Here is a 131,659-nt window from a genome sequence, read left to right as displayed (position 1 = left end):
TTTTAATTCTTGGTCTGGAAGAACAGCTGCAACCAGGAGCTCCAAAATCTCAGTCAACTTGGCATTTTGCTCTTCATCTCTCATTTCCACGTCTGAGAGCCACTGGCCCTCCTGCTCCTTGGGGACTTCTGTGACTGACTCCCTTGGGCTGGGCAGTGGCAGCAAAGTGCAGGGGGGTATCCAGAGGAAGCTGCTGTCTTCACTGGATTTTGTCTGCTTATTCCATTAATGACAGAGAAAGGCATGTTTCACTGATAGATTGCTGCATAGCAAACCACCCCAAAACTTCATGGCTTAAAAAAATTCATCATTCCCCATGAGTCTGTGGGTCCACTGGGTCATTCTGCTTGCTGAGATCTCAGCTGGTGTCATTTAAACAGCTGCAACCACCCAGAAGCTCAGCTACTGCTAGCTTCACTTATGTGTTGGGACCTTGGCTAAGATGCATCAGTTCCAGTCCATGTGGATTCTCTGACTCCACGTGATCTCCCAATTCTCAATAGTCTAGTCCAAGGTATTCTACATGGCAACTGGCTTCCAAAAGAGTGAAAGAGAGTCTTCCAGCCTCTTAAGGGCCAGGCTGGAACCGGCCCAGAATCATTTCTGCTACATTCTGTTAGTCAAAGCAAGTCACAAGGACCATGTTGATTTAAACAGTAGGAAAATACAGCTGGGCGTGGTGGCTCACGCCTGTAATCCCAACACTTTGGGAGGCCAAGAGGAGTGGATCACTTGAGGTCAGGAGTTCGAGACCACCCTGGCCAATGTAGTGAAACCCCGTGTCTACTGAAAATATAGAAATTAGACAAGTGTGGTGGTGCATGCCTGTAGTCCCAGCTACTCAGGAGGCTGAGGCAGGAGAATCACTTGAACCCAGGAGGCAGAGGTTGCAGTGAACCGAGATCACACCACTGCACTCCAGCCTGGGTGACAGAACGAGACTCTGTCTCAAAAAAAATAATAATAAAAATAAATTAAATAAATAAAGAGTAGGAAAATAACTCTTGTTGGGAGGTGTAGTATGTGGTTGGATGATGGTGACATTGTTGGTGGCCATCCTTGGAGACAATGTGACAATGATTACAGATTCATCTATTTCTCCATTTAGTTCTGTCAATTTTTGTTTCATGTATTTTCAAACTGTCATTAGATACAGCCACATTTAGAGTTGTTATCTTCCTGATAAATTGACTCGATTATCATGAAGAACTATGTCTCTTTATCTTTGGTAATGTCTCTTGCCTCAAAGTCTATTGATATTAATATGGTTACGCCAGCTTTCTTGTGATTAGTGTTTGCATGTTTTTCTTAATCCTTTTACTTTTTATCTTTGTAGCTGTATCTTTACATTTAAAATACATCTATTGTAAACAGTATGTAGTTGGGGCTTGTTTTTTATTCAGTTCAACAATGTTTTTTGTTTTTTTTCTCCTCTCGTTCTTGCTGTCATCTTAACAGTTTTTGTCTTTGAAATGGAGTGGTTACCCTGTTTACATTTAATGTAAGTATTGATATAGTTGAGTTTTAAGTCCATCATTTTGCTATTTGTTTTCGATTTATCCTATCTGTTATTTGTTTGTGGCTTCTGTTTTTCTGTCTTGTTGAGGATTAATCAGGTACGTTGTGGTATTTTATCTTATCTCTTCTGTTGGTTTTTCAGATACACATCTTTGTTTCCAGTTATTTGATTTTTTTAAAGTGGTTGCTTCAGGCAGTCAATAAAGCATGTATCCTTAATTTATCACAATGTACACTGAATTAATATTAAACCACTTCTGTATAATACAAGAACATTACATTAGTATAATTATTCCTCGGTTGTCTTTGATCTATCTGTGTCATAGATTTTGCTTCACATTTGTTATGAACTCCATATTTTTTTTTTTTGCCTTTTAAAGAAATGAAGAAAAGAGATAAAAATTGTCTTTTATATTTACCCATAAATTTGTATTTCTGGCTCTCTTTATACTTTCCTGTTTTCATCTGTATCATTTCTCTTCAGCTAATGAGCTCCCTGTAGCATCTCTTGTCTGGTGAGTCTATAGGCTATGAATTCTCTCAGCTGCAATTTCTTCAGAAGTGTCTTTATTTCACCTTCAATTGAAAAATTTTTTTAAACTTTGGTATGATGGAAATTATTCTTTTTTTTTTTTTTTTTTTGCAGCATCTCATTCCCATGGCCCAGGCTAGAGTGCAGTGGTGTGATCATGGCTCACTGCAGCCTCGAGCTCCCAGGCTCAGGTGGTGATTCTACCACCTCAGCCTCCCAAGTAGCTGGGACTATAGACACGCGCCACTATGCCTAGCTAATTTTTTTGTATTTTTAGTGAGATGGGGTTTTGCCATGTTGCCCAGGCTGGTCTCAAACTCCTAGGCTCAAACGATCCACTTGCTTTGGCCTCCCAACATGCTGGGATTACAGGAATGGGCTACTGTGTCCAGCCTGGAAATTATTATTTGTTTCCATATTATAATGATATTTTACCACTACTTTGTGCTAAGAAAAATGTATTAGCAATTATTACTTTATTTATCAATAGATCATACTTATTCAATAAAAAAATACAAACTTTTTTTTTTTTTTTTAACAATAAAGTGTTTCTAAACTTTAAGATAGCTGGGGCCAGGCGTGGTGGCTCATGCCTGTAATCCTAGCACTTTGGGAGGCCGAGGCGGGCGGATCACTTGAGGTCAGGAGTTCGAGACCAGCCTGGCCAACATAAAGTGAAAAAAAACCCTGTCTGTACTAAAAATACAAAAATTAGCCGGGCATGGTGGCACGCACCTGTAGTCCCAGCTACCTGGATGGCTGAGGCAGGAGAATCGCTTGAACCTGGGAGGCGGAGGTTGCAGTGAGCCGAGACGGCACCATTGCACTCCAGCCTGGGCGACAAAGCGAGACTCCGTCTCAAAAAAAAAAAAAAAAAGATAGCTGGATAGAAATAAAACATTGTCAAATATCATTTTTTGGTTAAATGATACTTTTTTCATCATTTTGGTTAACTGCTACTTTTTCATTATTTTGGTTAATTGCTACTTTTTTCAATTCAATTATTTTTAGTAAATTTATGGAATTGAGCAACTATCTTTATAATCCGGTGTTAGAACATTTTAATCACCCCAAAGTGTTCCCTCATGTCCATTTGCAATTAATTTTTGCTCCATCCTCAGCCCTAAACAACCACAGATATGCTTTCTGTTCTCATAAACTTGGGACAGTTCATATAAATGGGATCATATAATAGGAAGTCTTTCGTGCCTAGATTCTTTCAGTTGGCATAACGTTTTTCAGGTTCATCCATGTTGTAGTTGGACCAGTAGTCTCTTCCTTTTAATTGTTGAATAGTATTCCACTGTATGAATCTATCAGACTTTGTTTATACATTCATTAGCTGTTGGACATTGGATGGTTTTAAGGTTATATTTATTATGAATAAATAACACTGCTCTGGACATTCAGGTACTGGCTCTGTGTGGCATAAGTTTTCACTTTTCTTGGGAATATTCCTTAGAATGGAATTGCTAGGTCATACGGTAAGTTTTTTTGGGAGGTTGTTTTGCTTTGTTTTGTTTTTTGAGACAGTCTCACTCTGTCACCAGGCTGGAATGCAGTGGCAAGATCTCGGCTCACTGCAGCCTCCACCTCCCGGGTTCAAGCGATTCTTCTGCCTCAGCCTCACAAGTAGCTGGGACTACAGGTGCACGCCGCCACACCCAGCTGATTTTTTTGTATTTTTAGTAGAGATGGGGTTTCACCATGTTGGCCAAGCTGGTCTCGAACTCTTGACCTGTGATCCACCTGCCTCGGCCTCCCAAAGTGCTGGGATTACAGGCATGAGCCACCGCACCTGGTGCTATTATTATCATAGATAGTAAATCTATATATTATAGACATAACACTACAGCTATATTTGTTGCTTTATACAAACTTACGTCTTTTGGAAGTTAAAAGAAGAAATAAAAGCAAAACATGTTTATCTGTTATATAAATGTATATATGTATGATTTCTGGTACTATTTACTTGGATTTACCCTGTGGATTCAGCTTAAAACATCTGGTGTCCTCTCCTTTCACCCTAAAGGACTTTCTCTAGTATTTCTTTTGAGTCAGACCAGCTAGCAATCAAGTCTCTCAGTCTTCATTTATCTGAAAATACCTTTATTCAGCCTTCATTTTTGAAGTGCAGTTCTGCTGGATATAGAATAGTTGACAGACAGTTTTTTCCTTAGCACTCAGAATATGCCATTCCACTGCCTTCTGGCTTCTACAGTTGCAGATGAGAGAAGCCAGCCAGTAATTGTATTGTTGTTCCCCGATGGATGGGTGTTTTTCTCTTACTGCTTTCAAGATTTCCTCTGTTAAAAGAAAAACTTCGGCCGAATTAAATTGAAAGGAGTTTAATTGAACGATGAATGATTCATGAATTGGGCAGCCCCCAGAATCACAGCAGATTCAGAGAGACTCCAGGAGTGTCTCATGGTCAGAACAAATTTATAGACCAAAAAAAAGTAAAGTGACATACAGAAATCGGAAGTGGGGTACAGAAACAACTGGACTGGTTACAGCTCAGCATTTGCCTTATTTCAACACAGTCTGAACACAGCCGTGTATGAGTGGTTGAAGTAGGGCCACTAGGATTGGCCAAGACTCAGCTATTGTTACAGGTGCATACTCCTAAGTTAGGTTTTCAATCTTGTCTACCTATTAAGTTAGGTTGCAGTTCATCCACAAGGACTCAAACATGGAAGTATGGAGTCCCTCTCAGGCCATAGTTAGTTTGCTTTAAAAATTCTTGGTATGGCCGGGCGCGGTGGCTCACACATGTAATCCCAGCACTTTCGGAGGCCGAGGCAGGTAGATCACGAGGTCAGGAGTTCAAGACCAGCCTGGCCAACATGGTGAAACCCCGTCTCTACTAAAAATACAAGAATTAGCCGGGCATGGTGGCATGTGCCTGTAATCCCAGCTACTTGTGAGGCTGAGGCAGGAGAATCACTTAAACCTGGGAGGCGGAGGTGGCAGTGAGCCAAGATAGTGCCATTGCACTCCAGCCTGGGCAACAAAAGCAAAACTCTGTCTCAAAAAACAGCAACAACAACAGCAACAACTCTTGGTAGGTTCAACATATTTGAGGACTTACCATGTGGATCTCTTTGCATTGATCATACTTGGGGTTCGTTGAGTTTCTTGGATGTGTGGGATGATGTTATTTCACATGCAATCATAGTTGTTGATGGTAAGCCTTTCCCCCATCTGGTGCAGGGATGGATCTTTGAGATTCCTTCTAGAGCAAGATGAGTTTGACTGGGCTGCAGCTTTAATCAGGGGCATTCTCTATGGGGAGCCCAGTCCCTAATCTACTGAGCCACTGCCTTTTGATCTTATAGTCAGGGAGCTGATTGTCTTCAATTTCAGCTATTTTTGGTTCACCTTTGGATTCAACGCTGGCAGAGCCCCAGGATCCACTCACTGCAAGAATGTTACGGATTACACAGTTTCTTTCTTGTTATCATCCTTTGCCCTATTGCTGTTTTCTTAGCAAAACTCAGAGGAGGATATTTCTGGGCCAAGTGATCTGTTCTTGTGTTTGAGGCTTGTCCAGACTCCAGTCTGTTCCACAGCCCTGTTTTCTAAGATCTGACTGATTTCCCCTAAAAGTCTCTCCATCCTCAGCAGAACTGCTCTCACCGAGATGAGGCATCACCTCCCCGTATGGAAGCTGCCTCAGCTTCCCATTCAGCTACAACAGCCTCAGAATGCTCCGGAATTACTTCTTCCAGGTTCCTTGTTGCTACCACTTTTTGCTAGCTTCATAAGAAGCACGTTGTTTCTTATTTTGCTTGTTTTCTTCTTGTTACCACAAGACTGAAGTCTCTTGTGACCTAAATCCTAGCTGGGAGCAGAGGCCAAATCGGGAGTGCTTTCTTGCGTGTCCTGAACTTCAGGGTGACCGTTCTTGAAATCACCATTGCAAAATTATAACTGAGACACTGAAAGAGATCTGACCTGACCAACTCCATCTTGCTTCTAACCTGCAAGCTGTCCTTGTTCATTCCTGGGCGTAGGTGGAACTAACTTTGAGAGGAACTTAGTTTATAGTTTAGAGTTTAAAACCAAGATGATAACAGCCCTTTCCCAACAAACCCCTTTCTTGCCTGGGGACTAGACTGCCTTTGTAGGATTAACAAATTAGCCAAAAGAATAGAAATTATGGTTTAGGCGTTATGCAGCTGGAGGCTACAAGATTCTGACCCTCCCCAAATCGCTCCTGGGGATAACATCACTATTGCAAAACCTAAGATCAGTGCTTGAGATATTTTGCAGACCTTGCACCTGATGGATTAGCTGGCACCACACAGATCGATAAGCTGGCTCATCTGATCATGTGGCCACCACCCAGGAACTGACTCAGGGCAAGAGGACAGCTTCAACTCTCTATGATTTCATCTCAGACCCAACCAATCAGCAATCCTGACTCACTAACTCCCCACCCACCAAATTATCCTTTAAAACTCTGATCCCAGAATGCTCGGGGATACCGATTTGAGTAACAATACAACTCTGGCTTTGTGTGAATTACTCTTTCTCTGTTGCAATTCCCCTATCTTGGTAAATCGGCTCTGTCTAGGCAGTGGACAGGCTGAACCCGTTGGGCTCCTACCCACTGTGCTTCACTGTCCTGGCAGTCCTGACCTCACTGAGTGAGGGTGGAAGGACCGAGACACAGCCACACTCAGCACCACCTGGGCTGGCAGCAGGGTTCAGCATGCACTAGCTGTGACAGTGGCTACAAAGCACAGTGACCCAAGCAGGGAAGGCACCAGGATGTTTCTAGCACAGTAAATGCCAGTGAGTGGCTGTGCTTTCATCCATCAAACAGGGGTGAAGAGTCAAGGCAAGCAGTGTCCTGAAGGTCATGCTACACACGTGACACCCAGTGCTTTTTCCAAGCAAGCATGTGTTAAGCCGGGCACTCTCCGAGGTCCTCACAAACCCTGGCTTATTTAGTGCTCACAGAAGGCCTAAGAGGTAGCTCTTACTCTCTCCGGCCTGCACGGAGCTGAGGAAAGCAGGCTGGGGACGGGGGAAGCACATGTCCTGCCATTGCACTTGGCTTCAATGCCTGCATGAACTTGACATTTCGTCTCTCACATTTTCAAAATGTAGTAATATTTAAACTGACAGGATCTTTCACTGAGACAGTTTTTAACACTTTGTCCTACACAACTGCAGGTCTGGGTCAAAGGCCCACCTCTTACATGAGGAATAAAGGATTTGCTGTCTTCCTGGCCTCAGCGACGTTCCCATGTATGTCCATAGGGACAGCCACTGGCCCAGGCTTCCTCCCTCGCACCTAGCATGGCCAACGGGGGTCTTGGGATCCTTTCCTCAGGAACTGTGGCTGGATGCAGGTGACAGAAGCCATGTGGCAGTGGCATGGGGTTCTCCTGACTTCACAAACACTCCCAAGTGGGGAGTCCACGCCTGGGCCGGGCCGTGTCCAGGTGGGCACCAAGCCTCTAGGATGCTTTCCCTGCTCAGCACCCCCAGGCCCCAGCAGTTGTCCTTCTGGTCCTGTCTCCACCCCTGGCTGGGGGTGGTCTGGGGCGGACTGAGCAGGGCGACACCACGTGTATTGCTTCTTCCCTTGACTCTCTCAGGGGGGCCGGCCCACCAATCCCTGTACTGGTGTCCCTTAGAGTCGCCCAGTGAACTGGAAAGAGTGCGTCCTCGTCACCACCTCCCTGGGCACCGGGCTCAGCCAGCAGCTGCCTCTTGCAGAAGCGCCTCCCATGCTTTCCAGGGCTCAAGGAGGGTCCCCTTCCGCACTGCACCCCAAGCCAGGAAGAGCTGAGTCCTGCACTCAGTGGGGGAGGCAGAGGCTGCTGCCGCCATAGGAGCAGAACAGCTTTCTGGCAGAGGGTCCCCAAACATCACCTGGGGACTCTTGAGTGTCCACTTTCCAGGCCTAGGTCCTGCAGCAGGGACAGGCCCTCGGGGCAGCAAGGACAGGCCCTCTGAGTGGGAGACAGCCTCGAGTCCTGCACAGGCCTTCGACACAGCAGGGACAGGCTCTGGGGCAGCAGGGACAGGCTCTCAGGGCAGGGCTCCAGGGATAGGACCTCGGGGCAGTAGGGACTGGACGTCGGGGCAGCATGGACAGGCTCTCAGGCCGCAGGGACAGGCCCCCTTGCGAAGTCTGAGGAGGGCTAAGCCACGGTCTTGGCTGTGGGCGGGCGCCGGCGCTCAGGACTCCCCAGGGACCCCCTGTTGCTTTCCCAGGTTCCAAGGCCCCAGCCCTGGGGCGCCGCCGCCTGGCTCCCGGAGAGTCTGAGGCTCCGGGCCGCTGGGGGTCTCCCTTGGGTAGGGACAGCCCGGGGCGGTCGCGGGCCGGAAGGAAAGGGCGGCCTCCTCCCCAGTCGCCGGGGCCCTCTGCAGGGACGCGGCCCAGTGAAAGCCGCCGACCTGGGAGTCCAGGCCCGCCGCGGCGCTGGGCTGAGCCCTGGGTGGGGCCGGTTGGGGGGAAAGGCGCGCTACGCCGGCTTCCGACCTGGTCACGCCCTAGCTCCGGGTGCCAGGACGCGTGGACAGGCCGCGGGGACGCAGGCGAAGCCCACAGCCCAGGCTTCACCCGGGTGGCCATCGGCGTGGCCTCCGTGAGCTCCCTGGGACCTGGCATCCCAGCGACGCCGCCATACGCCCCGGCGCGCCCGGGAGACGCCCACCTCGGCCCGGGCACACCTCGGGGCTGTGCGCCCCGTACCTCCAGGAGCGCGCGCCTGGCCCTTCTCCTCCCCGCGGCTGAGGTCGCCCGCCCCCCACGGCGCCTCCCGGTGTGGTCCTCACGGCAGCCTAGTCTGGAGTCTCGGGCCCCACCCTAGACCGCCGGACCCCCGATGGGTGGCGTGGACACTGCAGTTTGAGAAGCCGGCTCCGATCCTGGCCCTGGGCCCAGCAGGGCGGAACGTTCTGGCTCTAACCTGTTAGAGGACGGTGGCAAATCGCCTTTCCTCGTTGGCGGTCCTGTGACTGTTGATCAGAGCAGATGGGATTCCGGAACCCTTGGCACTGCTCCTCAGGCCCCAACAACGTGCTCTGGAGGTCCTGGAGGAAGCCAGGCGTTTGGAAGAGGGCGCAGAGGGCTGGACTAATGAAAAGAAATGTCAGCTGGGCGCGGTTGCTCACGTCTGTAATCCTAGCACTTTGGGAGACCGAGGGGGGCGGATCATCTGAGGTAGGGAGTCGATACCAGCCTGGCCAACGTGGAGAAACCCCATCTCTACTAAAAATACAAAATTAGCCGGGCGTGGTGACGTACGCCTGTAATCCCAGCTACTCGGGAGGCTGAGGCAGGAGTGAACCCAGGAGGCGGATGTTGTGGTGAGCTGAGATCGCGCCATTGCACTCCAGCCTGGGCAACAAGAGCAAAACTCTGTCTCAGAAAAAGAAAAGAAAGAGAGAGAGAGAAAGGAAGAAAAAGAAAAAGAAAAGAGATGTCACAGCCACCTCTCTGCTACCTACTGCTGTTTGGTCTTGGCTTAATCTCTCTGTGCCTCTGTTTCCTCCTTTGCAAAATCAGAATAGAGTAACCTGTGCTTCTGAGTGGCCTGAGGACTGAGTGAATTATCCCTCGCGAAGCCCTTGGTAATCACTCTCCAAGCATTAATGAGGATTGTTGGCTGTTAATGAAGAACTCGAATGAATGGGGAATCTGCTGTCATGGGTGCTTTAGGAAGATGTAGTTGGATTTCTCAGATGAATAAGGACAAGGTTAGCAAAGATTTACCTATCAGTTACTAGAACACTTAAATGAAATCTGTACATATTCTGCATGGCTTCCTCATAAAATTGCATTTCTGTTTCTTAAGAAGGGAAACGAACTTTCTTGTAATTTTAGAAGGCTTGCTCTAATAGTTTCAAGGATGTTTGACTTGCAACCTTGAAACTAAAGCGTTTTAAGGAAGGACATGATTTGCTTTTGATTGGATGGGGGAGGAGGCCAGGCAAGGGTGATTCCCACATTGCTAGCTTAAGAAACCAGGAGGCAGTGGCGCCCTGAGCTTTGGGGTCCTGATGGGTGGGCCTCCATCAAGTTCTGTTTTGGACACAGTGCAGGTGAGATTGTTGTTGACATCTGGGTGCTGCAGCCGCTGGGCAGTTGGTGTATTAGTCTGTTCTCATGCTGCTAATAAAGACATACCTGAGAATGGGTAATTTATAAAGGAAAAGAGATTTAGTGGACTCACAGTCCCACATGGCTGGGGAGGCCTGACAATCATGGCAAAAGGCAAAAGGCACGTCTTACATGGCAGCAGACGAGCGAGAACTTGTGTAGGGGAACTCGCCTTTATAAAACCATCAGATCTCGTGAGAACAGCATGGGAAAAACCCACCCCAATGATTCAATTACCTCCCACAAGGTCCCTTCCACAACACGTGGGAATTATGGAAGCTACAATTCAGGATGAGATTTGGGTAAGGACACAGCCAAACCATGACAGTGGGGAAGTGAATTCCGGAGAAGGTGCTGCGTGTGCTGCTGCATCCCCAGACGCCCCTGAAACCCCCGTGCCCTCGTACTTGGTAGCATGTGCAGGATGTATATCATCGTCCCCACCCCAGCCATTTTTTCCCATCTTTTCATTATGAAATATTTCAAGCATACAGAAAATTGAAAGAATTTTACAGGAAAAAAAACATATAATGGAAAAGAGACAAATCTTCATGCAAAAAAAGGGTAAATAATGTATGTAGATGCTCCATTCTCAGGAAGGTGGAGCATAACTCCCTACTTGGTAGGTGTGGGCTGCACATAATGACTTCCTTCCTTAGAGTACAGAACTGAAAGAGGGAAAATAAAAAGCAATTGTGGAGAAACCCGACAAACACAGCCTCAGCCGGGCGATCAAGGTCAACAGCAACAGGGAGCAGTCATGTCCATAGTGTGTACCCCTGATATGACGTGATGAAAACAGCACTTTAGGCCGGGCGCGGTGGCTCACGCCTGTAATCCCAGCACTTTGGGAAACCGAGGCGGGTGGATCGCTTGAGCTCAGGAGTCTGAGACCAGCCTGGGCAACATGGCGAAACCCTGTCTCTACCAAGAGTACAGATCAGCCTGGCGTGGTGGCACATGTCTGTGGTCCCAGCTACTCGAGAGGCTGAGGTGGGAAGATTGCTTGAGCCTGGGAGGTGGAGGTTGTGGTGAGCTGAGATCGCACCACTGCATTCCAGCCTGGGTGACAGAGTGAGGCCCCATCTCAAAAAAAAAAAAAAAAAAAGAAAGAAAGAAAAAGAAAAAAAAAGCACTCAATCTGTATGGTCTTCCTCCCAAACCCCATAATCTCATCCTAATCATGAGAAAAAAGGCAGACAAATCCCAGTCGAGGGAGATTCCACAAATACCTGATGAGTACTTTTCGAAACTGTCAGCAAAAACCAAAGTCTGAGAAACTCTCAACTAAATAGAACATAGGAACCTGGATGGGATCTGGGAACAGGAAAAAGACATCAGGGAAAACATAAGGAACTCAGAATAAAGTATGGACTTTACCTAATAATAGTGTATCCATATTGGTTCCTTAATTTTAACAAATATAACAGTCACGTGAGATGTTAATAACAGGGAAGATGGGGTGCAGGGTATATGGGATCTCTCTGTGTCATCTTTGCAACGTTTTCTGTAAATCTAGAACTCTTCCAAAAAACAAAGTTTATTAGCAACCAAGACAACCATATACCTACAACCTAAACTCTATCTTTCACATGTTACTCTCACGCATCTGTCCCGCCCTCTGTCACTCTTTTCTTCTTTTCCTTTCTTTCTTTTTTTTTTTTTGAGATGGAGTTTTGCTCTTGTTACCCAGGCTGCAGTGCAATGGCAGGATCTCAGCTCACCACAACCTCCGCATCCCAGGTTCGAGCGTTTCTCCTGCCTCAGCCTCCCGAGTAGCTGGGATTACAGGCTTGCGCCACCATGCCTGGCTAATTTTTTGTATTTTTAGCAGAGACGGGGTTTCTCCATGTTGGTCAGGCTGGTCTTGAACTCCTGACCTCAGGTGATACGCCCACCTCGCCCTCCCAAAGTGCTGGGATTACAGGCTTGAACCACACCGCGCCCGGCCTCTGTCATTCTTTTCTTAACCCCTTTAGACTGTCCCCGCCTTTTTGCTCAAAACGGCGTCCAGGAAGCTCAGGGCAGTTGGGTCCACGACATCCCAGGTTCTCTGCTGTTGCCCAGATTTGCCCTAGGAATGCTCCATTCCCTCCAGCTCAGCGCCTGCTAAAAGCAAAGAGCTCTACTGCCACCCAGTGGACATTTTTAAAAAATGAAAGCAAGTTGACTGCAGAAAAAGCTCACGGGGACCCCGCAAGGCAGAGAGGCCCCTTCAGGCGTCTTTGAGCTGCCTCAGCACCATTGGGTGGGCTCTGCCTCCACACAGACCCTAGCCCTGTCTCCACTGTCCCCATCCAAATTCTTATCTCAGCCTGGACGTTTCCTAAAATTCTGGCTCCAATTCCTAATTGTGCAATCATTTTGTTGGGCTAGACTGTATCTTTCAAGTCTTTTTTTTTTTTTTAAGGGGGCAGAACATGAGGAAATCTGGAGTTTTCCAGTTTTGCTAGCATGTTTGATGACCATGAAGAACTATTTGGGGGCAGATAGTGTGTCCTATCCAGCTGCTTTTGAAAGAATAAGAGTCAGGGGGCACTGGCTGACTGGGGGACAGCAAGCCTGTGTCGGGGGTCTCAGAACAGCTTCTTCAGTAGGAACTGTGGTCAAGAGCGGCTCTGCTGAGCTGGGCTTCTCCTTACCTGGTGTCAGGCTTTGATGCATACTCAGGGGCCAGCTTCTCTTAAATATTGAGGCAAAAGAGACAGGAAGGATGCTTCCAGAAGGGCAGGCAACACTGTTTGCTGTCCCACTGGCCTCCTCTTTCAGGAGAGAGCCCTCTCACCTGGCTGACCAGGGGCATGGCTGAGTTAGAAGAAACAAAATGAGCATGTCTTAGTTTGGGTTACCCCAGAAGCACACCCTCGGATAAAGGTTCCAGTGTTGGTTATTTATTTGGGACTTGATCCCAGGAGATACTACAGAGTGGGATGTGAGCTGGGGATGGAAATAATCTGATAAAAGGTTTCTAGCAAGCTGGTTAATGCAGTGGGCATCAGAGCTCAGCCCTGCTGGGGCTCTGGAAAGCAGGAGTGCAGCTGTCCCAGCTGAGGGCCAAGGACACGGGCAGCTGAGGGCTGCGTCTGGGGACAGTCATTTCTGCATTTGGGGCCAGCGGAGAGTGCCGAGGCAGAGTCACAGGTATTCACAATAAGCAGAAGTGGGTGTCAAGGACAGGGTGGGGTGTGGGGCACTGACAGGGCCTTCTTAGTGTGTTCAGATGACACAGGTTGGCACCCAACCCTACCTCACACCCCGGATCTTCAAAGAAACGAGTTCTCAGAAACCAGGAGGTCCTCAATGGCTTAGGGAGAGCCCAGGACCACACAGAGATTCAGCTAAGCGTGAAAAGGTGCCCCTTGGGTTAGGAGGGGACTTGGTGCAGAGGAACCCTCACCTCCTTTTTCTCCACACAGGTGAGGACTTCGTTAAGATGACGGGATATATGCAAATGTCCCCATGAACGTGTGTGAGCAGTGTTTCTGGGGAGGGGTATTTGCTCCCTGGGATTGGTTTGGGCTAGAGGGGACTTGAGGTCTTCATGCTGCAGTCCATGGGGAAGAAAGAGGGAGCCACCAGGGGTGCAGTCTTGCCTGGAAACTTCCTCTGGGCAGAAGCCTCCCCAGCTGGCCTGCGGCTCTTCCTGCCTTTGCACGCCAGTTGCATCTCAAGGAAACAAGACTCAGCTACCAACACTTAGAGCTAGACCATGCTGTTTCCACGGAACACCAAGATTTAGGTGATAATAAATTATTACCAAGGGAAAGGGGCTCTTATGAGCTAAAGCTCATCTGTAAAACCTGTCAATCTTGTGCAGAATGTTGAAAAAATGTCACTCTTTTCCAGAAATCTCTGGGGTCTGTCTTACTACTGAAGTGCTACCTAGAAAAAATAATAAAAATTTAACAAATTGCAAAGGATGAAGCCTTCTGCATAGAAACGGTGTGGCTGGGGTGGTGGCTCATGCCTGTAATCCCAGCACTTTGGGAGGCCGAGGCGGGCAGATCACGAGGTCAGGAGATCGAGACCAGCCTGGCTAACACGGTGAAACCCTGTCTCTACTAAAAAATACAAAAAATTAGCAGGCGCCTGTAGTCCCAGCTACTCAGGAGGCTGAGGTAGGAGAATGGCGTGAACCAGGAGGCGGAGCTTGCAGTGAGCCGAGATGGCGCCACTGCACTCCAGCCTGGGCGACAGAGCAAGATTCCATCTCAAACAAAAAAGGCCGGGCGCGGTGGCTTAAGCCTGTAATCCCAGCACTTTGGGAGGCCGAGGCGGGGTTTCACCGTCTCTACTAAAAAAAAAAATACAAAAAATTAGCCGGGCGAGGTGGCGGGCGCCTGTAGTCCCAGCTACTCGGGAGGGTGAGGCAGGAGAATGGCGTGAACCCCGGGGGGCGGAGCCTGCAGTGAGCCGAGATCGCGCCACTGCACTCCAGCCTGGGCGACAGCGAGACTCTGTCTCAAAAAACAAACAAACAAACAAACAAAAAAAGAAAACAAAAAAAAAAAAAGAAAAAAAAACCCAGAGAGTCACCGTCCTTGGAGATTTAGCTCCCAGCAGACGTGTCCTCAGGTGGAACCTGCCCCACCTTCCAGCCACAGTGGGGACGGACACTTGGCTGCCAGTTCTCAGACAAGAGCAAGGTTTTAGAGGACACTGTAAGGGCACGCACAGCATTAAGGCCTCATATAGCTGTGCAGTGACACAGCCTTGTGCAACCACCACCATCCTCTTCAGTCAGCGTGAATGCTGGTGGCAGGATTCCTGGAGGTTCGAAAGCCTAAGGTCCTTATTAGGTACTTGTTGGGTCTGAAGTGCTCAGTGGCGGAGGTGTGCTGGTTGACCGCAAGCAGACCACTTTCAGCGGGTGAAAGCGGATGGTATTCGCAGTGAAAAGCTCCAGTGGGTCTTTCTGCAGGACTGAGATTGCTGACTGGGGAGAATCTTACCCTGTACTTAACGTCTTCTGGAAACCAGATGGTCAGTGAGGACACAGCCACGGCCAGGGAGAAGATTCCTGACACATCCGGGAGTACCTGAAGGGCGGTGTGTGCTGGGCTGCCCGCTCTTCCCCTAAAGGACAACTTTGGCACATTGGCAGCTGGGCTTTCTCATGACCGTGAGTGGCTCTAGCCTCCAGCATGAACAAGGTACCGGGCAGACTGCAGCCTCAGAGCACTTCCTGATCAGGACCTTGTTGGAGCCTAACTAGGAAGGCTGGGTGAGAACCGCACTACTCCTGAGCTGCCTGAAGCGCGATGTTCTGGGCTTCTTTGGCAAGGGGAGGAGGGCATTTGATTGGTGATTGTGGTAGGAAGTGGAATTTGAGCTGAAGCGTGAATCCAGTCCTCAGCCTGGCGATCCTTGGAAGTGGCCAAGTCACAAGTTATGACTTAATGCACCCCTGTCACCTTTGGGGAACTACACCACACAAGTAGACTGAACTACTTGACAGGAAAAACGAATAGGACATCGCTATTCGGATGACGTGTTTTTGGCAAGAGCATGTCCCTTGCCTTCACTCCAGAGAATAAGAGTTCATTTACTGACAGGGGTTAAAGTTGAGGGCAGGGTTGTGAACTACGGATTACGAGGCACCCTGGAAGACAGACGAGGGACATTCTTTATGGTGCCAGAGTTCTTGTTCCTGCTTCCACGGTCTCCCCTCGCCTTCATGATCATTTCACGTCAGTAACCTGTGAATCCCCCGGGCCAAGTGCTCTAGTTTAGCCTCGCAGTGTTGGTAACAGCGAGAGGATCTACTCTTCAAACGTTAGGGTCTAAGAAATGGTGCCATTAAAAGGTGTAATTTTACTCAGGAAGGGTAAGGAAAACATGAGCACGGGGGTGGGGGGTGGGGGGAGCGAAGCCCCTGAACAGGGAAAGAGGCAGACAGGAATGGGTATTCACTGTCCCTCTGCTTTCAGTTGGTGACAAAATTGGGGCTTGTGTGTCTCCTGATGAAGCTGTTCACAGTAACACAAATGCAACTGTCTACAATACATCATGAAGACAGATAGTGCTGTTTCTCCAAAATTTTATTGTAATTTAAATTACAGGGCCAGCCAGATATTCTGATAAGAAATTCACTTTTCCTTAGGAGAAAGAAAATGCTTTCATGGCATTGTTAACAAATGTATACATCTCCACTTTTTTAAGGGTTAAAAATCACATTAACTGCCTTATGTAAAATTAAACCTTTATAACACAAAAAGAAACCACTTCCAGTATAATAGTCTTGGTAATATGAATATATTAAACGATCATAACTTCAAATGCAACATTTCAAACTTAAATGTTTTCACATTGTTTTGCTTAAAAACAAAACCCAAGAAGTCTGAACCACCTTCAGATTCCAACGCAAGAGTAACACGTTAATGTCTCTGACACGCTGCACCCCTCACTGTCTTCCACCTAAAAGGCTACAACATCATTGCCAAAGTGGAAGCTGTTCTATACGTGTAAGTTCTAAGAATGAGCTTGGCAAGAAGACATTTCTTCCACTTGGTGTAATCCATGTTTTTACACTAACTCCATACACACAGCACTACACCACAAAGCCAGGACACCACATGACGGCCAAGTCTTCCTTCCTAAACATCCAAGAGATTTCCTTTTCAAGGAGACTAGATTGCCTTATTTCACACAGATTCTGGTAAAGACAGTCTCAGGAAATGCCAATTATGATGTAGACTGCCATTTTAATAAAAATAAAATATATCTATATTTTCTGGAGCTATTTTCCTAACTGGTGTTCTTGAAGGTTTTAAAACCTGCTGAAACAGCAATTGGGAGGCCCATTTTACTGGCCAATATATAATTCCATTAGTAAGAGAGGCTAGCAAAGAAGAATCATATCAATTTCTTAATCAGCTGCAGCCATGCTGAATTTGAACTGGCAAACTGATTTGTAAGTTGTTAGTTGTGATCTTCATATCACTAACATGAACAGATACCATTCTAATAACTTTACACAGATATAGTCTAGAAGACATTGTTCTGCCGTGGTCACAGTAACAAAAAAGTGGTGCAAAATCAGTTACTTTATAAATACTGATAATTTGCAGCATTAAGGAACAGGACATTAAAAAAAATAAATTTCCCCATAGGACACCTATGACTAGGAAGTCATCTTTTCCTAAGAGAAGCCAAAGTTTTAATTATTCAGTTCACAACTATTGTACTGGGTTACTTAGTCTAAGAAAGAAAAGGTGCTCTATAGAGGTTTCCCACACACACAAAGAATCAGCATTAATTTAGCATAATCTCTATCATTCACAGATCTGGCAGATTCATTAACTCATTTTAAATGAATAAGGCCAATAGGATGCAGGAAGGTGTGGCTGACTGAGCTCCAGGGCTGTATCGCAGCTTACTGATGGCACCCCATTAGGTAACTGAATACAAAGGATTGGTTTACTTTTTTTTTCTTTTAATGCTGTGATACTTAAATGTTAAATCAGCATTTTCATGTGATCTGAAGTATTTCAATTACATATGAGCATTCATTGTTTTTTGCAAAAACTCAGTATTAGGTAATAGTTACATACTACTACAATAACATTCCTCTGCTGTACAAATTAAACCATTTAAAAGAAATGAGCATTCTAAGAATTATATACAAAAGAAACCTTTAAGCAGTGTTGAAATGAAATGCAAGGTGTCACTGCTAGCTCTACTGTCTTAAAATATCTTCCAAAAGTAAAATTAACAAATACCCTTCAACATATCCAGGTTTACAAGTCTCAAGAAAATCAAATGTCAAAAAATTCTAGAAAGCTGTGAAAAGCATATATACATTTTCCTTATGATCTTATGAGGCTTCTTTACACTTTTAAGAAGTTGCTAAGTTTCAGTATCAATTTATTCGCATGTCAACTTTATCTGCCCCCAAACTCCCATTTTGGATAGCTCCCCTCTGATTTCAGATAAAGCTCTGCGTCATCTTCCTTCAGCGAAGGTGCGCGATCTGAAGGTGCGCGATCTGACGCAGGGATGCCAGGTGTGCACTTGCCACACTGCACTCAGATCGCCAACAAAGATGGGTGCAAACACATAGGTCTAATCTGATATCAATGCCCTCTTTCCTAAACCACACTCTCATCCATACATTTGCCTTCATGAACCCAGCCATGTTCAGAACTCCCGTAGCACAGAGTCTTTGAATTCTGAAATGACACAAAGATCAAGAGAAAGCCCACATGTGCCCTAGTGTGCAAGCAGCAGCAGCTACGATCTCCAACCTGGACTGAAAAACAAAAGGGTAAAATGAAAAACCGTTCACTTAACAGCAGATTAGCAGTAATGTTCCTCATGAATCAATAAGAGTGCCTGATGCTGAACAGCTAACAGCAAATGCTGAATTTGGATTTAACACAGATGTTTGTTGGAGATTAAGCTTCTTGCTGAGCTGGTCTCTTCAAATCCCTGATCTGTTTAACTAAATAGGTCTTCTCATCGTTAAACTGCTCGTCCTCCGTCCTGTCATTCTGAAACTTGCTGAGGAACTCTATGAGTTTGGTCTGGTTCTTGAGGAGGATGTCTAGGATGGGCTGTGTCTTGTTAGGATTGGCTACAAACACCTGCATGGAGAGAAATGCACATGAGGCACAGAGAAAGAACAAAACGCAGCCACACCTGAGCTGCGGCCACAGCGCAGAAAAGCAGAGCTATGCTCTCCTGGGGTGGCGCTGAAGTCAGGGTCATTAGGTTTTACTTTAGAAGGCCTTATTTTACAATTTGGAAAAAAAATAATAATTACATGTTTTAACACAAATACGACTGATAAACTCATTCTGCCAGCCCTGCAACACAGTGTTTAGTATTAAATACAGACTTTGATTTTAGGATAAAATGGGCAGAAATTATTCCCCAGCACAAGAGGTCAGATTGGATTTTAAGAATGAAACCTCCACAGAAAGCATTAAGAAATGCTTCTGTTTTGCAGTTAATACTCTTCTAGGCCAAAGATAATGACATTCCTCTATGAACAAACTTTCTCGTTCCCAAATCCAAATAGTAACCCCTGATTCCGGGTCTACGTTTCTGTTTAAAAGTCACAGCACACAAATGTGAAAAGTGTCTGAATTTAATTAAGTCACCTGGATTACCAAAGTGAGGCTAATAATTTCTGTTATTTGCGAATGAAAGAAGACGAACAATTCTAGTGGACAGTATCACTGACGGTTCTAGTACTCTACCTTAAAAACGTGAAAGGCCTCAAACTGGATGTTGCGACTTTTGTCTCGCAGCAGGTTCATCATTAATTTGAGGTTCTCAGGTTTACTGATGTATTTTGTCATAATTGTGAAGTTGTGTCTATCTAGTAGTAGTTCACCGAGAAGCTGAGAAGACATTTAAACAATTACTCTTACATTGTTATTAAAATTTAAAGAAAAATCAAAGTTTAAAAAATTTATAATCATCATTAAGTATAGACTATTAGTAGGCACTCAAAAGACCGAAGAACTGAACTGAATTACAACCTAAAAGCTATCAAGGGCCTTCTCTCTGCCACCTGAATGCCTTCCTACCTTTCCCTGAGGAGATGAAATCTACGGGAGGCCTGACGCTTCTCTCTGCAGAGGATGTTCAAGATGCCCCCTTGGCCCCGAGTGGGAGACTCTCAAAGCCTCCCCTTTAAGCGTGCATTTGTGTTAGCTCACTAAAAAGAAACTATTCAAGAAAATGGTCAAAAGTTATTGATTATTCCTGTTAACTAACCACAAACCTTAGCTTAATTTTAAAAAACTATTTTTAAATTTTATTTAGCGGGACTTCCCAAGATAAAGGGTTTTGTGTCCAAAGTTTTCCATATGTGTACCCTGCACATGCCACAGGTATCATTTTATCACAGCTAATTCAGAAAGGTTTACACAAGTGAGTATTTTTCTGCTCCTTCTTAGGTCTCCTGAAGATAATCCAGTGTTTTCTTACTGACCCCTCATCATCACTAATTATACCAATTACGCTAAAAAACATCTGTTTACTTCAGGGTTTACTAATTTCTGGAGAGTTGGTTATATCATATAAACTCATAACTTTTAAACTGTCACTGCTTACTCTTTCCTAAAACCAGCAGTCACTTCTTCAGGTCGTCAACATGCCAACAACCTGGCCAAGGCTGCGTGTGCAGAGCCGGCAGTGGGGCAGGTGCCAAGCTGCGGTCCTTGTGGACAGAGGCAGAGCAGTGGAGAGCTTGCTCCCTGGTGCCAGCCTGCCTGGGTTCCAATCCTGGCTCCCTACTTCTTGTGAGCTCTGTAATCTTGAGCACATTATTGAACTCCTCTGTGTCTCGGTTCCATCATCTGTATAATGGAACAGTGCCTCTATCTCAGGAGAGTGCAGTGAGAAACGAGCGTCAGCGTGCAAAACACACACATCAGGCCTGCATCTGCAGAGATGTGAGTGAGTGAGGGCTAAGGGAAGAAAAGGCACAAATAGCGGCTCTGTGTCTTTGCTTTAATTGCTTTTGTTACTTCCTTTCTGGGTTTCTGGCTATGTTCTAGATACTTGAAGTTTCCAGATAACTGATCTCTGGATAAGTAACTTGTCATCATATTAAATAAAAAATGAGCTGATGTATAAGAAAACAAATCTATTTTACTTAGGCTTTATAAGGAACTCATAGGAAGAACTCAAAGGTAGGCTTCATATCAACGTGAATCACAAAATCTATTCTTGCGGTGAGAAGCAACCAGTATCTACTCTTACAAAAACTGAAAAGTTAGTATTATGTGATTTATAGCTTTAGTGTTCTTTTTCTATCACAGAAACCAAAGAAAATCTGAAGGAAGATGACTTTAAATATGTAATTCTTTTTTATTTTTTGAGATAGTCTCACTCTGTCACACAGGCTGGAGTGCAATGGCACAATCTTGGCTCACTGCAACCTCCACTTCCCGAGCTCAAGTGATTCTCGTGCCTCAGCCTCCCAAGTAGCTGGGACTACAGGCTTGTGCCACCACACCTGGCTAATTAATTTTTGGGGGTAGAGACAGGGTTTCACCATGTTGACTAGGCTGGTCTCGAACTCCTGACCTCCATCCATCCACCTGCCTCGGCCTCCCAAAGTGCTGGGATTACAGGTGAGCCACCGTACTCAGCCCAAACATGCAATCCTTTACTAAAAAACTTGGAGTCTTGCATAGGGAATATACATTTGCTGGCAACATAAATATGGGAATAAATAAATTCCAATGTGGCTACAAAAAAGAAAGTACAATTAAAATCCATCTTTAAAGTATGGCTGGTGCTGAAGCCGCTCCATGTGTTCACGGGGCACTCACAGGTCCACCGCTAACATCAACTGCAGGAGCCAGCAACTTGCTTTATATCTTCCTAAGGGCTTGGAAATGGCAGTCTCAGCCTTTCTTTTCATGTTGTAATTCTGAATGGCAGAAGGGTCTTGAAGGCCTTTCTCCTTATCCAAACAGCCCAAGAATCCAACATTTGGTCAAAGCTTATGGATTTGCCAATAACCCGCCTCCCCCGGCCCCCGCTTCCTCCCACAATGGCCCTAGAAGCTACTAACCTAGGCTATCCTGTCTGGCCTTTGTGGCCTTAGAAGATACTGACTCCAGTGAACTGTGTGCATCTGTGTAACCGCTGGCAAGAGTAGTATACCTCAGCCCTTTGAGGATCACAGAGCAGGAGAGGCCCCAGGCACCTCCACTCTCTCACACACTGACGTCCAGGGAGGAGAAACTCCTCCCACAGCTGCCAGGAAGTTCTGTCCAATCCCCCAAAGATGAAAGGATAACAAATGATCCTCTAGCCAGGGGAGGGGGGGCCCAAGCAACAGCAATGAATGGAAAGCAAGGGGCCTGGCTGGACTGTGCCCGTTCCCCAGCTGTGGCTGTCACGGATGCCCTGCTGCAGGAATTACAGCCTTACCCGGAAAGAAGGCATATGCTGTTCTGAAATAAAGTGTGATTGAAAATGCGGACGGTGGAGTGTTCCTATCAAAGGACACGAAGTGTCGTTTAGTCTTTTCCACAGAAAGATAAGGTCTTCAAGGGAGATTTCCCCACGGTAGGAAGGGGATGAGTGGATGGAGTCTTGGTCATTATCGGTCCAGACACCCATGAGGGGAAGAACTCTGGGCAGAGTCAAATTTTAAATGGACCTGGCAAAAAACTGAATGGAATTAAGATTTTCCCTCAAATCCTTTGTGACTTCATCTATATTTCCTGTCCGGACTGCTTACTGACAGAATGGAGGGTATGCACTTATTAACTGCTATAAGAACTTTCTACAGCAGGGGTCAGCAAACTATCAAGGGCCAAACAGTACATATTTTAGACTTTGCAGACCATAGGGTCTCTGGGGCATCTATTTAATTCTGCTGCTGGAGCTCAAAACAGCCACAGACAATATGTAAATAAATGAGCACGTCTTTATTCCAGTAAAACTTTACTTACAAAAACAGGCAGCTGGCTGGATTTAGCCCATGGGTTGTAGTTTGCCAACCCTTGTTCTACAGTTTAAATCTTAAATTTAACATTGTAAACTTGCAAAGGATATCCTATTTTGATACAAAGCAGCCAAGCCTATGGTCCACAGCCTCACATGCACATCGCCTCCCTCCACTCTCACTCACCTGCCTGTGCCACCCAGGCCACAGCCCAGGAGCACAGCACCTGGAGTGCCTTCATCTAGCTGATATGACTACGGCTCAAAATCTCAAAGAATGCACGGCTAGGAGACGAAGTCTTCTTCAAACTGCCGTTCATTCCCTTTCTGTATCTCCACCTTACTAGGAAGCAGGAAGGTGCTCCACATGGATCACTGTCCAGCTCCATTCCTTTCCGCAAAAATCTTGACCCTCGGCAAAGGTATTTATTTCCCCCAAAGGTCTATGACCCATCCTGCACATCTCCCTTTCCCCAAATCCACATTTCAAACACAAGGTGCAGAAATAAGCTATACAAAATGGTCTGACATACCTTCAGTGACTGTCTTTTTGTCACATAATTTTCTGAATGAAGTAACTTCTCATATTCACTGAAAAACTAAAAGATAAGAAAACATATATCAGGGTTATTGCAAAAAAAAAAAAAGACTGGTAGGTAACATTGTAAATTAGCTTAAGGACACGCTTCTCACACCATGAAGGCCAACAGCTGCCCTGGCTCCCCTGCCACTCTCTTTCATGTCTTCCTCCGAGACTGTCAGGTGATCCCACCAATCCCTTCCACGAAGAGGGCTCCTGGGACTGAGCCCCTTCCCAGTTCCAGCCAGGCCCACAGAGAGAGCTTAAATCCAGGCCTCTCTGTCACCCCAAACTCCCTATGCACAAAACCTAACTCCCTTACCCCTCACACTTCTGCTTGTTGAGTCTGCTCTCATATCTTGATGTTAGATTGAAAAACTAGTATTTTATATAAACAAGAATTCAATTTGTTCAAAGCACAACCACAAAGAGAAAAGTTATCTGCTCTTTCAATGTATCAGGCAAAGAAAGAAAGTAATTCAGAATAGAAATTAAGAGAGGAGAAATTCAGCATTGTGTTAACCAGGCTGACACCGAAGGTGGGGCTTAGGCTCAGACCTGGCGGATGGGAGGGATTTCACTCAGAAATGGAGGGGAGAAAAGAGAATCTGGGCGGAGAAAAAAGGAAGGGCATAGCATGAATGAAGCCCCGGGGAGAACAAAATGCCGCAAAGTTAAGAACTGACAGGTCCACTAGACCTTCAAAACAGCGGTCACTGGCAAGAGTGGCACTGCTGGAATGGTGAGGGCTAGAAGCCCATTAAAGCAGAGAGTTAGAAAACCGAAATGACAGGCACTCGGTGGCCAAGGCTATCCTTCAAAAACCTAGTAGAGAAGGCCAGTTAGCCTTAAGATTTTCTTTTTTGTCTGTCTGTTTAAACCACAGATAGGTTTAAAACATTCTGAAAGTCTGCAGCACTAGTATGACTGTTGGATCTTGGTGCTTTCCTGAGACTTTCCTTTGGTCACGGCGAGTGCCAGGGGATGCCTGCTTTGTCATCAGTCCATGAGAGAACTACTGGTGTCCATGCTTTATGATGGGTCCTCATTAGCCATTCATCTGTGGTCTAGAGCAGGGGATGGCACTATGGCCTGCTGCCTGCTTGTGAAAAGTTCTTCTGGAACACATCCATGCTCATTTGTTTACTGAACATGAATTCACTGAAAAGTTTATGTATTATTTACAGCTGCTTTCACAGAACAATAGACAGGAGAGTCAAAGAGACCACATGGCTTACAAGGCCTCAAAAATTTGCTTTCCAGCCTTCTTGGTTTAGAGCTAACACAGAAATATACATTATTCCTTTTGTCTGCCTCTTGGCAGAGGTGAGCTGGCCATCTATTTGGTAAGTATTTGAGTTAGATTTCTCTCTTTTCAGAAAAAGCTGTTAAGTCTACCTTCTCAAATGATCATCAAACTGATGATCAAAACAACTGGACTTGCTTTTAATCAGTAACAAAATATATACATCTCAAGTTCTTGATAAAAAATGCAAGTTAAGATTTTCTGCTGCATCTTTGGATAAGCTTGGTTGCAAGAAACTTTTCATGGAGAACTGCCTGAAGAGAGCATGTATGTGGCCCGCTTCCTTCAGAGTATGTTAGATTTTCCTCTGAATTAGGACAGACAAAGAATAAGTAACAAACCTAGATACCTGTCCTCCCACCCACTTCTGGGTTCCTCAAAGACTTGCTTTCAAGGAACTGCATCAGAGTTGAGCATTTTATTTACTGCAATGCCACGGCAATGACTGTCCACTACATGACACTGTAACTTGACTCTCCTTTAAGAATGCCAAGGAGAGAAACCTGTTTCAGGTCCCAGTGCTAGGAAAGGCTACATTTCTTTTGAGCAGCCAGCATGTATTTTACTCTACAAATACTGTCATCTTTTAATTGCTTTTATTTCTTTCTACACTTTGGTTATTAGAAAGCTCAGAGCCAAACTGGACCAGAATTTAGAGCATGCATTTTGGTGTAATAACCTCACCGGTGGCTTTAAATTACCCACATCCCCCACTCCTTCTCCCTCTGTAAGATCTGACTTTCTATATATTTGTTGCCTCACATACGTTTTTCTAAAATCCTGTTAACTGATGTCATCTATTAACAACATGTAGGAAACTATTTTGTTGCAAAATTAAATAGATTTCACTGTAGCAAATGTCTTGGAAATCAGCTAGTCTGTGTCTTTGGTAGGCCTTCAATTACCAGGATGTTGAAAAATCTTTGTGGTGATGATAAATGAGCTAACGTTTATTAAATGCTTCCTGTGTGCCAGGGCACTGTGCCATGCACGTCACATACACGTTCTTATCTAATCCTCATGATGATCCCAGTAGACAGGTACTATGAAAAGCCTTCTTCAGGGTGGAAGACCCTGAAGGCACAGAGGGTGCAAGACCCTGAAGGCACAGAGGGTGCATGAAGGCAGTTGCTGAAGTCTTACCAGCCCCTGGTAGGGCTGAGACTTGTAGCCAGAATCCAGGCAGTCCAAGGCTCAAGTCCATGCTTCTATCTACTGTAAAAAGGCCATGATGATGACAGGGCTGCCATTTTAAAGCAATAAACATACAAGAAGAAACGCACCCATATCCAAATATACATGAGCTAGAATAAAAATAAAAGACCAGCAATTTTTAAGCCATTTATGAGGCTACTTACGAGGGACTTGTGTGCTCAGTGTTGTGTTATGTTCTTACTGGGAGTGGAGGGCAGGGGGAAAAGACAGGAAAAAAAAAAAACACAAAAGAACAAGAAAGCATAGATTTTTGCCTCTAAGAATCTCGTAATGTATTCGAACAGCAAAGTGAATAATGAAGTATTAATAAGACTTAGGATTTCAAAAATTTAAATGAGTACTGGAAAAATTAAAATCTAAACCAAATCTTGCAGGATAGACAAGAATTTTAAGTGGATTGTCATTCTTCTAACCTCTTTACGGGCACCTATCAGAATCTTCGACGACGTGTAGTTAAACCAGTACATCACAACAGTGCTTGTGGGTATTGTGGAAGATCCTCCTGAGGCTAGCAGAACTGGCAGTGGTGGAAGAGATCATTTCACACGGCAGCCCTAGAGGCAGTTGTGCGAGTCTAGGGAAATCAAGCTATCAAGCACTCTGGAAATCACTGACAAATCTCTGGGGGACACTATTACCAGAACATCTGACATTGACTCAGTGCTGGAAGGGACCTTACCGACAAGCTAGTCCAATGTCCTCATTTTACAATAAGGACGGACTTCTAAGTCCCCAAGCGGTTAACTGCCTTGGCCATGGCCACAAAGGAGTGAGCAGTAGAGCAGGAGCAGAGCCGGGCTCCCGTCCCCTCTGGCCAGTGCTGCTCTCATCCTATCAGCTGCTGCCTCCCTTTCTCTCTATTTGTATGCAGCAGAAATGTGGGGCAACTGATGGAAAAGGAAGGAAAAGTTAAAAAGTCAGATAATTTTCCTACTATCTTTACTATCATTTTAGCAGCAAAATGCTCTATTTTCCTCTTTTAAAGCAATAAAAGCTTCAAAGGGCAGTATGTCAATCAAAAAGATCTACTTCTGACCAAGTAATATTCTATAAACTGTTTAAGTAGAGAAATAACTACAGCACCATTTATAAACATTACATATGCAAAATAAATATTCTAGTACAAAAACCCAATGTAAGTCTTTCATTTCTGGTAACAAAAGTTACAATTTATTATTTAAAAATAGTATTACATATACTTACTCTATCATAATGCTGTTCCAAAAATTCTGCACTGAGCAATTTATGTCTTGTAAGTAAATCCTACAAAAAGAAAAAAAAATTTTTTACGGTTGTTTCCAAGTTTTCAAAAAAGAGAATCCTAAAACATTCCACACCATTTTACCTAATAAAAACTGTTGTTAAAAATCACCATACTTAACATTTGAGCATGAATTGTATCAAAAACACTGATTCTATAAGAACAAAATAAAATCATTAATTATTTGGAACAGCAATTTTAATGATTATGATAAGTCATGGATCTATAGCTCTTAGAAAAAATGATAAAGGCAATGGAAATATAAACTAAAGGAAAAGAATAAGGAATTATAGTGAAATTAAAGTTAACACTCCCCAAGTGGGCTGGTTATTTAAAAACAAAAACACAAAAACAAAGCTAACAGTAGTGGTAAACTGTCGAACAGCCCACTTAGCGCTCCTGGTGGAGAAAGAGGAAATTTCTTCTATTAGAAAAAGGATTAGAGGCTCTATTTTCTTCCTCCTAAGTTCAATCACATTCAGGTTCATAGCTAACGCAAATTTTTTAGAGGCAGAATGTGTTTTAGGTAAGCAGAATGTTGGTACGATAACGTAGAATTAACAATGACTGTGAACCTCCAGTCTGATTTTGTATTACCATGAAACAGAACCCTATCCCTCACCCTGTAGCTTTCCCAAGGATCAATCATTCAGAAATATTTACTATGTGCCAGGTAAAATTCTAGGTGCTAGGGCTTCAAAGCTAAAAAGATATGATCCCTGCCTTCAAGGACCTAGAAGTTAGCAAAGGACTAGCCTTGGTCTCACTGGGTGGGAAAGAGAATGGGAACAAGTGACAGCAGGAAGGCCTGGCCAGTAGCTGGTAAACTAACGGATTGAGGTCCTTTGTACCTCTGCTAAAGAGGACAGTGCCAATCATTGCCTTTCTCCCAACCAACTTTCCTAGTTTTCGTTCCTGTTTATGTTTGAAGGTTGCCCAGTTTACAAAGAACTAGTGTTTCCTGAAGTATGCTGAAATGAAACACTGGTTCTGAGAAATGCTTTAAGAAATGTCCCATGGTCAAGCAAACGAGGGAAGTGCCGCAGCTCACTCCAGATGTCAGGTCCTAGACTGCAGAGGGAGCTCTTTTGTCATCTACTTTCTGTGAAAGTCCTTCTGGAAACGGCCTCTGTACAGGCTTTCCCCACTGCGTGGTTACCTACTGTTCGTCTTTCGGACCTCAACTCCTCCTGACTGGTCACCAGCACGAAAGCACTGGACATAGCTGTGACTTTACACTGGTTTGTGGGATTATTTGATTCAAGTCTCTCTTATGTTACACTGTAAGTTCCGTAAATACCAGGATCGTGTCTGTTTTTATTAACCTTTGAATCCCCAGCACCTATGCAGTGCCCAGAGCATAGTAAGAGCTTAATATTTAATAAATCAATGAATGAACCAATAAAATCAGGGCACATGTCTGGAAAAACATCACATTCAGCAATCTTCAAAGTATGCTTTTGAGAAGGTTTCTAACCCCACCCTAAAGATTTGCAGTTGTTCAAACTGCTGGATGGGGTATGTGTTATATTTCCTGATTATAACAAGGATGGCCAGGAAGGACCAACCCAATTTTTCCCAAATCCTCCTTGAGGATTCAACAGGCCGTATTAGAAAACCTGGAGTTTATTCTGAGTACCCTCAAGAGTTTGGCAAGAAGTGCTACGTTTCCCCTCCAGGGGAAGGAGAAGAGCAAAGTGGTTAAGAGAATTTCTATTATCTTCGTACCGTGGTCCATGGGGTCACAGATGCAGAGAGAGGAACATGAGGACCTGAAGGGGAATATATCAAGTATGGACAGCACCATTTAACATGCTATTGTGGTGTGTTTATGGCTGGAGTCCCGCTGTGGAGGTGCCACAGGGCAAGGTTTGTCTGTAGGGTTCACTGCTGAGTCCCCCACACCTAAAGAATAGTGCCTGGCCAAGGTGGGTGGATCACCTGAGGTCAGGAGTTCAAGACCAGTCTAACATGGTTGAACTCTGTCTCTACTAAATACAAAAACCTAGCTGGGTGTGGTGGTGCATGCCTGTAATCCCAGCTACTCAGGAGGCTGAGGCAGGAGAATCGCTTGAACCCAGGAGGTGGAAGTTGCAGTGAGCCAAAATCGCACCACTGCACTCTAGCCTGGGCAACAAGAGCGAAACTTCATCTCAAAAATAAAAAAATTAAAAAAAGGAAAAGAAAAGAAAAGAAAAAAAGTGCCTGGCACAGAGCAGGCACTGACAATCTTGGTGAATAACAAATGAATATGTTAACTTAGGAATTCACGTGTCAGGATCCCTGTCAGACAGTGTTGCTTCTACCTTTTTGCGACTAAATCGTTCTGGAGGCCAGTGTGAGGAAGCACAGCAGAAGGAACCTGCTGCTCACTGTTCTGTCATAACCTCATGAAGAGAATGCCAAGCAGGAGGGTCCTGAGAGACACTGGCTCTCAACTGGGGTTGGATTCTTAGGAACAGGCAGGAAGAAAGTATCTACTCTATAAAGCAAAGGCCCTCTAGGTGTTGACATGTTGCACAACAGATTTTTACTGAAGGTTTGAGAGAAGCGAGTTTTCACTCTGTAAGGTATCTCAACAGGAGCCAGAGGCTCACAGATGGGCTACACAAAGGGGGACCTCTAACATCTTCCCATGTAGGGGAGATTCTATGTGTTACATCTGGAAACTCAGGAAACTGCTGCCAACCAGAAATCAAATCTCAATGGCTTTGGGGTAGGAGAGATTGAAAGGGGCACTGAGTCTGCCCAAGGAGCAGTTGGACCCAGTACGTAACAGGATGAAACCCCTTTGTTAAAAAGGGTCATTCGAAGGCCTGGGGTGTGGGGTTGGGGGGGTAAAACACTAGTAGGAAAAGAGCAACTGTTAAGAGCCAGCACAGAGAAAAAGGTGAATACTAAGCTGGGAAAAGGAGGAGATGAGGACAATCAGCAGTGCCTCTATCTACTGAGAGATGAGAAGGAACCTTAGCCTAGTGACTACAGCCAAAAACTTCAGACAGCTCAAACTGGGGTGAGTGTGGGTGGGAGGGGGTGTGTGTAGACCAACAGAATAGAACATAATGGGCAAAGGGCATGCAGACCTGCAAAGCTTAGGGTGCATGTGACCCCAGACCAGCAGAGTTGCTAGGTCAGTCAGCAGAGGGGAGAATAAAAGGATTCCTGATCTTCCATCTATCTGAATTCCAGTCTATGCCATGCCCTCATATAATGGAAGAAAGACTAGGGATCATTTCCCAAGTCCAGCAGACTAGGCAGCCAACTTTTAGGGTGAGCTGAATTTAAAAGCTTCCTAAAAGCTTGAGTTTGGGCTGAAACATCATGTGACTAAGACAGCCCTGGGATCCCTGAAGAAATCCTGCTAACCCAGGGGGCTTATTTTCACATTCATCTTGGCAAACCATTTGGCCCCATTTCCTACTTGATGTTTGATTATGTCTAAGGACAAGAAACTCAATTTTTCCAGTTGTGTGGTTCAGCTCTGGAGTTCCTGCAGTGAGAAAGTTCTTCTTGTGCTAGGGTCAGACCTATCCCCAAGTACTTTCCCAGGAACCATCAGAGCTGGCAGATGCATGTTTTGTCCATTTTCTATGGGACCCCACTTCAAATACAAGTAGTGCTCTCATGGCAGGTCCCTACCGAGTCTTCTCTTCTCCAGGCTAAATACGTCCAGTTCCTTTAACCACTCCTCGAATGACAGGGTTCTGAGTCCCCCTCACCATCTACTGTCTTCTGAAAGTCATCTATTTGTCTATGTGCCTCTTAAAGTGTAGCGCCTGGAATGGAACACATTTATGTGTTGTTACCTGATAAGCTCATAGTGGAGTGAGACTATGAGTTAGCTCCTTAGGTTACATACTACATGGTCACATGGAGCTCTGGGGGACACATTATCATACTGCTTAATTGTATTGGGGGTATTCAAAATTGTTACGTCAAAGTGGGTTCTGGTAGCCTGCCTGCCTGGGTCTACAGTCTGACTTCCCCATTTATTGTCTGATTTCAATAAAAATCTCTAGGCTTCACTTTCCTCATCTGTAAAGTCAGTAATAACACCACTTCCTTCCTAGGGTTGGGCATGATATGAAATTATCTCCATTCTAGTAATTATTATACTTAGTATCTCATTTTGTATTATTATTGTGTTATTCCTCCATCCCATGTTTTATACAGGTAGGTCCTCAAGTGGAAGACCTCAGTTACCTGTATCTAACTTCATCCTGCTATATTCTGGTCTCTCTGACCTTTCTAAGTTTTAGGATCCTCTGTTATCTGCTGTCCTTCCCTTCATGGCTAACATCTACACATTTGATAAGTATGCCTTGTCACCTTTTATTTCAGTCAGTAATAAAAACGTTTAGCTGGGTGGGGAAAGCCCCGTGGAAATTCACTAGAAGTTTCTCTGCAGGGTGACGGCAATTTACTTGCCAATAGCATATGGATGTAACATACAACTGGTTGTGAATCACTATACTGAAACTCCATCTAGCTCAGTTTTACTGTTTCCATGCAAACAGATTTGCAGAATGAGACAATATCTAGCATATCCTTTGTTGTGATGAAGGAGTAATTCTAACAGCTAATGTTTACTGCATAGACACTGTGTGAAGGCATAACAACTGATATGGTCATGTTATTACCTGAATCTGAACAGATGAAGAGATTGGAGGTTAAATCAGCAGCAGAGCTGGTGTGAACCCAGGCAGCCATGCCCTTTTACTCCCCCAATCCACCAGTACCTATGAGATCAATATGACTGAACTTCCTCTTAGTGAATCCATGATGGCTGTGGGTACAGTTTCCAAACTGCTCAGAAGCCATCTTTTTTTTTTTTGTATTTTTTTAAAAATTATACTTCACGTTCTAGGGTACATGTGCACAACGTGCAGGTTTGTTACATATGTATACATGTGCCGTGTTGGTTTGCTGCACCCATTAACTCATCATTTACATTAGGTATTTCTCCTAATGCTATCACCCCCCGCACCCCGCCACCCCACGACAGGCCTTGGTGTTTGATGTTCCCTGCCCTGTGTCCAAGGGTTCTCATTGTTCAATTCGCACCTATGAGTGAGAACATGCAGTGTTTGGTTTTCTGTCCTTGCAATAGTTTGCTCACAATGATGGTTTCAAGCTTCATCCATGTCCCTACAAAGGACATGAATGCATCCTTTTTTAAGGCTGCATAGTATTCCATGGTGTATATGTGCCACATTTTCTCAATCCAGTCTGTCATTGATGGACATCTGGGTTGGTTCCAAGTCTTTGCTATTGTGAACAGTGCAACAATAAACATACGTGTGCATGTGTCTTTATAGTAGCATGATTTATAATCCTTTGGGGATATACCCAGTAATGGGATCACCGGGTCAAATGGTATTTCTATTTCTAGAGCCTTGAGGAATTGCCACACTGTCTTCCACAATGGTTGAACTAGTTTACATGCCCACCAACAGTGTAAAAGTGTTCCTATTTCTCCACATCCTCTCCAGCACCTGTTGTTTCCTGACTTTTTAATGATTGCCATTCTAACTGGTGTGAGATGGTATCTCATTGTGGTTTTGATTTGCATTTCTCTGATGACCAGAGATGATGAGCATTTTTTCATGTGTCTGTTGGCTGCATAAATGTCTTCTTTTGAAAAGTGTCTGTTCATATCATTTGCCCACTTTTTGATGGGGTTGTTTGATTTTTTTCTTGTAAATTTGTTTAAGTTCTTTGTAGATTCTGGATATTAGCCCTTTGTCAGATGGGTTGATTGCAAACATTTTCTCCCATTCTGTAGGTTGCCTGTTCACTCTGATGGTAGTTTCTTTTGCTGTGCAGAAGCTCTTTAGTTTAATTAGATCCCATTTATCTATTTTGGCTTTTGTTGCCATTGCTTTTGGTGTTTTAGTCATGAAGTCCTTGCCCATGCCTATGTCCTGAATGGTACTGCCTAGGTTGTCTTCTAGGGTTTTTATGGTTTTAGGTCTAATATTTAAGTCTTTAATCCATCTTGAATTAATTTTTGTATAAAGTGTAAGGAAGGGATCCAGTTTCAGCTTTCTACATATGGCTAGCCAGTTTTCCCAGCACCATTTATTAAATAGGGAATCTTTTCCCCCATTTCTTGTTTTTGTCAGGTTTGTCAAAGATCAGATGGTTGTAAGTGTGTGGTGTTATTTCTAAGGCCTCTGTTCTGTTCCACTGGTCTATATCTCTGTTTTGGTACCAATGCCATGCTGTTTTGGTTACTGCAGCCTTGTAGTATAGTTTGAAGTCAGGTAGCATGATGCCTCCAGCTTTGTTCTTTGTGCTTAGGATTGTCTTGGCAATGCAGGCTCTTTTTTGGTTCCATATGAGCTTTAGATTTTTCCAATTCTGTGAAGAAAGTCAGTGGTAGCTTGATGGGAATGGCACTGAATCTATAAATTACCTTGGGCAGTATGGGCATTCTCATGATATTGATTCTTCCTATCCATGAGCATGGAATATTCTTCCGTTTGTGTCCTCTTTTATTTCGTTGAGCAGTGGTTTGTAGTTCTCCTTGAAGAGGTCCTTCACATCCCTTGTAAGTTGGATTCCTAGGTATTTTATTCTCTTTGTAGCAATTGTGAATGGGAATTCACTCATGATTTGGCTGTCTGTTATTGGTGTATAAGAATGCTTGTGATTTTTGCACATTGATTTTGTATGCTGAGACTTTGTTGAAGTTGCTTATCAGCTTAAGGAGATTTTGGGCTGAGACGATGGGGTTTTCTAAATATATAATCATGTCATCTGCAAACAGGGACAATTTGACTTCCTTTTTTCCTAATTGAATACCCTTTATTTCTTTCTCTTACCTGACTGCCCTGGCCAGAACTTTCATCACTATGTTGAATAGGAGTGGTGAGAGAGGGCATCCCTGTCTTGTGCAACTTTTCAAAGGGAATGCTTCTGGTTTTTGCCCATTCAGTATGATATTGGCTGTGGGTTTGTCATAAATAGCTCTTATTATTTTGAGATACATTCCATCAATACTTGGTTTATTGAGAGTTTTTAGCATAAAAGGCTGTTGAATTTTGTCAAAGGCCTTTTCTGCATCTGTTGAGATAATCACATGGTTTTTGTCTTTGGTTCTGTTTATGTGATGGATTACGTTTATTGATTTTCGTATGTTGAATCAGCCTTGCACCCCAGAGATGAAGCCCACTTGATCGTGGTGGATAAGCTTTTTGATGTGCTGCTGGATTCAGTTTGCCAGTATTTCATTGAGGATTTTCACATCGATGTTCATCAGGAATATTGGTCTAAAATTTTTTTTTTGTTGTGTCTCTACCAGGCTTTAGTATCAGGTGATGCTGGCCTCATAAAATGAGTTAGGGAAGATTCCCTCTTTTTCTGTTGATTGGAATAGTTTCAGAAGGAATGGTACCAGCTCCTCCTTGTACCTCTGGTAGAATTTGGCTGTGAATCCGTCTAGTCCTGGAGGTTCTTTGGCCGACAGGCTATTAACTATTGCCTCAATTTCAGAGCCTGTTTTTGGTCTATTCAGCGATTCAACTTCTTCCTGGTTTAGTCTTGGGAGGGTGTATATGTCCAGGAATTTATCCATTTCTCCTAGATTTTCTAGTTTATTTGCATAGAGGTGTTTATAGTATTCTCTGATGGTAGTTTGTATTTCTGTGGGATCAGTGGTGATCTCCCCTTTATCATTTTTTATTGCATCTATTTGATTCTTCTCTCTTTTCTTATTAGTCTTGCTAGTGGTCTATCAATTTTGTTGATCTTTTCAAAAAACCAGTTCCTGGATTCACTGATTTTTTGAAAGGTTTTCTGTGTCTCCATCTCCTTCAGTTCTGCTCTGATCTTAGTTATTTCTTGCCTTCTGCTAGCTTTTGAATGTGTTTGCTCTTGCTTCTCTAGCTCTTTTGTGATGTTAGGGTGTCAATTTTAGATCTTTCCTGCTTTCTCTTGTGGGCATTTAGTGTTATAAATTTCCCTCTACACACTGCTTTAAATGTTTCCCAGAGATTCCGCTAAGTTGTGTCTTTGTTCTCATTGGTTTCAAAGAACATCTTTATTTCTGCCTTCATTTCGTTATTTACCCAGTAGTCATTCAGGAGCAGGTTGTTCAGTTTCCATGTAGTTGTGTGGTTTTGAGTGGCAGAAACCATCTCTTTAGAAATACTTTCTAGAACCTTATACAGGCACAGTCTGGGGAAGCTACCTTCTTTTATTCTAGAACACTGGAAACATATTTTTGGCTTTCTAATGTCCCTCCCCATCTCCTTAATTCCTCAAAAAAGAAAAATTAACAAATATTTGGCCATCTGGTTTACTATCTCAGTATCCATTTATTCAAGCTATGAATTTTGGACATATTTAGAGCATTTTTTTTTTTTAAACGGAGTCTCACTCCATCGCCTAGGGTGGAGTGCAGTGGCGTGATCTTGGCTCACTGCAACCTGTGCCTCCCAGGTTCAAGGGATTTTTATGCCTCGGCCTCCTGAGTAGCTGAGACTATAAGCACACGCCACCATAACTGACTAATTTTTTGTATTTTCAGTAGAGATGGGGTTTCATCATGTTGGCCAGGCTGGTCTCAAACTCCTGACCTCAGGTGATCCACCCACCTCAGCCTCCCAAAGTGCTGAGATTACAGGCGTGAGCCACTGCGCCTGGCCCAGAGCAGTTCTAATTTCCTTTAAAGACTCAGCACCTGTTCCAGGGCTATGGATTAGCCACACGTTTGGAAATTTTTGTGTGTAGAGCATGTTTTCTGGGAGGGCGCTCTTGCCACATCTCAAAGGAAAGCATGAACCATATATCTATTCTCCTTTTCCATTATAAGAATATGCTCTGCAAACAGGAGACTAGCAGCAAGACAGGAGAGGAGCAGCAACGTGTCCCTCCTTGTCAGCGCCTCTGGTGTGCAGCTGTAAGGCTGTTTCTGCTGGTCTTCCTTTCTTCCCTGACTGGAGTTTTTTTCAGGGAGGAGTAGGAAGGTGACTTCTGCCTGTCTGCTAGTTTAGCCACCCTGAGATTATGAGGGGAGGTCTGTCCTCTCTTTCAAGTGTTGTCTTGGCTGTAGACTCTGCTTAATTTTGTTTCTTGGAGAACCCTCTTTTGGGGGGCCTCTCCTCTCAGCTCCTTCCTTTCCATGCAATCAGGAGCACCTGAGATGCACAGTCCAGGCCAGCTCCCCAGTGCTCTCTCTTCCAGAGCTCACCCTTAGGACACTACCTTGTTTTATGAAGCTTCCTCTTTATCAAGTAGGGGTGACCTGCTTGGCTGCCCAGTCTCCCTCTCTGGCCACCATGACCTGACAGGGCTGCTTTACCCATGGTGATCCATCACTGCCATTTTCTCCTTGGTGAGAATTATCAAAAGAAGTAACCCTAACTGAAATGAAATTATCAGCCAGGCCAGACAAGACTCACTGCAAATCTCATTTCCAGCACGTAGTCAGTACATCTCTCTCACCTCTGAACCACCTTTGCCATCTGTGCCAGAAGCACGTCAACCACATCCTGACGGGGTCAGGGGTCTTGCTGCATTCTCCCACACCACTGCTGCTCAATCCTCTTCCCTCGCCCTCATGTGCCCAGAGTACTGCCACTCTCAGGCTTCTGGCTGTCCTTCCACACAGGGGAATCTCTCCTTGACACATGGTGCTGCTACACTGCCCTTCATGGCGGGTCTGCTACTTCTGAATGGGGCATACCCTTCCACTGATGCATTATAAGCATGAGTCCTAGCCCACCAACTGTGGCAAAACCTAAGACATCATACTGACCACTCTATGTTGTAATCTCAAATTCATTTTGTTTTGCTTTGTACACCTACATACAAATATCTGGGGCCTCACCTGAGGCTTTCGACTCCCTCTTTAAGAGTTTTGGGAAATAAATTCCTGGGGAGCTCTCATACTATGACCTGATTCTCATTCAATAAATCCCTGGGGGCCTTATGACCTGATTCTCATTCAAGGCAAAAACCCTAATGATCAGGTCCCCAGGTTTCATCCTATCTTTATGGCATTCATTCACTCTGAGGTGGGACATATTTCACCCAGAGACCAAAGTGTGTGCTCATTATTTCAGGGGCTTTTCATAATCATGAAACTGAACCCTCACAAGAAAGGTGGCCACTTCTCACTGTGATAGTGTTCGTGGTTTCTGAGCATGGTTGTCTGCATATCAGTATGCTAAATACTGGTGTGTATATATATATATATTCTTTGGTTTATGTATATGTGCGTGTGTGTGTGTGTGTGTGTGTATATATATATATATATATACATACATACATTTTTTTATTTTTTATTTTTTTGAGATGGAGTTTAGCTTTTGTTGCCCAGGCTGGAGTGCAATGGCGTGATTCTCGGCTCACCACAACCTCCGTCTCCCGGGTTCAAGCGATTCTCCTGCCTCAGCCTCCTGAGTTGCTGGGATTACAGGCATGTGCCACCACGCCCGGCTAATTTTATATTTTTAGTAGAGACGGGGTTTCTCCATGTTGGTCAGGCTGGTCTCGAACTCCTGACCTCAGGTGATCCGCCCGCCTCAGCCTCCTAAAGTGCTGGGATTACAGGCACGAGCCACTGCGCCTGGCAAGTACTGGTTTATATTAAAACAGCTCTAAATATTTACTCATAAAGTTAGGCAATTTATATAAGGGAATGTAATCTACAAAGGCTTGCTCTCATTGTAAAAGACTCCTGCTTTATTCATAGATTGTAAACAGCACAGAACCTTGTAACTCAAAACAAGAATCTGCATGTTGTACAGTGCTGTCACATCATGTATGTATTTAATTTATACAAATATACACCAAGGGAGGAAAGGTAGATGGGGGAGTGGGGAAGATACCTTATGATTTGAATAGTGTAGGTGATTCTGTCCATGCTCTACATTTAATAGACATGATCCAGTGTGAGCAGAGATGGGAGAGGTGAATCCACTGTTTCCTCGGGCCTGTCCACAATGTGAGTATCTCTGTCCTGAATGTGGTCCTAATATTTCATGAAGTGTATATTCCAAATTAACATAAACCTGAACAGAAGCCAACTACTTCATCTGGTGCTTAACCAAAGAAACTGCTGCACAATGTTTCAACACAGGTAAAATCCGGTTGTTACGTATGCTGTACAGTATGCCATACTTAATTATAATTTAACAGCAAAGTAAAATTTTGACCACACAGGACTTCTGTCTTTTAGATAGACTTTAGAATCTAACTTTTCCACCCTTTTAAAGCTGTGACTTTACTGCATATACCTCTATCACACACATATAAAATATATCTTTCTCTTCCCACTAGAGGGCAGCCACGTGTAGATTTAGGAGGGCAATGAAGGTTTAGAAAAGCAGCACACCTCTGACTTTCAAGGATATTTAGAATTCCAGTTTTTGTTACCTTGAATGTGGCAAATGCATCTGAAGCTATGTCAAATGTTGACATTTCGACATATCTGAAGAAATCATAAAACTGTTCCGACCACAAAATGATTTTTGCAAGTGGTTCATGTCTGATGCATTCTCTTAACATTATTCCACAATTTAGAGCTATTTCTGGAGATTCATACCTGCAAAAACAAAAAACCAAACATGATTGTTCTTTCAAAACTCTAACACTGAACAGTTCAAACTTTCAGGGCAGAGAAAGTTTTCAGACATGTATCCTAACTAAATGACCATCGCAGATTACAGAAGGTATTTCTGTCGGAGCAGAGCATGTGCTCAGGTAAACTGACTCCAGAGTGCAAACACGCACTAGTTGGTGATGACCGCCTTAAACCAAAGAAAAATAGCCATATGAGTGACTGTGTGACTAAAGGTTCATTATTTAAGCTGAAAGATTTCAAGAGAAGTATTTTGGGTCATACCACTCCATACAGGGGTTAGCTTTTACAGATGGTGCTCTTGACACTCAGAAAAACCAAAAGATAAATCAAAAAACAGAAAACAAAATATTTCCTCAAATTCAGAATATCTAAATAGGTCTATAAATATATAGAATTTATACCTTGTTGTTTCAATTCAATACTCAAGATAGTACTTGGAGACTCTCAGCCACATGTAAACACTACCAAGCTGATAAGCCTCCTCCTGAGGACTTCACAAAGTGTCCCCATCAGAGAGCCCAGAGGCCACAGAGCAGGCAGCCCCGCCCATCAGCTCTCCGCACAAAGCCTTCCCTATGTTCATCTCCATGTCTCTGGCTTCTTCCTTCCCCGCCATTACAGAGACACCTCTCAGCCAAGCAAGAGGCATTTCCCCTTCAGATGTGCACAAGCCCTCTGACTGGACTCTTCTGCCCCCTCAAACACATCGCTCTCTTCTATTTCCTCTCAAGCTGCATGCACTGGCTTTCTTTCCACTTCACATTCTCCTCTAGTCATATTCCATTTCCCAACACACTAGTGAAATAACGGGCCAGCAAAGATTCCCTCTTGGCTAAATAGTCTTCTACTCAAGTGTCCTGACAGTGCTATAAAAAACCAAACCAAAATAAAACCTTTCACGTTCTCCTTTCTATCTCTCTGACTGTTCCTATTTCTTGCCTGGCTGAGGTCTTTACCTGTTGCCTACAACCTGCTAATGAAAGCCCATACAATCTCATGGCTCCCACCATGACTACTAACCCCACCTCCACGTCTACTCCTGAATTAGTTAGGCATTTTCTGTTGCCTCTGGACAAGTTCCGTTAAAGGGCTACCATAAACTCAATGTGTCTCAAATCAAATCTCATCCCCCTCCATAAAATCACCCCCACCCCCTGCTTCCTCATTTCTATAATTTGGCATCATTATTTTCAGTTACCCAGTTCTAAACCAGGTCTAACAGAAATTTCCATGTTCTGTATCTGTGCTGTTCATTATGGTGAGATTGGCCAGATATAGCTACTGAGCACCTGAAATTTGTCTAGTGTGACTGTGGGGTTCAATCGTAAATATTACTTAATTTCAATTAATTACATGTGGTTAGCAGCTACTATATTGGACAGCCCAGTTCTGAACCTTTCCTTCTTTACTCCAAATCTTCCCACCTTCAATGTCAGGCTTTAAAAGCCTTCAAAGGCTTTTAAAAATATTTCTCTGATTATCTTAGTTTCATTTCCTTTTATCCATTCCCACTGCTACATTAATTCATACCTGGACAATTGGAAATGATTCCTAGCCAGCACCTTTGTTCAAGCTCTGTCATAATAAATCTACCCAACACACAAGTGTATCAACAGCATTTCCAGCTTGGGAGCTTAAAATGATTTCTTCTAGCTAATCAAATAAAGACAAACTTCGGGACTTAACTGTCCAGTCTTCCCCTCATTAGATCTGTTCTAGCACAATGTCACCTCCCACCCGGCCATACAACTTTCAAATTCTCTCCTTATTGCTGCCAATCATGTTATGTTCATTCCTGCCCCTATACCTTTGTTCCCAGTCATATGCCATTAGGATGCCTTCTCTCTCTTTTCTGTCTATGTAAATTCTAAACTACTAGGAACTCCCATCTTAAGTCCTATTCCTTTTATCAACCCTTGCCTTATTAACCCAAACCACATTTTATCCTCTGAAATCCTGTAGTACTCATTTGTTATCTAGTAGTGGTGTCCTCTTACACATCATAGATCCTCAACAAGATAAAACCACACTCCTTGGCATCAGTGGAGACATGCAGCTAGAGTGTTGACTGGCTCTTACTTGATGGAAATATCTGCTCACAAAATGGCTCATCATACAATTCATCTTTGCTGAGCTTTAGTAGGCAGGAAAGACAAGGGTAAGACAGTTTGGTACAAGTTGAACAGGTTTTGATGGAGGCTTGTCAAGCTTGTCTAAATGATTAAACCATAAACCAGTAAATACAAGGCAAACAGTTATGCTGTATAACCTGTGAGCACTAGAGTGAACAGCATATTAACATGTAAATTGCCAGTAAAAAAAATTGCCTCCAAATGTAGTCTAACACTAGCAATACAACTTCAAATGCATGCTAATATTAGCAGCATGGCCCCCCAAATAAATATCTAACATAGAAGTACTTACAGCCTAAGAAGATAATCACACTGTATGGAAGCAGTCTAAATTAATTAACAAAAGTACAAAAATCTTAAAATGCAGTTCACAGCGCTCCTTGAAGAAACGGCTGTTTCCAGGTCTGGCAGGACTCGTACAAAATGAGTAAGATGGTCATCCTACGCAAGAAAGCAAGGAAGCAATCACAGACTGATGGGGTCTTGCCAAAAGAACACAGAAGGCAACTTGAAGGAGCTCCCAAGGGCCAAAGATGGGGTAATTTGGACACAAGAGAGTAATGACTGGAATGGACTGAGACATATCAAATATAATCTTTAAAAAGACAAAAACGTGAGTTTATAATGATCCTTAAAACAACTAAGGAAAGTGGTCAGGTCACCAACTGATTATACTAAAAAATAATACCTGATCATACTTAAAAATGAGACTATTTTGGGATAACTAAGTCATCAAGGAAGAAGGGTTCTTCTTTATAGAAACAATTTAATTATATGAAGAAGAAATAACAGAATCAGGAAACTGCCATTCTGAATCTAGGCAATGATTCTCAATGGAAACTAAAACCAGGAGGTGAAAGGTCAATGAGAATTTTGTAATGGACAGATTACAGACTGAGAACACCTGCATCCACCGGTCAATCTGAACATCACCAGAAATGAGATAACCAGTGCCACTCAGTATGAAGCACACAGCACCATCCATGAACTTTTGTCCCCCTCAAAGTGAATCTGAATCTAATAAAAAAAGCCAGATCTAACTATCCACCACTTAAATCACTAGTGGATAGTGGAACATGTTACAGAAGCAACAGGAATGCCAACTCTAAGATATATGATTTTTCTACAAAACAAACAATCCAGGCTTCAACAAAGAAATGGCATAATATTAACTATTATAGATTAAAAGAGAGCTCAGAGTTATATTAACCAAATTCAGTTTGTGGGCCTTGTTTGGAACTTTTTTTTTTTTTTTTTGGAGACCAAGTCTTGCTCCGTCACCCAGGCTAAAGTGCAGTGGCGTAATCTTGGCTCACTGCAACCTCTACCTCCTGGGTTCAAGCTATTCTTGTGCCTCAGCCTCCCGAATAGCTGGGATTACAGGTGTGTGCCACCACACCTGGCTAATTTTTTATTTTTAGTAGAGGCGAGGTTTCACCATGTTGCCCAGGCTGGTCTCAAACTCCTGGACTCAAGTGATCCACCCGCCTTGGCCTCCTAAATGCTGGTATTACAGGTGTGAGCCACCATGTCCGGCCTGGAAGTAATATTAAATAAACTAACTGTAAAATGCCATTTTTGTGAAAATTGAGGAAAACTGCAAATTGGGCATTAGCCATTAGGTTTGCAAATGGTATCATAACTGTGTTATACTGTGTCTTGCACTGTGTACTAGGGATGCATACTGAGGTGATGTCATGTGTCAGAGGAAAAAGGGGGCAAGGACTAGAGGAACAAGAATGACAGAACATTCATAACTGTTGAAGCTCGGTTTAGGGTAGGAACCGGTATGTTACATATTCCCTCTAGTTGTACGTACATTTTTCACAACAAAGGAGGTGGGTGGGGGTTCTGGTGGATCCACCAGTTGCATTCTCCACGCTACTTCCTGGCTGGAAGTGTCTGCTCTGGCCAGCACAGGTGAGAGCTCTAAACTGTAAATTGTATCTCAAAAGTCTTTCTTTACATGCCATTTAACAACATTCATATCATGCCTCTGATTACTCTGAAGTGAAAAATGTCAGCAGAGTTAACTAATGTATTGATTTTAATAATCCTTGGTTTCTATGGAAAAGGAAATATGGGCTTTAAAAACACACAAAGGCACCTGAAAGCTGCTCTAAGATCACCAAAATTTCACACTACTCACTACATGTTTATACATACAACTCTGAATTGATACAACAAAAAATTAGATGCCAAAAGTTCTGTATCCCAAATCTGAAGAAGTAACACAGATGGTTAGAAATAGAAAGAGGGAAACAGAATGCTGGCGTGCAACACAGGCACTGACTCACACTTTGTCTAAACAAGTTTGAACTTGGGGGAAGTGTTAAACCGCAGAGACGTGAATCAGACTGAGGCAAGCTATAAAGCCAGGAGGAGTAGAGCAAGCTGATTCACACCAACAGTCATGCCAGGAACATGCCTGCCCAGCAACTTAATAGAACAGACCACCACCAATGCTGGGACAAACAGATGCACACCATACCCGGGGCTGGCACATAACTCTGGTGTGAAACTGCAGGAGGTTACCTTGCCAGTCAATGAGGCTTGGGGATGAGGGAGAAGAGCATTTGGTTCTATGGTTCGGTTTTCAGGCTTTTTTAAACTGACAAGACTACCCAAACATTAATGCCTGCTCAGACCAGTAGTAATTTCAGGAAGATGCACTGTGAATTACCAAATTATATGGATTAGTAAGTGGACACAGAGAGGTAAAAATCAAAGGACACTACTTCATAAACATGTACTTTGCTGACTCAACAAAGTAAAGCTGTAGAGAATCCCTGCTCCATTTAAGAGGCAGCTTTTACTGCCTTACAGCGTGCGTATTATGTCCAAAGGAGATGTCTTTCAATATATAACTTAACTGATACTTAAATGAAATTCAACTTTTTTAAATCCTAGAGAACAGAAATAAGACCACAGAGAGTTATTATTTTTTCCTTCAGTCATGCTGGATTTGTGAATTTAAAAGCTCAGAATTCACCTAATTTTAAATTCCCACCTGTAGGGCATTTTCAAATTCAATTTAGCTCACAGGTTGAATTTCAAGGAGGGAAATGTGTTCAAAATCTATGGAAAAATTATCTAACTACAGAGAAAATGCTTCCCACATTCCGCATCCTGTTTTTTTCCCCAAGGCAACCTTTCCTTTATGTTCAACTGAGAATACAAATTTTATTACATTGTACATACCCTTTCAATAACATGAACAAAATATTCTGTTGGGTGCAGATGTATTCAACAGTAGGAGTTCTCGTACCAATTTGTCTTCTGAGAATATTGTTGAAAATTTGAGCCACGTCTTTTTTGCCCTATTAGGAATACAATCATTAACATATTTTCCTGACTAAACATCAAAATGCCCATTCACCCTCCCAAATGAACTCGAATAAGGCCATTGTATTTATTGTTATGACTGAATATCTGACTTCAACACATTCATAGACATTAAATTATCTCTTCATTTGTAATTCCAAATTGTAAGTTTACTAGTGTACTATTTTTAACATGAACAACGTGTTGACAAAAACAACAATGGGTTGACTATATTCCACATATAATTTCCACCATTTCTAAGTCTCAGGATCATGCTGACTCTGATATGAGAAACAAAAGCCTGCAATATGTTAACAATCTAAGGGATCTGAATTCCACCCAAATGGAACAAGCAGCTTCAAATAAGATGCTTACATTGGGAACACTATATGTGCTTTCCTTTCACAGTGATGGAAGGAGAGGAAAATATACTCTGCCGCTATATTAAAAATGGAGTAATTCTGTATGAAGCTGGGCTTTAATGGAAAGTAGAACTATCTTCCAATTAAACTAGGCCTGTTTAGGGAAGACTTTATATAGATTAATAATGAAGGTAATAAGTATCACATGATACAGTAGTTCAGAGATTAGAACTTCATTACACTACTGTACAAAACAGACAGATCTTTCCAGTGAATCTTACAATCAGAAAGCTGCACAAGAAATCAACAAATGGAGAACTGGACTCCAAGTGGCATTTCTGAACAGCCACTTGTTACAAGGCTAACAAGCCCATAGGAGAGTGAGTGAAATGCTAGCTTTCCAGGGTATACCTAAAGCGCAAACAGAGAGATTATCCCGGGCCCCACACTAGCTCAGGAGCAGTAATGGCAATCTCTAAGAACCAGCCTTAAGGGCACACTTTTCTTTTAAGTTGATGTCTTCAAAGTTCCACAGAAATATTAAATTCAGTGTCCAGGTCGGGTGGAGGCAGACAAAGGAGAAGGAACCTAGATGTTCCACTACATCCCCAACTTTGCAGAGGAAATAAAAATTGTTGCTGTTGGAATTTGATACATTATTAAAAATACATGAAATCAGCTATAAAATGGAAACATTGCAGTTCTATCTGCTCTACAGTAGGGCAGAAATAAAATTTTACTTTATTTTATTATCAGTATTATACTCAACTTATGAACCATACCCTCTCATCCTTTTCCAAAATTTAATCTGGCTACACGTCTGTCATTTTCTCCTCTGGAACATGTACCTGTCTTTCAAGCACCTGTACAGACATCCACTCACTCAGGCTGACAAACACTGGGGATTAAAACAAAGCACACTGATGACAAAGAGTTAAAGAGGCATGGCCACGCCACAGCACTTCATTAGCTTCATTACCATATATGCATCACAAATATTCAGATGGTATCTAGGATTATTATTCTCAGTGTTAAATCCACTAAATATTTAACATAGCATGATCCAACTGTATTAACCTGGGCAACAATGTCAAATGCCTACCAGGGCTGGGCAGGAGATGCAAATGGGCCCTGAGACAGGAGGAGCAAGCTGTGCCATCTACAGCAAACCCAGGTGTAGATGCCCTGTGATGCTACTCTGCTCTAGCTGAAGGGCCAAGTAGGACTATATACCCAATATTGCTAGAATCAAGTTTTTCAAGAGAAGCCAGAAATTCAGACCGTGTATAAATGTCCTGTCACTTAAATGTTATACTAATTTAAAATTTAAAAGCAGTGCTAAGCAAACAAAACACATGGTCTCTGACTGTAATGAATTAACAGGTAACGAAGACATAACTGGATGTTCTCTTAAGACTGTATCTTCCTCTGAAATTCTAACATTCTATAGCCGTCTTTAGATTGTTTATTCCTTGAAAGTCAAGGGCCAGTGAATTATTAGAGCACTAGAGTGCTCTAATGAGCAGTTGTTTTTTAAAACAACCTAAATGAAAGGGCAATGAATATGTAAGAAACTCCATGTCCAATGTGATGAAACAGGGAAGAACCCTGTCCCAAGCCTGAAACACTCCTGGGTTCCTGCCTTTGCTCTGCTCATCAGGCAGGCAGCCCAGGCATGCTGACAGAGGTCAGTAACCCTGAGCCAAGAGCCCAACAGGAATCTTACGATGTTCCAAAAGAGAGAATGTATGGAAAAGAATTACGCACAGGGTACAGTTCTTTAAAAATAAGAAACTGATTTCTTACCTCAAAGTCAATGAGCTGTAAATCAGCTACCAGGGTGCTAAGGAGCCCACTATTATAGAGTTCTTGAGCAAGTTGAGCTACTGCTTCTGTCTGAGGCTCTTTTTCATTTGTGCCATACAGAATTTCTTTCATGGCAACCAGATTTTTGGAAACTTCTTCTGTAGCCTAATTTTAGAGAGAGGAGTTGGGGAAGAGGAGAAAAAACAATTCATTTTAACAAACATCTAACACGTCAAAATATGTCAAATCACCTCTCTATATTACAGACCCCTGGACCTATGAACAAGAAGCAAAGTGGGCAAGCTCCATCCTTGCCCTCAGGAGCTGGGCGCTATGTATGCGTGCACATGGGGACCAACATGCATACACCACAGGAAGGCCAGCATGTGCACAACACAGACACCCAAACACTGAAAACCACGTTTATGCATGGCAGAAACAAAACAGGGAGAAAGGTTCACTTCCTCAAGTGGAAGGGAAACATCACCAAAGAGGCAACCGGGCTGATCCCCAAGAATGAAGAGATTCTGACAAGCAAGTATGGAGGATAAGGAATGGCATGAGCTAGGGATGAGGGAGAAGGGAAAGTACAAGTCCTATTACAGAAAATGTGTGGAGGAAATGAGAGAGCAGAAAATGGGTGAGTGCAAAGCTAAGGTGTTAGTGATACATATAAAGTCACTAAAGAGCTTCTACTGCTCGAGATAGAGAAGGGCCAGATTTACCTTTCCCCATGAAAAAGACTAATGAGTAGGATAAGATACATAAAATGACTTTTTTTTTTTATCAGACAGGGTCTTGTGCTGTCACCCAGGCCTGGAGTGCAGTGGTGGGATCACAGCTCACTGCAGACTCAACTTCCTGGATTTAAGCGATCCTCCTGTCTTAGCCTCCTGGGTAGCTGGGTTTCCCACAGGTGTGTGCCACCATGCCAGGCCGATTTTTGTATTTTTAGTAGAGATGGGGTTTTGCCATCTTGCTCAGGCTGGTCTCAAACTCCTGGGCTCAAGCGATCTGCCCAACTTGTGCTGGGATTACAGGTGTGAGCCACTGTGCCTGGCCAAAACAATGACTTTTAAACAGTGGACTTCAGGTAGTACAGGACAGTGATCCCTGAGAGAAGGAAACAAATGAGGGGAACTTCATAATTACCCTACCTTCTTGCTAGCCACAGCACAAGGAGGGGGGAGCTAGCCAGAAGAGGTGTTCTCCATTAGTTGAAGAGGCAGAGCTGGCAACCCAGGGAGGCCAAGAAGACTAGAGTTTACAACAGGGCAGAGTGGCAGAGAGGAAAGAGCTGCCCAGAAAGAGCATGGCAGAGACCTGCAGAGCCCACTCATGTCTTCAACTGAGTACTGATAACCACACGTGGGTAAGGAAAGTAGCCAAGGCTAGGAACCAGAACCTTGGAGCTCACATGGGGCTGGAAATAGCTCCCGTTTCCTACCAGCCTAATGGAAAACCTCATATTCACTAGTCATCAAGCAAAGTACTCAGGGGGTTTTGCCTCAGTAGGCATACAAAATTAATCCTAGGCCAAACTCTGATCTGGTCCTGCCCAACAAAGCTTAACAGCAATCCTGGAAAGGACCAAAACCGGAAAACACGACTAATAATAAGAACTAATCAACAGAAACAGCTGTGGAAATGGCACAGATGGCAGAATTAACAAGGACATTAAAATAGTTACTCAATAAGGACATTAAAATAGTTACTACAACTACAAATAGTTATCTATCACTAACACGTACCATGTTAAGTAGAGGAATGAAAGGCATAAAAAACACCTGAATGAAACACTTAGAAATAAAACTACAAGGTCTAAGATAAAAAGTATACCAGATGGGATTAACAGCAGATTAGACAGTAGATAAGAATAGGTTAGTAAACATAGACAGCCTAAAAACTATCTAAAATGAAACTTAGCGGGAAAAAAGGGACATCTCATTAGTGAGCTAGGGGATAACTTTAAGCAATCTCACAGATGTGTAACTGCAGCCCCCAAAGGAGGTGGAAGGGCAGACAAAATATTTGAAGACATAATGGACGAATGTTTTCCAAATTTAATAAAAACTGTAATTCCATAAAGCCAAAACGTTGAAAAATCCCAAGCGTGAGAAACAAGAAGACAATATCAAGGCATAGAGTAATCAAATTGCTTAAACTCAGTGATAAAGAAAGAATCTTAAAAGTAGCCAGAGGGAAAAAATATTATGGACAAAGAATCAAAGAATGACAACAGACTTCTTGACAGGAATGATGCAAGTCAAAAGATAGTGGAGGAACATTGTTAAAATACTGAGAAACACAACCAAATTGTCATTCTAAAATTTTATACCACAGCAAAAATACCTTTCAAAAACAAAGGCAGAATAGTTTTTGAGACACAGAAAAGTAGAAATATTTCACCACCAGAAGACTTGTACTTTGTGAAATATTTAAGGAAGTCCTGCTAGCCGAAGAAAAAGGATTCTTCACAAAGGAATGAAAAACAACGAAGATAGTATTAAACAAAACTTTCCCTTTTATTTAAAAGAGAATTGGCTCTTTAAAGCAAAAATAACAATGTATTCTGGGGTTATAACATATGTAGAACAAAAAATACAGCAACAATAGCTCAAAGAGGTGTAATGGAGGTATATAGGTATACTGTTGTCAGGTTCTTATAATAACTGAAGTAGTATATTTCCTGAAGATAGACTATAGTAAGTTAAAGGTGTATACTATAAGCCCTAAAGCAACCACTTAAAAAAAAAAGAACAACCCAAAAACAAAATCAAAGATTTATAGCTAATAAACCAACAAAGGAGACCCAAGTAGAGTATTAAAGAGACATAACATAAAGGCTATAAAAACTTACATAAAGTGAAGCATTTATGATCAGAAGTATACTTCAAGGAGATTACTTTGCACAGATTCACAAAACCTCAGCATTTAGCAGTACTTAGAGGATCATATAGTCTCATGGTATTCAGTTATGTAACCTTCTAACCTTCCTACCAATCACATGACTTTACCTTAAATATTTCCAGTGTCCAGTAATGCAGGATTAGCTGAATTCAGAATCAGATAGCTGTTAGACAAATTTACGAGACAAACATTGCTTCATTACACTGTCTACTGGCCCTGGGTTTGTAGTGCAGATCAGGCAATATTTTAACTTCTCTTCCACATAAATCTCTTGAGGGCAGCCTGCGTATCTTCCCTAAATTGTCATCTTCTCCAGAAAACCCCCCGTCAGGTTCTTTGATTAACCTCCTAAGAAAGGCAGAGCTAACATTCAGCCCTATCCAGAATGGTACAATGCAGAAGACACCAGACCATCACTTCTCCCTTACAAATGTTAGTGCAGCCCAAGGCTGCCTTCTAAGAATTTTTGCAATTATATTGCATAATTGACTCAGACAGAGCTTACAGTGAACAAAACGTCTCTGGCTTTCACAGGTACTGCTTGGTAAAGACAGGTCTTTCCAAATGTTATTCTTAAACTGAGGCGAATGACACTGCAATGAAGACTTTAATTTTTCTATTTAATTTAATCTCATCAGCCCATCATTCAAGATTATGGCAGTAACTCTGGATCCTGATGGACATCCAATGTATTAGCTAAATGCTCTCACATACATATGAAAATCTCATATGTGTGTCTCCCATGACCTGCCTCAATCATTGACTAAAATGCTGGAAAGGAATGACGCATGAATAGAGCCCATCATGTCTTTGAATCATCATGCTCCTTTCAGTAATGATCTACTACAAATCTTGGAGCAGGGCTGCTCAGTCATGTACATATGCAACAATTTCCAAGTTATATTCAAAAGGTTTTTTTTGTCAAATACCTTGATAAAATTAAATTATACTATTTCTTCCCTATTTCCTGACCATGAGAAAATGAAGTTATTTGGTCTGACCTTTTTACTATACCTACACTAATATCTACTGACTACGACGTTCTTTTCTAAATGCTTGTAAGTCATCCTCCTAATAATCCCATTATGAAACCATACTCAGTATCAATGCTAAGCCGAGTCTACCTTTTCCAGCCTGCTGTTACTACTTCATTATTGGTAATGCCTCGGAGATCTCTGATGGTAGTTCATCATCCCATATGCAAATTCAGTAACCCAGAATGTAATTTTTCTGGGCCAAGAGAAAATCATTTAGCAATAGTAGGTGTTCTCTTACAATGTATCTGCATGTATTGCGTTTTCCACTCCATTTTACTATCTCTATTCTTCAGATAATTCTTTTTGACAGGAAGAATCTGATACCTAATAGGTTTTGTGAATGCATTACCTATTGATTCTACGCCAGTGACCCCTAAGTAGGAGGCCTCAGCCTCCTTTGCTTCTCTGGTTAGATCAAAGTTTTAAAGCTTTTAACAATTTTTCATGTACCTCAGTTTATACTTTTCTTTGAAATCATTTTATGATTTTTAAATTTGAATTCAGACCATATTCTATTCTGACAGCAAAAGATGAATAAGAAAGAAGGGAGGTGAATAACTAAAGGGTACAGGTTTGTGAGGTGACAAAATGTCCTAAAATTGACTGTGGTTATGGTTACACAAATTTGTGAATAAACCAAAAACCACTGAATTGTACCCTTCAAATGGGTGAACTATACGGCATGTAAATTATATCTCAATAAAGCTGTTGCCCCCATCCCCACCCCCGCCCAAAAAAAAAGGAAGGAAAGAGAGAGGCAGGAACATAATTAGAAAGCTATTTATGGCTGGGTGCGGTGGCCCACGCCTGTGATCCTAGCACTCTGGGAGGCTGCAGCAGGTGGATCACTTGAGCCCAGGAATTTGAGACCAGCCTGGGCAACACTGTGAGACTCCATCTCTTTTTTTTTTTTGAGACAGAGTCTCGCTCTGTCTCACCCAGGCTGGAGTGCAGTGGCGCAATCTCGGCTCACTGCAAGTTCTGCCTCCTGGGTTCACGCCATTCTCCTGCCTCAGCCTCCCGAGTAGCTCGGACTACAGGTGCCCACCACCACACCTGGTTAATTTTTTGTACTTTTAGTAGAGACGGGGTTTCACCGTGTTAGCCAGGATGGTCTCGATCTCCTGACCTTGTGATCTGCCTGCCTCGGCCTCCCAAAGTGCTGGAATTACAGGTGTGAGCCACCGCGCCCGGCCGAGACTCCATCTCTTAAAAAAAAAAAACAAAAGTTAGTTAGCTGAGTGTGGTGGCATGCACCTATAGTCTCAGCTACTCAGGAGGCTGAGGCTGCAGTGAGCTATGATCGCACCACTACACTCCAGCCTGGGTGACAGAGCGAGACCCTGTCTCAAAAAAAAAAAAAAAAAAAAAAAAGAGAGAGAGAGAGAGAGAAAGAAAGCTATTTGTTGTACTTCTGAATTGAATGGCACTGTGGACTCTGTATAAAGCCCCCTTCTCTTTCAGAAGGAATTCCCTCACCAGCTGATACTGCACCTGCCACCTACATTAATCCTCACCTGCTTTTGGATCTCCCCACCCCATGCCTTCTTAGGAACTCACTCTGCCTGTTGCCTCATCTCCTCCTCACAGAGTCAATCTCCCCTCCCCTAATTTCTTCCTGTCAGTTTTAAACCTGATTAAGACTCCACTTAACAAAATCGAATAGGCCCTCCTTAAATTCCACGACCGCCCCCTGCCCCCATGCCCCTGCCCTGCTACTACCCACACCTCATAATTAAACCTCTCAAAACATTTGCCTGTATTTACCATAGTCCAAGTCTTTTTCCTCACTCACTCTTCAGCCCAATCCTTTGGCTAGTCACTGACCTGCATGTCATTAAATACAATTTTGTGTCTTTATTACTGTGAGAAATGGGAAAGTTCTTTTTCAAAGATTATGAAAAGTCACAATTTCTTACTATAAGATTGCTATGCACTATTAGTGAGTATATGTATGTATTCCAAATCAGCTCTCCTAGCTTGCTCCAGCATGCCTGGACAGAACTAGGCACACCGGAGCCCACAGTGCATGCCATTCCTTATTTGGAGATGCTTCCTTAACTAGCCCTGGACAACTTCCTTTTCTTTGTTCTGTTCCCCTTACCTAATTAAGAAAGTTTTAAACTAATAGCCAATAGGATAAAGTGTAAAATGTGAGGTCCTATCCCAGCCAATGGAAACTGGACACAACAGTAGGGTAAACACGTCAGGTTATAAATAACTCTGTCTCCTTTGTCCGGTATGCTCTCGTGGCCAGACAACTATTGAGTAGCACCCTTTCTGCAGAAAGTAAAGCTCTCTTTGCTGAGAGATCATTTGTTCCCGGGTTAATCCTTTTTTTCTTTTTTTTATGCAACACCAAAAACTTCATTCCCAACAATTACACCTGAACTTTCCACAGGATTCAGAATTGCCGATTACACCCTCCTCTGAAAACCATTCTTCTGGTCCTCTGTGACTCACCACCATCCTTATTTTCCCTCCTAACTCTCTGGTTCCTCCTTCTCTGTCTCCTTTTTGCCTCATTCACCTTGGCTAGGCCATTTAAACACAGGGAATCCCTAAGGCAGGGTACTAGGGCTTCCTCTTCTTATTCTCTAGACTCTTCAGTGATCTCATCCACACCCGCTGCTTTAATTAACAGTTAAATGCAGATGCCTCACAGATTCCTAACTCTAATCCAGTTCTTTTCTCCCAGGCCTTATCAGTACCACTGGGTAGCCTTCTCAAAATGTCTCCACTCGTAATGTCTCAAGGTACCTCAAATCGAATACATCTAAAATAGAACTCAAGATCTTGCCCTAGTGCCTGATATCCCCCCCTCCTTGTTCCGTTTCATGTAACGATACCACTGATGATGTTATTACATGTCAGAAACTTAGGAGTCATCTTCAACTCTCCCCTCTTCACCTTGCCCCAATATCTAACTCATCACCGACTCCCAAATCCATCCATTTATCTCCCTGTCTACCATCACCACCCAAATCAAAGTTCCCATAACTCTTGCCTAGATTAATACATCGTGTACTGACTGGTTTCTTTGGATTGTAGGGGGCCTAATGGGGATGCATTCTTCACATCACACCTAGAATTATCTTTTCATAACATAAATATGATTAAGACATTGCCATTGCTTAAAATGCTTCAAACATTATTGATGAATGGCTGAAAATCAGCATTCCTGATCACAGGGTTTAAAATCCAGATTACAAATGGACGTAGAGAAATGTGACGTTATCATACCATAAAGTCAAGGGATTCCTTAAAAGTGCTGAATTGAGGCAGGCCACAGTGGCTCATGCCTGTAATCCCAGCACTTTGGGAGGCCAAGGCGGATGGATAGCTTGAGCTCAGGAGTTCGAGACCAGCTTGGAAAACATCGTGAGAGACCCTATCTCTACTAAAAATACAAAAAATTAGCTGGGCATGGTGGTGCATGCCTATGGTCCCAGCTACTTGGGAGGCTGAGGTGGGAGGATTGCTTGAGCCTGGGGGTTAGGGGTGGGGAGTAGTGCAGAGGCTGAACTGAGCCGAGATGGTGCCACTGCACTCCATCCACTGCCTGGATGGCAAAGCGAGAGCAAGACCCTGTCTCAAAACAAACAAAAAAAAACTGGACAAAAACAGACTTCCCTCTAAGAATGGGCAAAGAAATCAATCACCTGAGATGTGAAAAAATAACTGCAGTTCAAAGGAATGGAGCCAGCTAAAGACTTACAAGCAGATGTCTTCCTAACAAAGAGTTACAGCAGTGAGCAAGGAAAGAGACCGGCTTAGTGATCCAATGCTCGCCATTTCACTTAATGAGCATATGCCCAGAGCTTGGGTCTCAGTGTGCACGCACAGCTCATAGTGTGGACATGTCCCCAAGCTGAGCCCAATGAAAGCCAACTACTGCATCTGGTGCTCCACTAAAGAAAGAGTAGTCTGGGCCAGGCGCAGTGGCTCACGCCTGTAATCCCAACACTTTGGGAGGCCAAGGCGGGCGAATCACGAGGTCAGGAGATCGAGACCATCCTGGCTAACACGGTGAAACCCTGTCTCTACTAAAAAAAAAAATACAAAAAATTAGCCGGGCGTGGTGGCGGGCGCCTGTAGTCCCAGCTACTCAGGAGGCTGAGGCACGAGAATGGCGTGAACCCGGGAGGTGGAGCTTGCAGTGAGCCGCCACTGCACTCCAGCCTGGGTGACAGAGGGAGACTCCTTCCGTCTCAAAAAAAAAAAAAAAAAAAAGAAACAGCAGTCTGTTTCAATGTTGGAGGAAATACTTGCGGTGTTGGAAATCTTGAGTCACAGTACGGCCACACTGTTTACTGCTCTGTATGGACAATTAAGGGGTTTTAAAAGGTAAGTTTGGTTGTGATTCGCCTTGTGCTCAATTTACAATGTAACTCCCTATGGTCTCACAGAGAAAATACTCTGGGAGAATACACATCAAACTCAGTATAGCCGTCTACCTGTGGGGTGGAGTAAGAAGAGTATTTGTTCCATTTCAGACTTGCTTGAATATTTTTTCTCACAATTCACATTCTACTTTTATTTTAAAAAGAAAAAACGATGAGGTAAATTATATAGATCAAAATGATCATTATGTTGGTACTCATTGATTTCTTCCATTTCTCCTTTTTCAGCCCTCCCCAAGAGACATCCCCCCCATATTTTAAAGATTTATTTCTAACAAATAACCAAATAACCATGGACAATTATAAGCTGATTAAACAAAAAGCTTGAAAAATATGTCCAAATATTACCAAAAGATGATCAGAAAATTTTAATAACTGTTTCACAAGAGAAGGCAATTCAGCCAAGTATTTACTAACTGAAGATGCCACACACAAAACAAATAAACTTGGTTGTGGCCGGGAGTGATGGCTCATGCCTGTAATCCCAGCACTTTGAGAGGCCGAGGCGGGCGGATCACCTGAGGTCAGGAGTTCGAGACCAACCGGGTCAACTTGGCGAAACCCCGTCTCTACTAAAAAATGCAAAAATTAGCTGGGTGCAGTGGCATGAGCCTGTAGCCCTGGCTACTTGCGAGGCTGAGTCATGAGAATATCTTGAACCTCGGAGGCAGAGGTTGCAGTGAGCCGAGATTGAGCCACTGCACTCCAGCCTGGGTGACAGAGCGAGACTGTGTTTGAAGAAGGAAAAAATAAAACAAAACACAAAACCTTGGTTGTTCTTGTTCAGTTTTGACTTGGTTCCCTTCATAGCAGCTTGCATTAGGGACTATGCCTAGGGCCCCGCCTCTGGCCTGCAGGCATTATGTCAGTATGTTCTCTGCCCTTCTAACCACATCCTTCTCATCTCCCACCTCCCCGTCTGTCCCCTCACACCTACTGCGTAAGGTATTCACACTTACAGCTCCTCCAAACACTGTATCCTTTTCAAGCTGCTGAATCATCATGTCACCTAATCCACTGACCCCTTAATGACCACATTCCAGGTCCTGCCAAGCCTGCACATTTCAGTGCCACTCATGCGAGCAGCTCAAGGTCTCTTGGCTCCCCTACACAATCTTAAATGTGCTTTATTCAAATCTTTCTCTACTTGAGCTCCCAAATTTCTAAGCACTGTAGAAAAAGTGATGGAACTTGTGCACATTCGGTTCACCAATACACCATGCCATCCGACTTCAAAGCAGCTCAGAAACAATCCTTTAAACTGGGCTGATTCCCAACCAGTAACTCCCAGCAGCACATATTTCAAGACGGCTCCACTTTCCTCAAGAGCCATTAGTCTCTCTTTACTCCTTTATCTGAACATCTAGCTTCACTCCTCCTATATTAACATAAAACTTTCTAATTAAAACATTCTCAACTTCTTCACTACGTCTTGATGTATTTCTGCATCCTATCTCAAACTTGTCAACACACTCAGAATCACTTGAGAAACTTTTAGAAGAGATGCTCAGTTCCCCTGAGATAATTTTTTTTTTTTTGAGATTGGGTCCAGCTCTGTCGCCCAGGCAGAATGCAGTGGTGCAATTATGTCTCACTGCAGCCTTGACCTCCCAGGCTCAAGTGATCCTCCCACCTCAGCCTCCCGAGTAGCTGGGACTACAGGTACGCACCACCATGTCTGGCCAAGTTTTAAATTTTCTGTAGCAATGGGGTCTCATCATGTTGGTCAGGCTGGTCTCAAACTCCTGAGCTCGAGTTATCAGCCCACCTCAGCCTCTCAAAGTGTTGGGATTACAGGCATGAGCCACTGAGCCTGGCTCCAAGATACTTATTAATGACAAAAAGAAAAATAGTAATTTTCCAGTAGACACCATCTTAACCAAATGATGTTACTGACCATCATCAGTAATGAAACTATTGACATGCCTCCTGAACTGATGCAATGAAAAGGGTACTTCACTTCTGTGGTATTCTTGCAAATGCATAATCGACATTGAATCATGAAGAAACATCAGGCAAACCTAAATCAAGGGACACTCTATAAAATAGCTGACTAGTATTTCTCAGAAGTACCAAGGTCATAAAAGTCGTAAGACTGAGGAACTGTTTCAGATTAAAGGAGACCTAGGGAGACGTTACGACTCCTTAAATGTAATGTGTGACCCCGAATTAGATGTTGGTTCAGAAAAAGGACATTAGTAGGACAACTGATGAAACGTGAAAAAGGCCTGTGCATTAGTTAATAGTATTATACCAATGTTATCTTTTGGATTTTGATCATTGCCCTGTGGTTATAAAAGACGTTAACATTTAGGGAGGCTGGGTGAAAGGCACTCTTCTAAACTATTTTGTAAGTCTGATAAGTTCATCAATAATCTTTTTGCCTTTTCTTCACAGGTAAGGGGCATCCTACTTAGTTCCAAGGCTGATGGCTCTCTCTGTGCACTGGAGAAAGGGCTCCTAAACAAAAAGGAGGTTAGCTTTGACTCAAGTACCCCCCTGTGCAATTGTGCCAGTTGTGTGGCCTCATGAAAACCTGTTGGGTCTTACTGGACCATCCAATAATTAAGGGAACTGGACCAGATGACCCCTGAGACCCACTCCATTTCTTTAAGATCTCAAATTCCAAATAAAGGTCTTCAATTCTCTTTTGCCCTGTCATCTACATTCCTTCTCTCACCCTGGACATCTCTGTCTCTACTCAAGCTAACATAAAAGCCTGAATGCTCACACTCCTTCTTTCCACTCTTAAGAGCTCCTACATCCAGGAAGACTCTCCTCCCTCCCATGACTCTCTCCTCCTCTGATGCCTACAGCAGCTGTGACCTTATTTCAGTTGCTGACCTTGTAAGTGCTATAACCTTTCACACGTACCTCTCATCTCCCTAACACATTCAAGGGCTTTGGAAAGCGCTTATGATGGCAATTTACACATGGAATGACTTGATGATTTTGTTAACTGACTGAATTGTCTGGGAAGTTTCCTCAGTTGAACATGGTGTTCCAAGACACAGATGCTACATTTCTAAGGACCAGTTAGCCTCATATTACTTTTCATGGGCAGACTGCTTTACTAAAAGTAGCCAACTGTTTTACAGATCATGGTCAAAAAGAAAGGCACGAGAAAACAGCCCCCCTTTACAACAAGCCCACTCACTTGCCTAGAAAGAGATGCAGATCATCCCTTACTGCTGACTCATCTAGGAGGGAGGTACAGAGTTTTGTTTCAGTTCTTAGCTGTTTCCTTATGGCTTCTGAGAAGTGCTTCATCCTGTGTGGCTGTACAGAGCAGCCGTATGTGGTGGGAGTGTGGAGGCTCCAAAAGAGCACAGCACAGAGTTTGGAAAAGGGTCTGGGGCTTGGCAGAGCTTCTCAGATCAAGGCTCTGAGTTGAGAGGTGAAGTCCCTATGTCCCATGGGGCCAGGCATATTAATTCTAAATTATGGAGCCTGACTTCCACATATGGTCAAATGATAACTTCATCTTTAATTACATTTAATAATTTTTTAAAATTAAAATATTTAAGTGTTAGGATCAACTTAAGTAGTAACCAATATCCCAAAGTTCACACCTAATGCTCACCTCACTAGTAACAGTATCAGAAACTAAACTCCTTTCCCTCCCAGGGTGAGGACATAGGTAACTATACTCACGCACCACATAATGTCTTGGTCAACAGCAGACCACAGAGACAACTGTGGTCCCATAAATATAATACCGTATTTTTGCTGTACCTTTTCTATGTTTAGATAAACAAATACTTGCCATTGTGTTCCAACTGCCTACAGTATTCACTATAGTAACATGCTACACAGATTTGTAGCCTAGGAGCAACAGGCTGGAAGAAATCGCCTAATGATGCATTTTTCGGAATGTATCCCTGTTGTTAAGTAACGTGTAATAGGACTTCAAATTTTTAAGGATAGAGTCCATGATAACCTCTTCAAGTAGCACTAAGGTTATGAGATTTTTCACTGCCTGCTTTCCCATTAAAAAATAAAACAGGGTGGGAAAATATGCAATTAGTAAGCTAAACATTAGTACAAATGGCCTTTTTAGAGATCACCAAAACCTCAGGAGGTTTCGTATTAACTCTCCTGATTTAAATCCAATATTCCCATGGTACCTATCAGTGCACTATTTTACTGTCACTAGAGGCAATTGCTGATAAAAAGTAGTGATACAAAAGTACAATTTCAGAAGACAGCTCACATACCCATTAGTGCTTCTATGCCATGTCCTTGAAGTACTCACAGCCCTTATCAACACTCCTTCTCTGGACCCAAGCACTCAGTAGATCCAAACCGGCCTTACGTTAGGAAACAAGGTGACAAGAAGGCTACTTCCAGATGAAGGGACAGGACTTTACTTGGTGAGATACAAGACTGGGCTGCCCTCTTCATTGTCCCCAATTTTTAGTAGTTAGTAGTAAGACTAACCTCAATATAGAAAGCACACTTAAAGACAAACATAGTAACATGCTGAAGTATAGAAATGGCTAAGTCAGACATTAAAAACCTTATAAAAGATTCTATTTCATAGTAATAGTAACAATCTTAAAAGGATAAAATATTCTTCCTTCTTATCAGAGGCAAAGGCTTTTAGATACAGTGCTGGTAGGAAAATAAATTGGTACAACTTTACTGGAGGGCAATTTGGCAAAATGTTATTGAAGAGTTTTAAAAGGTGCAAGGCCTCTGACTCATTTCTGCCACTTCCTGTGAATTATACTTTCAGGAATTTATCCTACGGAAACAGACAAGTACACAAAGGTAAGTACATGCAGTGCTACTTACAACAGCAAAGAACTAGAAATAAAAGTTATCCCACTGAACTAGTTTAATCATGATGTACCCATAAAATGGAAGAACCACGGCAGGCTTTAAAAATAATTGAGGGCCAGGGGTGGTGGCTCACACCTGTAATCCCAGCACTTTGGGAGGTGGTCAAGGTGGCGATCACTTGAGGTCAGGAGTTCAAGACCAGCCTGGCCAACATGGTGAAACCCATCTCTACTAAAAATACGAAAATCAGCCAGGTACCTATAATCCCAGCTACTTGGGAGGCTGGGGCACAAGAATTGCTTGAACCTGGGAGGCAGAAGTTGCAGTGAGCTGAGATTATGCCACTGCACTCCAGCCTGGGTGACAGAGCAAGACTCCGTATTTAAAAAAAAAAAAAAAATTGAGATCTATAGGCATATGAAAAGATGTTAAAATTTAAAATTAGAACAACAACAACAACAAAAAACCCAATAGGCTACAGAGCAGCATGACCCCATACTCATTTACTTATCTGCCCCAGAGAGAGGGAGACAACAAGCAAGAATATGAAAGAGAATCCCCACCAAGTTAACAGTAGTCATTTCATGTGGTACTGAATTAAGGATAAACTTTATTTTTTTCTTTATAGTCTTGTATTTTCTGCCTTTTGGGGGAATGAACATACATCATTAGAGCATGACTTTCTATAAATTAGAATCTATGAAGGAAACAAAGATTTCTCGCACACACTCATACACACTTCCCTACTACCCAATGTAGAATTCCAATATACTAGTTAGAATAAAGTAAAACTAAAAAAGTGGATGAAAGGCTGGGCGCGGTGGCTCATGCCTGTAATCCCGGCACTTTAAGAGGCCGAGGCAGGCGGATCACGAAGTCAGGAGATCGAGACCATCCTGGCTAATATGGTGAAACCCCGTCTCAACTAAAAATACAAAAAATTAGCCAGGCATGGCGGGCGCCTGTAGTCCCAGCTACTCGGGAGGCTGAGGCAGTAGAATGGCATGAACCCAGGAGGCGGAGCTTGCAGTGAGCCAAGATCGCACCATCGCATGCCAGCCTGGGTGACAGAGCAAGACTCCATCTCAAAACAAAACAAACAACAACAAAAAAGTGGATAAAGTGAGAAAGAGCACCTGGAACCATGACCTACTTGCTTCTCCAGAGCAATGAACTAGTGACACTCACAACCACTTGTGTGGATCTCATGAGAATGATGCTGAGTGGAAGAAAGCCCATCTCAAAAGTTTACACACTATATGATTCTATTTATTGAACATTCTTGAAGTAATAAAATGTACAGACTTGGAGAACAGATTAGTGGTTGCCAGCAGGGGTTGGGAATAGGGGAGATGAGTCTGGCTATAAAGGGGTAGGAGATGGGTCTGGCTATAGAGGGGTAGCAAGAGAGGTGGTGATGAAACAGTTCTATATCATGAGTGTTAACGGTGGCCACAAAAGTGTGATGCAATTGCATAGAGCTATATGCACATCCACACAAATTGTAAAACTGGTGAAATCTGAACAAGCCCTGTGGATTACACCAATGTCAATGCTCTGGTTTTGATACCGTATATAGTTATGTGAGAGGTTACCACTGGGGATACGGATGAAAGGTACATGGGTTCTCCTGTACTCATTTCTGCAACTTCCTGTGAATTAATTTCAAAATAAACAAAACAAAGTAAGGCAACATAAGACTTCCATAGCGTAAGACCTCTTGCACTCCCCCTCAGTATACCCTTAGGTTGTCTATAAGGCCCTTTTCATTCTACCAAAGCTTGTTTCTCTAGTCTTACTTCCTACCATTCCTCTTTATCTCCACCTCTTAAAAGTCACACTGAACTTGTCACTGTTTTCTGAACATGCCATAGGTTGTTTCAAATTCTGTTCCCTTTCGCACTTTGCCTGCCAAAAACCAGCTTAAATGTCACTTCAAACCTGCCATCTCTGTATCTGTCTCTGACAGACGTAGGAACTGCTTTATCCTCTTGGTTCCCACAGAATTTTATCTGCGCCCCCAAGTCCCTCTATGTTATATTATTTACATGTGTATTTCCTCTACTAGATTATATACTGTTTTAAGAACGGGGACAAGGTTTGACTCCTACGCCTATCTGCCCACACAGAGAGGCACTAAAATGTCTGTGGATTCAATCAAACTGGGGATCTCTTGCAAGAGATACTGATGCAAGTAAAGACAGTAGACAACATCAAAGGCAACCATGCATGAGGAAAACGTTAACTCCAATGCACACCATTGTATGAGGAAAATGTTAACTCCAATGCACACCATTGTTAAGTCATCTTTTTAGAAATAATTTTGAAGGGATCTATGTAGCAAAATTTTCCATGCCTGTGTTCATTAGTTTACATAACTGAATTGATTCTAACTTATATATAACTAGTTATTATTAAGAAATGCCTCAAAGAGGCCAGGTGTGGTGGCTCATGCCTGTAATCCCAGCACTTTGGGAGGCCGAGGTGGGAGGATCACCAGGTCAGGAGATCAAGACCATCCTGGCCAACATGGGGAAACCATGTCTCTACTAAAAACACAAAAATTAGCTGGGCATGGCAACGTGTGCCTGTAATCCCAGCAACTCAGGAGGCTGAGGCAGGAGAACCACTTGAACCCGAGAGGTGGATAACACCACTGCACTCCAGCCTCACAACAGAGCTAGAGTCTGTCTCAAAAAAAGAAAAAAGAAAAAAAGAAATGCCTTAAAGAGCTCAGATTTGAGGGGAATGATGAGGCTTAAATTATTATTTTTTGTTTTTTTGAGTTTCTTTAAACCCAATCTTTAGCAAAAGAATCATTTTAAGCAAGAGACCTCTAAATATTTACCCATTTATATTTACTGCCTGAAATATCAATTCATTCTAAAAGAAGAGATTAAATGACCTTGTTGAAAAAAGAAAGTTCTATATCAAAGTAAATGAAGACCAAGATGTGAAATGGAATCTATAAGTGAACTGACAGATACTGTTGGTGCCAAGTATTTGATAATAAGAACAATTCTATTATCACATTAATTCCAGTGATAAATGCTTTCTACCTCCCCCCACCCCCACCTCTTTACTAAAGAAAATGTCTGCGTACTCTAAGCTGAATGATCATGGACTAAGGAAAGTCTATTAATAACCTTCTGGTGTCCAAGATTACTGTAAACAAGTTTAGTAACCATGAGTCACTGTTAAATGGCCATGCTATGAAGAGGCTACTCCCTTTCCCCCCTCTTAAAACATGTCAGCAAACTTACTCCTCTCATGAAATGAGTGAATATAGCTATTCAACCCTGTGAACACAAGCATTCATCGTGAGGAAGGGAACCACCTATAAGCTGAGCAAGGCAGCCATACCTCCTTTATACAGCATGTGGTGGGCAAAGTGTGTAAATAGTCATCACACACACACATCTGTTTGGTTGTTGGCAGTGAAAGACTAAGTCCCACCCAACCCCTGTCCCCCAGTTACCTAAAAATAAGGATGGTAAGATTAACCACTTTCTTAAAATGTAAGAAAATTAGTTTTGTATGAATTCTTTTAAAAGAATTAGTCTCCTAAGAGACTAATGTATTTGTATCATACACAATTCTTAATGTGGTAACTATGTACCATACAAAACAAATACAAATACCAACATATAACAAATAAAGGAATAAACACTCAAATGTTATATTTATCATTTTGTCTGTGAGATCACAAGAAATGGATGGAAAAAGCCCAGGGACATAATGAATAAAGTGGAAAAAGGCATAATTTTACCATGGGTTTGGCAGAGCTAGGTGTGAATTCTGTCTTTGACTCTAATATAATGAGTCAAAGTAATGAGCCTAGGAAACAACTGCTTTCTTCATCTGGATCATGGGAAACCAGCATCAATTCTATCTCAAAATAAGATGGGGGACTCTATACAAAGGCACCTTGCAAAGTATGGTGGTATATCGATGTCAGGATATGTCAAAAGTGCAAAGCTTGAATTCCTTCTAGAACACTTAACTAAGTGGTCACCTAGTCTAAGTGGTCACCTAGTCCATGCCAATACCTCTGCAGAAACAGAGAACTTGCTATCTTCTGAAAAAGTCAGCTTCCACTTACTGTTTTTCCTAATATCAAGACAAAATTGGACTTCTTGTTTTATTTCCACTCACGGGTCTGAATTCTACCTCCTGCCACGATCAGTTCGAATCCTTTTGTTACATTATATGGTCTCCCAAATACATTTTACTAAGAGCTACTCCGCCCTACAACATTACTCTGCTCAAATCTTCTCCCTAGGCTGTACCTCACATCTTCAGGTCATTCAACTGTTCCTCACAGTACAGTTTTGAATTTCTATGTCAGCCTGGTCACTCCTCTCTCAGCACACTGCAGTTTCTCTACATCCTCAAGTGTGGCCTTGCCCACACAGAGTAGAAGATAATCACTGAATTTCAATAGTGTATTTCAAGTATTGCAATCTAGCCTTCCAATGGCCTTTCTGGGTGCTTTACGGTTTCTAAACCACATCTGCCCCAGTTGGTACATGAACAGTCTTTTTTTATTCACTACTGAGTTATAAATGACATACAGTGAACTCCACATATTTAAAGTACCTAATGTAACACACACACACATATATATACACACACACCCATGAAACCATCAAGATAGTGAACATATCCATAACCACCAAAACCGTAACCACCAAAAGCTTTGTGCCCCTTTGTGGTTCCCTCCCTCTACCACGCAACCCCTCCCCTACACATCTTTATCAAAGCTAAAGCAACCACTGATCTGCTTTCTGTAATTATGGATTAGCTTTGTTTTCTAGAGTTTTGTGCAAATAGAATCATATACTATGTGCTCTTTATAGTCTGGCTTCTTTTGCTCAACATAATCACTTTGAGATTCATCCATGCTGTTGTGTACAGCAATAGTTTTTTTTTTTATTGCTGAGTAGTATTCTGTTACATAGATGTACTACAGTTGGTTTATCCACATGTCTGGGCTATTTACAAATAAGGCCGCTATGAATGTTTAGGCAAAAGTCTTTTCATGAACATCTATTTCTTGTTTTCTTGGGTAAATACTTAAATGGCTAGATCATATGGTTGGTTCGAGTTTGGTTTAAAAAGCTGCCAAACTAGGCCAGGGGCGGTGTCTCACGCCTGTAATCCCAGCACTTTGGGAGGCCGAGGCGGGCAGATCATGAGGTCAGGAGATCGAGACCATCCTGGCTAACACGGTGAAACCCCGTCTCTACTAAAAAATACAAAAAATTAGCCAGGCGTGGTGGCGGGCACCTGTAGTCCCAGCTACTTGGGAGGCTGAGGCAGGAGAATGGTGTGAACCAGGGAGGTGGAGCTTGCAGTGAGCCGAGATTGTGCCACTGCACTCCAGCCTGGGCAACAGAGTGAGATTTTGTCTCAAAAAAAAAAAAACAAAAAACAAAAAACAAAAAAAACTGCCAAACTATTTTCCAAAGTAGTCCTACCATCTTATATTCCCACAAGCAGTTCCAGCTGCTCTGTATCCTTGCCAACATTTGGTATAGTCAATATTTTCCATTTTAGCCACTCTAATAGCTGTGTAGTGGAATCTCCTTATGGTTTTACTACACAATTTCCTAATGATTAACATCTTTTCAAGGGCTTATTTGACATCTGCCTACCTCCTTTGGTGAAATGCATATACAAATATCTTGCCCACTCTTAACTGGATTGTTTCTTACTGTTAAATTCTGAGAATTCTTTATATATTCTAGATGCAGTCTTTTATCAGATATATGCTTTGCACACTTTCTTCCAGTTTGTGGTTTGTCTTTTTCATTCTTCTAACAGTGTCTTCTGAAGAGCAGGTTTTAATTTTTATGAATTCCAATTTATCATTTTTTTAAATGAATTGTGCTTTTCGCATAACACCCAAAAATTATTTGCCTAATCCAAGATCACAAAGATTTTCTTCTGACAACTTTATAATTTTAGGTCTTACATTTGGCTATGTGATCCATTTTGAGTTAATTTTTAAATATGGTATGAGGTCTGAGTCCTATCTTTCTGCCTACTAAATAGTTTCAGCACCAACTGTTGAAACAACTACCTTCTTTCTGCACAACTGCATCTATGCCTTTGTCAAAAATCAATGTTCCACACATGTGTAGGTCTATTTCTGCACTCCAATCTGTTCCATTAATATATCTATCTTTGCACTGACACCACACTGTTTTAACAACTGTAGCTTTTTAAGTCTAGAAATCAGACAGTGTGAGCCCTCCAACTTTGTTTTAATTAGTTATTTTGATTACTCCAGGTCTTTTGCACTTCCATTCAAATTTCAGAACAAACTCTTTGATTTAAAAATCCTGCTGGAATTGCACAGAATTTCTAGATACATCTGGAGAGAAGTGACATTTTAACAATATTGAGTTTTCCAACCCATGAACAACATGTATCTCCCGCTTATTTGGGTCAATTTCTCTTAGCAGTATCTTGCAGGTTTCAGCGTACAACTCTTTCACTTCCTTTGTCAGATTTAACCCTATTTCATGCTTTTAATGCTATTCTAAATGGTATTTTTAGCATTTCGTATTTTTTGATGCTATTCTAAATGCTAGTTCTTTTTCTTTTTTTCCATTCTTTTTTCCCAATTACACCTAACACTCTTGAATACAAGGTATTTTTAAATTTCAATTTTGGACTATTCATTGCTACTATACAGAAATACAACTGATTTCTGTATGTTGACCTTATAATCTGTGACTTGCTAAACTCATTTACTAGTCTACTAGTTGTGTAGATTCCTTCAGTTTTTCTATGTAGATGATCATGTCATTTACAAATTAAAAGTTTTACTGCTTTCTTTTCAATCTGAATGCCTTTAATTTATCTTTATTGCCTGACTGCATAGGCTAGAACCTCCAAGTACAACGCTGAATAGTTGTGGTGAAAGTAGATATCCCTGTCGTCTTCTTGATCTCAGAGATAACATGATTTAGCCTTTCACCATACGTACAATGCTAGCTGTAGGATTTTTGCAGATGCCCTTTATCAGCTTGAGAAAGTTCCCTTCCTCTATTTCTAGTTTGCTAAGATTTTTTTTTTAATCAGGAATAGATGCTGGGTTTTTTCCCCTTTTCATCAATTGACATGTACTTTTTCAATATATTAACTTTGTAATGTCATACTAGCTCTGCATTCTAGGAATAAACCCCACTTGGTCTATTATTCAATTTGCTAAAATAGAGAAATTCTGCATCTATGTTCATGAGACATATTAGTCTGTAGGTTTTATTTTACTGTAATACCTTTGATTTGGCGATGATTATAATTCTGACCTCATAGAATGAGTTAAGAATGATTTCTCTTAAATTTTCTGGAAAGGTTTACATAGAAATTGTATTATTTCTTCCTTAAACATTTGGTAGAAATCTCTAACGACGCCATCTGGGTCTAGAGTTTTCACTGTGGTAAGGAAGGGTATTAACTATATAGGGCTATCAGGTTATCTATTTTTTCTTGCGTTACTTTTGGCAATTTGTGTCTTTGGAGTTTGTCCATTTAATCTAAGCTGTTGAGTTTAATCGCATGCAGTTGTTCATATATTCCTTATTAACTTGTACAATCTGTGGTAATGTCACTACAGGAATCTCTCACTCCAGGTAATGGGAATTTGTGTTTTCTTCCTCCTGGTCAGTCCTAGCTAGAGTTTATCAATTTTCTTGATCTTTTAATTTTTTTTTCTATTTAACTGATTTGTTTTGATAGCTATTTCCTTTCTCCTGCTTACTTTGTATTTAATTTGCTCTTCTTTTTCTAGTTCTTAGGGTAGAAACTCAGACCTTTCTTCTTTTTAAATATATTTTAACATATTTAGTGCTAGAAATTTCCCTGAGTAAAGCTTAGCAGCATCCCACTAATTCTGAGATGCATTTTTGCTTTTATTCCACTTTTTTTTGAGACAGGGTCTTTTTTTTGGGACAGGGTCTCACTCTGTCAGCCAGGCTGGAGTGCAGTAGTGTGATCTCAGCTCACTGCAGCCTCCACCCCTGGGCTCAAGCGAGCCTCCCACCTCAGCCTCCCAAGTCCTGGCTTTTTTTTTTTTTTTTTTTGTATTTTTAGTAGAGACAGGGTTTCGTCATGTTGGCCAGGCTGGTCTCCAACTCCTGAGCTCAAGTGATTTGCCTGCCTCAGCCTCCCAAAGTGCCAGGATTACAGGCATGAGCCACCATGTCCAGCCTCAAACTACTTTCTAATATCTTCTTTGATCCATGAGTTATCTAGAAGTATGATATTTAGTTCTTAAATATTTTGGGATTTTCTAAGGATTTTTCTGTTATTCATTTCTAATATAATTCTATTGCAGTCTTGGAACATCCATTGTATAACTTTATCCTTTAAAATGTACTGAGACCTTTTTCTTTGACCCAGAATATGGTCTACCTTGGTAGATCTTCCATGTGAACTTCAAAAGAATGTGTAGGTGTGTTCCAGAGTTGTTGAGTGTTCTATAAATGTCAATCAGGTCAAGTTGGTTGACAGTATCATTCTGGTCTACCTAGAAAATCCTTGCTGATTTTCTGCTTGCTTGTTCTATCAATTACTGATAGTGGGGTACTGAAATCTCCAACTATTAATTGTGTATTTGACTACTTCTTACAGTTCTATCAGGTTTCATTTTGCTTTAATTTGAAACTCTGTTATTAAGTGCATAAATGTTTAGAATTATTACATCTGTTGGAACATTTCACCCCTACTTTATCACAAAATGACTTTCTTTACCCTTGGTAATATTCTTTGCTCTGAAGTCTATTGTCTGCTATTAGTACAGCCCCTCCAGCTTTCTTTTGATGAGTGTCAACAAAGTTTATCTTTTTTCCATTCTTTTTACTTTTAACCTATTTAAGTTGCTAACTGTAAAGTACATTTTTTAATAGGCATCATATAGTAGGGATTCTTTCATCCAATCTGACAATCTCTGTTTTTTAAATGGGTTATTCAGACCATTTATATTTAATGTGATTACTGATACAGTACATCTGAGTCTATCATCTATTTGTTTTCTATACCACATCTGTTATTTAATTCCCTTCATCCCTTTTCTGCCTTTTTAAATTAATCATGCGTTTTTAATGATTCTGTTTTATTTTCTTTTTGACACATGGTCTGTTTTTTTACATACAGAGTCATACTTTTATTTGTACTGTGTTTTGTCAATTAATATTAACCATTCCCTCTAACCACTGACCCACCACCTCCACCTAATTGACCCTTTTTTGGTGCCTAATTCAGTCACCCATAGAATGTGCTATTCTTCTCCAATTTTTGTCTTTCACAAACTTGGCTAATTAAACCCTTTAATTCTCTTCATATAAGTTAATCACAATGAATGTCAGCTTAGACTTGAGAACTGTCATAGATCACCAAAACCCTGCCAACAAGCTTACAGTGATTCAATCATCACATCCATTAGGTATGATTATTTATCTAACAGGGAAAAATGTCCCCTGATCATCCTTAACTACAGGGAAGATGATGAACATAAACCTATATGGATAATACCAGGACCACCAGTAAAGATCTCTTGAGAAAGGACATTTATCTTACTACTTCTGTGGGCAGTAGCACTGAAAAGAAATGTAATACAGTAGCTGGACACCATCACAGAATCCAGAGAACATACCTAGCTATGGTACTCTCTCCTCAGTCACAAATTCAATATATAAACTCTTGTCTTAGCAATATTTGTTTTAACTAATTCAGATAAGATTAAGAATTCAGAAGAGAACAAGATGACCGTGTTTCATGTTACTAGTAACTCTGTTTTTGATTTCATTTTCAATAAATACAACTATTTGTTGAGCTCTATCCTTGAAAGGCTGATGGTCTAACAAGGGGAAAATAGTAAGCATATATCATTATGCATAGTGCACAGGAAAATAGAGCAAGATAAGGGGGAAGAGGAATGCCACACGGTAGGGTTGCATTTTAAATAGAGGACTGGGTGAAAAATGGCACTTGAGCAAAGACTTGAAAAAGATAGGAGGTAAGCCAAATACAGCACTAGGCAAAGAACCTTCCAGGCAAAGGAAAAAGCCAAATGCAAAGGTCTCCAACAGGCAGGAATATGACTGGAGTGCATGAGGAAAAGAGACCAATGTGGTGAAGAGTATTAGGAGACAAGATCATAAAGTCATGGGACTCATTGCTCAGGGCAGGAGTTGGCATTTATTCTGCTGTAAAGGAACAGACAGTAAATATTTTAGACTTTGCAGGCCATATAAGGTCTCTGCCTCATATACTTTGCTTTTTTAACCAACTCTGTAAATGTAAAAACCATTCTTAGCTCACGAGATTGATAAAAATAGGCCTTACAAGATTTGCCTGCAGAACTTACTTTAGGCCCCTGTTAGGACTTTGACTTTTACTCTAAGGAATATATTATTTGACTCATGTTTTGAAAGAATCACCATGGTTGTAGAGAAACCAAGGGAGACCACTGAGGCAGTGAGCAGGACACTACAGTAATCCAGGGCAGAGAAAAGGACAGCTCAGTGGGAACAAGCAAAATGGGGAGAAGGGATTAGATTCTGGACTTTTTTTTTCCAGATAAAGTGGATAGATTTGGGGAGTGAGAAAGTAGTCGTGGGTGACCCTCTTAAGACTTTTGACCTGAAAAACGGAAAGGACAGAGTTCTGCTAATGATGAGCGTGAAGCATGTGAATGGAACAGGTTTTGAAGTATGCATTTTGCTTCAAAACAGAGTGGAACTTATATCTGTAAAGTTTCAAAATTATCCTGCTGTGATCTGAATAGAATTGCTTTAAGCATGATTTGGGAAGAAATGGCATTTTAACTATATTCCATATTTACATCTAATAACATAGACCAGGTAATTCTTGTACCTCTGAACAAGATCCTTGAGCTTTCTTCATACAGGTTCAGCGTACTTCCTGATGAAAATGTTCCTGGACATCTTATACTTATTTTTTTGCTGCTATAGTGAATGAGCTACTTTTTTGTAAAATTACATTTTCTAGATATGGTTGGTGATATAATTGGGATATCTGTCCCCTACAAATCTCATGCTGAAATGTAACCCCCAGGCCAGGCATGGCAGCTCATACCTGCAATCCCAGCAATTTGGGAGGCCAATTTGGGTGAAGCTTAAGCCCGGGAGTTCAAGGCCAGCTTGGGCAACATTGTGAGACTCAGTCTCTACAAAAAATAGAAAAATCTGCCAAACATGGTGGCACATGCTTGTAGTCCCAGCTACTTGGCAGGCTGAGGACTGACTGAGCCCGGGAGGTGGAGGCTGCAGCAAGCTATGATCGTGCCACTGCACTCCAGCCTAAGTGACAGAGTGAGACCCTGTCCCAAGAAAACACATAACCCTAGTGCTGGAAGTAGGGCCTGGTGGGAGGTATTTGGATCATGGAAGTGGATCCCTCATGAATAGCTTGGTGCCCTCCCCATGGTAATGACAGAGTTCTCGCTGTGAGTTCATGCAAGATCTGGTTGAAGACTGTAGTACTTCCTAATCTCTCTCTCTCTCCTAATAAACTCTCGTTATTCTCATTAATTATCTTGTATTTTGTAAATGTTTATAAATAGCTCTACACTAATTTCCCCTCTTTACTTGCAATAGGTATATTCTTTATTTCTAAACCACTTCTTTATGCACTGATTAGAATTTCCAGAACAACGTTCAACAGGTCGCAAGCACCTGGGTTTATAGTCATTTATTCTAAACCACTTCTTTATGCACTGATTAGAATTTCCAGAACAATGTTCAACAGGTCGCAAGCACCTGGGTTTATAGTCATCAGATTTTCAGTATGACATCAGTTGTTTTTCACTGTTTTCAATTAGCGATTCAATTTTCATCTTTCCATTGTTTTCAGGTCTCAGTACTCTCTTCGTCATTTGCATTAGTTGCTACTTCCTTTTGAATCCTGATAAGAAAGTGAACTGGAAATTCCAGGGTTTTTCCCTCCTAGTCTTAAACTATTTCAGCATAAGTAATTTGCATGGACTGCTCTTCAGAAATGCCTCCTGCCTTTGAACTAAAATTTATTTTTAATAAATTCAAACGTTTTTCTTTGTTTTGTTTATCCTAATGGCGAAAAGTCTATTCTTGTTCAATGCTGGTTTAGGGCAGGAGTTCTCAATCTCAGCATTGTTAACATTTTTTTGGCCAGAAAACCCTTTGTTGTGGGGGGCTATTCATTCCCTGTTTAGCAGCATCTCTAGCCTGTACTAACTAAATGCCAGTAGTAGTATTCTCCTGACATTACAAGTGTCCCCTTCAGGGCAAAATTGCCCCTGGTTGAAAATCATTCATTTAGTCAAGCAGATGATAGGGATTCCATCAGAGACGAAATTTGCCTTCTATCATTGAAGACTCATTTTCAATGTCACCTTCTCAACAATACTTTCCCTACATAACCTACCTAAATTAGGACATTCTCCCTACCTGCAGCCACTCTCATACACAGTCTTTTAACTATCATATTACCTTTCAAAGTGCGGACCCTTGAGGTCCTCAAGACCCTTTCAAAGGGTCTGTAAGGTCAAGGCTGTTTTCATATAAGACATGCACTTCCTCCCTCTGTATTGCTATTTATACTGATGGTGCTGACACCTTGGCATGAACCAAGGCAGTGACGCCAAACTATAATAGCAGTTATTGCAGTCTTCATCACCGTGCACTCAGTTAAAAAAAGTCAGTCCATTGGGAGGCCAAGGCGGGCGGATCACTAGGTCAGGAGATCGAGCCCATCCTCGCCAACATGGTGAAACCGTGTTCTCTACTAAAAACACACAAAAAATTAGCTGAGTATGGTGGTGCACGCCTGTAGCCCCAGCTACTTGGGAGGCTGAGGCAGGACAATCTCTTGAACCCAGGAGGCAGAGGTTGCAGTGAGCCAAGATTGCGCCACTGCACTCCAGCCTGCCAACAGAGTGAGACTCCATCTCAAAAAAGAAAAAAAAAAAAGTCCAACTTAAGAATGTTCATGAAGCAGTAAAAATTTAATTTTATTAAATCTTGACCTTTGAATATACATACAATATTTTTAACACTTGGAGTTAACAAATGGGATGTACATATAAAGTACCTTTGGCTCCTTATAGAATGACGGGTTATCTTAAAGAAAAGCCCTTGTGTGATTATTTCAGCTGTAAGTTCAACTAACTGCTTTTGTTATTGGAAGAAAGACAAACTATTCAGACTTGAATTATCTGGCAGTTATTTTCTCTAAAATGAATAAAATGAACCCATCATTTCAAGGAAAACGACCAACTATATTTGTTGCCAAATCTGAATTCTGAAATTTGAATAGATCATGAATAAGCTTGACCACATCCCAATACTTAAGATTCTTCTAATGAGATCAGTGGTGTTATTTAAAAATGTTAATCTTTATAATCTGTATAATGTGTCAACATCTAGGAGATCTGTATATGTCAGTGATCCAACACAGATGCTCCTCATAAACTGATGATGGAGCTACGTGCAGATATACCCGTCAAAAGTTGAAAATATTGTTAAGTCAAAAGTGCATGTACTATACACCCAACTCACAGAACATCACAGCTTAGCATAGCTTACCTAAAACGTGCTTGGAACACAACAGGCTATCATTGGGCAAAATCCTCTTACCCAAAGCCTATTTTATAATAAAGTGTGGAATATCTCATGTAATTTATTGAATATTGTTATGAAAGTGAAAAACAGAATGGTTGTATGGGTACTCAAAGTATGGTTTCTACTGAATGTATACCTATTTTGCAACATTGTAAAGTTGAAAAATCTTAAGTCAGAAACCATTTGTACTTTTTTTTTGTTTGTTTGTTCATTTGTTTTTGAGACAGAGTCTTACTCTGTCACCCAGGCTGGAATACAGAGGCACGATCTTGGCTCCCTGCAACCTCTGCCTCCCCCGTTCAAGCAATTCTCCTGCCTCAGCCTCCTGAGTAGCTGGGACTACAGGCGCGTGCCACCACACCTGGCTAATTTTTGTATTTTTAGTAGAGACGGGGTTTCACTATGTTGGTCATGCTAGTCTCGAACTCCTGAACTCAAGTGATCCACTCGACTAGGCCTCCCAAAGTGCTGGGATTACAGGTGTGAGCCACCATGCCCAGCCACCATTTGTACTTTCTAAATGACCAAAACATGTTATAAAATCATGTACTGGTAAAAGTTTCGTTCAGAGTATAAAAGAGTTCATTTATGTAGTTTAATATTCTGTAATGCAATCAAGAAACCACCAATTGCATGGTATTAAATATTTTACATTATCTGAAAGGCTATTAAAATACTGCTCTTTTTTCTAACTACACAGCTATGAGACCAGGTTTTCTTTTTCTTGTCTTTTTTTTTTTTTTTTTTTTTTTTGAGACAGAATCTCTCTTGTCACCCAGGCTGGAGTGCAGTGGCGTCATCTCGGCTCACTGCAACCTCTGCCTCCCAGGTTTAAGTGGTTCTTGTGCCTCAGTCTCTTGAGTAGCTGGGACTACAGGCGTGTGCCACCGTGCCTGGCTAATTTTTGTATTTCTAGTAGAGACAGGGTTTTGCCATGTTGGCCAGGCTGGTCTCGAACTCCTGGCCTCAAGTGATCCACCCACCTCGGCCTCCTAGGGTGTCAGAATTACAGGCGTGAGCCACCACTCCCAACTTTAAGTATACATTTTCTTTATATACTTAAAGCAAAATAATGTTTGAGCAGTTAGATTACAAACATAGCTAAGATAAGCCAGCTGTTTTCTATTAAGCCAGACACAGACTTTCAAAACTTAAAACAATGCTACACTTCTCACTAAATTTTTTGGACAATATGGTTATTTTTCATTAAAACACATTATTTATAACTTGTAATGAGCTTATTACTTTTAAATGTATTAATAAATATTGTTAAATTTTTCAGTTTTAATTTATAATAGGGTAGCATCAATAGATACCTATACTTACACGAATCTCTTTTTGAGTCCTCAACAATTTAAGAGTATAAAAGGGGTCTTGAGACCCAAAAGTTTAAGAAATGTGCTCTATCATCACATTAGTACATTCTATTGCTTTTGTGGCACTTGCTGCCAACTGAAATTCTTTTTCAGTTATGTTTACTTATTTACTGTCCAGCTTTCTTAATTAGAACGGAAGCTATGAAAGAGCAGAGACCTTGTTCATCTTATTGAGTATTATATCCCCAGTGCCTAAAATCTGACCCAGCATTTAGGTGTTCAGTATGATTCTGATGAACAGAATGAATGTAATAAGAGGACAACATATTTAGCCACAGACAAAAGATGAACCATTTTTAATTTATGGGACATACACATTATCCTTTCATCAATTTGCAGTTTTAGGATAAGGATTAAGGAATAGCCACTGAGGGCAGTTCCAGCAGACATGTATCATGTCTACTCTGTGGGGTCTGCTCTCTCCTGACTGCCTCTAGAGCCCAGTCATGGGTAACACCTCTGCTCTTTGCTGGCTGTTAGCTGCCTCCACCTGGTGCAAAGCCTGTAGGGCTATCAGGACTGCTGAGTGCTTCCTAAAGTTGAAGATGTCCAACTGTGAGAGGGAGGCCAAGTTATGTGCTATTACCCTCTGAGTCAGTAGATGTTAATGTGGTTCAGTCAAAATTCCCCTCTAACTTCTTCAGGTCACTTCGTTTCTAGTTTCTGGAGCTAAACTTTTCATATTTTTATATCCCCATTGACCAATAAAATGAGAAATGCTTGAACCCTGTGTTTACAATACCACTTACCAGCCAGGCATGGTGGTTCACGCCTGTAATCCCAGCATTTTGGGAGGCTGAGGCGGGTGGATCACCTGAGGTACGGAGTTCGAGACCAGCCTGACCAATATAGTGAAACCCCGTCTCTACTAAAACTACAAAAATTAGCCGGACATGGTGGTAGGCACCTGTAGTCCCAGCTACTCTGGAGGCTGAGACAGGAGAACTGCTTGAACCTGGGAGGTAGAGGTTACAGTGAGCTAAGATCGTGCCACTACACTCCAGCCTGGCCGACAGAGCGAGACTCCATCTCAAAAAAAAAAAAAAAAAACCAACAAAAACAAAAAAGAAAAAACAAACAAAAAACAATATCACTTACCTTATCCAAGGAAGTTCTCTTAGAATCTATATTCTCTTATAAATTGTTTCAATTAATCTAGTTTCCCAGTCCAAAGGGCATTAGAAACATTGAACAGAATGAGAAAATGAAAGGAAGCTGGGTAAGCTTAAGATCAGCCAGCAGCACATACCAAAAGATAATAAGCAATAAAGGAAAATACAGACAGAACAGAAATGATAACTCATAGGTACCGAAGCTAGGACCATTTAGAGTAGGAATAATTAGTTGTATACTCCTCAAACTCACCTGAAAGCATCTATACTACGCTGCAGTATAATCCTTATGATAGAAATCCCAGATCAAATAATGATTATGACATTCTATCTAAGAGGTTACAACAGATACAAGTGATACAACAACTATGCTGCTTAGTTACCCTGAACCAAGGTGCCACCTTAGTTCCAGTACCATCACACTCCAGCCTGGTATTATTAATGGTATGTCATATTTTTTACTGTTAAGTACTTACATGTGAATAAGTGTAAGAAAATGGCTGCTTATCAGTAGCATATAAATTCAGAGTCAGGAATGATGATGGTGCCACAGAACCAGAGACTGTGACATTGGTGGCTGAGATAGCAACATCTTTGCCTTTTGATACTTCAATGTACACAAACTTCATTTAATGCAAATTTAAAATATTGTATAAAATTACCTTCAGTCTATGTATATGAGGTGTATATAAAACATAAATGAATTTCATATTTAGACATGAGTCCCATCCCCAAGATCTCATTATGTACATGCAAATATTCCAAAGTTAAAAAAAAAAAATCCAAACTCTGAAACACTTCTGATCCCAGGCATTTTGGATAAGTGACACTAAACCTCTACAATTTACTTAGAGAAACAAAGATCAGATCACGAAGGTCCTGTGTGTTACAAGAAGAATCTACACTGAAGATGTAAAGCAGAGATTTTTAGCAAGTGCAGTAAGAAGACTACTGCTAAAATCACAAAGAGTACGAATAACTTCTTCAAGAAGGAATGGAAGTCAGAATTGAATCATAAACAATTTAGGGAGTTGAACCAGATTTAGTGAAAGATTATATTTTAGGGAAGAGAGGGCAAGTCACAAGTGGGATGAAAGTTGGGTTTTAGACTGTGGGGATTGGGTAGATGGAGGCATTTGGCACGGATACACTGAATACGGGAAGAAAACCAGGAGGGGTGTCCTCCTAGGAAGATTGTGGGGGAAGAGCTGATTTCAAGATCAGGTAACTGTGGCACTTACATCTCTCAAGTTGCCTGCTTGGCCTTCTTTCAAGTATACTTTACTTCCTTTTGTTCTTGCTCTAAAACTTTTACAAACCAACAAACCAAGCAGATAACTGCTAACTGTAATCCTAGCACTTTGGGAGGCAGAGGCGGAAAGATCGCTTGAGGTTTGGCGTTTGAGACTAGCCTGCGCAACATAACACAACCCTGTCTCTACAAAAATAATTAGTAATAATAAATAAATAAATAAGAATCAAACACTTCAAGATGAAATAAACACAATTTAAATAAACTGGAAAACCTGACAGAACAGTCAGAAATCTATTTGTTAGATGAAAATACAGAAGAAAAAGTATGTTGCAACAGCAGCATATGTTGCTTTTGGATGTTATTTTTAAAATCCAAAATAAACCCAAATTGGGACTTACTGATTCCTCACATAAGGTGTCTTGCATTTGTTAATTAACATATTTCAAATATAAATAAAGCCAAATCCATACCTTTTCTGCTTTTTTATCAGAAATGTCTTGCTTTTCCAGAACAGCCATGCTCTCCTTCAGATTCTTCACAATGTCTGCTGGAGATTTGTGAGACTTCCCAAACGGGAACGGCATGACGGCAGTGGCAGGGGCCTCCGCTGCACTCCACCTGTGCTACCTGGAACACAGCACAAGGTTCATGTGAGCAAACACTGGGATCAATGGAAGACAGACTTTCTAAATCCTAATCTGGGAAGAAAACCCATGTTTAGGAAAGTCATTTTACATAACTTTCAAATTCAGTAGGAACCGAAAAATCCACAAACATATGCAAGAAATGATAATACACAGATGTCTTAGAATTACAGAACACTGTATTTTTCAAAACACTTTGTTTTTCTTTCCTTCAAATCAATTGCTCTCCTAACCACCCAAATGGGGACGAACATGCTGACTGATGCTGCTGAGGTAGAGAGCAGCAGCTCCCACTCACAGGGCAACTGCTACTGTCAGGCCTGATGCTGAGCACTAGAATTCATCTCATGAAACCCTTTCTAACAATCTCCTGCTCCTATTTACTGGTGAAGTTTAGCAAGGTTGAGAGGCTCAAGGTACTAAGTGGTCAAACAAGCTCAAATCTGTCTTGATCCAAAGTGTCCTTAATCACCACACTGTACATCAAATGGATAGTATCTATTTTACAGCTGAGGCAACTGAGGCCAAAAGTTAGGTGGAGTGTTTAGCCAAACAGCACTAGCAACAGCCTACTTTCTAGGTCTCTCCAGATGCTCTTTTCCCGGTGCTCACGTTGCTCCTCCTAAGCATCCCAGTGGGCTGCCCTGAATATGGCACACACTTCCTCAGCACACTCATCTTATTCAGGCAGTCACAGGGTCTCAGAGCTAGAGAGAAGCCTGGATGGGGGAAAAAATCTCCCATTAGATCCTCTAATCCCCTATGTGACAGTTGTCAAGCTGTACTCTTTTTGCCTGGATTTGACCATCTCCTATGAAAGAACTTGCTGGTTAAAACCCTGGGGATGATGAACTTCTAGAAGTTCTTAATTTTTTGTGGGTAGTAGAAAACAACATTTCAACCACACAAACCACAGTATTACATCATCCAAAAGGAGGACATGCAACTATTCCAAGAAGGCACTATGAAGAAACAAAGTTAACACGACAAACAATGGAAGTGACTTGGGAACATGTTGGAAGTTACCATTTTTCAGTAAAAAAACTAGAAGACGTTAAACTCACAGGCACTAAACAGTCTCATATCAGACACCAAAAGATGACACTTTTTAGAAAAACCTTATGGATCACTTAGATCAGTGGTTTTCTGACTGTAAGTTTCAACATCCTATATTTAACTGCCCAAGGTGTTCCCCACACACACCCAAGTAAGACAAGGTGGCTCTCAGACACCCCAACCCTACTTTGTTTTCCCTTCTATATAAACACAAAAATAAGTCCATTGCATAGTATCGTAACACTTCTTTTGAGCTCTGCCTAAGATTTCATTTGATGAACAAACTTGAGTGTTTTTCCCTTAAGTTTGAAATAGTGACTTACATATTTGTTTATAAAGAATGTTTAAAACATGCCAAATGAATGCTAATGTCAAGCCTACAACTAAATCATAAACAAGTATGTTATTTCTCAACATGTTCTGATGTGAACTGTTCTGACCAATCTCTAACCCCAAATATTGCCTATCTTACCCTCTGTCACCTTGTAAATAAATCCTTTTTTGATAAAATTAAAACCACATTTTCATTAACCAAAGAGAAATAGTTTAATGCATATCCTCTGTCATAGGTTCTTAAATATCCAAGGATTTTTTTTTTTTGGAGTCTTGCTGTGTCACCCAGGTTGGAGTGCAGCAGCGCAATCTTGGCTCACTGTAACCTCCACCTCCCAGGTTCAAGTGATTCTTGTGCCTCAGCGTTAGCCTCCCAAGCAGCTGGGACTACAGGTGTATGCCACCAACCCAGCTGATTTTTGTATTTTTAGTAGAGATGGGTTTTCACCATGTTGGCTAGGCTGGTCTCAACTCCTGGCCTCAAGGGATCCACCCACCTTGGCCTCCCAAAGTGCTGGGATTACAGGTGTGAGCCACCATGCCCAGCCATAAAATCCAAGGATGTTTAAGTCCACTACTAAATAACTTTTCTATGCCTAAAAGTTTGAACTGATGTTAGGGGAGTCACTCTTAACTAGCTGTCATATGATCGCTCTACAAGCCAGACGGGACACAAAGCCTGGATCACTCTTTTCCTTTTCCTGGATCATTACTTTTTCCTTTGGGCAGGGGAGTGGGCGGGGCGGGCCGGGGGCGGGGAGGGGGAAGCATGCAAGTTGCTTCTCCATAAACAGCGTATCAACACTCACAATATGTCCTCTGAAAGTATTATCTTTCCTATCTGTAACTCTGCAAATAATAGCAGTGATGTGGAGGGTGGGAATGTTTAATGGTATTTTGCAGGAAGTGTTACAGTGCTATGCAACAGAGATATTTTCAGCTCTGGCTCAATGGTGAAAGATGTGACTTTCCAGGGTAACAGAGGTTTACAAGTCCTACCACACACCAAAAGTTGGTTATAGCAGAAAGAGTACAGCCACCAAAAAGAACACATATATAAAGGGGAGGCATGACATAAATCATTTCTGTTAATTAATATACCAGCCAGCTAAGATTTTACAGAACATATGAACTAGTAAGACTGTATTCTATAGAAACACAGGCCAGGTGAGGCGGCTCACGTCTGTAACCTCAGCACTTCGGGAGTCTGAGGTGGGGTGAATTGTTTGAGGTCAGGAGTTTGAGATCAGCCTCGGCAACATAGTGAGACCCTGTCTCTACAAAAAATTTTAAAATTAGCTGGACATGGTGGTGTATGCCTGTGGTCCCAGCCAGCTACTTGGAAGACTGAGGTTGGAGCATCACTTGAGCCTAAGAGGTGGTGACTGTACCACTGCACTCCAGCCTGAGTGACAGAGTAAGACCCTGACTTAAATTTAAATAAGGAGGAAAAGAAACACAGTAACAACTACCCAAAACAAGAAGTGACATTCCTCAGTAGGATCCAAACACATTGGTAAAGTTAATAAATTGTTATTCATGATTTAGTTTTAAAAATACAGTTAAAGGCTGGGCATGGTGGCTCATGCCTGTAATCCCAGCACTTTGGGAAGACGAGGCCAGCAGATCACGAGGTCAGGAGTTCGAGACCAGCCTGACCAACATGGTGAAACCCCATCTCTACTAAAAATACAAAAATCAGCTGGGCGTGGTGGCGTGCGCCTGTAATCCCAGCTACTCAGGAGGCTGAGGCAGGAGAATGGTTTGAACCCGGAAGGGGGAGGTTGCAGTGAGCTGAGATCACGCCACTGCACTCCAGCCTGGGCGACAGAGCAAAACTCCGTCTCAAAAATAAATAAATAAATAAATAAATAAATAAATCGGTTAGAAACTATCCTCTTTATTTTTAAAGTATGAGTGTAATAATTCTCAAACATCATTTATGTTCTTAGGCTTATCAACTCTTAATACAATTACCCAAGATTTTGGTAGGCAAAAACAAGGAAATAACACTCCCCAAAACTTCTGCATTACAGAATTTGTTTCTTATGTTCAGGTTTGCTAAGTATTAAGCTTAAATATCTTACACAGTCATGTAGCTGCCTGATGAGGTGTCAGTCAATGATTGACTGCATTATATGACAGTGGTCCCCTAAGAGCTGAAAAATTCCTATCACTTAGTGCTTTGTGTTACAAATACCTACTGTATTCAACACAGTAACATGCTGTACAGGTTTATAGCCTAGGAGCAATAGGCTGTATCACATAGATTACTATGTAGTTGACTATACTATCTAGGTTTGTGTAAGTACTGTACCCTCTATGATGTTTGCACAACAACAAAACGGCCTGATGCATTTCTTAGAATCCATCCCAGTTGTTGAAGTAACACAGGAGTTAATTCCTTCATAGGATCATGTGTGACCTTCACACAATGCTCAAGTGATAGCAAAGGCACCTTTAAGAGTGGACTCTTCAGCTGGTACTGCTTTCTCCCGGGGGGGACGCTGCCTTCCAAAGGGCCTGGTCCACCATCAAGCCATTTAGAGTGCTCTGTGACCCTGAAGGGTGTGAAGCACACGGGCACATGTCTGAGTTTTGAAACTGACAATCCCTAGAGTACGGAGATGCCCAAGTTGGAAGCAGCAATGGTTCGAGAAGGGTTCCAGTGGTTTAAAGATATATTTCACCATAACAATCCACCTACCTTTCTCATCTCCCCTTTATCATCAGCAGTATTTCCTTTTATATATATTTGGAGGAATTTAAGGGAATAACACGAATCCACTGGTTAAGGTCTTCAATAATTTTTCACTGCCCTTAGAATAAAACCCAAATTCCTTGACCAAAAACCCAAAAGCAAATGTAATAAAAGCAAAGATAAATATCTGGGGCTTAATTAAAGTGCTTTTGCATGGCAAAAGAACAGTTAGCAGAGTAAACAGACAACCCACAGAGTGGGAGAAAATCTTCACAATCTATACATCTGACAAAGGACTAACACCCAGAATCTACAACAAACTCAAACAAATCAGTAAGAATAAAACAAACAATCCCATCAAAAAGTGGGCTAAGGACATAAACAGACAATTCTCAAAAGAAGATATACAAATGGCCAATGAACATACAAAAAAAAATGCTCAGGATCACTAATGATCAGGGAAATGCAAACCAAAACCACAGTGCAATACCCACCTTACTCCTGCAAGAATGGCCATAATCAAAAAATCAATAAACAGTACATGTTGGCATGGATGCGGTAATCAGAGAACACTTCTACACTCCTGGTGGGAATGTAAACTAGTCCAGCCACTATGGAAAACAATGTGGAGATTCCTTAAAGAATTAAAAGTAGAGCTACCACTTAATCCAGCAATCTCACTACTGGGTATCTACCCAGAGGAAAATCACAGAACCAATCCAAACGCCCATCAATCAACGAGTGGATAAAGAAACTGTGGGGGTGTGTGTATGTGTATGTATATATGTGATGGACTACTACTCAGCCACAAAAAGGAATGAATTAACAGCATTTGCAGCAACCTGTATGAAACTGGAGACTATTATTCTAAGTGAAGTAACTCAAGAATGGAAAACCAAACATCATATGTTCTCACCGATATGTGGGAGCTAAGCTTTGAGGATGCAAAGGCATAAGAATGATACAACGGACTTTGGGGACTTGTGGGGAAGGGGGCGAGCGACAGACTACAAATAGGCTGGGCACAGTGGCTCATGCCTGTAATCCCACCATTTTGGGAGGCCAAGGCAGGTGGATCACCTGAGATCAGGAGTTTGAGACCAGCCTGGCCAACATGGCAAAACCCTGTCTCTACTAAAAATACAAAAATTAGCTGTGCATGGTGGCACGTGCTTGTAATCCCAGCTACTAGGGGGGCTGAGGCAGGAGGATTGCTTAAACCTGGGAGGTGGAGGTTGCAGTGAGCTGAGATCGTGCCACTGCACTCCAGCTGAGCATCAGAGCAAGACGAAGAAGAGGAGGGAGGAGGAGGAGGGAGGAGGAGGAGGGAGGAGGAGGAGGAGGAAGAGGAGGGGAAGGAGGAGGAGGGGAAGAAGGAGGGAAAGGGGAAGAAGGAGGGAAAGGGGAAGAAGGGGGGAAGGGGAAGAAGGAGGGGAAGGGGAAGAAGGGGGGAAGGGGAAGAAGGAGGTGAAGGGGAAGGAGGAGGGGAAGGGGAAGGGGAAGAAGGAGGGGAAGGGGAAGAAGGAGGGGAAGGGGAAGAAGGAGGGGAAGGGGAAGAAGGAGGGGAAGGGGAAGAAGAAGGAAGAAAGAAGAAGGAAGAAGGAAGAAGAAAGAAAGAAGAAGACTACAAATATGGTACAGTCTATACTGCTTGGGTGATGGGTGCACCAAAACCTCACAAACCACTAAATAACTTATGTAACCAAATACTACCTGTATCCCAATAACCTATGGGAAAAAAATTTAAAAATAAATAAAATCCAAATTCCCTACCATGGCCCTCTAGGTTTTACCTATCTCCAACTCACAGCACAGCCTCTGGCCTTGATCGTAGAGGTCCAGACACACTGATGTCCTTTCTGCTCTCCAAACTACTTCTAAGCCAGAGTATCACATTTGCAAATATGGTAAAATTGTAATTTTAAAATTTAGATGGTTGGTGGGTGTGTGGGTTTTCATTGTTGGTTAACTTTTCTGTATGTTCTAAGTTTTTCTTAATATTGTTTTAAAACAGCCTTAACTATGTTTTGGACATAACTGAATTTCACGAAGAAAATGAACAGCAATAGAGATTTTAATTAGAAAATTCATTTGGCTTTCAAATACAATTCCCTTGTCCATTAAAAAAAAATTTTTTTTTTTTTTGAGATGGAGTCTTGCTCTGTCACCCAGGATGGAGTGCAGTGGTGCGATCTCGGCTCACTATAACCTCCACCTCCTGGGTTCAAGCAATTCTGCCTCAGCCTCCCCAGTAGCTGGGACTAGAGGTGCATGTCACCACGCCTGGCTAATTTTTGTTGTAGAGACGGGGTTTCACCATGTTGGCCAGGCTGGCCTCGAACTCCTGACCTTGTGATCTACCCACCTCGGCCTCCCAAAGTGCTGAGATTACAGGCATGAGCCACCACACCCAGCCAAAAAATGGTTTATAATAAACCTCAGCAGGATTCCTTGGGCTAAGCCAAAAGTATTAATGTGACTGGGACAAAGCCAGACACTGACAGGATTCTAAAGTGGGTTGTGGCAATCCATACCTACTATGGGGATAGGCTTCCTTCTGATGGTAATTATTGGTGTATACTTGAATCCCAAAGTGGTGGTGTGGGGGAGGCTGTTAACATATTACTTTCATATAAAACAAACAGTTACAACACTGCAAGCTGAATCCGCATGGACATTTAGCTTCCCCCTTTCGCATTCATGCACTGCTCTCCGCTAGTTGTTTTCTTCTCTCTCCCAATGCCCTTTCCTGCATCTATTTATTTATTTATTTATTTATTTTCCTTTCCGCATTTAATTCAATGACTCTACTCCAATGTTGATGTCCTTCAAGGTTCCACTCTTGGCTGTCACCTCACCCTATATTCCCTCTGGGTGATCTCATCTATGGTTTCAACAATCTGAAATCCATTTCCGGCCCGACCAATGGCGTACCTTTCCAACTGCTGCTCCCTATAGATGTCCTCCAGGCAATCCAAATCTCATCTAAGTCCTGCTTCTTTCTCAATGTTCCCCTTCACAGTGAATGGATCCATTGTTCACCCCATCACTAAACTTGGTTGTCATAGCAAACTCTACTCAACTATTCCATGTATATTCAGTTCATAATTTCAGTCAATTCTGTTTTCTAAATCTATCTTTACAGACATTAAGGGTAGACCCTCACCATTCTCCACAAAGGCCAGGAGTTGTCAATGGGGTCAGTATCACCTCTAGGGGATTACTATGGTCTGAATATACCTTAAAATCCATGGGTTGGAAATTTAATTCCCAATGCAAGTGTTGGGAAGTGGAAACTAATGGGAGGTTTTTAGGTCATGAGGACTCTGCCCTCCTGTCACTATAACACGGGCTTACAGGAGTGGATTGCTCTCTTCTGCCATTGTGAAGACATAGCATTTGTCCCTATTTTGACCTTCCACCTTTCACCATGTGAGATGCAGCCCTCTTTGGACTCTGAATGCCAGCACCTGATCTTGGACTTAGTCTTCAGAACTGTGAGAAATAAATTTCTGTTTTTTATAAATTACCCAGACTTGTATATTTTGTTATAGCAGCACAAATGGACTAAGACAGAGATGTTGTGGGAGATCTGGTTGTCTATGATTGGGACATTTACTGACCATTGAAATCTTTTTTTTTTTTTTTTTGTAAATATATAACGTTTCACAAAAGTTTGTGTGTCATCCTTGTGCAGGGGCCATGCTAATCTTCTCTGTATCATTCCAGTTTTAGGGTATGTGCTGCCAAAGCAAGCACCGAAATCATCACTTTTAAAAAGGCATTGCTTTTTAAAAGCACATAGCATATCCTTCTGCTAGTTTCTATATCCTTTGAGGTTGGGGGTGTGTGTCCGAGTGGGGGTCAGAATATGAAAGTCTTTCCATCTACTCCTGCATCTAAGTCCGTCACAGAGAGTTAAAATTCGAGCTTTTAAAAAACGGTTATACTGTTCATTATGCAAAATTCAAACATTAAAGGATTACATAAGGTAGAAAAGTGAAAGTCACCTGAAAAGCCTGTAAGAGACAGCCGTTATTAGTAGTTTGGTATATATTCTCCTTTTTATTACTTGCTTTGTATTTGTGGGGGGTTTCGGTACTGAAGTCTACTCTCTTCTCCAAAACAGATGGAGATCAGATGACACTAGAAATGGCCACTTCTATCTTACAAAGAACAAAGACATCAAATCACTGCTCTATTACATTAATATTCTCAAGAATATTTTCAAGAGTACAAAGCAACATCCCAAGAAAGTGCTAGAGAATATACAGGATACCCATTAGGAAAATAAAAGCCCACACCATTAAAGTTAAGCCTGTTAGGTACTGCCCATCTTTGGAGATCTGACTGCTTTTGGGTTATGTGACACACTCCTCTTCACCTATGTATTGACAAATACTGAAAAGAACTCAAAAGGTCCATAAGTCAAAAGGTCCATAAGCCAGTCAGTAGAACATTCATTCACTCCAATTCTAACTGTGTGTTTACTAAGATGTCACAGACTTAAAGGCATCAAGAGTGCCTGCTCTCAAGACAACATTCTGGTGTGTATGGATGTGGGCATATGTGCTTAGAGACAATAATGAAAAGCTGCTGAATGACAACACATTTCTAGACAGCTGAGCTCACAAGACTCTACACTAACATATGTGTTAGATCTGACTCACGAACTTCGTGGTCAAATACAAAAAGCACAAACAAAGAAAAAACCCCACACACCGTAAGATAGTTGCCTACAAGGATTATTAAGGTTCTTAAGCAGTCGTGGAGTGTGAAATGTAGTACAGGCATGAACACATTCTTTTTAGATAACTGGCTCTAAGACGTAATCCCTTGCTTCCAGCGTTAATGTTACTTAATTAAAACAATAACTATTTACAGATACTGTGTTAGGTGCTAGACTATCTATCTGGTAGTACAGAACAATTATTTAAAGCACAGTAGTTAATTACACGGGCTTTAAAGATAGCCTGGGTTCAAATCCTGACTTTGTTATGCCTCAACTGACTTAGACATTTTTAAGCGCCCTTTTCCTTATCTCTAAAATGGGAAAAGCAATAGCTACTTCACGATATGGTGTAAGAGTTAAAAAGTGCTTAGCACTGTATCTGCATATCTATTACATAAACTGGATAGCAATATAAAATGGAATAAAATGAATGACCTTATTGTTCTATTTAAGTCTACATCTAAAGTCTTGATTCAGCTTTTGGATGAACGGGAAGCAAGCCTTTCTTAGCTGCAACTAAGTTGTGATAACGTAAAAATTTTTAAAATAAAAACAAAATTGAGAACTACATATGGAGAAGTAAAAAAAAAAAGAAAAAACAGATGTGGTAACTTAGGTTCCATTAAAATAAATCAAGAGTAGCTTTAAGAAGCAGTTGAAATTTGGGGTAATTTATAAAGGGAAGAGGTTTATTTAGCTCACGATTCTGGAGGCTGAGAGGTACAAGATCAGGTGGCAGCGTCTGGTCAGCTTCTGGTGAGGGTTTTGTGCCATATCTTAACATGGTGAAGAGGAGGTAGACATATGTAAAGAGACCAAACAGCAGAGGTGGCCTCACTTTATAAAAAACTGCTTTGGCATTAACTAACCCAGTCCCCAAACAGTGAGAACTCAATCCTGGGAGAAAGGCATTAATCCCTCTTAACGACCTAATCACCTCTTAAAGATATCTCCTCCCAGCACTGCCACATTAGGGGCCAAGCCTCAGCATAAGTTTTGATGGAAATAACATTCAAACCACAGCTGGTACATATTCGTAGAATGAACTATTATTTATTTTGATCCTCAAAGTAACAGCGGGATTCTCCATTCGTTCGTTCCTACAAGAAGTTCTATTATTTCTATTCTATAGATGAGTAACCTAAGGCTCAAAATTATTGGCTAGTTTGTTCAAATATCATGAAGCTAGCTAGTAAAGCGAAAAAGCTGGGACTTCAAAGCAGGTTTTTAGCAACTCTTATGCAGTGTCTATCAGGTTGTCCAGTATCTTTCATACTACAATCAATATATTCATATGTATCAGTAAACTTAAAAATGTTTCTAAGCCCGCAATTACACTTCTAGGAGTGTATCCTCATAATCTATTGCTTCTCTAAGATATACATACAAAGATGGCCACTGAATAGTTATTTAATAGGAAAAGGAAAACCAACCAGAATTCTCAGTAAATAGAACTGAACATTCAGAAGTCATTTAAAATCAATGCGTCTGAGGATTTCTACTGATATGAAAAAATATCCACAACTCCTCTTAAGTGAAAAACACTTTAAATATAAGTTTGCATACATATAATCCCATCTTTATCTATACATGCAGAGGGATTTGTAAGAGAAAAAATATCAAAGGTTAATAATGGGTAGTGAGAACATGACTTGATATTTATATTTTTCTTAAGGTTAAGTATTTACAATGTTTATATAATACGTTTTTTCTAAATATAAAAAGTGTATTTTAAAAAAATCAATACATGATCATTTCCTACTAAAAGAAACCAAGACTTCATGAAAGAGTAGGAAATACCCAAGATGAGCCAGGGACATGTTACTCCAGAAAGCAAATACTGTACTTATGAGGTCATGCTAAAAAAGGCACAGTAGCTAAGTTGAAAAGTGCTGCAAAGGCCTAAGATGGCAGAATTTGAGCACAAAAAATAATGATTACAATGCATTAACATGGAAATCAAGCATTTGCATACATTAAAGTATTGTATATTTAATAGTAACATACGTATATATAAGAATATATGTAAAACATTAGTGCCCATTAAAATTATAATAATACTAAAAATAATTTTCTTTGGTTACCTTGGAGGTTGTGAAGGCAACAATGCAACACTCCAACAATTAGTTAAAAAAAAAAAAAAATGGGGGCGGGGACGCACATTTATCCTGACTTTTTCTGTACAGACTATATTTCAGGATAACCATATAGATGACAAGGGAAATATATATATATATATATGTATTTTTTTTTTCTTTTTGGAAACAGAGTCTCACTCTATTGCCCAGGCTGGAGCGCAGTGGCATGATCTCAGCTCACTGTAAACTCTGCCTCCCAGGTTCAAACCATTCTTGTGCCTCAGCCTCCCTATGTAGCTGGGACTACAGGTGGGTGCCACCATGCCCAGCTAATTTTTGTATTTTTAGTAGAGATGGGGTTTCACCATGCTGGCCAGGCTGGTCTCGAACCCCTGGCCTCAAGTGATTGACCCGCCTTGGTCTCCCAAAGTGCTGGGATTACAGGCATGAGCCACCGCACCCAGCCCATTTTGTAATTCTTGATGAAATAATGGAACTAGGCAACAATCACCAATGGCCTTAACCATTAGGTGAAAGGCTGATGGGGAATTTCATAGAGAATACACAGGCTAACTACATGGACAACACTAATCTATTAGGACAACCACACACCAGTGTGACTCATGATACAACACAATAGGAAGTACAAAGCATCATCTATCAAAATTTGACTCTCCCTCCCCCGCCCCGCCCAACTACAATTCTGAATCAAATCAAGCTTCTAGATCTAGCCGTTGGTCTACAGGCAACAAGAGGGAGGAACAAGTTTAACATCACCATAGGGAAGCAGTAAATCAAACCCAGAAAATGGGACGCTTCACAGGACAGATGTTAGGCTTCTCCAAAAAACCAAACATGAGAAAAAGGAAAAAAAAAAAAAAAGACAGCAGAGACTTAAATAATAAGAGCCTCATACAGTCAAATACAATGCATAGGCCCTCTCTGGATCCTGATTCAAATAAACCAACTGAAAAAAAGATATTTTGGCATTCAGGGAAATTATATACTGGGTATGACAATTAAGGAATTACTGTTAATTTTGTTAGGTATTATGACGTATGTAAAAAATATCCTTATCAGTTAGACATACATGTGAAAGTATGAGTGATATGGGATTTCCTTTAAAATACTTTAGTTCCACCTCTCTCAGAGAACAAGGTGGCGGACAGATGAAATAGCTAGCAAAGTATTAACTGTTGAAGCTGGAAATTCATTATACTACAGCCTATATGTATACACTTACATATTTCATAATTTAAAACATAGTAATAAGGCAAAAGTTTCTATTTGAAGAACTGGTATGCCTCAAATCACTGGAAGGCAAACTATAAAATCCATTGTATTTTGCACTAATTTTCCCCCTTTTTTGCCAAGAAGTTCAAAGTTAGATTTATACATAACTGCCAAATGACCACCGTAATCCATGTTTCAGACATAAACACTACCTTTTCCTTCTATAGAGTCTCAAAGCTTTCTTACTTAACTGTTCCAATCTACATGTGTTTTCATTTTGTCCACTGCAATTCAATTAAACTCACCTTGTTGATGGCAGGTAAGAGGAAGAATATCTATAGAGGAAACAGTTCCATGGGCAATGCTGTCAACAAGTGGTTCATAGTGCTCCTTTCCCCTTCTCTCCGTGAAATAATTTTTGGAAACTACAGCAATGCCAATGTGTGTAACCCCTCCTCAGAAATGCCCTCACTCCTCTACTTGTCAAAATGCTGCCCATCTCTAGATCACTTTTTTCTTTCTCTTTTTGAGACGGAGTCTCACTCTGTTGCCCAGGCTGGAGTGCAGTGATGTGATCTCGGCTCACTGCAACTTCTGCATCCCAGGTTTAAGCGATTCTCCTGCACCTGCCTCGGCCTCCCCAAAGTGCTGGCATTTACAGGCATGAGCTACCACGCCAGGCCTCTAGACCACTTTCAAACACCAGCTTCTCCATAAAGATCTCCACAGTAAAAGTGTTAAGACTCTCCTTATACCTGTAAGATTTTTAAAATCTTGATTATAATGTGTTATGTATGTATGTATCACTCCCAACTAATCTGGAAGCCTCTTGATAGCAAAGTTGTATATTAATAGTCATTTTATATTCTTATAACATTTGGCATGCTGCTTTGCATAAGACCCCAGATACATTTGCTGAGTGGGACTGAAGAACATTTCTGAAAACAAAAATCACACCAACAAAAAAAAAATCCCACAGAAATGATACCTAAATAACCAAGAGTTGACTAGAAAATTTTCACCTGAAACCCATGCAGAAAGGAGCTAGAGGCCAGAACCAAGATGCTCTTGGAGGGTGAGCAGGAAATCTAGCAAAATGCCTATAATTTCTCTATTGCTACACACAAAGCTGGACTCACACCTTTACTGAGCAACTCTTAATTTGTCTGTCTGAATACTGTTTATGCCATGAATATAAGCCTGGCAATATTGTGACTAAAGTGTGATGGCTTCAAGTAATATCCGAAATGGAATATTCAAAGGGTTGATCTGGGTTCCTAAGAGTGCAACGCTATTTATACAGCCATCCTGTTATGCAGCATCACAGCTTTTTTGGATTGACTGTTTTTATCAGTGTTAAACTGGAATGAGTCATTGATTAAGGCATGTTATATACTGTGATGTGCACTCCCTAACCCAATGTCTGCGAACACTTTCCATCCATGAAACCACCCTGCACCCTTTCTCTAGCTCCCATGGTAACTAACTCCTGTATATCTTTAAAGTCACATAAAAGGCTAGCCATGACATTACACACTGAATGTAGGTGTCAGGATTCAAGGCAAGTCTTCTGATTCCAGATTCTACTTTTTGTACTTACTTGTTCTGTCATCTTACACACAAATCAAGTATTACAAAAAAATGTAAAACATAAAAATATAATTTTAAACACAGTAATCACAAATAAATGTTTGCTGAGTGATTTTGTTAAATCCCGACCAAATAGGCAAAGGGCAATTTCTAAGATTATGAGTCAAATAAACATGAAAAGGATACCCCTGAATGCCCCATCCTTAAAAAAATTTTTTTTTTTTAATTTAAAGATTTTGTCCAGGCACGGTGGTTCATGCCTGTAATCCCAGCACTTTGGGAGGCCAAAGTGGGCAGATCACAAGGTCAGGAGATCAAGAACATCTTGGCCAACATGGTGAAACCCTGTCTCTACTAAAAGTACAAAAATTAGCTGGACGTGGTGGCATGTGCCTGTAGTCCCAGCTACTCTGGAGGCTGAGGCAGGAGAATCGCTTTAACATGGGAGGTGGAGGTTGCCGTGAGCCGAGATGGCACCACTGCATTCCAGCCTGGACAACAAGCTCGAAACTCTGGCCCCGCCCCCCCACTCCCAAAAAAAAGAAAAAGAAAAAAGAAAAAAATTTTAAAAAGCTTGGCCCATACCCCAGCTTCATCTGCTTTTAAGAGGATTATTGCTCTACATTGATAAAGTTCCTTTTCTATTAAATCTCAGATATATGCTTCATACAGAGTACCTTCCAGTCCCAACCAAGTCTCCGGAGTGCAAGCATAGGTCTGAGGACCAATGGCTTCTCTACATACTCATCATCCTTTGGGGAAATAGCATCTTAACTAAAACAAAGTTCCTTTAGGCACATGTCTACATTTTTCTCAGCACATTTACAAAAAAAGATTTTTCAAAGACTTCAAATTTTTTTAACCTTTCCAGAATAGAGAGGCAAGGGTAAAGGTAGACCATTGTTAGTGGAACATTCTCCATGATCCTAAAACTAGACATACCTATTATATACGTCGAGTAGACCATTAATTCCATTTTGGTAATCTAAAGTATTAAATAATTCTTATGCTAACCTATCTTTAATGAATGAATGAATTATAGAATGAGTACTTAATGAAATGGGCTTAGTGAATGTATTGTTTAAAAACACTTATGTTCCTCTTTAAAAAGGCTTTCTGTTAATCCTTACAAATTTTATTTATAGTAAATGAGAAATGTCAAATTATGAATGTTTATGAAATATGCTGTAATGCTAAGGTTCATTCTTCATTGGAGCAACAAAATATATTTGCTTAAAGAGTGGGCTTTGCTTTAGTAGCTGATTTTTTAGAGAAAAGTCATTTTACAAAGTAGCAACAGCTCTTGCAGAAAGCTATGTGTTAATTTTACCAACAGGAACTTCATGTTAAACCTCAAATACTTATTGAGAGACTCATACTACTATTGCCAAATTTTACTGTGGTGATTTCAGTGTACCATGCAGTTGTTATAAATTTCAAAAACTAAAGTTATGATAAATACAACAGACTATTTCAAGCTCCCTTAAATTCTTTCTGGAACAAGGTAGGACATGTATAAACAACCACTGTAACATCTAAACACAGTTATAGAATATACTTCAAAATATGGTTGGAGGCCAGGCGTGGTGGCTCACGCCTGTAATCCCAGCACTTTGGGAGGCTGAGGTGAGCGGATCACGAGGTCAAGAGATCAAGACCAGCCTGGCCAACATGGTGAAACCCCATCTTTACTAAAAATACAAAAATTAGCCAGGCATGGTGGCGTGTGCTTGTAGTCCCAGTTACTCCGGAGGCTGAGGCAGGAGGACTGCTTGAACCTGGGAGGTGGAGGCTGCAGTGAGCCGAGATCATGCCACTGCACTCCAGCCTGGGCAACAGAGTGAGACTTTGTCTCCAAAAAAGAAAAAAATATATATATGGCTGGAAATGTTTTAACCAAACTGACCATAACTAAGTAGCTCTTCGAAGTTAAGAATGTATCATGGGGTTGGGCACGGTGGCTCACGCCTGTAATCCCAGCACTTTGGAAGGCCAAGGCAGGTGGATCACTTGAGGTCAGGAGTTCCAGATCAGCCTGGCCAAAATGGTGAACCCCTGTTTCTACTAAAAATTTAAAAAATTAGCCGGGCATGGTGGCAGATGCCTGTAATCCCAGCTACTAGGGAGGCTGAGGCAGGAGAATCACTTGAACCCAGGAGGCGAAGTCTGCAATGAGCTGAGATTGTGCCATTGCACTCCAGCGGGGGTGACAGAGCGAGACTCCGTCTCAAAAAAAAAAAAAAAAGTATCATGTATCAGAGCTCTGTGACTTTATTCTTCTAAGTTCTAATAGCCATATATATACATACACATACACATGCTTACCTGATTTCTGCAGACAAAAGGTTTCTTTCTTTATATTAATATTTGTTTTTTGCCCTAATTTAATACTGGCCCCAATTAGCAGTTTTCAAATGTCTTTTGTTGTTTACAAGAAAGGTAGTTTGCTCAGTACTGAAACAAGCTGCCATCAAAGCCAGTACTCTTCTTCTAAATGAGTTTCTTCTAGTTGTGAGTAAATGTGTATCAAGTTCTAAATTAGCTTAATAACATAAATAAAGTCAAGTTTAAAAATTAAGGTCTATATCCTTATGTTTAAATTTTCTATATTAATGTAGCTTGGCAAAACTTTCAATATTTCTATCAATAACTCCACACAAAACTATCTTTAATAATGTCCTTTAGATTAATTATAAAAGTAAATACATATTTTCTTCACATTTGAAACTGTCAGACCAACACAACTCTTTCTGGAGTTAGTAGGGGGTCATCACAGCATTTTTCCAAAGGACAGATTGCTTTGTAACTGTTTCAGCAAAAAGACTCGTCTTTGGGGGTCTTATTTTTAATGAGTTACTCTATCTGTCCCTTCCTTTCTGTGCAGATGTAGCCGGCCTTACTTTGTCTTAGAGTTCCAGCCTAGTTGTCTGTGGAAGTCATATAGAGTGAGTGAAGGGAAAGAAACTGCAACTCCTTGTCTTCCTCTATACTAACCAGACCTAGGACAGTCAATGAGCTTAAACGCCAGTTTCCACATCTTTACAAAACTTGAGGTAATTAAACCTGTCCTGCCCACCTTAGAAAGCTATTCATAAGGAATGGCTAAACAAACGGCTGACCTGGCCACAAAGAGACCGCACAATGTTCTGTGCAGTTATGTATACCACATATGAGAGTAAAATGCAGCCAAGGAAGATTCTGAGTGACTCAGATAAGGCAGCAGCAGTCTGAGAGTCAAAACACAAAGATTCTTAACTCATCCCAAAAACTTAGGCCAATTTACACAGTCATCAAAAGTCCATGAGGGCAGCCATTTCTTTGCCAGCTAATCAACACTAGGACCTATTAACCTTTTCGATTTGCTAGATTAAAAATGCTGTCTTCTTGACTTCCTCTTCTTTCCACCCCTCTGATCAATTAATTTGAATTGCCAATCATTAATGACAATGAAGATACTTCCATTTGTATTTTCTTACTGAAATTGTACATCTCTATTGCCCATTAGCCAGCTGGATTTGGAGTCCTTTTCTTATTGACCTGTAGGATATTGAATAATTATTAACATTATCCTTTTGGCTGTTTAGATTTTTTTGCAAATATGTTCTCCTGGTTTGCCATTTGCATTTCAACTTTGTCACTTAATATAAGAAGTTTTCATTTTCTTATAAGATTTATTGGCCAGGCACGGGGGCTCACGCCTGTAATCCCAGCACTGTGGGAGGCCGAGGCGGGTGAATCACAAGGTCAGGAGATTGAGACCATCCTGGCTAACACGGTGAAACCCCGTCTCTACTAAAAATACAAAAAAATTAGCCGGGCGTGGTGGCAGGCACCTGCAGTCCCAGCTACTCAGGAGGCTGAAGCAGGAGAATGGCGTGAACCCAGGAGACGGAGCTTGCAGTGAGCCAAGATCGCGCCACTGCACTCCAGTCTGGGTGACAGAGCGAGACACCGTCTCAAAAAAAAAAAAAAAAAAAAAAGACTTATCTGTAAATCTTTTTATTTAGGAATTCTGGATTTCCTGCTAGGCTTGGAACTGCATGCTGAATATGAATCCAAAATTTCATATTTATAGATATCAAACATTTATGGTCAAGCAATGGTATCTTTCTGAAATAAGCCATTCTAGTAGAATCTCATTTAATGAATCTCACTACTATCCAGTTTGAGAAAGGATGGCTGCTTTCATTATGGCACTGCTTAGTTATAGACAAAAAAGTAAATCAAGAAATCCACTGTAAGAATTTGTGACTTTTCTCCAGTTAGCCAGCAACTAAGTTATTTTGGGGGAGGCGTAATATATTCTTTATATGGTAACTATATCTAAATACACGTTGAATAAGTATAACATCACATAAACTTATTTAAATTTGATATAGCGTTCAAAATTATAGCCCTATGATTTGAGGATTTAAAAACTGAATGTATACACATGCCTTTTAGAATTGGATTCCAACTTATGAGTGATCAAATTCCCATTCCTAGAGTTGGGCATGGATGCCTGTAATCCCAGCTACTCAGGAGGCTGAGGCAGGAGGACTGCTTGAGGCTAGGAATTAGAGACCAGCCTAGGCAAAAAAGTGAGACTCCATCTTTTAAGAAAAAAGAGAAAATAAATTCCCATTCCTAGACCTTATCCCAGTCCAAGCCAAGCCAGGGGCACATACTAGAAGTAAATTGACAAAATATCAAATCTGAGCAACCATTTCCATGGGTATCAGGCAGGAATATTCTGAAGTAGACCTGTATCCTTGTGTCTTAAGCATGGAGGCATCCAGGATTGGGATAAAATGAAAGAGATGTCATGAAGAAAGAGCTGAAAGCATTTTCAACAGTCTAATAAGACATGTTAATATGTAAATAACCATCTCCACACTAGCCTGTGCGGTGTCTGGGAACGAGAACCATATATTCATATTGAATCTGCACCACAATTAGCATAGTCAGCAACCAAATTCCTATAAAATTTATCCAGCTGTGGTTTTGTCAGAGGGAGATAAACCTTGGGGGAATTAACTCAATCAGGGAACCGCCTGAGTTATTTTCCAGGCATTCCTATTTGTCACTGCTCCTCTCAGAGTGTGGTGCTCCAAACTGGATCCCATACTCCCCATGTGTCAGCTAACCAGGCAAGACTATCTTTCCATATATTTCATAAATGTGATCTTAAATTATGTTAAGTTTTAATAGTCACACCACACAGCTAAAACACTTTCTACTGAGCAATTTAATTGACCCAAGTCTTTTGTATATGTTGCATAGGAAGCCCCATCTTCATCCATTGTATACTACTGCAGGGGTCCCCACCTCCTGGGCTGCGGAGTGGTACGGGTCCAGTGGCCTGCTAGTAACAGCAGGAGGTGAGCAGTGGGTGAGAGAGCATTACTGCCTGAGCTCTGCCTACTGTCAGATCAGCAGCAGCATTGGATCTCACAGGAGCGTGAACCCTACTGTGAACTGCGCATTCGAGGGATCTAGGTTGTCTGCTCCTTATGAGAACCTAATGCCTGATGATCTGAGGTGGCACAGTTTCATCCTGAAACCATCCCCCGCCCTGCACGCCCCACCAGGCCTAGTCCGTGGAAAAACTGTCTTCCACAAAACTGGTCCCTCATGCCAAAAAGTTTGGGGTCTGCTGTATTACTGCATTTTGGGACATGCCAGCAGGATTGAACAATTATTCCTATTCGATTCCTTCTGATTTAGACTCAGTATGTAGTATGGCATTTAAATTTTTTTTCTTGGATCTTAATGCTGTTATCCAGTATACATTAGCTTCCCCTACCAGATTCCTGTCAACTACAAATCTGATTAGCAAGTCACACAGGTTTTCCTTTACTTCCTATTAAAAGTATGAATAGGTCAGCGAAGAGAGTACTGGAGCTTTCCAATAAAGCCTCTCATCAATCTGTATTTTGTGTACAGTCATTAAATAACCACAAGGCCACCTAACTGCATTATAGTATCATTGGTGGCGTACAGACTACTTTGACCTCATGACCCATGATGCACACATATTCATACAAAGAAAACAAGAGTCACCAAATAGCACTTATACTTACTATGTAAAATTATACTGACATTCTTTATTCTAATTTGTTCTATCCTAGCCCTACTCCTTCCCTTCCTTGTAAATGCTTGTCATAACCCACTAAGGTGATTTTATAACTCACTGATAAGATCGAACCTGCAGTTAGTAGAAGATTTAAAATCAATCTGAATAGCTCTTTTATACTAATGATAGCAACCATATTCACAATGCTGAACTTCTCCAATTATGGCAAAGCACAAAGACTTTATCATGATTTAAGACTTCAAATTAGAGGCTGGATGTGGTGGCTTATACCTGTAATCCCAGCACTTTGGGAGGCCGAGGTGGGCGGATCACCCGAGGTCGGGAGTTCAAGACCAGCCTGACCAACATGCAGAAACCCCATCTCTACTAAAAATACAAAATTAGCCAGGCGTGGTGGCGCATGCCTGTAATCCTAGCCACTCAGGAGGCTGAAGCAGGAGAATTGCTTGAACCCGGGAGGCGGAGGTTGTGGTGAGCAGAGATCGCGCCGTTCCACTCCAGCCTGGGCAACAGGGCGAAACTCTGTCTCAAAAAAAAAAAAAAAAAGACTTCAAATTATAGTTTCATATTACAAAGCATTATTTAGAAGCATCTGTAATACATGACTGATTTCTCTGAATATGTTAAAGGTCTTTTATCAGTATAGATCTGCCATCTTTAGTTTTACCTACAATGATTTATTCACAGATACCCTAACAAATTAAGAGTTAAATTATCATATCTTTAGAACTAGTTTCAGAAAACGGGAACTTCAGCTATTTCTAGACAAATTGGCACTGTATTTTAAAATACAAAAGGTTAATCAATGTCTGTATTTTAAAAATATCTATTTTCCTTCTCGTTAAATTTACTCTCACTTGCTACAAAGCCTGTGTAAACATAGTCCATATGATCATGGGCAAACATCACAGCCTCACCCACGTTTTGGTAAATAAGAAAAGCAAACAGTGAATCCTGCTCTTTTATAGAGATAATTCCTTTAAAAGAATACCTAAACAAATGAGAAAACTTGAAAGTTCAAGTATGGGGAAAAGGCCTTCCATAAAATTATTTTTGTGTCAAAGAATTAAGGTAGATTAGAAACCGCTATGATTCTAAAGCCATACCTGAGAGTGGTGAAATGATTTTTAGTTTTTCCTTTTAGTCATTCCAATGAATAACTATTTTGAAAAAAAAGTTTTATTTGCAAAATTTATAACCTTAAACTTATTTCTACAGCATCAGATATAAACCTGGAAAATCACTCTCCTTCAAGGTCTAAGCATTGCTATTTCTGTTCTGGCCAAATGCCCACAAAAGCACAAACATGCCACAAAACCAGCCTGAGCTAAACCACCATAGTAGGAGATTGGAAGGTTTCTTTTTAAACTGCTCAAAGGCTGTCGTATGGTGGTATTTAGTGTAAACAGACTTTTTCCAGCAGCAGTATTTAGAGTCACAGAATGCACAAGTACACAGCCCTGTAGATGACCACACAGAACATTCTACCCAAGGATAATTTCTGTTGAGAATTTTCCTAACCAATCAACATATTCTTTCCACCCCACTCCTCCACATCAACACACTAACTGGCATATGAAGCCTTGATCCTGATGAAATAATGAGGCTAAACAACACTGAACTTCAGAGGAAGTAACCAAACCCCACTTGCCAACTGACTGGTATGATCAAATATAAAAGCTCTTGCCTCTGTTTCTGGAGGAAAAAAGTCCCCAATCATACAGCCTAAACTCAGCTCATAAACCAACAGATGAGAGCTAAATGGCACGAATGATAAGTGGTACATATTTGTTAGGTGTTCCAGGACTTAGAACACAGCTGGGGAGAAAGGCACAAATACAGAAGACTTAAATCCATGGAAGACTAACAGGCACAGAAAGGGCACTGTGTGCTGAAGGTCCCAGACTTCAGCGGAGACGTTTCTTGAACTGCACTGTGTAGAATGAAAAATTTGGATAAGGGTCAGAAAATGTTTGACTGGAAGACTTTATGCAACAGTCTGAAGTATGATAAGGCAAGAAAAATGACTTTGTAATATCGTCAAGCTCTGGTGGGTAATAAAGTATTGGGTGAAAAAGCAGGCAGAAGGTGAAAAACCCAAGTGCTGTTTACAGAATAACCACATACCTTCTTTTATTGCTCAAAGAACATTCCACACTTTATGGAGTGGTGCTTTGCAGGTAAGTGTTGACATCATAATATAGTCAAACTGGAAAACTTGCTTTTTAATCTCAAAGCAGTATCTAAAATGCACAACAAAATCATCTTATATCCAAGGGAACATAAAAATTTAAGTTTTAGTGAGAGGCCTAAAACCATTCAGGAAGAGCTACAATGGATACATTTACTTACATTAAAAACTTATTTTTCTCTACAAAAATTTTGAACATGGGATTTTACTTTTCCTTTACTATTTTGGCAGAAGAATATTACTAACACAAGTCAATGTGAGGACTAAACAAAATATTTGTGACAGCATTCTGTAACCTCTAACAAACAGAGATGATCATTTCTGTGCAGGCCTCAAAAATCTATCCTCTAGATTTTTCTATCTCCTCAAATGCTGAGGTTATTGTTAACCATATAACCAATCTCTCAGACTCATAGAGGCTTGAAAAGGAAGTTACATTGTTTAAAATTAGTTTTTCTGCAGGTGTCCTGAGAGGGTAGTGGGGAGACAGGGTGAGCTTGTTCCATAACAGTGGGAGAACAGCGATCCAGGCGCTGAAGTTTTGTCAAACTAAAATGACAGTAGCCATGATTCTGATAGTGGCTTTTAAGCCTTATTCTAAGATCTGCAGCAGGTGAGGGTCTATCTCCTCTTCAGCCCAAACACCTCACTCTTATCAATTTTATATATTGGGTTTCAGTGTCATCAATTTAAAATTTTTTTTCTAAAAATTACTTTAAAACTGTGTCTATTAAAAATGTCTGCATGTTGGGTGCAGAACTAGTTTCTGAGGAAAACACTAACCTGGCCTCCAAGTCAACTTATGTAACTAGATTTGAAATCAAGTCCCGGTTAAGTTTTGAAAGGCAGATATTAGTGTTGGTTGCCATTTGAGCCAACTGTTAAAGCCAGAGCAGCTACCAGACACTCTAACCTTGGACCTCTCTGGTACTCAATTTTAATTAAAAGGTCGGCAGCATGAATCATTATAAAGGGCCACTTCCACAGCTCCAGAGCATCAGAAAAATGATTTAATTAAACTGCACTCTGGCCTAATACTATGTCTTTTATGTCTTGTACTAAGATACCTTAAACTTGAACTCAGGTACTTCATTTTTACAGACACTGTTGAGACTAGAGAAGGGTCAAATTTTTGAGATTTTTTGACTCCCCTCCTTCCCCTCCTCCTGACCGAGATTTGAGAAGTATATTAAGGACCCAGAGCTCACATTAATAAAGGATCCACAGGGTCTCAATTACAGAAAATTATGCTTCTCCTAAGTGGTTGGCTTTCTTTTTACCTCATAAACTGTCTTGGACTTGCTCTTTCTTTCTTTGTTCTGGCTACTCAAAACTCAAAGCCAAATGTGTAGGCTTCATCCAGCTAGTGTAAAAGACGTGCATTTGATACTAACCTTGTCCTGAGAATAATTTCGTCTCTCTTTACTTTTCCACTGCTTTTTATCTAACTCTTTGGGGTGATGTGGAAGATGAGACAGAAGGGGAGAAAAAAAAAAAAAGAGAAGGAAACATACCCCTAATTTTCTCCATTTCCCTAAAATGACAGGCAAAGGACATGAAAAAATCTAATTTTAGCACGAGGGTGTAGCTTTTAACCTTACCACCATGCTAAATTTGTTAATACTGTAAGATCTAGCATGTCAATATTCTCACTGTGGTAGAAACAGGTAACAATGTTACAGGGACATCCTGTCTGGGAAGAGATTACTACATTAAGTCAAACAGAGAAAATGTATTAAAGCCATCAACATGTACAATGTGCAGCAAAAGAGGAGATATCTACCACTTTTCTTGAGAGTCAAATACTTTCTATCCATGAGTAACAGCATACCAGCCCATTTGAACATGAGAGATGGTCGGCATAACTCTTCCGTCTCTCAAAAGAGCCCCTATGCAGTGTGCAATAACTGCTTAGTTCCTGTCGTTCTCCTTTCTGGTAAGTAAAGATGAATAAAAATACTTCCAAGTTTCTTCAACATACTTTTCAAGCCCCTATTACATGCAAGCCATTATAGATATTAAAGTCTAAATGGTCTTTATAGAAAAAGATTTTTTTGTTGTTGGGCATGGTAGCTCATGCCTGTAATCCCAGCACTTTGGGAGGCTGAGGTAGGTGGACTGGTTAAGCACAGGAGTTCAAGACCAGCCTGGGCACCACAGTGAGACCTGGTCTCTATAAAATTTAAAACTCAGCTGAGTGTGGTGGTGCGCACCTAGGGTTCCAGCTACTTGGGAGCCTGGGGTAGGAGGAATGCTTGAGCCAGTGAGGTCAAGGCTGCAGTGAGCCGTGACTGCACCACTGCACTCCAGCCTGGGTGACAGAAGGAGATCCTGTCCCCCGCCACTCTCCCCAAAAAAGTTATTTTTTAACTAGGTATACAAACCATTCATAAATTAAAATAATGGCTGAGCTGGGAGCAGTGGCTCATGCCTATAATCCCAGCACTTTGGGAGGCCGAGGCGGGCGGATCACTTGAGGCCAGGAGTTCAAGACCAGCCTGGCCAACATGGTGAAACCCCATCTCTACTAAAAATACAAAAATAAGCCAGGCGTGGTGGCAAATGCCTGTAATCCCAGCTGCTCAGGAGGCTGAGGCAGGAGAATTTCTTGAACCCGGGAGGCAGAGATTGCAGTGAGCCGAGATTGCACCACTGCACTCCAGCCCAGGTGACAGAGCGACAACTCTCTCTCAAAAATAAAAAAATAAATAAAATAATGGCTGAGCTCTACTTGTAAACTGTGATTCCACATTCTACTCCAAACTCTCTAAGGAAATTAAGGAAAACAACAAGAATTCAAGGGGTATCAGGGGAGGCGACCAGCAAAGAGCACAATGTAAATGGAAAACAAGCCGATGAGATAAGCCAAAACGCTACCCAATCAACAAGTATTGGTCACTTGATGCTTTCCTAAGATTCAACAGAAAACACAACCCACCACCGCCGCCAAATATTGGTGGTTTAGACCAGAAGACTAATAACGCAGAACAGTGTTCCACCTGGGTGGGGCACATATTCCAGTTCCTCCCTCCACAGTTGAGAGAATATAAGTGCAGTGACTCCTTAGGGGTGGAATGCCTCTGGGATCCTGTGGGCCAGCTCTGTAGACTCCCTCAGGCCTTCATGATACCTGTGGCCAAAAGCCCTAAAGCAGGGCCTACATTTAAGACTAACATGAGAGATAAAGGACAAAATAACAGGAATGAAGATGTGGTCTGGGTCAAATAACCAAGAAGTCTATGGATGTTTGATTTTGGACACCTAAACAAATGAGAGGGGAAGACGACAGACTCCACCAATCCTCGGAAGGGTCATAGGGTCATTCCATATCACCCCCAGCACCATTTCTTTCTGGCAACTCCCCCACTTACACATACCACTCACACAGCTCCAGTGGGTGGTACTACAGCCTTACATGACCACATCCCTGCTGGCCATAACAACCTAACCAAGAGGTTAGGGAGGGGCAAGCTAGACACTGAACAGGAAGTCAGTCTATCCAAGGGCTGAAGTTCCATGATACATACTTAGGAAATGCAGGTGGCCAGATTTTCTATCAGGTGGAAAAAACTAGTCTGCACAGAGATCAAGGGGCGAATAAGCGAGGGAATGCAGTAGGAAACAGACAGTCTTAAAGGTGCCTGAATTCTTGGTTCCAGCTTTTGAGACCCAGATGCACCTCTTCCTTTTCCCCAAAATAAAATTTTACTAAATCCCTGTTTTGTTGGAAGAAACAAGAGTTCCAATAAATACAAGGGGCTACCTCTAAGGGCAGGGGTCAGATCTTTCTCCTCTTCACCTTTTAGAGGGCCAAACTGGCCTAGTGCAGGCTGCGAGTGGCACTGTCATATTCTTCCATATACTCTGCATATCTGCTTTTGGGGATGGAGATCTGAAATGTGTCATTAACAGGGGAAGAAACAAAGAAAAAAATTAAAGTGTAAAAACAGTATGTCTATTTTCACAAATTGAGAACAAAGTTCAAGATTATATAAGCAAATGCAAATTAAATGTAATTTTTTCCCCTGGCCGTCCTAAACTCAACTCCCAAAACGATCTTGTGAAAACTCCTGGTATTTCCCTTGGAAACATTTGCTCTAAAACTTGGAAGGGATATGGAAAATAAAGAATTAAACATTATATAAATATGTAAGTATAGGAATACTGCTACACTGTCTCCTTAAACAGTCCTTTTTTAGAGTTATAAGGCATCCAGTAACGACCATTTAAAATCTGCAACTCCCCAATTTCTCTTTCAATAATTCCTGAGAAGCTACTTATAGGAGAGTGAAGGAAGAGAGAATCTGGGCAAAAACAGTGTTTACATGTAGAATCTCCTTTCAAACAAAGTCGGATACTTTAGAGCCAGAAGTGCTAACAGCATATAGCTCTCATTGAGAAGGAAGAAAAGTCAAGGCAATCTACTGAAAACCCTTTTAGTTTCAAGGAAGGAATGCTACAGCTCCAGAAGCAACACCTGAGAATCAAACTACCTTGGGGGTATGTGGGGGGACATCCGAGGATCTGATACAACAGCCTTACATCCTTAACACCAAAAAAATGAGAGGAGGGGGTCAAAAAACAGCTAGTCTTGCAATTGCTGAATGGTAAGATGACAATTTATCATCCAAACCGGGGCAAATTGGAGAATGGAGGGGGGCATGATGAATAAATACATCAGGACAACAGGCATAAACGTGTGCTGTCTGGGAAGTCAGGACATTTGGTCACCCCTACTAATCTGTGCCTATTTTGATTCCCCTATGACTAGCCAACTTTCCCGTACACGTCCATTTCTCAATCTAGCAAAGACAGAGCACCCTCTACTTAGAGTAGGGTGCAGCAGGGTAACCTGCACATAAATATTTGTTAGTCCTGGTTGAAAAAAATTCCATATTTAAAATTTTTTTTTAATTGTCAGTGATAACGTAAAGAAGTCTCTCTTGGCAGTATTTAATACTTCAAATCAGTAAATATCTACAATTCTCGAGATTTACTGGGGACTATGCCCATGTCATGAAATAAATAACTTTTCAACCTCCGACTAACCACACTGACCCAGGCCATGTGGGCAACTAGTTGCCGTTTCTCCTACAGGCACACACTTCATTATCATCATCATTCATCCCATCCTGCTCTCATTGCTGAATAATCAGAACAGGTTGATCTAACTGATCTCATTCCCCCAGCGGCAAGCATCTCAACATGAGTTTTTTCTCCCCACTGAATCTTTGAGCAATTTTACCCTGATTCATGCACCCCTATATTTGAAAATCAACAATAAATGCATTTACATACATGCCCCTAGACAGCAAGGGCCATTTTCATGTACTCCTCACAAGGTGAGATACAACCGAAAATAAGAGATTATGTTTGTATACACACATTAGTTTTAAATAAAGATGAGGTAGAAGATGTTTCCTAAAACCCAAGTAAGGGGTCTTAAAACTGACTGATAAACCTGAAACTGAGTTCTCCTGTTAAGAGACAATTTCGGCCGGGCGCAGTGGCTCACGCCTATAATCCCAGCACTTTGGGAGGCCGAGGTGGGTGGATCACAAGGTCAGGAGATTGAGACCATCCTGGCTAAGACAGTGAAACCCCATCTCTACTAAAAAATACAAAAAATTACCATCCTGGCTAACATGGTGAAACCCTGTCTCTACTAAAAATACAAAAAAATTAGCCGGGTGTGGTGGCGGGCGCCTGCAGTCCCAGCTACTCGGGAGGCTGAGGCAGGAGAATGGTGTGAACCCGGGAGGCGGAGCTTGCAGTGAGCCGAGATCGCGCCACTGCACTCCAGCCTGGGTGAGAGTGAGACTGTCTCAAAAAAAAAAAAAAAAAAAAAGAGAGAAAGATAATTTCACCAAGCTCTCAGCTCTCTCTCCTTTGCCACTCACTAAGACAGTCTTAGAACTAATTCTACTTTCTGTAGATTTAGGATACTCCATTAAATGGGGTGTACCAATAAAATCAGTGCAGGATAAACTGGAAGGCTCTAACTTGTTGGAACATTTTTAACAACACAAAGTTCCAAAAAGCTAACTATTTTCTTCTCCACTCAGTAGCTAAAATAGCTAGATATTTTAAATATTAGCTTTATTGAGATAAAATTCACACACCATACAATTCACCTATTTAAAGCATACAATTCAGCTGGGCATGGCGGCTCACATAATCATCCCAGCACTCTGGGAGGCCGAGGCAGGAGAACTGCCTGAGGCCAGTTCAAGACTAGGCTGGGCAACACAGCAAGACCCCGTGTCTACAAGAAATTTAAAAATTAGGTGTGGAGGTGCTCGTCTGTAGCCCTAGCTACTTGAGACGCTGAGGAGGGATGATTACTTGAGCCCTGACGTTTGAGGCTACGGTGAGCTATGATCACACTAATGCACTCATAGCCTCGGTGACAGTGAGACTTTGTCTCAAAGTAAGTATTTTGAAGCATAAAATCCAATAGTTTTCGGTATATTCAGAGTTAAGCAATCACCACCATAATCAATAAAACAGCTAGATTTTTTAAGACAGCGAAGATGACTTGCAGTAAGAATGAAAAAGGAATTTTATTTTTTTCCTGGTTTACATGAGTATCTTAACAATCTGGCTATATACGGGACCAAACTCTTTCCCAGAAAGGCCCTACCAGCAGTATATGAGATCGTCTTGCCTTATGCATCTCAATGCAACCCTACTTGCATTAAGCATTATTACTTGTTAAAATCTCTAATAGCACCCCCCAATGTTTTATTTACATTTACTTTATTTAGCCACTATCTGATCTGGCTGTTCACTTGTCCAGTGTTTTAGCCTTTAACTTGCTTGAAAGGCAGCATGCTTTAAGGATTAAGACCATCTCTTATCAGACCCCAGTTTAAATCCCAGCTCTGCTGTTTAGTAGAGGTATGAACCAAAACCTGGGGATAAAACATTGACCTTCTGTATCTCAATTAGTTATAAAATGACTGTTAAAATTTTAACATGAATAAAATGCCTAGGGCAGCATTTGATATATAAAAGGAGCTTACTAATAAATGGCAGTTATCAGTTTGTATAAGCTTTTACTATACTGAGGTAAATGTCAACACTTTGGCCATCATCGCACAAATTTTTTTCACACATTTTTCTTAGTTCTTTTCTTCTATCACTCAACAGCAATGAAAATAAACCTACTTTTTCATCCAATGGATATTCATATAAGTTTTCTTGGCCAGGCACAGTGGCTCATGCCTGTAATCCCAGCACTCTGGGAGGCCGAAGCAGGTGGATCACCTGAGGTCAGGAGTTCGAGACCTGCCTGGCCAACACGGTGAAACCCTGTCTCCACTAAAAATACAAAAATTAGCCGGGCGTGGTGGCAGGCGCGTGTAATCCCAGCTACTCAGGAGGCTGAGGCAGGAAATCACTTGAACCCGGGAGGCGGAGGCTGCAGTGAGCTGAGTTCGCACCATTGCACTACAGCCTGGGGCACAAGAGCGAGACTTGGTCTCAAAAAAAAAGTTTTCTTCTAATGTATGGTTTTTATTCATTCTCCCATCTGATATATTTTCATATAAAGGGTAGCTTAATTATCACAATTCATTGTCCCAAAGAATAACCAATCATTTAAAAATATTTGGTCTAGCCTGGGCAACATGGTGAAACCCTGCAAAAACTACAAAAATTAACTGGGTGTGGTGGTGTGCACCTGTCGTCCCAGCTACTCGAGAGGCTGAGGTGGGAGATCACTTGAGCCTGAAGTGAACCATGATCGTGCCACTGAACTCTAGCCTGGGTGACAGGGCAAGATTCTGTCTAAAATTATAAGAAAAAATTTTTTTCTAAATAATCCTTTCTATTTCTCCACTAATATGTGATGTTGCTTATGTAGTAGGCTCATATGTATCTTTTACTGTGTTCCATAAGTCAACTTTTTAAAAAATCTGACAGTATTCTCTGGCCAATACTACACTGATTCAACCTGAAAAAATTTTCTCATTTGTTCTTATTTAAATCTTTTTTCACTTAAATTTATAGTTTTCTTTGTAAAAATCTCAAATATTTATAGATTCCATCACCCTGGGCATTTCATTTTTTATTGCTATAATGAATGAAGTTTTTGCTCAAGATTTTTCATAACCAAGTGGTACCAATTATTAAATATCTTTATGTGGTATAAAACCATCTTACTAAACTTTTTTTTTCCTTAAGACAGTTTCACTCTTGTCCAAGCTAGAGATCTTGGCTCACTGCAACCTCCACCTCCCGGGTTCAATCGATTCTCCTGCCTCAGCCTCCTGAGTAGCTGGGATTACAGGCACATGCCACCACGCCCAGTTGATTTTTTTGTATTTTTAGTAGGGATGGGGTTTCACCATGTTGGCCAGGCTGGTCTTGAACTCGTGACCTCAGGTGATCCACCCACCTCAGCCTCCCAAAATGCTAGGGATTACAGGTATGAGCCACCGCACCAGGAACTAAACTCTTATTTTTAACTCTTGATTTGATTCTCTTGGTTTTCCCAGGTTTAAAATTGTGACTGTCTGCAAATACTGCTGTATTCCACCATTTTTTCCAATAGTTAAGTCTTTTATTTGATGTATTCTTGCACTGGCCAAGACATTATCAAACATCAGTGTTACTGGGCATCCTTGTTTTGTTTTCTGATTTCAAGTGTTCATAAAACAAGAACTGTTTAACACTGCTATCTTGGCACATGTTGGGATGATATAGCCAGAGGTTAAATACTAGCTGGTGCAAACCTACCAAGGGTTCAAAACCAGGCTCTGTGGCTAATTTGCAACTAATCTTTGGGCAGACTAACCTTTTGGCCTATATTTCATAATGTGTAAAATAAGCATAATCTATTTCTTCAGGCTGCAGGGATTAATTGAGATAATGTAAGTGCTTAAAACACTTACTTGGCACACAGTAAATACCAGGTTTTGTCTTCTTTGACAATTTCATATTTAATTAGTTTTGCTGGTGTTTTACTTAGAATGTTCATGGCTTCTGCATGTGCATCTGGGGCCGGGTGCAATGCTTCATGCCTGCAATTCCAGCATTTTGGGAGGCCAAGGCAGGAGGACTGCTTGAGCCCAGGAGTTCGAGACCAATCTAGGAAACAAAATGAGATCCCGTCTCCACGAAAAATTTAAAAAATTATAGCTGGGTGTGGTGGCACATGCCTGTAGTCCTAGCTACTCAGGAGGCCGAGGCAGGAGGATTGCTTAAGCCTAGGGGTTCGGGGCTACAGTAAACTATGACCGCACCACTGCACTCCAGAATGGGTGATAAAGCAAGACCCTGTCTCGAAAAAACATAAAAGATAAATTGGGGCACGATGCGACGGCTCATGTCTGTAATCCCAGCACTTTGGGAAGCTGAGGCAGGTGGATCGCTTTGAGCTCAGGCGTTCAAGACCAGCCTGGGCAACATGGCAAAACACCATTTCTACAAAAATTAGCTGGGCATGGTGGCTCACCCCTGTAATCCCAGCTACTTGGGAGGCTGAGGCTGGAGAATCACTTGAGCTTGGGTGGAAGAGTTGCAGTGAACAGAAAAAAAAAAAAAAAAAGATAAATTGGAATATAGTTTTCATCCTTTGTAATGTCTTACCAGGTTGCTGTTCTTATATTTTATATTTTATTAGGCTTTAAGAGTTTAGGCTAGTTTTTATTTATTTATTTATTTTTGAGATGGAGTCTCTCTCTATCATCCATGGTGGAGTGCAGTGGTGTGATCTCGGCTCACTGCAACCTCCGCCTCCCAGGTTCAAGCAATTCTCCTGTCTCAGCCCCTGAGTAGCTGGAACTACAGGCGTGCGCCACCACACCCAGCTAATTTTTGTATTTTTAGTAGAGACTGGGTTTCACCATGTTGGCCAGGCTGCTCTTGAACTCCTGACCTCAGGTGATCTTCCTGCCTCAGCCTCCCAAAGTGCTGGGATTCCAGGGGCGAGCCACCGCATCCGGCCCAGGCTAGTTTTGTAACATGAATTTGGTATCTTTTGGTATTCTAGGATCTAGAATAAATCTAGTTTATGTTTTTTGAAACTTTAAAAGAGAACATATAATTTATACATGGGTATTTATGTTAGGTATATCATTTATCTAAGAGTATATAATTTCTATGCTAACTGGGTTTGGAGCACTCCTTCCCCTATCTGGTTGCGAGGGCATCGCCTTTAATATATATTTAATATATTCCATGAGTTAACGCCAGGCACAGTGGCTTACACCTGTAATCATAGCACTTTAGGGAGGCCAAGGCAAATGGATCACTGAAGCCCAGTTCTAGACCAGCCTGGGCAACACAGCGAAACCCCATCTCTACAAAAAATACAAAAAAATTAGCTGGGCATGGTGGTGCACACCTGTAGGCCCAGCCACTCAGGAAGCTGAGGAGGGAGGATCATTCAAGCCCAGGAGGCTGAGGCTACAGTGAGCCAAGACTGTGCCACTGCACTCCAGCGTGGGTGATAGAGCGAGACCCTGTCTCAAAAAAAAAAAGAAAAGAAAAAAATACACACACACACACACACACACACACACACACACACACACACGGTTAACAATCTATTCAAGTGCTCTACTTCTTAAATACATATATATTGAAATATTTACATACATTTAAAATATCCCCCCGCCCCTCCCTTTTAGCTTCCATGAGGGTATCCTCTTCCAATTTATATATATTTAAATATTTACATATATTATTAAACATGGTTAACAATCTATTCAAGTGTTCTACTTCTTAATTCTGAAAAGCAATCAGTTCCACCTTCATTATTAGCTCTTTCAAAGCTGTGCATGACACACAAATTTAGACCCAGTGTCTACGGTTACTTGGTCACTTTCTTCTGGATATACTCCTATGTCTTGTTCCTCTTCCCTCTCTGTATTTCTTATTATTCCTTCCTCTTCTCAATGATAACAAAAGCCTCCATAAAAGACAGTCTTTTGATCTTTTCAAACACCAAAGGGCATCAGCATATAATCTTGTATGCTGAGCGCACTGATTCCTTCTGTCTCCCTTTCACTATATTTAAAAAGTCCGAGAGCTTCCATAAGATTAAAAAAGAAAAAACATTCCCCGCCCTTCCCTTTCAGCTTCTGTGGGGAAGGGTTGCCCTCTTTCCATCAACCAGTTTCCAATCACTATGTGAACAAGACCAAGACTAGCCTTCGAGTAAACGAAAAGGTTAGCAACAATCTTAAAGAATAGAAATGGATGATTTTAACAATACAAAAACATAAGGTATTTACACTTTGCTGTGTTTACATACAGGAAGATGCTAACAGTTCCTAGTTCCTTCCTGCCTACATGGGAAGGTTAAGGCACAGGGATGCAGGCCACTGTACCTGTGACTAATGTGCCATATGTGACTTATGTGCCAAAGCATATTAGATAGCTATAATGAACACAAGTAAAAGGATCCTACAAAAACATCAAAATGAGACCAGGCGCAGTGGCTCATGCCTGTAATCCCAGCACTTTGGGAGTCCGAAGTGGGCAGCTCACTTGAGGCCAGGAGTTCAAGACCAGCCTGGCCAACATAGCGAAACCCCATCTCTACTAAAAAAAAAAAAAAAAAAAAAAAAAAAAAAAAAAAAAAAAAATTAGCTGGGCATGGTAGCATGCACCTGTAATCCCAGCTACTCAGGAGACTGAGGCATGAGAATTGCTTGAACCCAGGAGGCAGAGGTTGCAGTGAGCCGAGATCATGCCACTGCACTCCAGCCTAAGTAACAGAGAGAGACTCCATCTAAAAAAAAAATTATTTGATTAAATTAAAAAGCAAAAACATCAAAATGACTTTCAAGTCCTAGAAAATATTCCAACTTAAATTGTGCGATTTAATATTTTCAGATAATCTCAAATATGGAAGAACTATGCATTCTTTCAGCAATCCTATCCTGCCCCATCCTTATCTAAGACATTTAATAGAATCCTACTAAAAAAGGAAATAGTTAATAAATAAATGGATGGTAGCTTCTAGAAATCAACACTTAGCTAGGACTCTGGCAATCAACATCAAGTGCAGTCTCATGATGTGTAGATTCCATCTTTTCCTTTTATGGAAAAACCGTAGTTTTAACTTTCCTAATTTTCTTGCATGGCTCCATTTCATCACAACTCCTCAAAGATCACCGACAGCAACTCAGTAATGAGAAATGAAAGTTCTCCGTGTCCTGAGACATCAAACATCCTGACCAGGAGACTTGACCTTGTCTGTTTCTGTATCAGAAATGTCCTATGTTCCAGGATGATCCTACATTCCAGTATCCTGCGGTAGAGGCAGCATGGTAGGTTGCAAGTTCAAGCTCTGTGATCTGGGTTTCAAATCTAGGATCCCTTTCTACATGTATAACTTCAGGCCAATTACACAATTTGCTTGTTTTTCTCCGTTACTCACCTAAAAATATGAGGACAAAATTTGATATTAAAAAGGGCTGTTAAAAGATTAAACGAGGTAAACTATTCATAGAGGTTTTTTTTTTGTTAGTGTGTGTATGTTTTTTTAGACGGAGTTTCACTCTCTGTTGCCCAGGCTGGAGTGCAATGGCGCGATCTTAGCTCACTGCAACCTCCGCCTCCAGGGTTCAAGTGATTCTCCTGCCTCAGCCTCCCAAGTAGCTGGGATTACAGGCATGTGCCACCACGCCCGGCTAATTTTGTATTTTTAGTGGAGGCGGGGTTTCTCCATGTTGGTCAGGCTGGTCTCGAACTCCCGACCTTGGGTGATCCGCCCACCTAGGCCTCCCAAAGTGCTGGGATTACAGGGGCAAGCCACCGTGCCTGGCCCATAGGGGTCTTAAACAATATATCAGCAGCTAACATACCTGTGCTATGTTAGCAATTATTCACTTTTTACCACATTCCTCCTGTTCACACAAGTAGAGAATCTTTATGCCTTTATGCTATCTTCTTCTTTTTTTTTTTTTTTTTTTTTTTTTTTTTTGAGACAGTCTCGGTCTGTCACCCAGGCTGGAGTGCAGTGGCGCAATCTTGGCTCACTGCAACCTCCACCTCCCGGGTTCAAGCGATTCTCATGCCTCAGCCTCCCAAGTAGCTAGGATTACAGGTGTGCGTTACCACACTCAGATAATTTTTGTATTTTTAGTAGAGACAGGGTTTCACCATGTTGCCCAGGCTGGTCTCAAACTCCTAAAGGCCTCAAGGGATCCACCAACCTCAGCCTCCCAAAGTGCTGGAATTACAGGTGTGAGCCACCACGCCAGGCCCTCTTTATGCTATTTGCATACTGAATTGGTATGTGGCGGTGATGCTGATTGGAACCTCTTATTTCAGCAACTTCAGGTCACACTGAAGACAAACTGGGGAATAAAAGAAACAAACTGAGAAACACCTCAAATTGCCTCAGTGGTGACATTAATATATGAAATAGCCAGCTATGTTTGAGATAATGGGAACCCCCTTGGCCAAACAATGACACCAGGGTACGGAGAGGACAGGGCAAGACATACGCTGAGTTCTTTCTCCTCCTACCCTCTAATCTTCTGCCCAGGGCTTCCATTGGCTAAACCCAACCAAAGCCCAACCAGCAGGAAGAGGGTTTGGGGTGCCATGGTGATAGTGTGGTCCTTCAAGGACAGTGTGGGGCACTAAAAGGAGGAGAAGGGTCTGGGAGGTGAGACAACTGGAGGATCAGCTCAAAGGCAACACACTGCAGGAACGTACAGATGAAGACACACCTGCTGCAGAAGGGGCAGCAAGATTTCTCTGATGTGGCTTTGGAGAGTAAAACTTACTCCCCCAAGAATGTTGAATCAGACTTGCTTGTCTTCCTGTGTTTGGGGGAAGTTCAACCTTAAAATTTAAGTGGGGTGGGTTTAGGAAGCCCAAAGCAGAGAAATTAAAGTGTCTAAACCAGAAAGAAAAAAAAAAAGATAATGGGAAATCAGGCTCCCACTATCGTAAATCCCCTGTAAATGTCCCTTTTCTTAGGTCAGGACACAAAATTAAACCACCAATGGCAATATAAAATATTGAGGATGGGCAAACTCACCAAACTTGCAGAAACGTGGATAAAACAGGAAACAGTAACTTTTTTTTTAATTTTAATGAATTAAAACTACAAGAAAGCTAAATTAATAGGTTACAGGTATCAACATATTTGTATTTAATTACATGCTTATAAAGACTAAAAAAAGGCTTGAAAAGCTGCTAAAGTATTCATTCTTTAACAAAATTGAAAATTAAGAAAGTTAAAAAAGAATAGTTTTAAAACTATATAACAATATAGCATAAAGCTTGGCAACCGAGAGTCAATTTGCAACTGAGACAAAACAACTTTAAGTGGCTCCTTCTCGCTATTTTTAAAACTTACTATTTCAGAGGGCTGAGATCACAACAAATGATACATCCAACTAGAGATCAAGAGTCTAGCTTTACTTAGAGGTTGCTTAAACACTTCTAAAGTCTTAAAATATTTTTCAAAGTACGTATACTACAGCAGAAAGAATTTGAGACTTCAGCCATCATAAAAGCTAAAATGTATTGGACACTTAGAGCACACTAAGTGTCTGAACACACTATGCATGGCATTCTTACTGAATCCTCAACTACTTTATGTATAGGTTCTATTATTGCTATGTTACAAATGAGAAAGCTGAGGAAAAACAGGCATTAAACACCCTGCCCAACAACACACAACCAAGATTTAAATCCAGAATTTATGGCCAGAGCCCCTCCCATCTCATCTCTACACTGAGCTTTAGTCTTCTCACTTATAAAACAGTTAGGGGCTGGGCAAGGTGGCTCATGCCTGTAATCCCAGCATTCTGGGATGCTGAGGCAGGAGGATCACTTGAGCCCAGGAGTTTGAGGCCAGCCTGGGCAATATAGTGAGACCCCATCTCTACAAAAAATATTTTTTAAATAGAAAAATGAAAGTTTGTATGGTATATTCTCACTCTAACTTAAGTTTATAAATTCATGTAACCTTGTAGTGTCTCTCAAATTGCATGCTGATTTTAGTAGTTCATAAAAAGCATTAAGAAATAAAATAGAAAGTATTAGAATGCATTCTATGTGGTAAGACCTAAGTACTGTTTCATGAAATTTCTTTTTCAGTTTTGAGAGTGTGTGTACGTGTTGAGTCACTGATCAAAAATATAATTTCTCACTGCAGGCTGAAATTAAAAAAAAAAAAAAAAGGCTTGGTGAAAGCTACTACAATCTTAGTTGAATTCCAACTGATAAAAAGTTATCATCCCAATTACCAAGTAAATGCTTTGAATGCCATACTAGTAAGTATGCAAATAAGAGGGTTTCCTAAACTGTGTTCCAGTAGAATCTTTCTTCAAGATGTTTGTGGGTATTTCCTGGGGCGGGGCGGTGGGGTGGGGGGGAGGCGGTGTTCTTTTGACCAAATAAACTTGAAGGAAGGAAATATAATGTGCAGTATTTCTCAATTTGCCAATATACACTACTAAAAACTCTGACAAGCTCTGCAGAAAAACAGTAACACAATCACCATCAAAAATAAAAATCTGTTTAACTACGTTTAACCTAGTGTTTTCCCAAGTTAAAATCTCACCCTGGAACCTCTCCTACAAACAACTAATCTCTCATAAGACTGGCATGCTACAAAACACAATTTGAGAAACACGGCTTTATGTGGAACTTATCTGGGAAAAGGGGATCCTCATAACCTTCAATTATCACAGTATGTAAATCACTTTCAAATAAGCACAAATATAGCTGAGATAAAAAGATAAACAGAAAAAATTGTATTTTGGTTAAGTATTTCATCTCTGCTAAGCAAGTTTTCTTTTTCTTTCTTCTTTTTTTTTTTTTTGAGATGGAGTTTCCCTCTGTTGCCCAGGCTGGAGTGCAGTGGCACGATCTTGGCTCACTGCAACCTCCACCCCCAGGGCTCAAGTGATTCTCCTGCCTCAGCCTTCTAAGTAGCTGGGATTACAGGCACCTGACACCATGCCCAGCTAATTTTTGTATTTTTAGTGGAGACATGCTTTCGCCATGTTGGCCAGGCAGGTCTTGAACTCCTGACTTTAAGTGATCTGCCCACCTCGGTCTCCCAAAGTGCTGGGGTTACAGGCATGAGCCACCATGCTGGCTGCAAAAGTTTTCTCATACTACCACACAGCTGTATCATTTAATACTTATAGAAAGAACGTATTATTATACTCTGAAAACGTGGTGGGGAAGAGGGGAGAGAAGATAAATTTTAAAAGGTAAAAAACAAAAATCCTCTATTCAAATAAATTACAATCTAGAGACACGAAACTTACATACATAGGAAAAACTTATAACTCACCAATGGTGAACAGCGATGAAATCATTCTCTAACTAGAGAGATGGGAGCCAAAAGAGTATCTACATGGGTCATGTTAACGGCCTGAGTTTCTGTCTCCCTGCTATAGAATCCAAAAATAAATGAACTGGCTGGCTTATAATATGCCATCAAAGCAGGAAAAAACTTGTTTACCGAGCTCCTTGAGGCCCGGCCTTTAGAATAGTACCTAGCATAAGGGGCATTAAAAACTGCTTAAGCCTGGTGTGGTGGCTCACGCCTGTAACCCCAGCACTTTGGGATGCCGAGGCAGGCGGATCACAAGGTCAGGAGTTCAAGACCAGCCTGGCCAACATGGTGAAACCCCGCCTAAAATTATCCATGCATGGTGGCGTGCACCTGTAATCCCAGCTACTCGGGAAGCTGAGGTGGGAGAATCGCTTGAACCTGGGAGGCGGAGGTTGCAGTGAGCAGAGATCGCGCCATTGCACTCCAGCCTGGGCAATGGAGCGAGACTCCGTCCTGAGAAACAAACAAACAACTTGTGGACCAAATTAATAATAGACATTTGAGGAGGTATGAATGCTAATGGGTGGTGAATATCACCCTTATCTCTTACCAGTGATAGAATCCCCAGCCGCAAAGAACCCTGTGATCTAAGCCAGGATGCCACCTTTACATAGGTAGGGGATTAATACCAACCACAGCCAAAGCATGTTCTTTACATTCCCAAATTTAATTCTACATTTTTGGTTCTTTCTTTCCCACTCTCATTGCCTTTGATTAATGTTTTTCCTTCCCCTAAAACACATAACTCGCCCAACTTTACAACACAATTGTGACAACGAAACTGATGTGAGGCTTGAGGACTTATTAATAAACAGCCTGACTTACTAAGCTTGTACTTTACAACCATAAAACATTTAGTTCTTAACTATTTATTCATAAGCACAAAGGTAGAAAATTTGAAAATACACATTTTGATGTTATTCCCACTACCCTAAGCAGAGAACTTCAGTACTGTGAAATAACACTAACATCTGAACAACTGGGAGAAAAAAGGTTAAAAAACAATCACATGCCATAAAATACTCAGACAGACTGCAAGACCACCAGCAAAAGGCGAGGGAACCAGTGCAGCAGAAAAAGGCAAGTCAGAAGCCTACATACAAATCACTGAAAATAAGGGCAAGATAACTTGCGGGGTTTTAAATCTGGGGCCCTTGGTATAATAATGGGATGACTGAAGCCCAGAGAGATGGAGTTTCTTGTACAGAGTGACAACATAATTAGTCATGGAGTCAGGACCCAGCCCAGATCTTTCGATTCCCAGGCTTCTGTGTTTCCCACTGTAACACAGGCCTCCATCTTCTCTACAAGAATAATGTGGAAATTACATACTATCTACTGGCCCAACTAAACGATAAGCCACTAATCAAATTATGACTATACAACTAAAGCATTTATAATAAACCATCTCTTTTAGATTGTAATGTGGTTACTGCTTGGAAACCTATTAAAATCTAAATTAGGATCTATTTATAAACCTTCATTCTAAAATACTAATTCAAAACTGCTCAGCAAGGAAAATAAAATTATTTCATGAGGGAGTCATACCCTATTTCAGGGAGCACATATTTTGAAGTGAGGCAGACCTGAGTTCAAATTCTGACTCACCTGTGCAATGTTTATATTATCCTGGACAAACCCTCCACTTTGGTTTCCCATCAATAATGATGTTGAGGACAATACTACCTAAGAGGTTTGCCCAACATTTAGTGGACCTAAATGGTAATTTGTTCCCCCAGGCTAACTAATTTTTGTTAATTTCCCTTGATTCTTTGTCTATTTCAACTTTTAACTTCATACACCCCTCCCAAATAACTTGCCAGCTACATCACAAATATTATGAATGCTAGTATATTAAACCTTAAAAAAGAATTATATGACAAAGAGCATTTAATATATTTTGAATACAACCTTTGTAAATGTTAGTGAAAAGGTCCAAAAGAAGACATTATTGCATAAAGTATGATACTTAATTCAAGTAAACGGGACAAAGAATGAAGAAAACCAGGCTCCAGATTCAGTCCTGTGGCTAATAAGCCATAAAACCCTAGGAAAGAGACTTCACTTTGCAGAAAGCTACACCTGTTACTGCTCAAAGTGAACCAAACTCTGCTCTTGTTATGGTGGGCCTCAGTGTTCCCACCTGCAGAAAGAACCATTCTGCCTAGGTTGTTTCTGAAGTTCTAAAGTTTCTCCCACCTGGAAAACCTATCATCAGCACCACAAAACTTATGCCTAGGCATCTGATACATGGCAGCACATCAGATGTAGCAACTCATTTAATCATCCTACAACCCTCTCAGATATGGTCGATTATTACCATCCAAGGAATTCAAGCTAGACAGAAGGAACTTAAGGTTATAGAGCCCACAGCAGAGGAATGAGGGTTCAAAATCTAGGCAGTCTGGCTGCACCTGGGCTTTTAACCACTAGCTAACACTACCTCTCCAAATTCTACAAATCTAAGAGTGGGCCTTAACTACAGACATGTAAACAGAAACCTGTCCAAGTATTTCTTTCTAGTGCCTCAATACAGCTGACATACAATCTACTGTGGAGGGAGACAACAGTGACTAGCATGTTAATAGTCAGTATGCTGTAAAGAGCAAGTCACAGTTCACGAGACAAGGTCACAAAGTAGGAACTTAATTAAGATCAAGATACACAATGTATGTTTTGTTTCTCAAATATATTACCAAAATAAAGTGTGTGATCTTTTAACAGTATCATACTTCCCTGGTCCTCAACAATTTTTGCTGGATAATGCTCCCAAAGAATAATTACCATATAAAACCAAACTGCCACTAAATAATGGCTAGATTTTCCCCATCTTTGAAACACGCATATGAATACACACATAAACAAGCAAACACAATCTATAACTTAAACACTATATTCTGAGTACCAAGACAAAAGCTATTAAAGATCATACAAATAGGTATGCACTGGATATGGTCAACATAAATGGCCAAGGCAGGATTTACCTCCCTCCTTTGGAGCCACTTCACACCCGAATGACCTCTTGCAATTCTCTGCATGCCATTCTCCCTTCCTCTGCAGGCTTAACATCACAGCTGCTATAAACCACAATTCTGCTGTCCCCTCACCCCTTCTATTTTAAAAGTTAAAAGCACAGTGGGACTGGGAAGCTCAGTGAGACAGAAATGGCACAACACCCCCAAAAATGCAGATGGCAACAAGCTGTTAACCTGATTTCATCACTAACAGTCTATGATCTGCCACCTAGGCCCGCAGTAACTCTTCTCCTAATCCCTGGAGGGCCTAAGAAACAGAGGTAGAACATTGATCATTTTACACAGACTGGTAGATCACAGTAGATCACAGACTGGTCTACTCTACAAATGGTGACGGCAGAAATATTTGCTTCACTTTGATCTGTCCCCCATATTCCGGACTGTAGAGATGAGGGGAGTTGAGTCCAGTCTCTCTTTCTCATTGCAAGACACCATTGCAGGAGATTTTTTAAAAAGTAGTGGCTGGCATCTGGTCAGAAAGTCACTAAGGGCACATAATGTAGGAACTCTCACACAGCTCAATTCCTTCTGTAATTAAAGAAGGCTCTAATACAAGTCTTCTCACAATGGCCAAAAGATACCGATGACTAAATTGCTGCGCAAATTTAGATTACTTGACTTCATAATAATCCCAGATCTTTACACCTCAGTAATAACAAGTCACAAATAATTTAACCCAGAGATTCAGATTTGATATTGTTTCCCACAATTTTATCACACAACAAAGTGTGTAAAAAAAGTTTACCAAAGTTTTTCTGTTATCCAAATTAATCCACCTTCCACAGTCCCATTTCTGTAACATGTAAAGACCTTCATAAAATCAAATGCCCAATTAAAAGGAGCAATGAAAAAGAGGAAAATGAGTTATTTTTATTATTTTTATTTTATATATACATTTTTTGAGATAGGGTATCACTCTGTCACCTCAGGCTGCAATGCAGTGATCGTAATTCACTGGCTGCAAATTCCTGGGCTCAGGCAATCCCTCCTGCCTCAGCCTCTTGAGTAGCTAGGACGACAGGCACACACACCACCATGCCCAGCTAATTATTTATTTTTGTGGATATAGGGTCTTGCTATGTTGCTCAGGTCGGCCTCCAACTCTTGGGCTCAAGCAATCCTCCCACCTTGGCCTCCCAAAGCACTGGGATTATAGGAGTGAGCTACCCCGCTCGCCCCGAACTTTTAAGATACGGCTGGAGGCTGGTGTGGTCAATGCCTATAATCCCAGTGCTTTGGGAGGCTGGGGCAGGAGGATGGCATAAGCCCAGGAGTTCAAGACCAGCCTGGGCAACAGAATGAGACCCCCAACTCTTTTAATTAAAACATTTTTTAAATTAAAAAATAAAATAGAGCTGGAATAGAAACAATGCCAGAAAGGTAAACAAAAGACAATACCTGAAACAAAATTCGTCCTACTACTGAATTTTATTTTTGGGGGTTGGGGAGGTTGGATTTGTGTATTTTCATGGCAGATGGCTAAACTGTGAGTGATTAGTCATCAATCTGGAAAAAAGGCTCTTGGGAAAGTATGGCAGTAACTAATGAAATCTGTAATCCCACATAAGTTGATCAAACAGAAAACTTTAGTAAATATTCCAAGGTAATAAAGACTCTGTGTGGCATACATATTTGCAATACACAAATATTCAAATAAAATCAAGTTACCAAACCCCATACTTACACTGGACTTTCTTAGCAGTCCTTCTATATTAACTTTAGGAAACGTACACAGCCTTACTCAGCATCTTACTTTATATGTGATGAAACAGAAACAGAGATCTTATTAATACACCTTAGAATGTAAAACACATGGGAAAAAACTGACTTAGTACAAGAACCTGAAGTAGAAAATGCTAATGAAGGGAAGTAAGCTGCCTTGAAATTAAAAAACAAATATCCAGGCAGGCGTGGTGGCTCACGCCTGTAATCCCTGCACTTTGGGAGGACAACACAAGATTACTTGAGCCCAGCAGTTCAAGACCAGCCTGGGAAACATGGCAAGACCCTGTCTCTATGAAAATACAAAAATTAGCCGGATGTGTTGGTACGAGCCTGTGGTCCCATCTACCGGAGGCTGAGATGGGAGGATGGCTTGACCCCAGGAGGCTGAGGTTGCAGTGAGCCATGTTCGCACCACTGCACTCCAGCCTGAGTGACCCAGTGAGAACCTGTCTCAAAAAAACAAAACAAAACCAAAAAAGCAAATACCACCCATTTGTTATAGTAGCAAACCATTTCATGAAATACTCTATGCTTATATCCAGCCTGAGTCTTCGTGATGTCATGTTCAAACAACAGTTAACCTATATGGATGGCCCTAGTGTAGAGACTATTTTTCAGGAGCGAAGTGGGGAGTGGGAAGAGACACTGCATCGCCGTCTGTGGGGGATGGTATACCAGCCATGATAGTAATCTTTTGACAACATCCCTTTAAAAGTCCATTCACTCCTATAGCAGAGATCTGTGTGCTTTCTTCCTCTTCCATACCTCATGACAACACACATCCTGCCAATAAAAACTTTATTCAACAAGCAAGAGGATCTAAGTCTTACAGAGAAAGAAATATACTTCAAACAAGAAACTTTTAGAAAAAGTTCTGTCCACACTAGTAGTTATTAAGCCTAACTACTGCATTTCACCTGAGGTAAATAATACAACCTTGTCAGGAAAACATAACACACTTAGAAGACCTCCATTGTTGAGTAAAAATTTTTTATATGAAGATATTTAATGACAAGAAAAGCTTAATAAGAGATATGTGTGTGTATACATATGCATACAATATATTTCATTATACAGAGAAAAAATACACAGAAAAAGACTGGAAAGGAAATACGCAAAAATGTTAACAGTAACCAAATCTAAGTGGTAACAGTATAGAAAATGTTTTAAAGATTTTCTAGTACTCCCTGAATTTTGCAAGCTTTGACAAAGATCATGTATTATTTTGAAAAGCAGAAAATTTTTAAACTGCCAAAAGGTGGCATTCACTTGTCATACACGCAAACAAGTGCATGCTTACAAAACTTAGGCCCTAAGCTGCTTTCACAGATCATATATATTCTAGATTTCAAATACAGCTGCTAATTACTTCCTAACAATTTGAACAAACTACAAAATAAAGCTAAACACTTTCATTTCTGGCTCTACTATAAAGATTTCATAATGAAATAAAATATAAAAACAAATAAAGTTTTACCTTTCTGTAAAAGGTCTACATCCGGCTTTCTACAGCAGAGTATTACTAACCATTTTTTAAACATCATCAATTTATGTTATTTTACACAAATGCCACCTCAAAGAATGTAGGTTTAGCTTAGTAATTCCAAAATACAGACGCTTAATACAAAGTGCAAGAAGTTTTTATGCAGCGAACACACAAATAGAAACACCTTCTGTGTGCAGATGAGCTTATTTTATATACACTTTTCCATTACCTTTTAAGAGCCTGACATCTAATGAAGCTTTCTGCAAAGGTACTTTGCTTAGCCTGGGCATGGATTTACTTGATTATCTGGGAAGCTGTCAAAATCGATCTGAAACTGCATTATATTCAAGGCACAGAATGTCAACTCCTCACTGGGCCTCCTTCTCTCTTCTTTCACAAGAGCGCCTTTAATATCCCCTAGCCTACATTTCCGGGCTCATGAGTCACTGAGAAATGAGCTCTAAGTTTCTCTTAGAATGCTGCTCAAATAGCTCCTCTACAGCATTCAAGGATCTGGCCCTAAAATACCTCTTTAGCCCAATACCCCCCGCCCCCTGCACCATGCCAACAAACGGAATTATCCATGATTTCTAGGCTTTGTCTTCTCGTTTTGCTACCCCTTCCACACACCTCTTCTGCAATCCTCCTCTCCTAAATCCCATCAGGCCCTTCAAGACTCTGCTCAGCACCCCCCGCCCAGGAAGCCTTCCAGGTTTCTGCTAGACAGAAGTGATCGCTTCGGTTTTTCCGGGTGCCCTTCTAGCACTCCGTCGTTCTTTCACAGGACTTATCACCTCCTTCCCGGTATCGCAGTTATTTGTGTACTCGTCTTATCTCCCACACCAGAGCCTAAGCTCCTCGGGGGAGGGGACTGGGGTCCGCTTCACCTTTGAATCCCTCCGGTGCGGGCCGACTACGGCGCCTGCACGCAGTCTGCGCTTGGGGTGGTTCCATTGAACTCCAGAACGCTCCGACCACACAATTCCTAACCAGAAATCAGTTAGGCATTTTGCTGAATTGATCACAAAGCTGGTATCTGCCTCCCGACAACAGGAAGTTTACCAGGGGCGGGAGCGAGGCGCCGGAGCCCGGGTGCAGCCGGTGACAGTTGACCCGGCCCGCACTTCCCCGCCCTCCCGACTCCGGCCCGGACCACCCTGCGCCGCCAGCCCCGCCTGAGAACCACGGAGGGGGCGGCAGGAGCGCCTGGACTGCAGGCCCCTGGGCGCCCCACGCCGGCGAAGGCAAAAGGAGCGTCTCAGCGAGGGGCCGGAGCCGAGAGGGATGGAGAGGGCAGGCCGGGCCCGGCTGCTCCCGGGGGCTGCGGGGCCAAGCTGGGCCGGGACCGCCGCCACCCAGGAAAATGGAGGCAGCCCCGGGGCCGGTGAGGGCCCAGCAGGGCAGGCGGAAGCCGGGCAGGCGCCGCATCACGAGCAGGGCCGGGCCGGGGGTCACTCACGGGGCTGGGCCGGGCGTTCCTTTCTCTGCCTCCGCGTCGTCGCTGTCCCCGTCCTCGGCCGCCGCCGCTTCAGGCTGCTCGTTCGGTCCCCGCGGCGTGGCTCGGACGCTCGGCCCCTCCGTTGTCTTCCGCCCGCTCCTGCTCCCGGCGACGGGCTCCCGCGGCGGCTGCGCGGGCGGACGGCTGCCCAGGGGCTCCCGCGGCTGCCGCCGCGCTGCTGCGCTCGCTCGGGCTGCGGCTGCTGCTGTGGGGCCCGGCGCCGCCTTAATCTTCGCGTGTGCCCCCACCCCGGCGCCTGAAAGCTCTGTGTCTCCCAGGCCGCGCCGCTCCCCGATCCCCGCGCCCCGCTCGCGGCTCGGCCCGGCTTTGACGTGCGCACTGCGCAGCCGCCGAGGACGCGACGTCGGGCGGCGCCGCAACGCCCCCTTCCGCCTCGGGCGCCCCCGAGCGGCCGGCGGACTCAGGGCGCCGCGAGTCGGCGCGAGGCCCGAGCGGGAGGGGCCGCAGAGAAAAGCAGAAGCCAAGCCCCGCAGTTCCTCTTCCTCCGCCGCAGCTTCCCAGGCGGGGCTTAGCCCCTGCTCCTCCGCCTGAGCTCTCTTCCTGCGGGAATCGCACGCCCACTTTCAACGACCACTTCCTCAACTCTTCAAGCTTAATTCTGCCAGAGGCCGGGATCCCACTTTGTGCAGACCGATTCTTACTTTCTTGGAGCAGATCACTTCATTTTAGCATCCAGGGGGACACAGCATAGAAAGTGCCGGAACGTTCCAGATTAATGGGAATATTCCTATTTAAATCAGCAACCTGGATTTAAATCTTGCTCCACCATTTGCTATGTATGGGCTGTTTCACGTCCCTGTGCCTGGATTTCCTCACACATTAAAAAAAAAAAAAAAGTGTGTAATAATATAGTGGTACCAGCCACGGGCTTCTGAGGATGAACGGGACGGTGCATTGCAAAGCTCTGACAACGGAGCCTGGCACATACAAATAATGCATGTGTGTATTTTTGTGTCTTTGTTTTTAATGTGTAACTGAACTATTTTTTTAAGCGCCTCCTGTACGCCAGGGGTGGGGCAGTGAGCGAAACAGTCCCTGCTCCTAGCACAAACGGTTGACAAATAATTGACTAATAAACCTACAGGTATGTATAATACTGGAAAATTAGGCCAGGGGCGGTGGCTCACGCCTGTAATCCCGGCACTTTGGGAGGCCGAGGTGGGCGGATCACGAGATCAGGAGTTCAAGACCAGCCTGGCCAACACCGTGAAACCCCATCTCTACTAAAAATATAAAAAAAAAATTAGCCGGGCGTGGTGGCGGGCGTCTGTATTCCCAGGTACTTGGGAGGCTGAGGCAGGAGAATCGCTTGAACCTGGGAGGCGGAGGTTGCAGTGAGCCGAGATCGCGCCGTTGCACTTCAGCCTGGGCGACGCAGCGAGACTATCTCAAAAAAACAAAACAAAAACAAAACAAAAAAAAACAACAAAGAAACAAATACTGTACAGTTAAAAACACGACTGGGTGAGGAGGGGAGAGAAAGCAGGGTGTTGTTATTTACAGCGTTCCTTCAGGGAGCGGCTTCCTGGAAAGAGAGAGCCTGGGAGCTTTCTGCATGGAAAGGCAGAGGGAGTAGCAGGACTAAGGCCCTGAGGCGAGAATGTGCTGGCTTGAAAGCGGCCCCAGATAGGGCAGGAGATGAGGAAGGAGTGCGGCCTTACCAAAGTTAGGACTTCCTGTTTTTACTCTCAAGGAGATGGGAAGCTATTTGAAGGGATGTGAGCAAAGAAAGGACGTGGACTGACATTTCAGAAGGATCCCTGTGGCTGTGGTATGAGGACCAGACTGAAAGCCCTGAGGGTTTCAGCAGGGGGACCAGCGAGAAGGCTGTTGAAATCAGCCAGCCAAAAGATAAGACTGTCCGGCCGGGCGTGGTGGCTCGCGCCTGTAATCCCAGCACTTTGGAAGGCCCGAAGCGGGTGGATCACCTAAGGTCAGGAGTTCGAGACCAGCCTGACCAGTATGGTGAAACCCCGTCTCTACTAAAAATACAAAAATAACCCCAGCTACTTGGGAGGCTGAGGCTGGAGAATTGCTTGAACCCGGGAGGCGGAGGTTGCAGTGAGCCGAAACTGCGCCACTGCACTCCAGCCTGGGCGATAGAGGGTGACTCCATCTCAAAAAAAAAAAAAAAAAAGGCTCTGTCCACGGTGGTGGCAGTAGAAAAGTAAAATGGTCACCTGTAGACACATTTAAAAGGTGGCTCATGCCTGTAATCCCAACACTTTGGGAGTCCAAGGTGGGAGGATCATTTGAGGTCAGGAGTTCAAGATCACCATGCCCAACATGGTGAAACCCTGTCTCTACTAAAAACACAAAAATTAGCCGGGCATGGTGGCGGGCACCTGTAATCCCAGCTATTCGGGAGGCTGAGACCGGAGAATCTCTTGAACCGGAGAGGCAAAGGTTGCAGTAAGGGGAGATTGCAATGAGCCAAGATTGTGCCACTGCACTCCAGCCTGGGCAATAGAGCGGTACTCAGTCTCAACAATAATAATAATAATAATAATAAAAGGTGGCTCACGCTTGTAATCCCAAGACTTTGGGAGGCAGAGGAGGAAGGATCACTTGAGGCCAGGAGTTGGAGACCAGTCTGGGCAACATAGTGAGACTCCTGTCTCTAGAAAAAAAAATTAGCCAGGTGTAGTAGTATGTGCCTGTAGTCCCAGCTACTCCAGAGGCTGAGGTGGGAGGATCACTTAAGCCTGGAGAGTCGAGGCTACGGTGAGCTGTGACTGTGCCACTGTGACTCCAGCCTGGGCCACAGAGTGAGACCTTGACTCAAGAAAAAAAAAAAAATAAAAGGGTAAAGCTAAAAGGATTTTCCTGATTTCTAATTTTTTTTTTTTTCTCAAGCAACTGGAAAATACAATTTGGTGATATGGGGAAAATTTAAGCAGAAACAGATATGAAGGGAGGAACTTGGAAATTTATTTAGAGACATACAAAGTTTGAGCTGCCTGTTGGACACCCAAGTTGGAAGTTGGACTTAAGAGTTCAGAGGAGAAGGCCTGGCGCGGTGGCTCACGCCTGTAATCCTAGCACTTTGGGAGGCTGAGGCGGGCGGATCACCTGAGGTCAGGAGTTGGAAACCAGCCTGACTAACATGGTGAAACCCCGTCTCTAATAAAAATACAAAAATTAGCCGGGCGTGGCGGCGTGTGCCTGTGGTCCGAGTTACTCTGGAGACTGAGGCAGGAGAATTGCTTGAACCTGGGAGGCAGAGGTTGCATTGAGCTGAGATTGCGCCACTGCACTCCAGTCTGGGTGACAGAGCGAGACTCGGCTCAAAAAAAAAAAAAAAAGACTTCAGATGAGAAGTCTGGGCCAGAGACAGAATTTAGGTGGTTCTCAGAGTAGGTAAAACCTCTGGTTTCAGTGAGATCCTTTAGGATGTTAGTGTTACTACTAAGCCTAGTCCCCCAACAATGACAGGTCAGGGAATGGTAAGGAACCAGCAAAGAACCCTGAGAGGGAGGGGCCAGTTTGGTAGGAAGAGATCCAGGAAAATCTGGCCAGATGCGGGGGCTCATGCCTATAATCCTGGCACCTTGAGAGGCGGAGGCAGGCGGATCACTTGAGGCCAGGAGGTCGAGACTAGTCTGGCCAATGTGGTGAAACCCCATCTCTACTAAAAATACAAAAATTAGCGGGGCATGGTGTTGCATGGCCGTAATCCCAGCTATTCAGGAGAGTGAGGCAGGAGAATTGCTTGAACCCGGGAGGTGGAGGTTTCAGTGAGCTGAGATCACACCACTGCCCTCCAGCCTGGGTGACAGAGCGAGACTATGTTAAAAAGAAAAAGAAAGATAAGGAAAGAAGGAAAAGAAAGAAAGGAAGGGAGGGAGGAAGGAAAAGAAAGAAAAGAAAAGAAAAAAAGAGAAAAAAGAAGTAAAAAAAATCATCTTCTGGGAGATAAGGGACACCTTTCAGTGGGGAGGCTGGATCTCTGCTCCCAAATGTGGCTTATAGTTAAGTAAGGTTACTGTTGGTCGTTGGTCATTGGTCTCAGCTCCACCGAGGCCACTCCTTGGTAAGAGCTGTTTCAGTGGAGAGGTAAGTGGCAAGGCCTGATTGGAGTAGTCTTTAGAAAGAATGAGGCTGGTCAGGCGCGGTGGCTCACGCCTATAATCCCAACACTTTGGGAGGCCGAGGTGGGTGGATCACCTGAGATCAGGAGTTTGAGACCAGCCTGACCAACATAGTGAAACCCCGTCTCTACTAAATACAAAAAATTAGCCAGGTGTGGTGGCATATGCCTGTAATCCCAGCTACTTGGGAGGCTGAGGCAGGAGAATCGCTTGAACCTGGGAGTTGGAAGTTGCAGTGAGCCAAGATTGTGCCATTGCACTCCAGCCTGGGCAACAAGAGTGAAACTCTGTCTCAAAAAAAAAAAAAAAAAAAAGCCGCGCACAGTGGCTCACGCCTGTAATCCCAGCACTTTGAGAAGCCGAGGTGGGTGGATCACCTGAGTTCGGGAGTTCAAGACCAACCTGACCAACATGGAGAAACCCCGTCTCTACTAAAAATACAAAATTAGCTGGGCATGGTGGCATGCGCCTGTAATCCCAGCTACTTGAGAGGCTGAGGCAGGAGAATCACTTGAACCCAGGAGGCGGAGGTTGCAGTGAGCCGAGATCGTGGCTTTGCACTCCAGCCTAGGCAACAAGAGCAAAACTCCGTCTCAAAAGCAGGAGAGGAGGAGAGGGGAGGGGTGGGGAGGGGAGTCCCTAGAAAGAATGGGGGCCCTAGAAAGAGAGACCATTGGTTTAGACAACATTTTCATGAAGTTTTGTTTCTAATGAGGAGCAGAGAAATGTGGTGGTGGCTGGAGGGGAATGTGGGGTCCAAGCAAATGTTTCGTTTTATTTCATTTTGTTTTGTTTTTAGATTGCGAGCTCTGCCAGTCTGCTTAAATGCTGGTGGGAATGATTCAGTCGTGAGGGAAGATGTGATGATGAGGGTTGGGGGGTGTTTTCTGGATGGCTGTCCCTGACTGAGTGAGAAGGGAAAGACGCAGAGTGCACTGGAAGGTCTGGCCTTGAATAGGAGCAAGGCCAGTGAGGTCACGGTACCAAGAGGGCAGGCAGAATGTGGGCACGAGGCAGTGAGCCAGGTAGACAAGGTTCCCGGAATTTGTGGACAGTCCCTTCCGAAGGCTTTGATTTCCTCAGGGAAACAGGAAGAACAGTCATTCATTCGCTCAGTGCAGAGAGGGAGGAGGTGTTGGAAGTTCCAGGGGAGAGGAGCAGGTGTAAAGGACCAGTTGGCAGGCTTATTCCATGTTTTTCAGCAGCCACATTTTGCTGGGAAGGTGGGGAATTCTATTCCACCAGGGTTGTTTTTGCTAGATAATTCCATGGAGGGAAACGGGAAAGGAAGGTGAAGGTACAATAAGGAAGTAATAATAATGGTGGACTGTTGAATCCACGCCTGTCCAGGAGGGAGTGAGGAAGGGCTGTGGGCAGTGCGGGGAGAGAGGCAGTAGAAGTGGCAGGATCAACTGATGGCTGGAATCAGCACGGTAAGGGAGTGAGCTGGAAGGAAGAACGTGCTGGTTGGAGAGCCAGGTTGCTTGCTCCTGAGATTATGGAAGGAGTGGTTTTCAGGAATGATAAGGCCTAGGGCAACTTCTCGAACTATGTGAATTTATAGTGTGCATTTCCAGGGGATCTTGAAGATGTGTAGATAGTGGTTTTAGTGGTCTGGAGTGGACCCCTGATTCTGCATTTCTAACAAGCTGAGATGGGAAGGGGTGGAGGAAGATACTGATTTTTTGTTTGTTTGTTTGTTTGTTTGTTTGAAATGGAGTCTCTGTCTGTCACCCAGGCTGGAGTACAGTGGTGCGATCTCGGCTCACTGCAACCTCTGCCTTTCGAGTTCACGCGATTGTCCTCCCTCAGCCTCCCAAGTGGCTGGAATTACAGGCGCCTGCCACCACACCAGGCTAATTTTTGTATTTTTAATAGAGATGGGGTTTCACCATGTTGGCCAGGCTGATCTCGAACTCCTGACCTCAGGTGATCCACCCACCTCGGTCTTCCAAAGTGCTGGGATTACAGGCGTGAGCCACAGCACCCTGCCAGATACTGATGTTATTCTGATTATTGGCATGATACCAAAACCTCAATAAATGCAACACACAAAAAAGAAAACTAGACTAACCTTGCTCATGAACCTAGATAGGCAGATAGATGGAAAACTTAACTACAAAATATGAAATGTAAGGAAAATGTCAGCACGTTTAAAGTCCATCCCAACCAAGCACAGTTCGTCTCAAGCAGATTGGACGCTGTTAAAAAAAGAGAAGGAGGCCCACAGGGGCTGTGGGGCTGGACTCAGAGAGAAATCAGCTGAGGAAACATCCTGCAGCCCTGGAAGTGAGGAGGTGCAATTTTGCCGATGTCCCTCGGTTCCTCTTTGCTAACCGTGAAAGGGTGGAAGGAAGGTGACCAGCCCTGACAGGTCAGACTGCAAGTGATGTCGAATTTTGAAACTTTGTTCATTAGGATTTTTTTTTTTTTTTAAGATGAGAATTCTTTGTAACTGTCGTCCCAAAGAGAGGCTTTTATTGTGCCGACATTTCACAGAAACAAGTGTGGACCCAATTTCCCACAGAAAAAAAGAATGCACAGGGGTGGATAATCCCATTTACAGGGTTTTAATTGCTTTGCTTTAAGGATCAGAGTAAGATTCCAGATTAATGTCTTAACTGGGAGAAACAGCTGAGAATTGTAGCAGCAAGACAGTAGACATTTCTGATACAGGGGTTTGTAACAAATTCTGAAACCAAATTGGAAGAAATCATGTCATTTGACCACTTGAATGTACACTGGGAGACATCTTCTAAACCCTTCTATTGGGCTCTCTGGGAAGACCTTTCTATTAAAATACTTCTCTCTAGGCACAACCACTTTCTAGAAAATTCTCCCACCTGTTCATCTGAAACCCTTTTGAACAGAGGCCCTTCATTCACCAATGAGGGCCCACAGATCTCAGGGTTATAAGGCAGTGCCATGATTCTCCTTGAGTCACTGCTGGCTCTCTGTGTATCTTCCGTCACTTTCATTTCCCTTCCTCTCCCCGTGCAGCTTTGAATTAGGATGAAGGCACCTCCCTACCTTAATCAGACCATCTCTGAAAGAACTTTGGAGCCTGACTCACAGCTTCCCTCCCCACCCCACCTGGTGCCTGGCCTGACTTCTCCTGGGCAACACAAGTGCCACTCATCCCATCTATGGGGTATAGTTCCCTTGTATTCTCTGCCCCAGTGACCTTCACTTCCACTCCACTTCAACAACCACTTGTTTAGCCCCACCCTGGATACTGCACCAGAAGGACTCTACCTTTGAAGCAGGAACTCTAGTTATCTCTTTCTCCTCCCATCCTCCCACCCTACCCACACCCTCAGACTCACCAAACCTGCTCTAAATCTCAATGAAACTTTGTTTATTCAACAAATACTAATTGAGAGTAAAAATTACTGAGCACAAACAGTGAGAATGAGACGTTGAACACTGTGTGGTCCTTGCTCTCAGTGAGCTTATAGTCCAGGAAAGACACACAAGAAAATAGGCAACTGCAAAAGAGTGAGATAAGAAACATGAATAAGATTTAGTCAAGTGAAGATGAGGTTAAATGTTCAAGGAAAATCATGCAAATAACACCAAAAGCATGGTGAACTTAGGGAACTTCATATGAGTAGTTAATTATATAGAGCTTAGAGTTTGAGGAGGGGAATTGGCACCGATAAAGCTGGAGCGATAAGCAAAGGGCCAGTCTTGAACAGCCATATCATCCATATTAAGGAGATTGTGTTTCAACATGAAGATAGTGGGGGTGAGTTAGGTAGGTGGGCATTGAACCTTTAAGCCATTGAGTGACACACTCAAATGTGTACTATAGATTTGGAAACACCACTCTGATCCTGGCGTGTGCTGTGGCTGAGAGGAAGGCCAGATTGAAGGCCGTGAGACCAGCAGGGAGCTGTTCTCATTCTGGGAAGGGGTAATGAGGGCCTGAGCTAGGATTGCAGCAATGGGCATAGGTAAAAGTGAATCCGTTAGAAAAAAAATATTTAGGAGGTAAGTACTTGGTGTTCTGATGGATGTAGAAGTCTAGGATGTGAGGTCAGGAGTTCGAAACCAACATGGCCAACCTAGTGAAACCCCGTCTCTACTAAAAATACAAAAATTTACTGGGTGTGGTGGCATGCGCCTGTCATCCCAGCTACTTGGGAGGCTGAGGCGGGAG

The 131,659-nt window shown here is 42.1% G+C and overlaps 1 protein-coding gene and 1 non-coding gene across 2 annotated transcripts; both read right to left on the bottom strand.

The window, feature by feature from the left end:
* Positions 1-16,198: 16,198 nt before the first annotated feature.
* Positions 16,199-123,737, bottom strand: CAB39 (calcium binding protein 39). The gene is made up of 9 exons (XM_030802801.1): positions 123,347-123,737; positions 77,151-77,307; positions 46,172-46,336; positions 43,881-43,999; positions 38,340-38,508; positions 26,897-26,956; positions 23,126-23,191; positions 19,379-19,522; positions 16,199-18,760 (listed from the first exon to the last, which is right to left on the bottom strand). The coding sequence occupies exons 2-9, from the start codon at positions 77,262-77,264 to the stop codon at positions 18,572-18,574; spliced, it is 1,026 nt and encodes a 341-aa protein (XP_030658661.1). The 5' UTR covers positions 77,265-77,307; positions 123,347-123,737; the 3' UTR covers positions 16,199-18,571.
* Positions 85,067-85,173, bottom strand: LOC115832742. Its single transcript, XR_004028240.1, has one exon. It is a non-coding gene; the product is annotated as a U6 spliceosomal RNA (small nuclear RNA).
* Positions 123,738-131,659: the final 7,922 nt, after the last annotated feature.

This window comes from Nomascus leucogenys, chromosome 22a, assembly GCF_006542625.1.
Source record: "Nomascus leucogenys isolate Asia chromosome 22a, Asia_NLE_v1, whole genome shotgun sequence".
NCBI classification, from domain to species: domain Eukaryota; kingdom Metazoa; phylum Chordata; class Mammalia; order Primates; family Hylobatidae; genus Nomascus; species Nomascus leucogenys.
Note: the sequence above shows the minus strand (reverse complement) of the source record. Positions and strands in the feature narration are given on the sequence as shown.

Coding starts and splice junctions, on each gene's coding strand:
- CAB39 (XM_030802801.1), bottom strand. CDS start 77,264: ATGCCGTTCCCGTTTGGGAAGTCTCACAAATCTCCAGCAGACATTGTG. Junction 44,000..46,171: donor TACAGCTCATTGACTTTGAG/GTAAGAAATCAG, acceptor TATTCCTAATAG/GGCAAAAAAGACGTGGCTCA. Junction 26,957..38,339: donor ATGCATTTGCCACATTCAAG/GTAACAAAAACT, acceptor TTCTTTTTGTAG/GATTTACTTACAAGACATAA.